The 122,331-nt window shown below is 47.4% G+C and overlaps 1 protein-coding gene across 1 annotated transcript; it reads right to left on the bottom strand.

Moving 5' to 3' along the window:
- Positions 1-660: 660 nt before the first annotated feature.
- Positions 661-112,313, bottom strand: mpp2a (MAGUK p55 scaffold protein 2a; the record flags this gene model as incomplete). Its single annotated transcript, XM_079253287.1, has 13 exons — positions 661-837; positions 923-1,051; positions 36,038-36,240; positions 36,321-36,482; positions 55,328-55,396; positions 101,945-102,047; positions 102,186-102,317; positions 102,429-102,548; positions 106,107-106,214; positions 110,606-110,776; positions 111,576-111,728; positions 112,097-112,197; positions 112,283-112,313. The coding sequence occupies 13 exons, from the start codon at positions 112,311-112,313 to the stop codon at positions 661-663; spliced, it is 1,659 nt and encodes a 552-aa protein (XP_079109413.1).
- Between the last annotated feature and the right edge of the window lie 10,018 nt (positions 112,314-122,331).

Raw genomic sequence — 122,331 nt, 5'->3', positions numbered from 1 at the left:
AATTCCCAAGTAAACATGAGACACTGTGCTTTAATCTGCTGAATTCACATTACTACATCCCTTTTTACACTGGAGCTGAGATGTTAGCTGTAAAAAATGAAGCAATAATAAAAAATGTTCATGTTTTTTCTGTGTTAGAAAGAAATGAGCATACTTTCGATGTCCCTCAGATTAAAGGTGAGCATGATCAAATGTAAACACTGACAAAGTCTGCTGATGATCATCAGTAATGGCACAAGAATTTAAAAACATACAAAAGTTTGGAGTTCATGCTCAGGCATGCACACACACAGTCTTACTGAGAAGAATCTGGGTTGATTGACATTCATTTCTTTGTGAATCACATATGGACTTAAACCCAGAGCGATGCCTTCAAATAGAACATGGTATTAAAATGTGTTTTTGTTCCCTGTGTACAGATACGTATGCACACAGAATCCTCTATGGGTCTATTTTTCATGTTTCCTGCACTGGAAACTACAACCTTCATTAAATGATGATGATGATGATGCTCTAATGAATGCTAAGCTAATGCTAGAGTCAGATGTCAGCAGGATCTGTTGAAAATCTAAAAACAAAATCTATCATTTATAAAAATGGATACATTTCAGAGCTTTTTGCTTCATTTTGACTCCTTCCTGCAAGCTCCTAAATCATTTTCTAGAAGACCCAGTTTACAGGGACCCACTGGGGATTTTTAGAAACCGTTTCCAGTGCAGCTTTGACCGTGCGGTAGGTCTCATCGAGGTTTTCATTGATGATACTGAGGTCAAAGTAGTGACCATAGGCTGCTTGAATTTTAGCACTCTCGTCGCACGTCCTCTGCAGCTCCTCGTCCTGCAAAGGAAACATAGACAGATCATCTAACTTGGTATTCTGCGAGGCAGAAAAACACATTTCCACACAACTGAATTCTTTGTACCGTCAGAGTCTTGGTGTCCACCCCTGCTTCTACAGCTGAGCGATTCATAGCCTTGAGGACCTCAAAGTCTGGAGACTGAAGAAAGACGACATAGGGCAAAAACTCGGAGGTCCGCAGCACTTTAAGAGACTACAAGCAACACACACAAGGATGTTGGCATTAATTAACCTTCTTACAAAGTTGAAACTGTGTGTAACGGCACAGACTGACAAAGAGTAACCCTGTACTCTTCCACATTGATGAGATGCCCTGGAGTAAGGCACATGATGCACATCTTCTTAATGGAGCTTCTCAGAAAGCATCTGGAACTAACTGCGTTGGGAGATTTAAGATAACAGCAAGTGCCTTTATCGTATGTCAGTTCCAATAATAAATAAGAAGAATAAGAAAAAGAAGATTCACATTGTACTGCCCTTGCTGAGATGTGGCAACTTTAACTAGATAATAAACATGAACGTGAAGGATTTTCATTTGCATTCTTCATTTTAAATCCACAAGACACGTAAGATGAGATGAGAGTGAAACTAAAACAAACAGAAAAACTCTATAATTAGCTGCTTTACCATGTACACATTTACTATGTAAACAGTGTGGAGATCTGTTTGTAGATATGAAAGTCATTGTGTGCAGGAATTGTGGTAAACACTTGCATGGCAGTGACAGCTATAATTAAGAATAGATTGCTTGGATTATGGTGGATTATGTCCTTTACAAGAATAACTGATGTCCCGTTTATGGATACATCATATGAGGAGTTCATTGAAACAATAGCTATGTATGCCATGTATGGAGGTGCCTTGTGAGAGAGAACCTATAAATTGGGTGGCCTCCTCACTCAGGGAGCCTCCCGCCCCAGCATCTCGGAACTCTGTCAGTCTGTACAGATATATGAAAAGAGGGTCTCTGCTATCAAATCACTGTACCCTGTCTGTGGTATCAAGGTAAGCATCCCCCCACATCATATTTCCACAACAGACTGCAGTCGTCTGGTGATAAAGACACATAAAGCTACGTATCGTCTGCATCTGGGGACTCCCTTGTTCTGCTGGGAGACGTCAATGTTCCCGTGGGCAATGACAGTGAGACCTGAAGGGGAGTGATTGGGAGGGATGGAGTGGGAAGCAGTGCTCCATCAACACTGTGTACAGTGGAGATGGGGAGCTGTTGACCTCAACTCGGGACGTTGTGGGTCGGTGGAAGGAATACTTCGAAGACCTCCTCAATCCTACCAACACGTCTTCCGATGAAGAAGCAGAGCTGGTGGACTCAGGGGTGGACTCTCCTATCTCTGGGGCTGAAGTCGCTGAGGTGGTTAAATAAGCTCCTTGGCGGCAAGGCCCCGGGGGTGGATGAGATCCGCCCGGAGTTCCTTAAGGCTCTGGATGCTGTGGGGCTGTCCTGGCTGACACGTCTCTGCAGCATCGCGTGGACATCGGGGGCAGTACCGCTGGACTGGCAGGCTGGGGTGGTGGTCCCCCTTTTTAAGAAGTAGCAACCTCCAGCGGTTAAAAGGGGAAACCTGCGTCGAAGTGCCAGAAGTTGCAGTCCCCCCTCATCCACTAGGGACTCTAGAGCAAGGGATCATAGAGTCCCATACAATATACAAAGCAACTTTATTTATAAGGCACTTTAAAAACAACAATGTTGACCAAAGTGTCACATTGTGGGGGATTAAAAAAACCAGAATAAATAACATACATTATGACAACTGAAAAAAAAAATTCCGACATCTAAGAACAATTAAAAAATGAAAGCAATCAAACTAAAACAATCGAAATAAAATCAGATAAAATAAAAAGTCAACTTATTGTGCGGAAAGCAGCTGAAACAAACAGGTCTTCAGTACAGATTTAACAGCAGATACAGTGGAGGCCTATCTAACGTGTAAACGAAGCTCATTCCACAGTTTAGGTGCAAAGGCCCGGTCCCCTCTGAGCTTCCGTTTCCTCCTCGGTACTGATGGAAGCAGCTAGTCAGCCGACCTGAGGGACCAGAGGGTGGAGGAGCTCAGAGAGGTACCGCGGGGCAGCGCCATTCACACATTTAAAAATGAATAAAAGCAGCTTAGAATGGATCCTAAAGTGCACGGGCAGCCAGTGAAGAGGTGATAAAACTGGAGTGATGTGCTCATATCTGCGTGTTCCAGTTAAAAGACGTGCAGCTGAATTTTCCCCAAGAACTTAGTATTTTGACCAAACCTTCAGACCCCATGTCTTGACCCATGCGCTCTGATTGGATAGTCTAAAGTCCGCCCCAGAGCGCCGGCAAATTTAACTGTCTTCCTGGAACTCGCTTGGTCTTCTCTTTTTTTCTTTTCTCTTGTCTCTTCTATTGTTTTTTTTCTTTGCTTGTTTACTTTTCCTCTTGTTTTCGTTTAATGTTTGCTTTAGTTGTGTTTTTGTCCGTCTGGCGTCATGTTCGTTTTTTATTACAGTAAGCTCGCTCGACTGCTTAACACCAGAAAACTCATCCAATTCTGGCTGAACAATTTTTGTTTCTGACATCATCAAGTCACACTCCGGCCTCCCCAAGACTGTGACCAGTAACGTACGGACGACCCGAACGTTACTGATCCAGCTGATCCCAGGACTTTGCCGGCACCCGTGACCCGTGGATTCTAATCGGAGTTGGGTCCAGCTTCAGACGTTGAACCAGGTGGTTCCAGGCGAGCTCCTGACTACTGTGGAGGTCCCCTTTGGACAAGTATCAGGACGACCACTGAATCCTTGCCCACTGGACCCAAGGTTCGGGTTCTCGACCACCAAGACGCTGAAGTAAGGCCGGCCCATTCTTCCACTGTCTCCTGAAGTAAGGCCGACCCATTATACCACTGTCTCCTGAAGTAAGGCCGACCCATTATTCCACTGTCTCCTGAAGTAAAGCCGACCCATTATTCCACTGTCTCCTGAAGTAAAGCCGGCCCATTATTCCACTGTCTCCTGAAGTAAGGCCGACCCATTATACCACTGTCTCCTGAAGTAAGGCCGACCCATTATTCCACTGTCTCCTGAAGTAAGGCCGACCCATTATTCCACTGTCTCCTGAAGTAAGGCCGACCCATTATTCCACTGTCTCCTGAAGTAAGGCCGACCCATTATTCCACTGTCTCCTGAAGTAAGGCCGACCCATTATTCCACTGTCACCTGAAGTAAGGCCGACCCATTATTCCACTGTCTCCTGAAGTAGAGCCGACCCATTATTCCACTGTCTCCTGAAGTAAAGCCGGCCCATTATTCCACTGTCTCCTGAAGTAAGGCCGACCCATTATTCCACTGTCTCCTGAAGTAAGGCCGACCCATTATTCCACTGTCTCCTGAAGTAAGGCCGACCCATTATTCCACTGTCTCCTGAAGTAAGGCCGACCCATTATTCCACTGTCTCCTGAAGTAAAGCCGACCCATTATTCCACTGTCTCCTGAAGTAAGGCCGACCCATTATTCCACTGTCTCCTGAAGTAAAGCCGACCCATTATTCCACTGTCTCCTGAAGTAAAGCCGACCCATTATTCCACTGTCTCCTGAAGTAAAGCCGGCCCATTATTCCACTGTCTCCTGAAGTAAGGCCGGCCCATTATTCCACTGTCTCCTGAAGTAAGGCCGACCCATTATTCCACTGTCTCCTGAAGTAAGGCCGACCCATTATTCCACTGTCTCCTGAAGTAAGGCCGACCCATTATTCCACTGTCTCCTGAAGTAAGGCCGACCCATTATTCCACTGTCTCCTGAAGTAAAGCCGACCCATTATTCCACTGTCTCCTGAAGTAAAGCCGACCCATTATTCCACTGTCTCCTGAAGTAAGGCCGACCCATTATTCCACTGTCTCCTGAAGTAAGGCCGACCCATTATTCCACTGTCTCCTGAAGTAAGGCCGACCCATTATACCACTGTCTCCTGAAGTAAGGCCGACCCATTATTCCACTGTCTCCTGAAGTAAGGCCGACCCATTATTCCACTGTCTCCTGAAGTAAGGCCGACCCATTATTCCACTGTCTCCTGAAGTAAGGCCGACCCATTATTCCACTGTCTCCTGAAGTAAAGCCGACCCATTATTCCACTGTCTCCTGAAGTAAGGCCGACCCATTATTCCACTGTCTCCTGAAGTAAGGCCGACCCATTATTCCACTGTCTCCTGAAGTAAAGCCGACCCATTATTCCACTGTCTCCTGAAGTAAGGCCGACCCATTATTCCACTGTCTCCTGAAGTAAAGCCGGCCCATTATTCCACTGTCACCTGAAGTAAAGCCGACCCATTATTCCACTGTCTCCTGAAGTAAGGCCGACCCATTATTCCACTGTCTCCTGAAGTAAGGCCGACCCATTATTCCACTGTCTCCTGAAGTAAGGCCGACCCATTATTCCACTGTCTCCTGAAGTAAGGCCGACCCATTATTCCACTGTCTCCTGAAGTAAGGCCGACCCATTATTCCACTGTCTCCTGAAGTAAGGCCGACCCATTATACCACTGTCTCCTGAAGTAAGGCCGACCCATTATTCCACTGTCTCCTGAAGTAAGGCCGACCCATTATTCCACTGTCTCCTGAAGTAAGGCCGACCCATTATTCCACTGTCTCCTGAAGTAAGGCCGACCCATTATTCCACTGTCTCCTGAAGTAAAGCCGACCCATTATTCCACTGTCTCCTGAAGTAAGGCCGACCCATTATTCCACTGTCTCCTGAAGTAAGGCCGACCCATTATTCCACTGTCTCCTGAAGTAAAGCCGACCCATTATTCCACTGTCTCCTGAAGTAAGGCCGACCCATTATTCCACTGTCTCCTGAAGTAAAGCCGGCCCATTATTCCACTGTCACCTGAAGTAAAGCCGACCCATTATTCCACTGTCTCCTGAAGTAAGGCCGACCCATTATTCCACTGTCTCCTGAAGTAAGGCCGACCCATTATTCCACTGTCTCCTGAAGTAAGGCCGACCCATTATTCCACTGTCTCCTGAAGTAAGGCCGACCCATTATTCCACTGTCTCCTGAAGTAAAGCCGACCCATTATTCCACTGTCTCCTGAAGTAAAGCCGGCCCATTATTCCACTGTCTCCTGAAGTAAAGCCGACCCATTATTCCACTGTCTCCTGAAGTAAGACCGACCCATTATTCCACTGTCTCCTGAAGTAAGGCCGACCCATTATACCACTGTCTCCGATCCAGCTGGTGTCTTAGTAAGCAGAAGCTGCCCTTTTTAAATCCATTCCCCCGGTACCCGCCTGATAGTCTACCCTGACATAGTTAGTTAACTTCATTAGACTTGCCATCTTTCCAACCTTCCTAGTTGTGTAAGTTATGCAAGCTGCTTACATTTAATAATTTTATTTTACATTTTTGCTGTTGGCTCGGCTCTCTCTCTCTCTCTCTCTCTCTCATCTTAGCTAATTCAGTATTTGACGCTATATTTGGTTTACATTATTAATCTCATTTATGCCTGATGATTTTAACCGGTGTGGTTTTTAATAAAGTGTGTTATATTTTAAGAAGTCGTGGTAGGGTGATCGATCTTTGAGAAGTGATTTGTTCCCTCTGACGAGAACTTACAGTAAGCGTATTCTGAGACTGATGGTTATCTGTTATTCACTTCTCAACTGACTTACCTGGTGAAATAAAGCTTATGTTGCACTGGGAATAAAACATGGTTTTATGATATTGTAATTTTCTAAATTTTGTCAGCATATACATTTTATTCAGTGTTTTAGCTGCGGTGGCTACCTGTCCTAGGTGTTTTACAGTTGTGTAAGTGTGTATACAACTGTGTTGTAAAAAAGAACAACACTGGATTGATGGACTGAGTTAACAAATGAGGAGAAATAAAATGTGAGGTTTGGTTGCCGCTGACCTACCCCGGTCAGACCAAGTTTCCCAGATAATAATTCTAAAAGCAGCTTAGAATGGATCCTAAAGTGCACGGGCAGCCAGTGAAGAGGTGATAAAACTGGAGTGATGTGCTCACATCTGCGTGTTCCAGTTAAAAGACGTGCAGCTGAATTTTGCACCAGCTGCAGTCGAGATAAAAACGACTGATTCACCCCAAAATAAAGTGCGTTGCAGTAATCCAGCCGGGTGGTTACAAAGGCATGGATTATTGCCTCAAAGTGCAGACGTGCTAAAAAGTGTTTAACTTCCACCAGCTGCCTCAGATGGAAGAAACTTGTTTTCAGCCCTGACTGAATCTGGCTTCAAGCTTTAATTCAGAATCCATTTTAAAACCCAGGCTCACAATTTCTGGTTTGTGAAATAAATGAAAATGGTCCAGATCGATAGGGGGTACATCAGCAGACCCAGAACCAAACACCACCATCCCTGTTTTGGAGTCATTTAGGTTAAGAAAGATCATTGCCATCCAAGATTTCGTCCTTCAGACATGTTTGAAGAGAATCGAGAGAAGACCCATCATTATTTTTAAGGGGGAGATAAATCTGGCAGTCATCTGCGTAACAATGAAAGGAGATGCCACGTCTCTTAAGAATGGAGCCCAAAGGGAGTAAATATAAAGAAAACAGAACTGGATCCAGAATGGATCCCTGTGGGACTCCATATTCTAGTGGCGCAGTGGAATACTCGTAGTCCCCTGGACAAACTGAAAAGCTTCGGTCGTTTAAAGAGGACCTGAACCATTCCAGAGCCACACCTTTTATGCCGACACAATGTTCCAAACGTGAGATTAAAATATCATGATCGACTGTATCAAATGCAGCAGTTAAGTCCAGTAAAATAAGGATCACACAGTCACCGGAGTCACATGATAAAAGAATATCATTAAAAACTCTGAGAAGTGCGGATTCAGTACTGTGCATTGATTTAAAACCTGACTGAAAAACCTGACAAGAACATCACGCTCCTGTAGGTGGACACTTATCTGATTATAAATGATTCTTTCCAAGGCTTTAGGTAAAAAAGGCAACTTGGAAATCGGTCTGAAGTTTGCAGGAACATTTACATCAAGCCCAGGTTTTTTGAGAGAAGGGTGTATGACAGCATGTTGAAACATTTTGGGGAGCACTCCTGATGTTAGACTGGCATTAATGATGGTTAAAATTAGTGATCCTAAAGTAGGAAAAAGCCCTTTCAACAGGCGTGGGGGAACGGCATCATGGGGAGAACCTGACAGCTTCAGGTGACCCATCACTTTCTGTAGCTGAGCAAGAGTGACATGTTCAAACTGGTGGAAGACAGCAGGACATGGAGGTGGATCTGAGGGGTCAGATGTGGGCAGTATTATCTGCACCCTTGCTGAAGCTACTTTGTCAATAAAAAAATGTAAACACCTTTCGCACATTTTGATGGAGGGCTCACAACAAGAAGTCCGAGGAGCATTAAGAATAGTCTCAGTTGTCTTAAACAATATGCGAAGATTATGACTATTTGAAAGGATAATATTCGCAAAATTTTCCTTTTTGCTTCCTTTACGGTGGACCGATAAAAACCCAAACGATCCTTTAAGATTTGGAAGGAGACCTGTAAGTGATCTTTTTTCCATTTACGTTCAGCCTTACGAAATTCGTGTCTCATGGCACGAGTCTCGTCATTTACCCAGGGCTCAGACCTGGCTTTGGGCTGTCTGGTCTTAAGTGGGGCCACAGTGTCCAGATCAATCTGGCAAGTGTCGTGCAACCAAGAGCTAAGTTGATCTACATTGTGCAGGGAACCAGGGAAAATGTACTGATCAAAACCAGCAGAGAACTTAGCGGGAGTGGAATGGTTAAAAACACGAGAGCGCTTAGGAGGAGCGCCCTGACTGCATTACTAGGCAAAGAAATTTAAAAAACCACCGGCATATGGTCAGAAAATACAGCATCACAAACTTTCAAATTAATAACAGGCAGATCATATGATAAAACCAAATCAAGTGTGTGGCCTCATTCCTCCGTGGGTTCAGACACAGACTGAACCAAGTTGAAAAAGTCCTTAACCATGGGTTTTTCCGGGCAGCACACGTGGATGTTTAAATCCCCAACAATTAGGAGAGAGTTGTATTTTGTCATGATTTCTGCCAAAAAATCTGCAAATTCATTTATAAAATCCTTATTGTATTTTGGAGATCTGTAGATCACTGCGCATAGAACAGGACAAGTGCAAGTCATTTAAAATAAAACTAGTTCAAAGCTGGAGAAAACCATGGGCAGTAAAGCTTGTTTACACCTGTACAAGCATCTGTAAACAGCAGCAACTCCCCCACCTCAGCCCGATGTGCGTGGTGAATCCAGGAAGCCGCAATCTGGAGGCAAAACTTCGGAAAAAGTGCTGGACTCACCGGGAGTTGCCCACGTCTCCGTTACACAGAGGACATCCAACCCGTTGGATATAAAGTAATCCTTTATGATGAAAGACTTGTTTGAAAGAGATCTGGCATTCACCAAGCCAAACCTTACAGCAGCCAGGATGTCCTCAGTTCGAGAAGTCTGTGCAAGATGCAGGATTTTGTACATCCACTCCGCGGTGCCGCAGACACGGTGAAGAGGGTTTGCGAGGGAGGAACAGGTTAGCGCCAACGATCAGGACCAGACAAGGGTGGGATGACTCCAACCACACCCGGAGAGGCAACGGATGGCCAGTAGCTCCAAGCCCACAAAGGTAGGAGGCAGATCCAAAGGCTAAACAGGCCTTCAGTTTGACCAGTCTCCCACTGCATCTACCGCGGTGGCAACCGTATTTACGAGGGTGCACAGAAGAGATGAGAGGGGAGACATTATAATAATGGAGGCATTGTGTTGTAACCATCTTCAGGAATATAAACCAGGATATTGGCTGATCTGCGAAGATCCAACATTGTTTGGCGGTTATACACCAGCACAGATTTGACATTTTGACTGATTAACATTCAAATGAACAAAATTACAAGAACAGACACAGAGAGATGGCAAGCCGTGAACACTGACACCATCTTGAATCCGTTGTAATATGATGACATTAGATATCAAAAGCCCAACAAAAATAAACTTGCTTACAGCCTGGTACAAAAACACATTTTAGGTTTAATGACAACTGCGGGGGAGTGTGTGATATTTTTTCATAATTCATCGGTTTATAACCAATTTCATCTCAAACTTATGCATAATTAGGGGTGTGTCCTATAGATTGACAGGTACCTGATATCTTTCTTTAAGTCGGAGGAATGTACAACCGTGGTTTTTTAGCATGACTTCAGCCAGCTTGCCTCCGTTAGCTGGTTAGTTCCTATTAGCTTGGTTAGCTCCTGTAAGCTTGTTAATTCTTAGCTACAGGCAGGTCAGAGATCACTAGACATCAATCATCCACCCCCACAGGCCCCCTCTCAGCTCCACCTCTTTGCCCAGTTTTGTTTTTTCCGGGCAAGACGACCAATTGCTCCTGCCAAAATGGTGATGGTAGGAACCACCCACTGAGCTTCAATTCAGCTCTTCAGAAGCCTAAAGGTGACGTCATGGAGGCTCCGCCCATCTTACATATACAGTCTATGGTTATGCTACCATATGTGAACGGATTGTGGTTATCTGGGCAAAGGCATCTCCTTTGACTGCTGTCCGAACTTTCGCAAAGGCCTGTATCGTTGCTGAACACCCACCCAGGAACGAGACCAACTTCCACGGTAACAAGAGAGAATCCAAAGTTGAATAAAGTTTTTACCAAACTCACTGTTTTGCTTTTGTTACTTTTGTTTTAGTGTTTCCACAAAAATGCGCCTTGTGTATGGCTTAAGCACAAAAATAGACTTGGTAATGAAGGCTGCGCCTCACAATATAGAAAGTATCATACAAATACAGTTTGTATTATACTATTATAAATATAACTCTGCTACAGCTTTGTGAACATCCTCCCGAGCTTTGCTCTGCGAGGATAGATGATCTAAGACAGGGGTCAGCAACCCAAAATGTTGAAAGAGCCATATTGGACCAAAAAAAACTAAAAACAAATATGTTCGGAGCCGCAAAAAAATTAAAGCCTGATATAAGCCTTATCATGAAGGCAACACATGCTTTATGTATCTATATTATCTATATTAGCCTACTATAAAAATGACTACGTTGGCTACAAATACATAATGAGCCTTAATAATAAAATGTTTATTTTCCCTGCAGCGCATCCTGTAGAGAATGACGCACCACGTGATTACTCTGTTGTACGATGCCGCCTCATGTTTAACTTCATTAATATATTAATGAGTTATGTTTCGTTGCTTTGATGAAATTTAAAAAAATGCAATATAGAAATCCTAGAATTTTTTATGTCATTTTTATTTTGAGGATTCGAAAAAAAACAACAAAATGGAATGTGCAACAAACAGAGCGCAATAAAACGCTGCCTGCATTTATAAAAATAAATCAAATTAATACAGTTTGATTTCTGTGCAAATGCCAAGCAAGTCAGTGCAAGGGTAAAACACAGCAGCATCCTCTTCTCTTTAGACACGCAACCAACGCAGCTATCCTCCGACCTGAGCACCATTACCACGTGTCATTCCAGATATATACTGACAAAAATCAGAAATCATTTATAAAAACATCCACTTTGTTACTCAGTCTGTGTCTATGAAGGATGATGTTCTTACCCGTTTAATGTGACTTCTGTTGTCGGACATCACTGGTCAGCTTCTCAACATGTAAGATGTAACTTGTGCTGAATTAATGTCCCTGATTTGCTGATCGGTGATGTTGCCGCCATTTTAATGGTCCTTTCCTTCACTGTCTTAGCGGAGAGGGCTTTGATTTTCTGTATGATCTCAGTTTTGTTTCTGAAGTCTGGAAATACGTGTCCTGATATGTTGATGACTGACTCCTTCATGTAGTCACCATCTGTTGGTTTTCTACGCTTTATTATCTCCCGGGTTGCAACAAAACTTGCAGCAATAGTGGAGTTTGGAGATGCAATCCACTTAAATCCATTTTTGCACTTCTCTAATTTCTCCAGAAGTAATGCAATCACACTTTTTGTGTCACTCCCAACTGGGTACTGGCTGCAAATGTAGCATGCTTTCCCTGGAAATGTCTTTCCACATGACTCTTTTTGTTATTTGACAACTTCTCGCTACAGAGCAAACATTCAGGCAATCCTTCCGCATTGGTAATGAATGCAAATGATTCGGTCCAAGAAACGTTGAATCCTCTGTTCTCCTCGGTTATTTTTCTCTTTTTCCCTTTGGGATCCATGTCCCATCACACAGCCGCCGGTTTGTTTACAACACCACCTGCCTGGCATCCCGCCCTGCTGATAGATCAGCTACGCGTGTCGCAGGCTATGATGCAAATCTTCCTTGACAGAAATGTTGAAATTTAATATTTATTTTACACATTTTTACAGCGCTGGAAAACATTAGGAATGTTTGTGTCATGTTTGTCCTCCTACAGAACCAGATCAAAACAAAAATATATTTCCCTCCACCATCTTTTTCCATTTTTTCTTTAAACATTTTTGAAAAAGCTCCAGGGAGCCACTAGGGCGGCGCTAAAGAGCCGCATGCGGCTCCAGAGCCGCAGGTTGCCGACCCCTGATCTAAGAGGAGGACGGGGAGCCCTGTGTTTCTTAACAGATGGGGGTCACTGAGGCCCAGACTGGGACAGAGACGTCTGCTGGAGACCTTGGGTGATGTGAAGAAGAGGATCTGATGAAGGGGCAGAGCTGGGTGTTGTTTGCCTGTCTTCTATGTCCTTTGCTCTTATCTTTGTGCTTGTGTTTGGGTTCGCTGTCCCCACAGCATGACGCAGACGAGCGCAAAGTAATCTGCATCCAGATAGATCTATATGCACTCCATCAGGTCTGAAATCAAATCAAATCAAATCAAAGATACTTTATTAATCTCCGAGGGAGAAATTCAAGGTTCGAACCAGCTCGTCCAAAGTTTGACATGTAATATTTATGACAAGTTTACAGCACCAAACTGAAGCTTAGGTCCCGCAGCCAGTTTTACCGGCGCTGCCTTATAACAGATAAGAATAAAGATACATAAGGATCATGGGAGGGGGGCGTTGAGGGAAAAAAACATGTAATGCCGGACCGCGTCACTAGATGACGCAGTCTGGAGAGACAGGAAAAAAACACCCCATACACTTAAGCACAAACTCAGACAAGACACACAAAGTCCAGGGAGGTGGTGAGTCAGGTGGGAAGGGGCGGGGGTGGTTGAGGAGGGGGACAGAGTGTCAATGAACATCTCTTCTTCTGTTCACAAGGGGGGAGTTTCACCGGCCCAAGGTGGTTGGGAAGCCGAATCCGGATATGTTTGTTATTTGGGTTCCAGGCGAGGAAAACAATTTCGGCCTTGAGTCCATAGCAGGTCTCAGACTGGCAGCTCCAGTCAGCCAAATGGGGGGTCAATTTCCACCGATCCTAGCAGACATCTTCTCCATGTTGGAATCAATTCTGTGTACTAGCTCTGGGACCGACAAACGATTACCAGTCTGGGCAAAACTGGTATCCTGCTTACGGTCGAGTCCGGTCAATGCAAGAGTCTGTGCACTACTGGCTCGGCACATACCGTTACAGAATTCTGGCAGCCTGCCGGTTGTTGCCAGAATCTCACGGGTCTTCAGGTAGATCAGAACTCCGCCAGCAGCAATCAGCAGAATCCCGATCACCGATAATCCAAAGATGTAGACATCCTCCATGTCCTCAGAGGACAGAACCGCCAGACACATCGGTCTCCACCTGGCCCATGAATCCTGAACGTATCCAGCCGGAAGCATCCCCTCAGGACATGCGGGCTCCCCTCTGCCCGATCTGCGGGTTGAGAAAATTTGATCGATTGCATTGAGAGACCAGCCGATCACATCCATGATGTTAAAAATTGGGGAAAAAAGTGTCAAAAAAGGCTCCGAGTCAGCCAGGACAAGTAGCAGGCCAGAGTGGGAGGGAGGAGGAATCAGGAAAGCAGAGAAAAGCATAGGCTTTCGCTGAGAGCAGTTCCAAAAAATATTGAAGTTATTGATGAACATTATCCCCTGGACCATACATGCATTTGATAGCCATGTGTTCAGACCCAGAAGTTTGCTGAAAACCTCAATTCCTTCCCACCTGTTTTAGGAAATGGGGTCAGAAAAAAACATGGGGTCTCCAGTTCAATTCAAATTTTATTTGTATAGCCCTTTTAACAACCTCCGTGGAACCAAAGAGCTGAACAAAATTAAAATCAAGCTAAAAGTAATGGTACCAATGATATCTATAAAACTATCGCTGGTTTAAAAGAAAATACTATGAGGACAACAGGTAAAACACAGTAAAAGAGGTATAAACAGCAATAAAATAAGGAGGGAAAAAAATGAAGTGGACATTTAAATAAAAAATAATGTATCCCTCCAGAGTTACATATTCCCTGCAAAAACAGAGAAAAGTCTTTCTACAGGATCTCAGAGCCAGTTTTACTACTCAGAATGTCATAATGATCTTCATGCCACCTGGATGTGAGGATAGAATGGTCGGCAGGATCTCTGTCAGTTCATTTTTCTGTGCCGTTCACACATGCTGCATGACGGAGTCACATCGGGTCCTGGCCAGGGACACCATCAAGACCGGGTTCTGGCCACAGACACTATCAGAACGGGTTCTGGCCACTGATGCCATCAGTATGGGTTCTGGGAACAGACACCATCAGACTGGGCTCTGGCTAAAGTCACCATTAGATCAGGTTCTGGCCACAGACACCATAAGACTAGGCTCTGGCCACAGACACCATCAGAATGGGTTCAAACAAAAGACACCATTAGACAAGGTTCTGGTAAAATACACCATTATACCAGGTTCTGCCAAAAGACACTATTAGACCAGGTTCTGGCATCAGACACCATAAGAATAGGTTCTGGCCACAGGCACCATCAGACCAGGTTCTGTCCACAGACACCATTAGACCAGGTTCTGGCCACAGACACCATCAGACTAGGTTCTGGTAAAACACACCATTAGACCAGGATTTAGCCAAAGACACTATTAGACCAGGTTCTTGCAACAGACAGCATAAGACCAGGTTCTGGCCACAGACACCATAAGACTAGGCTCTGGCCACAGACACCATCAGAACGGGTTCAAACAAAAGACACAATTAAACCAGGTTCTGGTAAAAGAAACACCATTAGACCGGGTTCTGGCAAAAGACACCATCAGAACATGTTCTGGCCACAGACACAATCAGACCGGGTTCTGGCAAAAGAAAACATTAAAACGGGGTCTGGCCACAGACACCATAAGACTTGGCTCTGGCCACAGACACCATCAGATCGGGTTCTGGCCATAGGCACCATCAGACTAGGTTCTGGTAAAAGACATCATAAGACCAGGTTCTGGCCACAGACAACATAAGACTAGGCTCTGGCCACAGACACCATCAGAACGGGTTCAAACAAAAGACACCATTAGACCAGGTTCTGCCCAAAGACACTATTAGACCAGGTTCTGAAGAAAGACACCATTAGATCATGTTTTAGGCAAAGACACCATCAGACTGGGTTCTGGCAAAAGACACCATTAGACCAGGTTCTGGCAAAAGAGGCCATTAGACCAGGTTCTGGCAAAAGACACAATCGGACCGGGTTCCGGCCACAGGCACCATCAGACCAGGTTCTGTCCACAGACACCATAAGACCAGGTTCTGGCAACAGAAACCATCAGAACGGGTTCAAACAAAAGACACCATTAGACCAGATTCTGGTAAAATACACCATTAGACCAGGTTCTGCCCAAAGACACCTTTAGACCAGGTTCTGGCAAAAGACAGCATCAGACTAGGTTCTGGCCACAGACACCATCAGAACGGGTTCAAACAAAAGACACCATCAGACCGGGTTCTGGCAATAGGCACCATCAGACCAGGTTCTGGCCAAAGACACCATAAGACTAGGTTCTGGCCACAGACAGCATCAGACTAGGTTCTGGCCACAGACACCATGAGACCAGGTTCTGGCAAAAGACACCGGGAGACCAGGTTCTGGCCACAGACACCATAAGACCAGGTTCTGATCAAAGACACCATTAGACCAGGTTCTGGCCAAAGACGCCATTAGACCAGCTTTTGGCAAAAGACACCATTAGACCAGGTTCTGGCCTCAGACACCGGGAGACCGGGTTCTGGGCCACAGACGCCATCAGACTGGGTTCCGGCTAAAGACGTCATTCGATCAGGTTCAAGCAAAGACACCATCAGACCAGGTTCTGGCCAAACACACCATTAGACCAGGTTTTGGCAAAAGACACCATTCGACCAGGTTCTGGCAAAAGACACCATTGGACCAGGTTCTGGCCAAAGACACCATCAGACCGGGTTCTGGCCACAGGCACCATCAGACCAGGTTGTGTCCACAGACACCATAAGACTAGGTTTTGGCTAAAAATAGCATCAGACCAGGTTCTGGCGACAGACACCATCAGACCGGATTCTGGCCAAAGACAGCATTAGACCAAGTTCTGGCAAAAGACACCATAAGAACAGGTTCTGGCAAAAGACAACATTAATCCGGGTTCTGGCCACAGACACCATAAGACCAGATTCTGGCCAAAGACACCATCAGACCAGGTTCTGGAAAAAGACACCATTAGACCAAGTTCTGGCCAAAGACACCATTAGACCAGGTTCTTGCAAAATACACCGTTAAACCAGGTTCTGGCCAAACACACCATCAGACCGGGTTCTGTCCACAGACACCATAAGACCAGGTTCTGGCCACAGACACCGTCAGTACGGGTTCTGGCCACAGACACCATAAGACCAGATTCTGACCAAAGACACCATCAGACCAGGTTCTGGAAAAAGACACCATTAGACCAGGTTCTTGCAAAATACACCGTTAGACCAGGTTCTGGCCAAACACAGCATCAGACCGGGTTCTGGCAAAAGAGACTATTACACCAGTTTCTGGCCGCAAACACCATCAGACTAGGTTCTGGCCTCAGACACCATCAGAACGGGTTCTGGTAAAAGACGCCATCAGACCAGGTTCTGGTAAAAGACCCCATTATACCAGGTTCTGGCAAAAGACACCATTAGACCGAGTTCTGGCCTCAGACACCATCAGAACAGGTTCTGGCCAAAGACACCATTAGACCAGGTTCTGGCCAAAGACAGCACCAGACCGTGTTCTGGTAAAGACCCCATTAGATCAGGTTCTTGCAAAAGACACCATTAGACCAAGTTCTGACCAAAGACACCATCAGACCAGGTTCTGGCCAAAGACACCATTAGACCAGGTTCTGGCCAAAGATGCCATTGGACCAGGTTCTGGCCAAAGACACCATTAGACCAGGTTCTGGTCAAAGATGCCATTAGACCAGGTTCTGGCCAAAGACACCATTAGACCAGGTTCTGGCAAAAGTCACCTTTAGACCAGGTTCTGGCCAGATACCATAAGACCAGGTTCTGGCCAAAGACACCGTTAGACCAGGTTCTGGCCAAAGATGCCATTAGACCAGATTCTGGCCAAAGACAGCATTAGACCAGGTTCTGGGAAAAGACACCGTCAGACCGGGTTCTGGCAAAAAGACACCGTTAGATCGAGTTCTGGCCTCAGACACCATCAGAACAGGTACTGTCCTCAGACACCATTAGACCAGGTTCTGGCAAAAGATGCCATTAGACTAGGTTCGGGTCAAAGAAACCATTGGACAAGGTTCTGGCAAAGACAGTATCAGACCAGGTTCTGGCCAAATACACCATTAGACCAGGTTCTGGCAAAGACACTATCAGACGAGGTTCTGGCCACTGACACCATCAGACCAGATTCTGGCAAAAGACACCATTAGACCAGGTTCTAGCCACAGACACCATCAGACCGGATTCTGGTCAAAGACAGCACTAGACCAGTTCTGGCCAAAGACCCCATTAGACCAGGTTCTGGCAAAAGACACCATCAGACTACATTTTGGCCAAAGACAGCATCAGACCAGGTTCTGGCCACAGACACCATTAGATCAGGTTCTGGCAAAGACACCAAGAGACCATCTTCTGGCAAAAGACCCCATCAGACCAGGTTCTTGCAAAAGACACCATTGGACCAGGTTCTGGTCAAAGACAACATTGGACCAGGTTCTGGCAAAGACAGCATCAGACCAGGTTCTGGCCAAATACACCATTAGACCAGGTTCTGGCCACAAACACAATCAGACTAGGTTCTGGCTTCAGACACCATCAGAACGGGTTTTGGTAAAAGACAGCATTAGAGCAGGTTCTGGCCAAACACACCATTAGATCAAGTTCTGGCCAAAGACAGCACCAGACCAGGTTATGGCCAAAGACGTCATTAGACCAGGTTCTGTCCAATGACATCATTAGACCAGGTTCTAACAAAGCACAGCATCGGACCAGGTTCTGGCCAAAGACATCATTAGACCGGGTTCTGGGAAAAGACATCATTAGACCGGGTTCTGGGAAAAGACACCATTAGACCAGGTTCTGGAAAAGACACCATCAGACCAAGTTCTGGCAAAAGACACCATCAGACCAGGTTCTGGCCACAAACAACATCAGACTAGGTTCTGGCCTCAGACACCATCAGAACAGGTTCTGGTAAAAGACACCATCAGACCAGGTTCTGGTAAAAGACGCCATTATACCAGGTTCTGGCAAAACACACCATTAGACCAGGTTCTGGCCAAAGACAGCACCAGACCAGGTTCTGGCCAAAGACACCATTAGACCAGGTTCTGGCAAAAGACACCATCAGACGAAGTTGTGGCCACAGACACCATCAGACCAGATTCTGGCAAAAGACACCATTAGACCAGGTTGTGGCAAACAACAGCATCAGAACAGGTTCTGGCCAAAGACAGCATTAGACCGGGTTCTGGGAAAAGACACCATTAGACCGGGTTCTGACAAAAAGACACTATTAGACAAGGTTCTGGCCAAAGACACTATCAGACCAGGTTCTGGCAAAAGACACCATCAGACCAAGTTCTGGTAAAAGACACCATCAGACCAGGTTCTGGTAAAAGACCCCATTATACCAGGTTCTGGCAAAACACACCATTAGACCAGGTTCTGGCCAAAGACACCATTAGACCAGGTTCTGGTCAAATACACCATTAGACCAGGTTCTTCCCAAAGACACTATTAGACCAGGTTCTGGCCAAAGACAGCACCAGCCCAGGTTCTGGCGAAAGACACCATTAGACCAGGTTCTGGCAAAAGACACCATCAGACCAGGATCTGTCCACAGACACCATCAGACCAGATTCTGGCGAAAGACACCATTAGACCAGGTTGTGGCAAACAACAGCATCAGACCAGGTTCTGGCCAAAGACAGCATTAGACTGGGTTCTGGGAAAAGACACCGTTAGACCAAGTTCTCGCAAAAGACACCATTAGAACAGGTTCTGGCCACAGACACCTTCAGACCAGGTTCTGGCAAAGGACAGCATCAGACCAGGTTCTGGACAAAGACACCATCAGACCAGGTTCTGGCAAAGACACTATCAGACCAGGTTCTGGCCACTGACACCATCAGACCAGAATCTGGCAAAAGACACCATTAGACCAGGTTCTGGCCAAAGACACTATCAGACCAGGTTCTGGCAAAAGACACCATCAGAACAGGTTCTGGTAAGAGATCCCATTATACCAGGTTCTGGCAAAACACACCATTAGACCAGGTTCTGGCCAAAGACACCATTAGACCAGGTTCTGGCCACAAACACAATCAGACTAGGTTCTGGCTTCAGACACCATCAGAACGGGTTTTGGTAAAAGACAGCATTAGAGCAGGTTCTGGCCAAACACACCATTAGATCAAGTTCTGGCCAAAGACAGCACCAGACCAGGTTATGGCCAAAGACGTCATTAGACCAGGTTCTGTCCAATGACATCATTAGACCAGGTTCTAACAAAGCACAGCATCGGACCAGGTTCTGGCCAAAGACATCATTAGACCGGGTTCTGGGAAAAGACATCATTAGACCGGGTTCTGGGAAAAGACACCATTAGACCAGGTTCTGGAAAAGACACCATCAGACCAAGTTCTGGCAAAAGACACCATCAGACCAGGTTCTGGCCACAAACAACATCAGACTAGGTTCTGGCCTCAGACACCATCAGAACAGGTTCTGGTAAAAGACACCATCAGACCAGGTTCTGGTAAAAGACGCCATTATACCAGGTTCTGGCAAAACACACCATTAGACCAGGTTCTGGCCAAAGACAGCACCAGACCAGGTTCTGGCCAAAGACACCATTAGACCAGGTTCTGGCAAAAGACACCATCAGACGAAGTTGTGGCCACAGACACCATCAGACCAGATTCTGGCAAAAGACACCATTAGACCAGGTTGTGGCAAACAACAGCATCAGAACAGGTTCTGGCCAAAGACAGCATTAGACCGGGTTCTGGGAAAAGACACCATTAGACCGGGTTCTGACAAAAAGACACTATTAGACAAGGTTCTGGCCAAAGACACTATCAGACCAGGTTCTGGCAAAAGACACCATCAGACCAAGTTCTGGTAAAAGACACCATCAGACCAGGTTCTGGTAAAAGACCCCATTATACCAGGTTCTGGCAAAACACACCATTAGACCAGGTTCTGGCCAAAGACACCATTAGACCAGGTTCTGGTCAAATACACCATTAGACCAGGTTCTTCCCAAAGACACTATTAGACCAGGTTCTGGCCAAAGACAGCACCAGCCCAGGTTCTGGCGAAAGACACCATTAGACCAGGTTCTGGCAAAAGACACCATCAGACCAGGATCTGTCCACAGACACCATCAGACCAGATTCTGGCGAAAGACACCATTAGACCAGGTTGTGGCAAACAACAGCATCAGACCAGGTTCTGGCCAAAGACAGCATTAGACTGGGTTCTGGGAAAAGACACCGTTAGACCAAGTTCTCGCAAAAGACACCATTAGAACAGGTTCTGGCCACAGACACCTTCAGACCAGGTTCTGGCAAAGGACAGCATCAGACCAGGTTCTGGACAAAGACACCATCAGACCAGGTTCTGGCAAAGACACTATCAGACCAGGTTCTGGCCACTGACACCATCAGACCAGAATCTGGCAAAAGACACCATTAGACCAGGTTCTGGCCAAAGACACTATCAGACCAGGTTCTGGCAAAAGACACCATCAGAACAGGTTCTGGTAAGAGATCCCATTATACCAGGTTCTGGCAAAACACACCATTAGACCAGGTTCTGGCCAAAGACACCATTAGACCAGGTTCTGGCCACAAACACAATCAGACTAGGTTCTGGCTTCAGACACCATCAGAACGGGTTTTGGTAAAAGACAGCATTAGAGCAGGTTCTGGCCAAACACACCATTAGATCAAGTTCTGGCCAAAGACAGCACCAGACCAGGTTATGGCCAAAGACGTCATTAGACCAGGTTCTGTCCAATGACATCATTAGACCAGGTTCTAACAAAGCACAGCATCGGACCAGGTTCTGGCCAAAGACATCATTAGACCGGGTTCTGGGAAAAGACATCATTAGACCGGGTTCTGGGAAAAGACACCATTAGACCAGGTTCTGGAAAAGACACCATCAGACCAAGTTCTGGCAAAAGACACCATCAGACCAGGTTCTGGCCACAAACAACATCAGACTAGGTTCTGGCCTCAGACACCATCAGAACAGGTTCTGGTAAAAGACACCATCAGACCAGGTTCTGGTAAAAGACGCCATTATACCAGGTTCTGGCAAAACACACCATTAGACCAGGTTCTGGCCAAAGACAGCACCAGACCAGGTTCTGGCCAAAGACACCATTAGACCAGGTTCTGGCAAAAGACACCATCAGACGAAGTTGTGGCCACAGACACCATCAGACCAGATTCTGGCAAAAGACACCATTAGACCAGGTTGTGGCAAACAACAGCATCAGAACAGGTTCTGGCCAAAGACAGCATTAGACCGGGTTCTGGGAAAAGACACCATTAGACCGGGTTCTGACAAAAAGACACTATTAGACAAGGTTCTGGCCAAAGACACTATCAGACCAGGTTCTGGCAAAAGACACCATCAGACCAAGTTCTGGTAAAAGACACCATCAGACCAGGTTCTGGTAAAAGACCCCATTATACCAGGTTCTGGCAAAACACACCATTAGACCAGGTTCTGGCCAAAGACACCATTAGACCAGGTTCTGGTCAAATACACCATTAGACCAGGTTCTTCCCAAAGACACTATTAGACCAGGTTCTGGCCAAAGACAGCACCAGCCCAGGTTCTGGCGAAAGACACCATTAGACCAGGTTCTGGCAAAAGACACCATCAGACCAGGATCTGTCCACAGACACCATCAGACCAGATTCTGGCGAAAGACACCATTAGACCAGGTTGTGGCAAACAACAGCATCAGACCAGGTTCTGGCCAAAGACAGCATTAGACTGGGTTCTGGGAAAAGACACCGTTAGACCAAGTTCTCGCAAAAGACACCATTAGAACAGGTTCTGGCCACAGACACCTTCAGACCAGGTTCTGGCAAAGGACAGCATCAGACCAGGTTCTGGACAAAGACACCATCAGACCAGGTTCTGGCAAAGACACTATCAGACCAGGTTCTGGCCACTGACACCATCAGACCAGAATCTGGCAAAAGACACCATTAGACCAGGTTCTGGCCAAAGACACTATCAGACCAGGTTCTGGCAAAAGACACCATCAGAACAGGTTCTGGTAAGAGATCCCATTATACCAGGTTCTGGCAAAACACACCATTAGACCAGGTTCTGGCCAAAGACACCATTAGACCAGGTTCTGGTCAAAGACAGCACCAGACCGTGTTCTGGTAAAGACCCCATTAGATCAGGTTCTGGCAAAATACACCGTTAGATCGGCTTCTGGAAAAAAGACACTGTTAGACCAGGTTCTCGCAAAAGACACCATTAGAACAGGTTCTGGCCTCAGACACTATCAGAACAGGTTCTGGTAAAAGACACCATCAGACCAGGTTCTGGTAAAAGACACCATTAGACCAGGTTCTGGTCAAATACACCATTAGACCAGGTTCTTCCCAAAGACACTATTAGACCAGGTTCTGGCCAAAGACAGCACCAGACCAGTTTCTGGCGAAAGACACCATTAGACCAGGTTCTGGCAAAAGACACCATTAGACGAAGTTGTGGCCACAGACACAACCAGACCAGGTTCTGGCCAAAGACGTCATTAGACCAGATCCTGGCAAAAGACACAGTTAGACCGGGTTCTGGCAAAAAGACACCGTTAGACCAGGTTCTCGCAAAAGACACCATTAGAACAGGTTCTGGCCACAGACACCTTCAGACCAGGTTCTGGCAAAGGACAGCATCAGACCAGGTTCTGGACAAAGACACCATTAGACCAGGTTCTGGTCAAGTACACCATTAGACCAGGTTCTGCCCAAAGACACTATTAGACCAGGTTCTGGCCAAAGACAGCACCAGACCAGGTTCTGGCGAAAGACACCATTAGACCAGGTTCTGCAAAAGACACCATCAGACGAAGTTGTGGCCACAGACACCATCAGACCAGGATCTGTCCACAGACACCATCAGACAAGATTCTGGCAAAAGACACCATTAGACCAGGTTGTGGCAAACAACAGCATCAGACCAAGTTCTGGCCAAAGACAGCATTAGACCGGGTTCTGGGAAAAGACACCGTTAGACCGGGTTCATGGCAAAAATACACCGTTAGACCAGGTTCTGGCAAAAGACACCATTAGAACAGGTTCTGGCCACAGACACCTTCAGACCAGGTTCTGGCAAAGGACAGCATCAGACCAGGTTCTGGACAAAGACACTATTATACCAGGTTCTGGCCAAAGACACCATCAGACCAGGTTCTTGTCAAATACACCATTAGACCAGGTTCTGCCCATAGACACTATTAGACCAGGTTCTGGCCAAAGACAGCATTAGACCAGGTTCTGGCCACTGACAGCATCTGACCGGGTTCTGGCAAAAGACACCATCAGACGAAGTTGTGGCCACAGACACCATCAGACCAGGATCTGTCCACAGACACCATCAGACCAGATTCTGGCAAAAGACACCATTAGACCAGGTTGTGGCAAACAACAGCATCAGACCAGGTTCTGGCCAAAGACACCGTTAGACCGGGTTCTGGCAAAAAGACACCGTTAGACCATGTTCTGGCAAAAGACAGAATTAGAACAGGTTCTGGCCACAGACACCTTCAGACCAGATTCTGGCAAAGGACAGCATCAGACCAGGTTCTGGACAAAGACACCATTAGACCAGGTTCTGGCAAAGACACTATCAGAACAGGTTCTGGCCACTGACACCATCAGACCAGATTCAGGCAAAAGACACCATTAGACCAGGTTCTGGCAAAAGACACCATTAGACGAAGTTGTGGCCAAAAACAGAATCTGAACGGGTTCTGGCAAAAAGACACCATCAGACAAGGTTCTGGCATAAGACACCATTAGACCAGGTTCTGGCAAAGTCACCATTAGACCAGGTTCTGGCAAAATACACCATCAGACCAGATTCTGGCCACAGACACCATTAGTCCAGGCTCTGGCAAAAAACACCATCAGACCAAGTTCTGGCAAAAGACACCATTAGACTAGGTTCTGACCACAAACACCATCAGACTAGGTTCTGGCCTCAGACACTATCAGAACAGGTTCTGGTAAAAGACACCATCAGAACAGGTTCTGGTAAAAGACACCATCAGACCAGGTTCTGGTAAAAGACCCCATTAGACCAGGTTCTGGCCAAAGACACCATTAGACCAGGTTCTGGTCAAATACACCATTGGACCAGGTTCTGGCCAAAGACAGCACCAGACCAGGTTCTGGCGAAAGACACCATTAGACCAGGTTCTGGCAAAAGACACCATTAGACGAAGTTGTGGCCACAGACACAACCAGACCAGGATCTGTCCACAGACACCATCAGACCAAGTTCTGGCAAAAGACACCATTAGACCAGGTTCTGGCAAAAGACACCATTAGACCAGGTTCTGGCAAAAGACACCATTAGACCAGGTTCTGGCCACAAACACCATCAGACTAGGTTCTGGCCAAAGACACTATCAGAACAGGTTCTGGTAAAAGACACCATCAGACCAGGTTCTGGCAAAACACACCATTATATCAGGTTCTGGCCAAAGACACCATTAGACCAGGTTCTGGTCAAATACACCATTAGACCAGGTTCTGCCCATAGACACTATTAGACCAGGTTCGTGCCAAAGACAGCATTAGACCAGGTTCTGGCCACTGACAGCATCTGACCGGGTTCTTTCAAAAGACACCATCAGACGAAGTTGTGGCCACAGACACCATCAGACCAGGATCTGGAAAAAGACATCATTAGACCAGGTTGTGGCAAACAACAGCATCAGACCAGGTTCTGGCCAAAGACACCGTTAGACCGGGTTCTGGCAAAAAGACACCGTTAGACCATGTTCTGGCAAAAGACAGAATTAGAACAGGTTCTGGCCACAGACACCTTCAGACCAGATTCTGGCAAAGGACAGCATCAGACCAGGTTCTGGACAAAGACACCATTAGACCAGGTTCTGGCAAAGACACTATCAGAACAGGTTCTGGCCACTGACACCATCAGACCAGATTCTGGCAAAAGACACCATTAGACCAGGTTCTGGCAAAAGACACCATCAGACCAGGTTCTGGCATAAGACACCATTAGACCAGGTTCTGGCAAAGTCACCATTAGACCAGGTTCTGGCAAAAGACACCATCAGACCAGATTCTGGCCACAGACACCATTAGACCAGGTTCTGGCAAAAGACATCATCAGACCAAGTTCTGGCAAAAGACACCATTAGACCAGGTTCTGACCACAAACACCATCAGACTAGGTTCTGGCCTCAGACACTATCAGAACAGGTTCTGGTAAGAGACACCATCAGACCAGGTTCTGGCAAAAGACACCATCAGACGAAGTTGTGGCCACAGACACAACCAGACCAGGATCTGTCCACAGACACCAGTAGACCAGGTTCTGGCCAAAGAAATCATTAGACCAGGTTGTGGCAAACAACAGCATCAGACCAGGTTCTGGCCAAAGACATCATTAGACCACGTTCTTGCAAAAGACAGCATCGGACCAGGTTCTGGCCACAGACAGCATTGGACCAGGTTCTGGCCAAAGACATCATTAGACTGAGTTCTGGGAAAAGACACCGTTAGACCGGGTTCTGGCAAAAAGACAACGTTAGACCAGGTTCTCGCAAAAGACACCATTAGAACAGGTTCTGGCCACAGACACCTTCAGACCAGGTTCTGGCAAAGGACAGCATCAGACCAGGTTCTGGACAAAGACACCATTAGACCAGGTTCTGGTAAAGACACTATCAGACCAGGTTCTGGCCACTGACACCATCAGACAGATTCTGGCAAAAGACACCATTAGACCAGGTTCTGGCCAAAGACACTATCAGACCAGGTTCTGGCCACTGACAGCATCTGACCAGGTTCTGGACAAAGACACTATTCGACCAGGTTCTGGCAAAGACACTATCAGACCAGGTTCTGGCCACTGACACCATCAGACCAGATTCTGGCAAAAGACACCATCAGACCAGGTTCTGGCCAAAGACAGCACCAGACCAGGTTCTGGCCAAAGACGTCATTAGACCAGGTTCTGTCCAATGACATCATTAGACCAGGTTCTTACAAAAGACAGCATCGGACCAGGTTCTGGCCACAGACAGCGTCGGACCAGGTTCTGGCCAAAGACATCATTAGACCAGATCCTGGCAAAAGACACCGTTAGACCGGGTTCTGGCAAAAAGACACCGTTAGACCAGGTTCTCGCAAAAGACACCATTAGAACAGGTTCTGGCCACAGACACCTTCAGACCAGGTTCTGGCAAAAAGACACCGTTAGACCATGTTCTGGCAAAAGACAGAATTAGAACAGGTTCTGGCCACAGACACCTTCAGACCAGGTTCTGGCAAAGGACAGCATCAGACCAGGTTCTGGACAAAGACACCATTAGACCAGGTTCTGGCAAAGACACCATCAGACCAGATTCTGGCCACTGACACCATCAGACCAGATTCTGGCAAAAGACACCATTAGACCAGGTTCTGGCAAAAGACACCATCAGACCAAGTTCTGGCATAAGACACCATTAGACCAGGTTCTGGCAAAGTCACCATTAGACCAGGTTCTGGCAAAAGACACCATCAGACCAGATTCTGGCCACAGACACCATTAGACCAGGCTCTGGCAAAAGACACCATCAGACCAAGTTCTGGCAAAAGACACCATTAGACCAGGTTCTGACCACAAACACCATCAGACTAGGTTCTGGCCTCAGACACTATCAGAACAGGTTCTGGTAAAAGACACCATCAGACCAGGTTCTGGCAAAAGACACCATCAGACGAAGTTGTGGCCACAGACACAACCAGACCAGGATCTGTCCACAGACACCAGTAGACCAGGTTCTGGCCAAAGAAATCATTAGACCAGGTTGTGGCAAACAACAGCATCAGACCAGGTTCTGGCCAAAGACATCATTAGACCACGTTCTTGCAAAAGACAGCATCGGACCAGGTTCTGGCCACAGACAGCATTGGACCAGGTTCTGGCCAAAGACATCATTAGACTGAGTTCTGGGAAAAGACACCGTTAGACCGGGTTCTGGCAAAAAGACAACGTTAGACCAGGTTCTCGCAAAAGACACCATTAGAACAGGTTCTGGCCACAGACACCTTCAGACCAGGTTCTGGCAAAGGACAGCATCAGACCAGGTTCTGGACAAAGACACCATTAGACCAGGTTCTGGTAAAGACACTATCAGACCAGGTTCTGGCCACTGACACCATCAGACAGATTCTGGCAAAAGACACCATTAGACCAGGTTCTGGCCAAAGACACTATCAGACCAGGTTCTGGCCACTGACAGCATCTGACCAGGTTCTGGACAAAGACACTATTCGACCAGGTTCTGGCAAAGACACTATCAGACCAGGTTCTGGCCACTGACACCATCAGACCAGATTCTGGCAAAAGACACCATCAGACCAGGTTCTGGCCAAAGACAGCACCAGACCAGGTTCTGGCCAAAGACGTCATTAGACCAGGTTCTGTCCAATGACATCATTAGACCAGGTTCTTACAAAAGACAGCATCGGACCAGGTTCTGGCCACAGACAGCGTCGGACCAGGTTCTGGCCAAAGACATCATTAGACCAGATCCTGGCAAAAGACACCGTTAGACCGGGTTCTGGCAAAAAGACACCGTTAGACCAGGTTCTCGCAAAAGACACCATTAGAACAGGTTCTGGCCACAGACACCTTCAGACCAGGTTCTGGCAAAGGACAGCATCAGACCAGGTTCTGGACAAAGACACCATTAGACCAGGTTCTGGCAAAGACACCATCAGACCAGATTCTGGCGAAAAACACCATTAGACCAGGTTCTGGCCAAAGACACTATCAGACCAGGTTCTGGCTACTGACAGCATCTGACCGGGTTCTGGCAAAAGACACCATCAGACCAGGTTCTGGCCAAAGACACCATTAGACCAGGTTCTGGTCAAGTACACCATTAGACCAGGTTCTGCCCAAAGACACTATTAGACCAGGTTCTGGCCAAAGACAGCACCAGACCAGGTTCTGGCGAAAGACACCATTAGACCAGGTTCTGCAAAAGACACCATCAGACGAAGTTGTGGCCACAGACACCATCAGACCAGGATCTGTCCACAGACACCATCAGACCAGATTCTGGCAAAAGACACCATTAGACCAGGTTGTGGCAAACAACAGCATCAGACCAAGTTCTGGCCAAAGACAGCATTAGACCGGGTTCTGGGAAAAGACACCGTTAGACCGGGTTCCTGGCAAAAATACACCTTCAGACCAGGTTCTGGCAAAGGACAGCATCAGACCAGGTTCTGGACGAAGACACTATTAGACCAGGTTCTGGCAAAGACACTATCAGACCAGGTTCTGGCCACTGACACCATCAGACCAGATTCTGGCAAAAGACACCATTAGACCAGGTTCTGGCCAAAGACACTATCAGACCAGGTTCTGGCCAAAAACAGCATCTGACCGGGTTCTGGCAAAAAGACACCATCAGACCAGGTTCTGGCATAAGACACCATTAGACAAGGTTCTGGCAAAGTCACCATTAGACCAGGTTCTGGCAAAATACACCATCAGACCAGATTCTGGCCACAGACACCATCAGACCAGGCTCTGGCAAAAGACAGCATCAGACGCAGTTCTGGCAAAAGACACCATTAGACCAGGTTCTTGCCACAAATATCATCAGACTAGGTTCTGGCCTCAGACACTATCAGAACAGGTTCTGGTAAAAGACACCATCAGACCAGGTTTTGGTAAAAGACCCCATTATACCAGGTTCTGGCAAAACACACCATTAGACCAGGTTCTGGCCAAAGACACCATTAGACCAGGTTCTGGTCAAATACACCATTAGACCAGGTTCTGCCCAAAGACACTATTAGACCAGGTTCTGGCCAAAGACAGCACCAGACCAGGTTCTGGCGAAAGACACCATTAGACCAGGTTCTGCAAAAGACACCATCAGACGAAGTTGTGGCCACAGACACCATCAGACCAGGATCTGTTCACAGACACCATCAGACCAGATTCTGGCAAAAGACACCATCAGACCAGGTTCTGGCCACAGAAATCATTAGACCAGGTTGTGGCAAACAACAGCATCAGACCAGGTTCTGGCCAAAGACATCATTAGACCACGTTCTTGCAAAAGACAGCATCGGACCAGGTTCTGGCCACAGACAGCATTGGACCAGGTTCTGGCCAAAGACATCATTAGACTGAGTTCTGGGAAAAGACACCGTTAGACCGGGTTCTGGCAAAAAGACAACGTTAGACCAGGTTCTCGCAAAAGACACCATTAGAACAGGTTCTGGCCACAGACACCTTCAGACCAGGTTCTGGCAAAGGACACCATCAGACCAGGTTCTGGACAAAGACACCATTAGACCAGGTTCTGGTAAAGACACTATCAGACCAGGTTCTGGCCACTGACACCATCAGACAGATTCTGGCAAAAGACACCATTAGACCAGGTTCTGGCCAAAGACACTATCAGACCAGGTTCTGGCCACTGACAGCATCTGACCAGGTTCTGGACAAAGACACTATTCGACCAGGTTCTGGCAAAGACACTATCAGACCAGGTTCTGGCCACTGACACCATCAGACCAGATTCTGGCAAAAGACACCATCAGACCAGGTTCTGGCCAAAGACACCATCAGACCAGGTTCTGGCCAAAGACAGCACCAGACCAGGTTCTGGCCAAAGACGTCATTAGACCAGGTTCTGTCCAATGACATCATTAGACCAGGTTCTTACAAAAGACAGCATCGGACCAGGTTCTGGCCACAGACAGCGTCGGACCAGGTTCTGGCCAAAGACATCATTAGACCAGATCCTGGCAAAAGACACCGTTAGACCGGGTTCTGGCAAAAAGACACCGTTAGACCAGGTTCTCGCAAAAGACACCATTAGAACAGGTTCTGGCCACAGATACCTTCAGACCAGGTTCTGGCAAAGGACAGCATCAGACCAGGTTCTGGACAAAGACACCATTAGACCAGGTTCTGGCAAAGACACCATCAGACCAGATTCTGGCGAAAAACACCATTAGACCAGGTTCTGGCCAAAGACACTATCAGACCAGGTTCTGGCTACTGACAGCATCTGACCAGGCTCTGGCAAAAGACACCATCAGACCAGGTTCTGGCCAAAGACACCATTAGACCAGGTTCTGGTCAAGTACACCATTAGACCAGGTTCTGCCCAAAGACACTATTAGACCAGGTTCTGGCCAAAGACAGCACCAGACCAGGTTCTGGCGAAAGACACCATTAGACCAGGTTCTGCAAAAGACACCATCAGACGAAGTTGTGGCCACAGACACCATCAGACCAGGATCTGTCCACAGACACCATCAGACCAGATTCTGGCAAAAGACACCATTAGACCAGGTTGTGGCAAACAACAGCATCAGACCAAGTTCTGGCCAAAGACAGCATTAGACCGGGTTCTGGGAAAAGACACCGTTAGACCGGGTTCCTGGCAAAAATACACCTTCAGACCAGGTTCTGGCAAAGGACAGCATCAGACCAGGTTCTGGACGAAGACACTATTAGACCAGGTTCTGGCAAAGACACTATCAGACCAGGTTCTGGCCACTGACACCATCAGACCAGATTCTGGCAAAAGACACCATTAGACCAGGTTCTGGCCAAAGACACCATCAGACCAGGTTCTGGCCAAAAACAGCATCTGACCGGGTTCTGGCAAAAAGACACCATCAGACCAGGTTCTGGCATAAGACACCATTAGACCAGGTTCTGGCAAAGTCACCATTAGACCAGGTTCTGGCAAAATACACCATCAGACCAGATTCTGGCCACAGACACCATTAGACCAGGCTCTGGCAAAAGACACCATCAGACGCAGTTCTGGCAAAAGACACAATTAGACCAGGTTCTGGCCACAAACACCATCAGACTAGGTTCTGGCCTCAGACACTATCAGAACAGGTTCTGGTAAAAGACACCATCAGACCAGGTTTTGGTAAAAGACCCCATTATACCAGGTTCTGGCAAAACACACCATTAGACCAGGTTCTGGCCAAAGACACCATTAGACCAGGTTCTGGTCAAATACACCATTAGACCAGGTTCTGCCCAAAGACACTATTAGACCAGGTTCTGGCCAAAGACAGCACCAGACCAGGTTCTGGCGAAAGACACCATTAGACCAGGTTCTGCAAAAGACACCATCAGACGAAGTTGTGGCCACAGACACCATCAGACCAGGATCTGTCCACAGACACCATCAGACCAGATTCTGGCAAAAGACACCATCAGACCAGGTTCTGGCCACAGACACCATCAGACCGGGTTCTGGCAAAAGATACCGTTAGACCGAGTTCTGGCCTCAGACACCATCAGAACAGGTTCTGGCCACAGACACCATCAGACCAGGTTCTCGCAAAAGACATCATTAGACCGGGTTCTGGCAAAAAACACCATCAGACCAGGTTCTGGCAAAAGACCCCATTATATCAGGTTCTGGCCAAAGATGCCATTAGACCAGGTTCTGGCCACAGACAGCATCGGACCAGGTTCTGGCCAAAGACATCATTAGACCGGGTTCTGGCAAAAAACACCATCAGACCAGGTTCTGGCAAAAGACACCATCAGATCAGGTTCTGGCCACTTAAACCATCTGACGAGGCTCTAACCAAAGACACTTTCAGGCCGCGTTCTGGCCTCAGACACCATCAGAACGGGTTCTGGTAAAAGACACCATCAGACCAGGTTCTACCCCTTGACATTATTAGACCAGGTTCTGGCCACAGACAGCATCAGACCAGGTTCTGGCAAAAGACACCATCAGACCAGGATCTGTCCACAGACACCATCAGACTGGCCTCAGACACCTTCAGAACGGGTTCTGGCCACAGACACTATCAGACCAGGTTCTGGCAAAAGACACCATCAGATCGGGTTCTGACAAAAGACACCGTTATACCGTGTTCTGGTAAATGACCCCCATTAGATCAGGTTCTGGCCAAAGATGCCATTAGACCAGGTTCTGGCCAAAGACATCATTAGACCGGGTACTTGGAAAAGACACCATCAGACCGGGTTCTGGCAAAAGACACCGTTAGACCGAGTTCTGGCCTCAGACACCATCAGACCAGGTTCTGGTCAAAGACACCATCAGACCAGGTTCTGAGGTTGATGACTTTGGTCTTGCACCATCACAGCTCCTGTAAGACAGATCAGTTTGACCAACTGGTTTGGAATCTTTCCCTGTTGGTCACTGGGACACATTTGGTCTGAGATCTGGAGCAGGAGGCTCCACATCTGATGTGATACTGTGTGTAAAAGTTATAGTCAGTCCATCTGAAGGCAGATCAGCCTGGACAGGCGCTGAAAATGATTCAATAAACTCCTCATTCCCACGAATTTCTTGTAGCGGATTAATCCTCTTCTGGAGATCGGTTCATGTAGGTCGTAGGACTGAATGAAGTCAGAGCTCCATCTGCTGGACAACACTTGCAATGACAGCATTCTCCAACAAACAAGTTTTTATTTATTTCTTTTAGGAGAAATCAGTGTTTGATTGGCAAAATCAAAATCAGCCGATTTAATTGGTCAGGCTTCACTTGATACTTAATTCCAAACCACATCATTAAAGGCAGAGTACATAAGATTTCAAGGTGATTCTTTGCAACACCAAGTGGCTAACGCCAGGTAGTGAGCAAAACCACATAACTGCTACCTCCACAAACTACCACCTGGAGGCAGTAATGAGCAATACTCCTCACCCCTCCCATCCCCTAAACACAGCAGAACCGTCCACAAGACTCAAACTTTAGTTACTAGCTGTGTGATGACGTCCAGTATTTCAGCTCCAAGTGAACCATTAAGTAACTGTTGACAAAACAGCTTCTTCCTCACGATGAAAATGGTAATTTATGATGTTGTTTTGCAAAGTAGTACATAAAAATTACAATTAAATCTAGCATATGCAATAAACAGTGTAGTAAGAAGAGGCTAAGCTACGTGCTAAGCTAGCTGTAGTTGCTAGGTTATAACTTTATAAAAATGTCCGCATATATTCAGCTGTTAGACTGAATCAGACAAATACAGGCAGTCAGACACCTACATGATGCAAAATTTACAGGGTTTGAATGTTGTTACAGCTATTTTACGTGTGTACACGTGTTTTTAGAGTGATGAAGATGATGTTGCTAAGTTTGGAGGGAAGGCCGAGGCAGGGCTGGTGGACGGACGTGAGGACTAGCGGGTCAGTCTGAGGAAGACGAGCTGCAGCTTCCAGAGAGATGAAGAGCAACGCTGTGACCAGCTGGCTGCAGTACAGGTAAAATGCAGCTTCATGTTCAATGTTTGTCTCAAGATATTACTGATAAAAAAAAAAAATATTACAGGAATTCCACAGTTTATTACAATAACCAGTAATGGTAAATATTTTATGTATTATTTATTGCAACATAAATGTAGTTTCATATTGGAGCTTGTTACGTACTGCACTGTCTTTTATATGTTACTTGTTGCTTTGCCATCCAGTCGTTAGTATCAGATATTACAGTAATATTTTAACTTAGTCTCTGAACAGAATAGGTAGACACAGACCTTCACTAATAAATCGGATCTTTCACTTTGCTTTCCATCTGACAGTAAAATGTGGCTCCACTTATAGAACTAATCTTTTGTATAATCCTTGCAGAGACGTCTTGATGACATAAAGGTGAAGGACCTGAGAAAAGACTCACATCCCAGTTCCTCAGAAGGAAACCAGGCCCGGTTCCCAGTCGCCGTGTGGCTACTGGAGACCAGTTTCCTGATCTGCACAGACACAACACTGCTTCTGTTTCTGGTTTTTTATTCTTTTTTTTTTCAGGTAAACTGCCAATTAATAGCTTTTCTGCTGAATTTATTCTTTACATATTTATTCATGTTTAATTTCTTTCTTCATTTATTACTTTGTGTTCCTAATGACCTCATCTGAGCTAAATTATATTTGTTATGCCTTTTTGGTTAAAATAAACTAATTTAAATTCTTTCTCCTATTAATTCAATACCTTCAAATACTCTAAATAACTACAGTGGGATGTGACTGCAAAGGAACTAGACAAAAGTTTATTTATAACAGTAACAAACACACAGATCCAACAGCAGCAACACCACAGGTGTGTTTGTGCTGTGTAAGCACACCACAAACCCCACAGAGCAAAGCCCAGGATCCAATAATTATAAGATGCAGTGAGCAACCTTCAGCTTTTACTGGAGCAGATCAGTCTGGTGTGACGTTACTGGGATGGGAATCAGCTCTGAATCCCAGAACATGATGCTGGGCAGGAGAATACACTCACATAGCGTATCTGTTGTGAAAGCTGCAGACTGTTCCCAGGATCTGCAGCTGTACTAAAGGCTTTAAGACTTGCAGCGTTGACCTCTCCTGTCAGGAAATGCGTTGAAAAGCTCAGTAAGAAGGTTGTCTTGTGTCCACCTCCACCCATTTCAGTCTGCTTGAAGGGTGGGTTGAGGTGTGGAGGGTCCCTCTGCTGTTTAAACACCTGGAAGCCACCAAAAGTCATTTACTGGCTAAAAGGCCTATTGATAGCTTCAAACTTCATCCTAATTGGATCAGCTGGACTTTGGATTTTCTTGCTGCTCGGTCCCAGTGTGTGAAGGTAAGCTGTGTTTTCTAATGTGCTTCCTTCTTCTGCGAGTTCCTCAGAGTGCTGTCGTCTCTCTCCGGCTATCCCTCCTGTACGCCGCCGAGACATGTCCGTAACAGATCAGTCTGCTGACACGGCCGGCGATAGCCTTCCTCAGGGTGCTGGGCCAGCACATGGACATGGGTTGCTGTGATAATTAATAATAACCAAAGGTAGGGTAATAGGAGTGTCATGGCACTCAGCCTGCCTCTGTGGCCGGTGCACACCCCTCAGCATGCTGAACTGGCACCAGGTGAGCTGAATTTGAATTTAGTTGATAATGTGATTTCTGTGTTTCATGTTGTGTATTTGGAGGTAAAAATAGACAACTGCACTGTTAAAAGACACAAGTTAAGATAGGAAATCTGCTCAGCTAATGTTCCAATGCCGATGCTGAGCTGAATTCCTACATATAAACATAGGGATTGTAGATTTACATGCTTCATACGAAGGAAGGGTCTTGTGAAGTTTTCTTTTGTTTGTATGGCTCCTGGGTTTTTCACCCGCATGACGTGGTTTGATAAAACGAGGAAAGCGCATCCAAAGCCTCCAGTGTTGGCCGGCCCGTGTAGCACTATAACACCTGGCCATGACACTGGCTCCATTTGTGTTTTGGTAATTGTGACGTATGTCCTGTGTGTCTGTTCTGGGTTGCAAAACCTGTTTCCCTCCAGTGACAATAAAGGAATGGATTGATTTGATTGATCAGACAAAGACCGAGCCAGGCAGCTTTGCCTCTGGACAGCTCCATCATGACAGATATATGGCGTTAAACCTGAGTCACATCCTGCCTCATTCTCGCTCTCGGCACAAGTAAATAGAAGTCGTCACCAGGGTGCTCTGACTTTGTGCTGCTGACCCTGAAACTTAAGTGAAACGGTTTTTCATCGTATCACTCTGCTTGAAATAACAACAAACTTGGGTTTGTACTGACCGGTGGAGGAAGCGTAACTGTTGTCCTACCTGTGGGTTGGCATCCAGTATGCAGATGCATCCTGCTTCCACCACCTCATGGATGGAGTCGATTTTTAATCCGTACAGGTTGCCCTCGAATTCTCCGTATTCCAGATAACGTCCATTTTTGATGTCGGCCTCCATCTTGCTGCGGCTGGTGAAAGCGTACATCCGACTCTCCCGTTCACTTTTTCTGGACTTCCTGGAGGTGTCTGCACAGTAACAACAGCCTGCCGTCATGCCTGAGTCATTTCAGGATTTAAAAAGAAAAAGTGATGAGCAGACTACGTACATGGGATGATGGTGCCGAAGAGCTGCGGATCCCTCAGCAGAAGCTTGGCCTTGAGTCTGCGTCTGCCAACACCCTGGGCTCCAATTAAAATCAGCGTTTTCCTCTTGAAAGGAGGGACTTTGGCGACTTCCTCGTACAGGAGAATCTCATGGCGGTCAAACTCTGAGAGAGGATGGTGGGAGATGTGGAAGATGTGCTGTTATATGTGGTGGTTGAGGCAGAAATATTACAAAAGGTCGCACAGTAAGACCTCCTTTACCGCTTTTTGTTTTTCTGTTCGGTTGTGTTTCGCCTTATTACCATTATTATCATTTCTGTCATAAAGTAGCAGTAGCCATAAAAATATTCCTCCTCCTCCCCTTTAAGCTTTGTCCTTTCCTAAGGGGTCGCCACACCCGCTGCCACCGACCAATCTGGTTACAGAAGCCGCTTTGCATGTTTTCATTGGCCAGATGCCCTTCCTGACACAACCCCTGCATTTATCCAGGTTTGAGACCGCCCCGCTGAAAGCGCCAGTAGTCATAATATTAATAATAACCCCAATATTTTTAGGTTCATGATTGGTATTAATGAATATAGTAGAAGTATTGTTACTTCTTACATCACACAGTTTTCTGTTTTGGTTGCTGTGTTGCAGTGCGACCCTGCTAAGATCTCAAAGGCTATTTTCCAATTTTATAGTGAATTATATCCCTCCTCTGACACACAATAATGCTGAAATATTTCTTGAATCAATCAAGGAACAGATCCCTAAGATCAATGACTGTTTTAAAAAAAACCTGCGATGCTGAAATTAAAATGGAAGAAGTGGAGAAAGCCCTGAAGTGCTTAAAATGAGATAAATCCCCTGGCTCAGACAGTATAACAAGTCATTTTTATAGGCATTTCTGGGATAACCTAAAATATCTCTTACTAAATATGCTAAAGGAGATATGTAGTACATCTACTTTACCAACTACAATGAAGCAGGGGGTCATCACCCTCATACACAAACCGGGGAAAAATCCAAAGATACTTGACAATCTCCAACCCATTACCCTTCTTAACAATGATTACAAATTGCTGACTCATATCTTTGCAAACAGACTTAAAATGGGGATTGAGGATATTGTCTCAGAGACACAATCAGGCTTCATCCCAGGTCGATCAATACATAATAATATACAACTAATAAATGATTTGCTAGACTATAATTACCTAATTGATGACGAGAGCTTCATTCTTTTCTTAGATTTTTTTCAAAGCTTTTGATTTAATTGAACACAGGTTTATATTCCGTAAACTAGAGCTAAGAGGATTTGGTGAACAGTTTGTTAATGTAATTAAATTATAAGGATAGAAACAGTACAGTTCTTCTACCACGTGGTACGTCCCCAAGATTTCCGATTCATAAAGGCATTACGCAGGGTTGTCCTATCTCCCCATTATTATTTATAATTGCAGCCAAGATGCTATCTATTCTTATCAAAATATCTGATTTTGAAAAACTAACACTATTTGATAAACAACTGACAATAACTCGCTGATGATACAGCCACATTTATGAAAAATAGCAACCAACTCCCAAGAATCCTTGAAACAATAGATTTCTTCTCAAAAAGTGAACTTTTACCTGTTCATGATTGCAGCTCGCCAGCCATTCTCTCCATACCAGTTAAAACAACAGTTAAGTATCTTGGCTTACATATTACCAAAGATATGCATTTATCGACCAGTCTTTATATCTGGAGAAACTTGGAAAAATGTAAAGCTTTTCTCAAGTCTTGGTCCCAGAGAGACTGAACTCTCATTGGCCGGACATTACTTACTGAAGTCCTCTCCCACTTCATACCCAGTTCAGTCATTATCAATACCCAAGGAGACGATAAAAGCAATAAATCAAGCCAATTTTAAATTTATTTGGAAAACTCATCTTCATCTTCTGCCGCTTATCCGGGGTCGGGTCGCGGGGGCAGCAGCCTAAGCAGGGAAGCCCAGACTTCCCTCTCCCCAGCCAAATTTGCCAACTCTGCGGGGGGATCCCGAGGTGTTCCCAGTCCAGCCGAGACATATAATCCCTCCAGCGTGTCCTGGGTCTTCCCCGGGGTCTCCTCCCAGAGGGACGTGCCTGGAACACCTCACCAGGGAGGCGTCCAGGAGGCATCCTGACCAGATGCCCGAGCCACCTCAACTGGTTCCTCTCGATGCGGAGGAGCAGCGGCTCTACTCTGATCTCCTCCCGGATGACTGAGCTCCTCACCCTATCTCTAAGGGAGAGCCCGGCCACCCTGCGGAGGAAACCCATTTCAGCCGCCTGTATACGAGATCTCCTTCTTTCGGTCACGACCCATAGGTGAGGGTAGGAACGTAGATCGACTGGTAAATGGAGAGCTTCGCCTTCTGGCTCAGCTCCTTCTTCACCACGACAGACCGGCGCAGAGTCCGCATTACTGCAGACGCCGCACCGATCCGTCTGTCGATCTCACGCTCCATCCTTCCCTCACTCGTGAACAAGACCCCGAGATATTCAAACTCCTCCACTTGAGGCAGGACCTGACTCCCGACCCGAAGAGGGCAATCCACCCTATTCCGGCTGAGGACCATGGTCTCAGATTTGGAGGTGCTGATTCTCATCCCAGCCGCTTCACACTCGGCCGCGAATCGCTCAAGCGAGAGCTGAAGATCACGACCAGATGAAGCCAACAGGACCACGTCATCTGCAAAAAGCAGGGACCCAATCCTGAGGCCACCAAGTCGGATCCCCTCAACTACCTCGGCTGCGCCTAGAAATTCTGTCCACGTAAGTTATGAACAGAATCGGTGATAAAGGGCAGCCTTGGCGGAGTCCAACCCTCACTGGAAACAAATCCGACTTACTGCCAGCAATGTGGACCAAGCTCTGACACCTGTCGTACAGGGACCGGACAGCCCTTACAAGGGGGTCCGGTACCCCATACTCCCAGAGTACCCTCCACAGGAGCCCCCGGGTAACACGGTCTAATGCCTTCTCCAGGTCCACAAAGCACATGTAGACTGGTTGGGCAAACTCCCATGCCCTCTCCAGGACCCCAAAGAGGGTATAGAGCTGGTCCACTGTTCCGCGACCAGGACGAAAACCCCACTGCTCCACTTCAATTCGACGATCCGGCGGACCCTCCTCTCCAGGTCCCCTGAATAGACCTTACCAGGGAGGCTGAGGAGTGTGATTCCCCTGTAATTGGAACACACCCTCCGGTCCCCCTTCTTAAAAAGGGGGACCACCACCCCAGTCTGCCAGTCCAGCGGCACTGTCCCTGATGTCCACGCGATGCTGCAGAGACGTGTCAGCCTGGACAGCCCCACAGCATCCAGAGCCTTAAGGAACTCCGGGCGGATCTCATCCACCCCCGGGGCCTTGCCGCCAAGGAGCTTTTTGACCACCTCAGCGACTTCAGCCCCAGAGATAGGAGAGTCCACCCCTGAGTCCACCAGCTCTGCTTCCTCATCGGAAGACGTGTTGGTAGGATTGAGGAGGTCTTCGAAGTATTCCTTCCACCGACCCACAACGTCCCGAGTTGAGGTCAGCAGCTCCCCATCTCCACTGTACACAGTGTTGATGGAGCACTGCTTCCCCCTCCTGAGCCGCCGGATGGTGGACCAGAATCTCCTCGAAGCCGTCCGGAAGTCTTTCTCCATGGCCTCGCCGAACTCCTCCCATGCCCGAGTTTTTGCCTGGGCAACAGCCGAAGCCGCATGCCGCTTGGCCCGTCGGTACCCATCAGCTGCCTCCAAAGTCCCACAGGCCAAGAAGGCCCGATAGGACTCCTTCTTCAGCTTGACAGCATCCCTCAGTGCTGGTGTCCACCAACGAGTCCTGGGATTACCGCCACGACAGGCACCAACGACCTTACAGCCACAGCTCCGGCTGGCCGCCTCAGCAATAGAGGCACGGAACACAGCCCATTCGGACTCAATGTCCCCCGCCTCACTCGGGACATGGTTGAAGCTCTGCTGAAGGTGGGAGTTGAAGCTCGCTCTGACGGGGGACTCAGCCAGACGTTCCCAGCAGACCCTCACAACACGTTTGGGCCTGCCAGATCTGACCGGCTTCCTCCCCCACCATCTGAGCCAACTCACCACCAGGTGGTGATCAGTTGAAGCTCCGGCCCCCCTCTTCACCCGAGTGTCCAAGGCATGTGGCCGCAGGTCCGACGATACGACTACAAAATCCATCATCGAACTGCGGCCCAGGGAATCCTGATGCCAGGTGTACATATGGACACTCTTATGCTGGAACATGGTGTTCGTTATGGACAATCCATGACGAGCACAGAAGTCCAATAACAAAACACCATTTGGGGAACCATGGGGAACCATGCCTCCCAATCACTCCCCTCCAGGTCTCACTGTCATTGCCCACGTGAGCATTGAAGTCCCCCAGCAGAACAATGGAGTCCCCAGAAGGAGCACCCTCCAGCACTCCCTCCAAGGACTCCAGAAAGGGTGGGTACTCTGAACTGCTGTTCGGTGCATAAGCACAGACAACAGTCAGGACCCGTCCCCCCACCCGGAGGCGGAGGGAAACTACCCTTTCATCCACCGGGGTAAACCCCAACGTGCAGGCACCAAGCTGGGGGCTGATGAGAATGCCCACACCTGCTCGGCGCCTCTCACCATGAGCAACTCCAGAGTGGAAGAAGGTCCAGCCCCTCTCGAGGGTTCTGGTTCCAGAGCCCAAGCCATGCGTCGAGGTGAGTCCAACTATATCTAGTCGGAACCGCTCAACCTCGCGCACAAGCTCAGGCTCCTTCCCCACCAGAGAGGTGACGTTCCACGTCCCTAGAGCCAGCTTCTGCAGCCGGGGATCGGACCGCCAGGGTCCCCGCCTCTTGCTGCTGCCCAGCTCACACTGCACCCGACCCCTACGGCTCCTCCCGCAGATGGTGAGCCCACGGGAGGTGGGGCCCATGTAACCCTTTCGGGCTGAGCCAGACCGGGCCCCATGGGCGAAGGCCCGGCCACCAGATGCTCGCTCTCGTACCCCACCCCCAGGTCTGGCTTCAGAGGGGGGTCCCGGTAGCCCGCATCCGGGCAAGTGAACATTTATGCCCAGGTTCGTCGTCATCATAGGGGTCGATGAGCCGTGCTTGGTCTGGTCCTTCCCCTAGACACCTGTTTGCCATGGGTGACCCTACCAGGGGCATAAAGCCCCCGACAACATAGCTGCTAGGATCTTCGGGACGCACAAACCCCTTCACCATGATAAGGTGACAGCTCAGGGAGGGGTATTTGGAAAAGTAAAACACATTATATAAAAAAGAGCAAAATGACCAAAAATGATGAAAGTAGGTGGTTTTAAGGCAGTTGACTTTGAATGTGTTAATAGCACCATCAGAACCAGCTGGTTAAAATAATTTCTAAGGCAACAAAAACAAATGTGGTTTTACATTCCCAATGAAATCTTTATGAAGCTATTTAAATTAAATTTAAATTTCTCCTTAGTTGTGATTATGACCTAAAAAACCTCCCATACAAACTATCTGCATTTCATCAACAAACTCTGTTTTATTGGAAAATGATTTACAAACATAATTTCAGCCCCCACAACATCACAATATGGAACTGCAGATATATTTTGGATAACCGTAAATCTCTATTATTGCAAATGCAAAGGCATTTGGTCTGCTTTCAATCTACTGGACTGAAATGGTAATCTGTTTTCATTTGAAGAGTTTAGTGTCAAATTTAATATAACAGACAAAACTCAGTATAAAAAAGTTTTCAATGCCATACATAAACCAATCCATCCAATGATATCTCATCTGCATCTAAATGGTTTAACCCCAAATCCTTCTTCGCTTTTGGTACAAGGATGTAACTTATTCCAATTACAAAATAAGTAACCTTACTATTAGACAAATATTTAACAATAAACTATATCCATTTTCTTCTTCCCAAAACTCATTCTTAGGTTCCTTTTCTAAAAACAGACTCAATATATCTGATATCCTTTTTCTTTAACCTTCCAAAGGCCAAGGAGGTTCATTTTAAGATCATCAATGGAATTCATCCATCATCTGATTTCCTCTCTAGACGTTTTGGCCTTGACTGTAATAATTGTATATTCTGTTTCAATCAAACTGAAACTACAGATCACATTTTTACTGCACTTTCAGTAGTGTATTCTGGGAGGATTTATTGCACTGGCTTTCTAAATTTCTGCCTGTTCCAGACCTTCAGAAAAACAATGTTGTATATGGTTTTACTATAAGAAACAATGCTCACAATATATTGGTCAACTCCATGGTAATACTTGGAAAATTTGTTAGTATTAAATTATTCCGTTATGATTGTGATGTATACCGAAGCCTGCTAATCTATCCCTGACGACAGTTATGGATCATTAGTTGAAGGCAACGCATGCCGACTTGGTAGTTAGCACCGTAGATTAGCACAGGTCAATGTTTGCTGTTTTTATCCAGTGTAGTGGACGTAGATCGGTTGTAAGTGTTACAAATTATGAATGTCATAGGTTCTGTATGATTATTGATCATTGTAGAACTCCCAGATGAAGCTCTTAACACCAATATAGTGCCAGCTTTTATAGAGCCGACTGTTACTATGGTTACCACTGATGCCATAAATCTGCATCGTATCGTCAGATCTGAACGGCTGAGACTGAATGAGAAAATATAGATATAAAATAAACATAGTAGTGAATGTAGTTGGTATGATTATTAGAGTGCAAAGTGTGATGTGTGTAACTTTCATCTGCATGGCTCCGCCTCATCTGTCCCTGATTGAAAATCAATTGATTGAAATATATATATATATATATATATATATATATATATATATATATATATATATATATATATATATATATATATATATATATTTATGTTTTTTTAATATAAAATATTTCAATATATTATATATTTCAATATTAATATATTTCAAATATATATATATATTGCCAAATGTGCACAGCATCAGATTGAACACCAATTAAAACAGATGTGTTTAATGTAAAGGACACTTTTTCCACTGAAAATGTCTGCATATTTAAAAGCTGTTTTATTAGTGTTTTGATTTGCACTTTATTATACTAATAAGCATAAGGGAGACAGTAGCTCAGGCTGGGAAGTTGGGAGTTCGATTCCAGGCTTCCCCTGACTATGTGCCGAAGTGTCCTTGGGCAAGACACTGAACCCTAAGTTGCCCCCCAATGTGCCTATCGTGGTATTAGCATGTATGTAAGTCACTTTGGATAAAAGCGTCTGCTAAATTACTGTAGAATGGAATAGAATAGAATAGAATAGAATAGAATAGAATAGAATAGAACATGCAAAGACACATGACAGTCTGATGTTGCCTTGTATAGTTAACAACTGAGATAGATCACTCTAGTGTAGGCCATAATATATGATGATATGACACATGAAGTTATGTTTGCTGGATTTGTTCATTTATTTTTTACAACTTCCTAAAAAGAATTTAGTGGGACGAACTGTCTCTGAAACGATGAGCCAAAAATGAAGCGAGGCTGGCAATAGGTATGCACTCTGGGCACGTATGCAGGCGGGTCATACACGTTACAAATAAATAAATATACGTACCAACTCATGTTCAGCCAATCGGAGGAGGATCCTTCGTCACCTTTAATGCGATGGAGTTTCATGAGAGAAGCAAATTCATTTTCGTAATTTAGCGCTTTGTTTTGTTTTTGGCGGCAGAAGAGTTGTGGTCAAATGCGAGTTCGTCACTACCGGTTAGTGCACTACGTCCATGTTCCATTTGGGACAACACTTACCCACCGTAGTGCGCACTACAGAGAAAAGTGCGTAGTTCGCACTATGCACTGCATTCCAGAGCACTAAAGAATTGAGACACAGCCTGACACAGGACTGACAAAGAAGCCAATGGCGTCAGCTTAAAATCTCCAGAACGAAGTTCTGCTGACCAATCTTCTAATTGTAAAATTTGCTGAACTTAACCAATTATTGAACGTAAAGTCAATCATAAAATGTTACTTTCTTCCACTTTTGATGTTTTAATATTTCAGCTCACTATAACTTACATATTTTTTTGCTGGGAAGACTAGTCCAGTGTGGTAGTTGAAAATAAAACATAGCAACAGAGATATCCGCAAGGTAATGCACTGTTATGCTAAAAATTTGCTGGAACCTACATTCTCCAACATGCAACCTGAACTTGCACCATTGCCCCCTACTCCCGACAACCGTCCGGCAAAGAAACCTAAGCCGAGCATGACTCCGGAGACTCAACCGGCTATGTTAGCTGTCATGCTACGCATTGAAAAGATGCAGGAGGAATGCCTAGCAAGAATGGCTCAGGTCGAGTCCATGGTAAAAAAAAATTGCAACTCTATTAAGGGCGTAGTTGACTCTCTGGAGTCCATGGCCAAGCACATGGATGTTATTGTGCAGAGAGTACGGGACAGACTTTTTTTTTTTTCAGGAATGCCATTCCCTCAAAACTGATGTTAGTTTTTGGAAAACCCAATGGGGAAATGATGTGTAGTTTGCTCACGGCTCAGACCGCTCAGCTGGTGTTGGAATCCTTAAAAACAGGTTTGAAGGAAAAATCTTGGCCGCAGATCCTGATCCTTTGGGTCATTTTTGTTTATTAATAATATCTCATTCTCTGACCACATTCATATTAGTCAATGTATATGGCTATAATGCCTAAACTGAAATAAATACTTTTTTTGATTCTTTGGAAAATAAACTTTCATACTGGCTTCATAAACACCCAAAAGTTGCATTAATATTAGGTGAGGATTTCAATCTAGCTTTGGATAACAGGATAGACAGATGGCCTCCAAGAAACAGACACTGTAAACTCTAGAATTAAAGTTTTTATGGAAAGATTTGCTCTTATAGATATGAAATAAAATGAAATGAAAATTAAATGAAAAATACTTAATTAATCCCCAAAGGGAAATTCAATATTGTAGTATATAATAATAATGTGTCCCCAGACTGGACAGCCCCTCATGTGTTGTTACTTATGTACAGATTTTTGTATTAATTTATCTTTAAAAAGTTAAAGAATGTTTGGTAGTCCAAAGCCCAACTATAGCAGTTTTAAAATGAAAATGTATTGTAACATCTCCATGTGTTTTTGTGAAATGATGTCCAAAAATATTTGGAAATTGAGAAATAATTTGACAATTTTATTGAACAATAATAGTAAATGATATGAAATGAAATGAAAACACTTTATTAATCCCAAAAGGGAAATTCAATATTGTAGTATATAATAATAATAACTAGAGTTGGTCTTGTTCCGGAGGCTGATGGCTGCTGGCAGGAATGATCTTCTGTATCTTTCAGTCTTACATGGGACCTGAAGAAGCCTCTCACTGAACACACTTTGTTGTTTCATCACTGTGTTGTGGAGAGGGTGTGAAGAATCCTCCATCATCTTCATCAGCTTGTGCAGCATTCTTCTTTGGACAATCAGCTCCAGCGGCTCCAGAGTTACTCCAAGCACAGAAGCAGCTTTCTGGATCAGTTTGTTGATTCTCTTCAAGTCTCTGGTTCTGATGCTACTACCCCAGCAGATGCTGCAAAGCTGACTGCACTCTCCACAACAGACTTCTAGAAGATATGCAACATCTTGGTGCAGACGTTAAACCATCTCAGCTTCCTTAAGAAGTACAGTCTGCTCTGACCTTTCTTGTAGATGTAGTCAGTGTTGCATTTCCAGTCCAGTTTGTTGTCCAGCTGAACTCCAAGATACTTGTATTCCTCCACCACCTCCACCTCCTCTCCCAGGATGGAAACAGTGCTTTGTTTATTCTTCTTCCTCCTGAAGTCAACAATCATCTCTTTTGTTTTGCTACTATTTAATATGAGATGATTGTCACCGCACCATTTAACAAACTGACTGAGCAGTTCTCTGTACTCTGCTTCTTGTCCATCCCTGATACACCCCACAACTGCAGAGTCATCAGAGTATTTCTGCAGATGACAGGACTCAGAGTTGTACTGGAAGTCTGAGGTGTACAGAGTGAAGAGGAATGGCCAGAGTACAGTTCCTTGTGGTGCACCAGTGCTGCTGACCTCCATCTCAGACACACAACCTTTCAGTCTCACAAACTGGGGTCTGTTTGTGAGGTAGTCATAGATCCAGGTGGTTGTGGAGGTATCCACCTGGAATTTATGGAGCTTCTCACATAACAAAGCAGGCTGAATGGTATTAAAAGCACTGAGAAATGAAAGAACATGACCCTCAGAGTGCTGCCTGAATGGTCCAGATGAGAGTGTGCTCTCTGGAGCAGGTATATGATGGCATCTTCAACCCCAAGTCCATTACGATATGCAAACTGGAATGGGTCCTGAAAGGTGTTTACTTGCACAGCACTGAGACTCACTGGGACACTTCTTCATTCATTCTTTGTTAAATGTAATGTCTTCTCCCCACTTGTTGCCTCATGATTGTCCTTTGTGCAGTACATTAAATCCTCCAGCGCTCTGCTTCCTTACTCATATATGCTATGCTTTTTTTCTACTTCTACTGTTTAATCCTGTGTTGCCTCTACTGGGTTCTTGGTGTGTAGGAATAATTCTAATAATAATATCATAATAATTCTAACAATTCACTTGCATTCAGGAGATTACTCACTGTGTTAATATTATTTATCAACCAATTATGTAGAAAAGTGTTTTTTTGAGTGTGTAATATATACGCGTTGTTCCACAAAAGAGTTTTGTGGGGAAACTACGTTGACGCTTCAGCAAAACTCGACAGCGGAGACCCATCCAATATGGCGGCAACGCTTGTTCACTCTCCAGCGCTCAATGAGGCGTCTACGTATATATGTCTATGGCTGAACACATGAAGAAGAGAAACAGCCAGCAGAACACATGAAGAAGAGAAACAGCCAGCAGAACACACGAAGACGAGAGACAGCCAGCTGAACACATGAAGAAGAGAGACAGCCAGCAGAACACATGCCTTTTCTGACACCAAATGTCACCAAGTGTATACCAAATTGCCGAAGTCTAGTAGAAGAAGTGAATCTTCCAAAGAGGGAGAAAACTCCTTTAGCCGGCTTGCTAACGATCATGACTATAATAGCAGTAGGAAGGACTGTAACTCGCAAGCAACGACAGAAGAGGAATTTCCCACCTCTACCTGTAACTCCGAATAAGCCTCCTCTTGCCAAAAAACCCAATCTGTCCCATTCACTAAGCCCGGATGATGCTGTTCACACGCTGTCCAACCTGATAAAACTCCAGAAGTGACACACTGGAAAAGATGGTGAACACAGTTCGCGCCAAAATTACACTCCTAAATGAAAAGGTAGCACAGATGGAAAAACGTGTGGATAAAACTGAGGAATCAACTCTGAGATTCATGGTTCATGTGCAGGATCTGGAACATTATGATTGTCGGTGGAATCTAAGGCTGTATGGCGTTCCTGAGGCTGAGAAAGAAAATGTACGTGAGGAGGTGATCAGCATTCGCCAGAGTTTATTGCCATCTTGGAAAGAAAAGCTGCCGGATGCCATTGATGTCGCTGATCGGTTGGAGATACAGCGCCAGGATGAGAGGCCCCGCGGTGTCATCATCAGGTTCATCTCCTGACGTCTGAGAGAGGAGGTCTGGAAAGCTGCTAAAAACAACGCCTCTCTCAAATCGAAAAAGCTACGCTTCTCTGAGGACTTAGCAATGGAGGACAGGGATAACCGTCAGAAACTGTGGCCTAAAATAAAACAAGCGCGTGAAGAAGGAAAGGTTGCTTACTTTGTCGGTGGTCGAGGTTTTGTCAATGGGTCAGAGATTCACCCATAAAGGTATTGAATTACATCTGCGAGATGGAACCATACCACCCCTCTTTCCTTAGGTGTTTATGTTTTGCTTTTTTCTTTCTTTTTTCCCCTCTCTGTGTTACTTTCTGATTGTTTAATTCTGATCATTTGTTTTCTTCTCAGGGGTTCGCTGATCAGTGTTTGACCCAGTTGTTTTTTTTTTTTTTCAGAAGAAAGGTTAAACAGGGGAGAGAGGGGAAAGCGGGTTGAAGGAAAGGAGGAAGAAGGGGGGAAAAAAAAGACTTGTTTTTTTGTTTTTTTTAAAAGGGGTGCATCTGTTAGCGTTAAGTTATTCAACAAGGTTATTTTTTTCTACTGGTGCTGTTCTCGATCTTGCACTACCTGTTAAACAAACTTTAAGGGTCCGTAAAACAAGACTTTATTATTCTTTGTATTTACAACTGTTCACATTAATATGTCTATTATTTCTTTTCTTTCTTTTAATGCTAGGGGGTTACGCAATAATATTAAGTGTAAAGCTTTATTTCTTTTTGCTAAACAATTTAACACGGACTTTTGCTTTGTACAGGAATCTCATTCTATTTCTGATGATGCCAAATTTTGGAAATGTCAACGGGGAAACTCCATATGGTTTGCAAATGGCACAGAGCGGTCAGCTGGTGTGATTAATTTAGAAAGCAAATTCTGTGGGAAAGTTTTACTCACTGAATGTGACCCCTTGGGTCACTTCATCTGTCAAACAATCCAGTGTAATGACCACTTTTTTATTACCTCTTAACGTTTATGGCTACAACACTGTGAAGGAAAATTATGGTCTTTTTTTGTCACTAGAGAATACATTGTTAAAATGCTTAGATAAATTTCCAAATGCTACTTTATTGCTAGGTGGTGACCTAAATGTTGTACCTGACAATTCATTAGATAAGTGGCCTCCTCGTGCACCTAACAGAAGCAACACCAAGTTAATATATTTTATGGAAAGATTTAACCTGCATGATATCTGGAGAGTTAAAAATCCTCGTGGGAAAGCCTTTACGTGGTGTAATAAGACTGGTTCTAGTCACTCCAGAATCAACCTTTGGCTGATCTCAAAAAGTTTTGCTGTGGATCATATTACTGTGGACATTCACCCTTCTCCCCTCACAGATCACAAAGCCATTGTTATAAAAATGAACCTTTCCTCCTCTAACTCAAATGCTTCTAACTCAGCCTTTTGGAAACTGAATAGTCCAATTTTATTAAACAATTCTATTAAAAACACGTTAAAGAATGAATTGCATACTTTTGGTCTAAAGCCATTAGAGAAAAACAATATGGCCTAAATCGGGAACTTTTTAAATTTGAAATTGCTCAGTATTTCAGGAAAACTTGTAGTGATATTGAAAAACACAAAAGGCAGCATGAATTACAAGTGGTTACAAGACTCTCTCATTTATCTCAAATTTCCCCAAATAACATATCGGAAGAGGAGATTCTGGAGCTGTCTAATTTACAGTCTGAATTAGATGACTTGTACCAAGGGAGCCTTCGTTAGATCAAGATCAAGGCGGCTCGAAAAGGGTGAACAAAACTCTCATTATTGTTTTAACCTTGAAAGACATCATTCTAAAGTGAATAACATAATTCGTCTTCATGTGGATGGAATTATTACTGAAGATTTCAGACTCATCTCTCAGTACTGTAGAGATTTCTACAAAAAGATCTATACCTCTAAATTCTGTCAGGCATTCGCAGACACTTTCTTAAATTCTTTAACAGTCCAAACTATTACTAAAAATGAAAAAGAAAGGTGTGACAGTTCAATCACTCTCACTGAAGTGACGGAAGCCATCCAACAATTAAAGATTAATAAAAGGCCAGGGACAGATGGTTTGACTTCTGAATTCTATAAAACGTTCGCTGATTAACTTTCTCCATTCTTAGTAGAAGTATTTTTGGAAAGTGTCGATAAAGAAAAGCTGCCAACAACTCTGACCCAAGGCCTAACTACCCTGATTCTAATATCAGACAAAGATGAATTATTTTTAGATAATTGGCGACCAATTTCTTTGCTTAAAAATGACTACAAGATCTTTGCTACCATTTTAGCAAAAAGACTTAAATTTGACTGGACTTGATAATTGTGGAGACCCAATCTGGTTTTATGTCCAGGAGACACATTATAAATAATATCAGGCTAGTTTTGGACATACTTGACTACTCAGAAATTATAGAGGACAAAAGTCTTATATTATTTCTCGACTTTTATAAAGCATTTGATACGGTGGAGCATCAATTCATTTTACAATCCCTTAAGAAATTTGGCTTTGGCGATTACTTTTATTCAGCTATTAGCACACTTTACAAGAACAGTAACAGCTCTATTAAATTAGCCGGTGGTACATCTCCTAGAGTCAGTTTATCAAGAGGCATCAGGCAAGGCTGCCCTGCCTCTCCTTACCTTTTCCTCTTAGTTGCTCAACTCTTATCAGACCATATCTAGTGCACTGAGAGGTATCGCTCTACTTGATAGAAGATTACTTATTACTCAGCTAGCGGATGACACAACACTTTTTTTTACAAAATGAAAACCAAATCCCTGTTGCTTTAGATGTTATCAATGTTTTTTCAAAGGTGTCCGGCCTCTGCCTGAATATAAACAAGTGTGAGCTTATGGCAGTCAAAGATTGTGCTACTTCTGCACTGTATGACATTCCTGTCAAAACTGAGGTGTGATATTTAGGTATTCTATTGTCCAAAGACCAACACTCAAGATGTTCCCGTAATTTTATTCCTCTCATAGAATAAATACACAAAAAAACTAAATCAGTGGCTCATGAGGGACTTGTCTTTAAGAGGAAGAACCAAGGGCATCTCTGGTCTAACATCTGCAGCTTTGGCCCTGCATGTTGATAATAAATTATTAAAGGAGATTGATAAAATGCTTTTTGATTTCATTTGGAAAAACAGAGCACATTACTTAAAGAAAAGTGTCCTTATGAATTCCTATGAAAAGGGTCTCAATTTCCTTGATTTCTATTCCTTGAACAATACATTCACAATAAATTGGCTGAAACAACTTTTTTTAAACCCCAACTCAATCTGGAACACCATCCCGCTGTATATCTTATCAAAAAGTGGTGGTGTTGATTTTTTCTTAAGGTGTAATTATGTTCATAAGGTCCCAATCAAACTGTCAGATTTTCATGGCCAGGCCTTCTTATCATGGTCACTTATCTACAAACATCATTTTTCACCTCACAAATATTATATCTGGAATAACAAGGACATCTTATATAAACACAAATCTCTCCTTATAGAAACATGGTTTCACGAGAATATTATACTTGTAGATCAGCTATTTAACAACAGCGGCCTTCTCTTAACATACCAAGAATTTCTTTCTAAATGTAATATTCCTGTAACACCTATAGAGTATGCCAAAGTGTTTGGAGCTATACCCTCTGGAGTTTGTTTGCTCTTTAAACATCAACACCTCTGCAATCCCTTCTTAATACGCCTGTTGGGAAGGTCTGTCTGTCCAGTTATTCCAGAAACAGTAACAGATCTGTCAGAGCTTTATTTCAAATGGACATTGCATCACAACCATGTGCTATCTCTCACTGGAATAGGTTTGTAGATGATGTCCCATGGAAGAGGGTTTGGCTACTCCCTAATAAATTTCTGATCACAAATACAATGAAAGAAGTCTCCTTTAAGCTCCTCCACAGGATTTATCCAGCTAAAGTCTACATTCATAATAGATTGAAATTAAATATTGATACTCTCTGTAGTTTCTGCATGAACTCCCCTGAAACAATTGTACATTTATTTTGGTCTTGCCCAGCTGTTAAAATATTCTGGCAAAGGTTTTGTAATCTGATTCCTGATAAAATTAATGTAAACTTTGTTTTATTCTGGAGGGATGTACTGCTTGGTATCATAGCAAAGCATTGACAATTCTAGTCTGTATTTGATAAATCTCCTCCTTATTATGGCTAAGTCCCATATTCATAATTGTAAATTCACAAATAAAAAAAACATGTTTCTCAGCCTTTGTAGGTGAGTTCAGGCTATACATCACCTCTATCCTTCATTCTAAAAAGCAAAAAGCAATTAAAACTATATCTGCCTGGAATATGTTTACGATGTTATAATCCCTTAGTTTAAGTTTTACAATTATTTTTATTTATTTTACTTTTTTTCCTCTACATATTTATTATTATTGTTACTTTTTTCCTTTTTCTCTTTGTCCTGCTGTTATGTACTTTGAACACACGAAGAAGAGAGACAGCCAGCAGAACAACAATACATCTGGAGTAACAACTCTGATTATCTCAAATGCTCTAGATTAGATTATTGGCTGATATCAAGTAACTTGGTGAAAGTTTCATCGAGCTGTGAGATTTGTCCCTCTTTCGGACCACTGTGCCATTTCTCTCTTGGTCTCATCAAACAGTGACTATCGACCACCTAAAGCATCTCATTGGAAATTCAGTAGTCATTTATTAAATCATAAACTGTTCTGGGATAAAATACTAACTTTAATCAGTGAAGTCAAGAGGATGGATGAGCTTAACCCCCTAAATAAATGGGAATGGCTTAAATTTAAAATCAGGTATATCAGTATTCAAGAAAGCAAAAAAGTGTCTTCCAGGAGAAGACAGCAACATCCCAGATTAACACGTTGTACAGCCGAGGTATCCTGAGTGATGGAGACAAGACAGAACTTCTTAAACTGCAAAGTTAGAGGATTTCTACATGGAGAAGGCTAGAGGTGCATTCATTTGTTCAAAGGCAAGATGGACTGAAGGAGAAAAAAATTCTTCTTACTTCTTTAATCTAGAAAAAACCAGACAATCCAAAAAGTCTATAAATAAATTAAATATTGACCACTGCATTATTGAGGACCAAAACAAGATTGACAAATACATTTGTGATTTTTATAAGAACCTATATACGTCCAGTTATAGAGACTTTGAGACAATTTTTTTCTTTGATACAATTAAAGATTTGCCTCCTAAAATTGACGACAATTTTAAAGCCCTAACAGAAACTTTCAATCACGGAACTGGATGAAGCCCTTTCTCAGATACCAAATGGTAAATCCCCTGGCCCTGATGGCCTCACTGGAGAATTCTTTAAGCATTTCTGGAGTGAAATGAAATTTTTAGTATATGAGGCCTTCATGGAATGCATTGACAATGACATGCTATCACCAACTATGAAACGGGGTTTAATCCCTCTGTTACCTAACGCTAATAAAGATAAACTCTTTTTAGACAACTGGAGGCCTATCACCCTACTGTGTGTTGACTACAAACCTTTAGCCCATATTTTTGCTAATAGACTGAAGAGATTAAATGCTATAATTGAGGAGATGCAATCAGCCTTTATAAAGGGTAGACATATCCACAACATACTCGTTTAATTCTAGATATACTATATTACAACTCCCTGGTCCCACCCGAGAGCCGAATCCTTTTTCTGGACGACTTCAAAGCCTTTGACTCCATAGAACGCCACTTTGTTTATGTTTGCTGATGACACAGCACTGCTGTTAAAAATAGACATATGATTCCCAAAGTAATTGATCAAATCAATATTTTTTCTAGAGCATCCGGTCTAACCCTAAACCTCCAGAAATGTGAAATCCTGGCTGTCCATGATACTAATATAACCAACCTTAACAACATCCCAGTAAAGAATGAGGTCAAATATCTCGACCTTAGAATATCAGGGAACTGGAAAGAAAGAGAAACCATGAATATTTTTACCAGACTGTCATCTGTCCTTAAATCATTAAATCACTGGCTCATATGAGACTTATCCCTTTCAGGCTGCATTCTTCTGTCCAAAGCTGATGGGATTTCCAGTCTCATTTATCCATGTCATTCTCTGTTTATATCATGTAGATTAATAAAATCAGCTAACTGTTTTCAAATTCATTTGGAAAAACTCACTATTTAGGTAAATCTCAACAGGTCAGGACTATGAAAATGGGGGATTGAGAGCCATGGAATCTGTAATAGCAGCTCTTAGAAACAAGTGGCTGAAGGAGTGCATCTCTCAGTCTCAGTATGGGACCACATTCTAAACAAACTCTTTAGTAAGATTGGTGGCATTAATCTCTGACTTAGATGTGATTTTGAGGTGTCCATAATTGCTATTAAGTTATGCAAAAATGTTATTTACCCAAAACGTCTCCCCACATAAATATTTATTATGGAACAATAAGGTTATCACCATTAACAGGAAATCTATTTTCAGATCTGACTGGTACTAAAAAGGGATTCTTTTTGTCCATGACATACTAGACTCAAAAGGTCACATATTATGTTTAAATGACTTTGTGGCCAAATAAAACATTAGCATTTAAAAAATAGAAGTATGACTAATTCTATTAAGCTATCCCAGCCCCTTTATTACGCTTTTTTGAGAGTGCTTTGCCTTTTCCCCTGAGCCGTCCTCCTCTGCCTGCCGTAATAATTGGTGGTGTCAACCTATTAGATAGAAAATGTGATCATAAATTGATTAGTTTGGTCTTTAAACAGAAGCTTTTTGGAGACTTAAACTCTTGATCCACAAAAGATAACATTGATGGCTCTTTAAGGAAAAAGGCTTTTTCAGTCTATATATCATATCCAATCCCACTTAAAATCAAAGAAACTCATTTTAAAATAATATCAGCTATATACCTTGTAAATAATTTTCTGTTTGAAAGACAGAAATTTGAAGTAGACTCCTGTACCTTTTGTTTTTCCAAGGCTGAAACCATTTACCACCTTTTTTATGAATGCTCTGTTGTTAACCTGTTCTGGTCAGACATTCATGGATACTATTTATTTTATGGACAAGCTAGATACAAGCATTTCAGATGTTGTTAATCTCATCATCATGCTGGGTAAATATCATCTTCATACCTGTAAATGGAAAAAATGCATTCCATCATTCACTGGCTTTATGAATGGCTTCACCTGTTACTGTAAATCACAATGTCTGGTCCACAACAAGCTAAAGGCTAAAAGCTAACATTTATACCTGTATCTGTGTGTCCTGGTTGTTTTAAGATGCCTTGTGAGTTGTGCTATCCTGTTTTTTTTCATTACTTTATCTTTGCCTCTTTTTTTTATTTGTTGTTTTGTTTTAATGAGAAATGTATCGTTTCACACAGCTCTAATAGTGTCACCTTGTTTATTGTTGTCTGTTTGTCCCCTGACTTGTTCATCCTGAAGCTGCGGAAGTGGTTCAGGAACGGTGTGTTACCTGCATTCTTTGTCGTCACGTACATCATCTTCTTCTTCTTCCTCCCTCCAAGACCAGAACAAAGATTTCCTGGAAGAGTAGAAAACAGAAAAAAGCTGCAGATGTTAAAGGGGTCCTATTCTGGTATTTGGAGTTTTCTGAGCTTTCTACAGTGTTACAGTGTTGAATCCTCATCAGACATGTGAACGACACTGTTTTTTATCACCTAAACACATGTTTGACTTTGAGTTTGAGTTCCAGCACGCTCTCCGTTCGGTTTCCATAGCAACAAAAAACGCGTGGTTTTAGAGAGTTTTTTCTACGTGGAAATCCTTGTGACGTCCCGGGGGATAAGGTTCGGTGATTGGTTACCTTCTACTGGTTAACAAGGGCATGTACAAATACATCAGGCGGGTGGAAAACGTGGGATAAAGTTATTTCCAACGATGGCTGGTGAGTTTACCAAAGAGAGACATCCTGCTGCATTCGTTGCTGTGGGTTGCTGTTTTCCACTTCGTTTTCAGGCTCTGATTCAGGTTCCAACATGTAGGGCTGGATGCTATGTGTTGACATTGTAGTTTCTTTTTTTATTGAGTTCATATGAGCCTAATCCTTCTGTTTATGAGACGTTACAATGACGGTGAAAGCAGGTGCGGTGCGCGCTCCCGATGTAGTGCGGTGGCGGGAGGCGGGGCTTAATGCGGAAGAGTCTCAATTTACTCGTTTTGCCCGCAGGCTGATCTGACAGCCTACGGAGAGGGTCGGTCTGAAGTAAATAAAGCCATTTGTGACAATAACTCCATCAATCCCAGCCCTTCTGGGCTCAGAAATAAAAATAAATTAGCCTGAAATGCACAGAATAGTTCCACTTTAACCAATTTATCATCAAACTGTTGCAAAGACGTCAGATTTGACTTGAATTCTTCTGCTGATTCGGTTTTTCTTCAATAATACACAAAATGTCTGCAGACATGAATGGATTTTAGGAGACTTCAGACCGAGAGAAGTTCACATGATTTCCTCTCACGACACCAACCGAACACGTAGCTCCAACAACGATAAGAGACCTCTACGATATTCTTCCATCATCCTCTCCAGGTACGCTCCGAGACAAACAACCGATCTCTGAGGGGAAACAACCGATCTCTGAGGGGAAACAACCGATCTCTCTGAGGGGAAACAACCGATCTCTGAGGGGAAACAACCGATCTCTCTGAGGGGAAACAACCGATCTCTCTGAGGGGAAACAACCGATCTCTCTGAGGGGAAACAACCGATCTCTGAGGTGGAAACAACCGATCTCTGAGGGGAAACAACCGATCTCTCTGAGGGGAAACAACCGATCTCTGAGGTGGAAACAACCGATCTCTGAGGGGAAACAACCGATCTCTGAGGGGAAACAACCGATCTCTCTGAGGTGGAAACAACCGATCTCTGAGGTGGAAACAACCGATCTCTCTGAGGGGAAACAACCGATCTCTGAGGGGAAACAACCGATCTCTGAGGGGAAACAACCGATCTCTCTGAGGTGGAAACAACCGATCTCTGAGGGGAAACAACCGATCTCTCTGAGGTGGAAACAACCGATCTCTGAGGGGAAACAACCGATCTCTCTGAGGGGAAACAACTGATCTCTCTGAGGGGAAACAACCGATCTCTCTGAGGTGGAAACAACCGATCTCTCTGAGGGGAAACAACCGATCTCTCTGAGGGGAAACAACCGATCTCTCTGAGGGGAAACAACCGATCTCTCTGAGGGGAAACAACCGATCTCTGAGGGGAAACAACCGATCTCTGAGGGGAAACAACCGATCTCTCTGAGGTGGAAACAACCGATCTCTCTGAGGGGAAACAACCGATCTCTGAGGTGGAAACAACCGATCTCTGAGGGGAAACAACCGATCTCTGAGGGGAAACAACCGATCTCTCTGAGGGGAAACAACCGATCTCTGAGGTGGAAACAACTGATCTCTCTGAGGGGAAACAACCGATCTCTCTGAGGGGAAACAACCGATCTCTGAGGGGAAACAACCGATCTCTGAGGGGAAACAACCGATCTCTCTGAGGGGAAACAACCGATCTCTCTGAGGGGAAACAACCGATCTCTGAGGGGAAACAACCGATCTCTGAGGGGGAAACAACCGATCTCTATGAGGGAAACAACCGATCTCTGAGGGGAAACAACCGATCTCTCTGAGGGGAAACAACCGATCTCTCTGAGGGGAAACAACCGATCTCTGAGGTGGAAACAACTGATCTCTTTAAGGGGAAACAACCGATCTCTTTAAGGGGAAACAACCGATCTCTGAGGTGGAAACAACCGATCTCTGAGGGGGAAACAACCGATCTCTATGAGGGAAACAACCGATCTCTCTGAGGGGAAACAACCGATCTCTCTGAGGGGAAACAACCGATCTCTGAGGGGAAACAACCGATCTCTCTGAGGGGAAACAACCGATCTCTCTGAGGGGAAACAACCGATCTCTGAGGGGAAACAACCGATCTCTCTGAGGGGAAACAACCGATCTCTCTGAGGTGGAAACAACCGATCTCTCTGAGGGGAAACAACCGATCTCTGAGGGGAAACAACCGATCTCTGAGGTGGAAACAACCGATCTCTGAGGGGAAACAACCGATCTCTCTGAGGGGAAACAACCGATCTCTGAGGGGAAACAACCGATCTCTCTGAGGGGAAACAACCGATCTCTCTGAGGGGAAACAACCGATCTCTCTGAGGGGAAACAACCGATCTCTGAGGGGAAACAACCGATCTCTGAGGGGAAACAACCGATCTCTGAGGGGAAACAACCGATCTCTGAGGTGGAAACAACCGATCTCTGAGGGGAAACAACCGATCTCTGAGGGGAAACAACCGATCTCTCTGAGGGGAAACAACCGATCTCTCTGAGGGGAAACAACCGATCTCTGAGGGGAAATAACCGATCTCTGAGGGGAACCAACCGATCTCTCTGAGGGGAAACAACCGATCTCTCTGAGGGGAAACAACCGATCTCTCTGAGGGGAAACAACCGATCTCTGAGGGGAAACAACCGATCTCTGAGGTGGAAACAACCGATCTCTCTGAGGGGAAACAACCGATCTCTGAGGGGAAACAACCGATCTCTCTGAGGGGAAACAACCGATCTCTGAGGGGAAACAACCGATCTCTGAGGGGAAACAACCGATCTCTGAGGGGAAACAACCGATCTCTCTGAGGGGAAACAACCGATCTCTCTGAGGGGAAACAACCGATCTCTGAGGGGAAACAACCGATCTCTGAGGGGAACCAACCGATCTCTCTGAGGGGAAACAACCGATCTCTCTGAGGGGAAACAACCGATCTCTCTGAGGGGAAACAACCGATCTCTGAGGGGAAACAACCGATCTCTGAGGTGGAAACAACCGATCTCTCTGAGGGGAAACAACCGATCTCTGAGGGGAAACAACCGATCTCTCTGAGGGGAAACAACCGATCTCTGAGGGGAAACAACCGATCTCTGAGGGGAAACAACCGATCTCTGAGGTGGAAACAACCGATCTCTGAGGGGAAACAACTGATCTCTGAGGGGAAACAACCGATCTCTGAGGTGGAAACAACTGATCTCTGAGGGGAAACAACCGATCTCTGAGGTGGAAACAACCGATCTCTGAGGTGGAAACAACCGATCTCTCTGAGGTGGAAACAACCGATCTCTGAGGGGAAACAACCGATCTCTCTGAGGGGAAACAACCGATCTCTGAGGGGAAACAACCGATCTCTGAGGTGGAAACAACCGATCTCTGAGGTGGAAACAACCGATCTCTCTGAGGGGAAACAACCGATCTCTGAGGGGAAACAACCGATCTCTGAGGTGGAAACAACCGATCTCTGAGGTGGAAACAACCGATCTCTGAGGGGAAACAACCGATCTCTCTGAGGTGGAAACAACCGATCTCTGAGGTGGAAACAACCGATCTCTGAGGGGAAACAACCGATCTCTCTGAGGTGGAAACAACCGATCTCTCTGAGGTGGAAACAACCGATCTCTGAGGTGGAAACAACCGATCTCTGAGGTGGAAACAACTGATCTCTGAGGGGAAACAACCGATCTCTGAGGTGGAAACAACCGATCTCTGAGGTGGAAACAACCGATCTCTCTGAGGTGGAAACAACCGATCTCTGAGGGGAAACAACCGATCTCTCTGAGGGGAAACAACCGATCTCTGAGGGGAAACAACCGATCTCTGAGGGGAAACAACCGATCTCTGAGGGGAAACAACCGATCTCTCTGAGGTGGAAACAACCGATCTCTCTGAGGTGGAAACAACCGATCTCTCTGAGGGGAAACAACCGATCTCTGAGGGGAAACAACCGATCTCTCTGAGGGGAAACAACCGATCTCTCTGAGGTGGAAACAACCGATCTCTCTGAGGGGAAACAACCGATCTCTGAGGTGGAAACAACCGATCTCTCTGAGGGGAAACAACCGATCTCTCTGAGGGGAAACAACCGATCTCTGAGGGGAAACAACCGATCTCTCTGAGGGGGAAACAACCGATCTCTGAGGGGGAAACAACCGATCTCTCTGAGGGGGAAACAACCGATCTCTGACGGGAAACAACCGATCTCTGAGGGGAAACAACCGATCTCTCTGAGGTGGAAACAACCGATCTCTCTGAGGGGAAACAACCGATCTCTGAGGGGGAAACAACCGATCTCTCTGAGGGGAAACAACTGATCTCTCTGAGGGGGAAACAACTGATCTCTCTGAGGGGAAACAACTGATCTCTCTGAGGGGGAAACAACTGATCTCTCTGAGGGGAAACAACCGATCTCTCTGAGGGGAAACAACCGATCTCTCTGAGGGGAAACAACCGATCTCTCTGAGGGGAAACAACCGATCTCTCTGAGGGGAAACAACTGATCTCTCTGAGGGGGAAACAACCGATCTCTCTGAGGGGAAACAACCGATCTCTCTGAGGGGAAACAACCGATCTCTCTGAGGGGGAAACAACTGATCTCTCTGAGGGGAAACAACCGATCTCTCTGAGGGGAAACAACTGATCTCTCTGAGGGGGAAACAACTGATCTCTCTGAGGGGGAAACAACTGATCTCTCTGAGGGGAAAAAACCGATCTCTGAGGTGGAAACAACCGATCTCTCTGAGGGGAAACAACCGATCTCTCTGAGGGGAAACAACCGATCTCTGAGGGGAAACAACCGATCTCTGAGGGGAAACAACCGATCTCTCTGAGGGGAGACAACCGATCTCTGAGGGGAAACAACCGATCTCTGAGGGGAAACAACTGATCTCTCTGAGGTGGAAACAACCGATCTCTAAGAGGGGAAACAACTGATCTCTCTGAGGGGAAACAACCGATCTCTCTGAGGGGGAAACAACTGATCTCTCTGAGGGGAAACAACCGATCTCTCTGAGGGGAAACAACCGATCTCTGAGGTGGAAACAACCGATCTCTAAGAGGGGAAACAACTGATCTCTCTGAGGGGGAAACAACTGATCTCTCTGAGGGGAAACAACCGATCTCTCTGAGGGGAAACAACCGATCTCTCTGAGGGGAAACAACCGATCTCTCTGAGGGGAAACAACCGATCTCTCTGAGGGGAAACAACCGATCTCTCTGAGGGGAAACAACCGATCTCTCTGAGGTGGAAACAACCGATCTCTGAGGGGAAACAACCGATCTCTCTGAGGGGAAACAACTGATCTCTCTGAGGGGAAACAACTGATCTCTCTGAGGTGGAAACAACCGATCTCTCTCAGGTGGAAACAACCGATCTCTGAGGGGAAACAACTGATCTCTCTGAGGGGAAACAACTGATCTCTCTGAGGTGGAAACAACCGATCTCTCTGAGGTGGAAACAACCGATCTCTCTGAGGGGAAACAACCGATCTCTGAGGGGAAACAACTGATCTCTCTGAGGTGGAAACAACCGATCTCTGAGGTGGAAACAACCGATCTCTCTGAGGTGGAAACAACCGATCTCTCTGAGGGGAAACAACCGATCTCTGAGGTGGAAACAACCGATCTCTCTGAGGTGGAAACAACCGATCTGTCTGAGGTGGAAACAACCGATCTCTGAGGGGAAACAACCGATCTCTGAGGGGAAACAACCGATCTCTGAGGGGAAACAACCGATCTCTGAGGTGGAAACAACCGATCTCTTTAAGGGGAAACAACCGATCTCTGAGGTGGAAACAACCGATCTCTCTGAGGGGAAACAACCGATCTCTCTGAGGGGAAACAACCGATCTCTGAGGTGGAAACAACCGATCTCTCTGAGGGGAAACAACCGATCTCTGAGGTGGAAACAACCGATCTCTCTGAGGGGAAACAACCGATCTCTGAGGTGGAAACAACCGATCTCTTTAAGGGGAAACAACCGATCTCTGAGGTGGAAACAACCGATCTCTCTTAGGGGAAACAACCGATCTCTCTGAGGGGAAACAACCGATCTCTGAGGGGAAACAACCGATCTCTTTAAGGGGAAACAATCGATCTCTGAGGGGAAACAACCGATCTCTTTAAGGGGAAACAACCGATCTCTTTAAGGGGAAACAACCGATCTCTGAGGGGAAACAACCGATCTCTCTGAGGGGAAACAACCGATCTCTCTGAGGGGAAACAACCGATCTCTCTGAGGTGGAAACAACCGATCTCTCTTAGGGGAAACAACCGATCTCTCTTAGGGGAAACAACCGATCCCTCTGAGGGGAAACAACCGATCTCTCTGAGGGGAAACAACCGATCTCTGAGGGGAAAAAACCGATCTCTGAGGGGAAACAACCGATCTCTCTGAGGGGAAACAACCGATCTCTGAGGGGAAACAACCGATCTCTGAGGGGAAAAAACCGATCTCTCTGAGGGGAAACAACCGATCTCTGAGGGGGAAAAAACCGATCTCTCTGAGGGGAAACAACCGATCTCTCTGAGGGGAAACAACCGATCTCTCTGAGGGGAAACAACCGATCTCTGAGGGGAAACAACCGATCTCTGAGGGGAAACAACCGATCTCTGAGGGGAAACAACCGATCTCTGAGGGGAAAAAACCGATCTCTCTGAGGGGAAACAACCGATCTCTGAGGGGAAACAACCGATCTCTGAGGGGAAACAACCGATCTCTCTGAGGGGAAACAACCGATCTCTGAGGGGAAACAACCGATCTCTCTGAGGGGAAACAACCGATCTCTGAGGTGGAAACAACCGATCTCTGAGGTGGAAACAACCGATCTCTCTGAGGGGAAACAACCGATCTCTGAGGGGAAACAACGGATCTCTGAGGGGAAACAACCGATCTCTGAGGGGAAACAACCGATCTCTCTGAGGGGAAACAACCGATCTCTCTGAGGGGAAACAACCGATCTCTGAGGGGAAACAACCGATCTCTCTGAGGGGAAACAACCGATCTCTGAGGTGGAAACAACCGATCTCTCTGAGGTGGAAACAACCGATCTCTCTGAGGTGGAAACAACCGATCTCTGAGGGGAACCAACCGATCTCTGAGGTGGAAACAACCGATCTCTGAGGGGAAACAACCGATCTCTGAGGGGAAACAACCGATCTCTGAGGGGAAACAACCGATCTCTCTGAGGGGAAACAACCGATCTCTGAGGGGAAACAACCGATCTCTCTGAGGGGAAACAACCGATCTCTGAGGTGGAAACAACCGATCTCTGAGGGGAAACAACAGATCTCTGAGGGGAAACAACTGATCTCTCTGAGGTGGAAACAACCGATCTCTCTGAGGGGAAACAACCGATCTCTGAGGTGGAAACAACCGATCTCTCTGAGGTGGAAACAACCGATCTCTCTGAGGTGGAAACAACCGATCTCTGAGGGGAAACAACCGATCTCTGAGGTGGAAACAACCGATCTCTCTGAGGTGGAAAAAACCGATCTCTGAGGTGGAAACAACCGATCTCTCTGAGGGGAAACAACCGATCTCTGAGGTGGAAACAACCGATCTCTCTGAGGGGAAACAACCGATCTCTGAGGTGGAAACAACCGATCTCTCTGAGGGGAAACAACCGATCTCTGAGGGGAAACAACCGATCTCTGAGGTGGAAACAACCGATCTCTCTGAGGGGAAACAACCGATCTCTGAGGGGAAACAACCGATCTCTGAGGTGGAAACAACCGATCTCTGAGGTGGAAACAACCGATCTCTGAGGTGGAAACAACCGATCTCTGAGGTGGAAACAACCGATCTCTGAGGGGAAACAACAGATCTCTGAGGGGAAACAACTGATCTCTCTGAGGTGGAAACAACCGATCTCTCTGAGGGGAAACAACCGATCTCTGAGGTGGAAACAACCGATCTCTCTGAGGTGGAAACAACCGATCTCTCTGAGGTGGAAACAACCGATCTCTGAGGGGAAACAACCGATCTCTGAGGGGAAACAACCGATCTCTCTGAGGTGGAAACAACCGATCTCTGAGGTGGAAACAACCGATCTCTCTGAGGGGAAACAACCGATCTCTGAGGTGGAAACAACCGATCTCTGAGGGGAAACAACCGATCTCTGAGGTGGAAACAACCGATCTCTGAGGTGGAAACAACCGATCTCTCTGAGGGGAAACAACCGATCTCTGAGGTGGAAACAACCGATCTCTCTGAGGGGAAACAACCGATCTCTGAGGGGAAACAACCGATCTCTGAGGTGGAAACAACCGATCTCTCTGAGGGGAAACAACAGATCTCTGAGGTGGAAACAACCGATCTCTCTGAGGGGAAACAACCGATCTCTGAGGTGGAAACAACCGATCTCTCTGAGGGGAAACAACCGATCTCTGAGGGGAAACAACCGATCTCTGAGGTGGAAACAACCGATCTCTCTGAGGTGGAAACAACCGATCTCTCTGAGGGGAAACAACCGATCTCTCTGAGGGGAAACAACCGATCTCTCTTAGGGGAAACAACCGATCTCTCTGAGGGGAAACAACCGATCTCTGAGGGGAAACAACCGATCTCTTTAAGGGGAAACAACCGATCTCTGAGGTGGAAACAACCGATCTCTCTGAGGTGGAAACAACCGATCTCTCTTAGGGGAAACAACCGATCTCTCTGAGGGGAAACAACCGATCTCTGAGGGGAAACAACCGATCTCTGAGGGGAAACAACCGATCTCTCTGAGGGGAAACAACCGATCTCTGAGGGGAAAAAACCGATCTCTGAGGGGAAACAACCGATCTCTCTGAGGGGAAACAACCGATCTCTGAGGTGGAAACAACCGATGTCTCTGAGGGGAAACAACCGATCTCTCTGAGGGGAAACAACCGATCTCTCTGAGGGGAAACAACCGATCTCTGAGGGGAAACAACCGATCTCTCTGAGGGGAAACAACCGATCTCTGAGGGGAAAAAACCGATCTCTGAGGGGAAACAACCGATCTCTCTGAGGGGAAACAACCGATCTCTCTGAGGGGAAACAACTGATCTCTCTGAGGGGAAACAACCGATCTCTGAGGGGAAACAACCGATCTCTGAGGGGAAACAACCGATCTCTCTGAGGGGAAACAACCGATCTCTCTGAGGGGAAACAACCGATCTCTGAGGGGAAAAAACCGATCTCTGAGGGGAAACAACCGATCTCTCTGAGGGGAAACAACCGATCTCTGAGGGGAAACAACCGATCTCTGAGGGGAAAAAAACGATCTCTCTGAGGGGAAACAACCGATCTCTCTGAGGGGAAACAACCGATCTCTGAGGTGGAAACAACCGATCTCTGAGGGGAAAAAACCGATCTCTGAGGGGAAACAACCGATCTCTCTGAGGGGAAACAACCGATCTCTCTGAGGGGAAACAACCGATCTCTGAGGGGAAACAACAGATCTCTCTGAGGGGAAACAACCGATCTCTGAGGGGAAACAACCGATCTCTCTGAGGGGAAACAACCGATCTCTGAGGTGGAAACAACCGATCTCTGAGGGGAAACAACCGATCTCTCTGAGGGGAAACAACCGATCTCTGAGGTGGAAACAACCGATCTCTGAGGGGAAACAACCGATCTCTGAGGGGAAACAACCGATCTCTCTGAGGGGAAACAACCGATCTCTGAGGTGGAAACAACCGATCTCTGAGGTGGAAACAACCGATCTCTCTGAGGTGGAAACAACCGATCTCTGAGGGGAAACAACCGATCTCTGAGGGGAAACAACCGATCTCTGAGGGGAAACAACCGATCTCTGAGGGGAAACAACCGATCTCTCTGAGGGGAAACAACCGATCTCTGAGGTGGAAACAACCGATCTCTCTGAGGTGGAAACAACCGATCTCTCTGAGGGGAAACAACCGATCTCTCTGAGGTGGAAACAACTGATCTCTCTGAGGTGGAAACAACCGATCTCTCTGAGGGGAAACAACCGATCTCTGAGGGGAAACAACCGATCTCTCTGAGGGGAAACAACCGATTTCTGAGGTGGAAACAACCGATCTCTCTGAGGTGGAAACAACCGATCTCTCTGAGGTGGAAACAACCGATCTCTCTGAGGGGAAACAACCGATCTCTGAGGTGGAAACAACCGATCTCTGAGGGGAAACAACCGATCTCTGAGGGGAAACAACCGATCTCTCTGAGGGGAAACAACCGATCTCTCTGAGGGGAAACAACCGATCTCTGAGGTGGAAACAACCGATCTCTCTGAGGGGAAACAACCGATCTCTCTGAGGTGGAAACAACCGATCTCTCTGAGGTGGAAACAACCGATCTCTGAGGTGGAAACAACCGATCTCTCTGAGGGGAAACAACCGATCTCTGAGGTGGAAACAACCGATCTCTCTGAGGGGAAACAACCGATCTCTCTGAGGGGAAACAACCGATCTCTCTGAGGGGAAACAACCGATCTCTCTGAGGGGAAACAACCGATCTCTCTGAGGTGGAAACAACCGATCTCTCTGAGGTGGAAACAACCGATCTCTGAGGTGGAAACAACCGATCTCTCTGAGGGGAAACAACCGATCTCTGAGGTGGAAACAACCGATCTCTGAGGTGGAAACAACCGATCTCTCTGAGGGGAAACAACCGATCTCTGAGGTGGAAACAACCGATCTCTGAGGTGGAAACAACCGATCTCTCTGAGGGGAAACAACCGATCTCTGAGGTGGAAACAACCGATCTCTGAGGTGGAAACAACCGATCTCTCTGAGGGGAAACAACCGATCTCTGAGGTGGAAACAACCGATCTCTCTGAGGTGGAAACAACCGATCTCTCTGAGGTGGAAAAAACCGATCTCTCTGAGGGGAAACAACCGATCTCTGAGGTGGAAACAACCGATCTCTGAGGGGAAACAACCGATCTATGAGGGGAAACAACCGATCTCTGAGGGGAAACAACCGATCTCTCTGAGGGGAAAAAACCGATCTCTGAGGGGAAACAACCGATCTCTGAGGGGAAAAAACCGATCTCTCTGAGGGGAAACAACCGATCTCTGAGGGGGAAACAACCGATCTCTGAGGGGAAACAACCGATCTCTGAAGGGAAACAACCGATCTCTGAGGGGAAAAAACCGATCTCTGAGGGGAAACAACCGATCTCTCTGAGAGGAAACAACCGATCTCTGAGGGGGAAACAACCGATCTCTGAGGGGAAACAACCGATCTCTGAGGGGAAACAACCGATCTCTGAGGGGAAACAACCGATCTCTGAGGGGAAAAAACCGATCTCTGAGGGGAAACAACCGATCTCTGAGGTGGAAACAACCGATCTCTCTGAGGGGAAACAACCGATCTCTGAGGGGAAACAACCGATCTCTCTGAGGGGAAACAACCGATCTCTGAGGGGAAACAACCGATCTCTGAGGGGAAAAAACCGATCTCTGAGGGGAAACAACCGATCTCTGAGGGGAAACAACCGATCTCTGAGGTGGAAACAACCGATCTCTCTGAGGGGAAACAACCGATCTCTGAGGGGAAACAACCGATCTCTGAGGGGAAACAACCGATCTCTGAGGGGAAAAAACCGATCTCTGAGGGGAAACAACCGATCTCTGAGGGGAAACAACCGATCTCTGAGGTGGAAAAAACCGATCTCTCTGAGGGGAAACAACCGATCTCTCTGAGGGGAAACAACCGATCTCTCTGAGGGGAAACAACCGATCTCTCTGAGGGGAAACAACCGATCTCTGAGGGGGGAAAAAACGATCTCTCTGAGGGAAAACAACCGATCTCTCTGAGGGGAAACAACCGATCTCTGAGGTGGAAACAACCGATCTCTGAGGGGGGAAAAAACGATCTCTCTGAGGGGAAACAACCGATCTCTCTGAGGGGAAACAACCGATCTCTGAGGGGAAACAACCGATCTCTGAGGGGAAAAAACCGATCTCTGAGGGGAAAAAACCGATCTCTGAGGGGAAACAACCGATCTCTGAGGGGAAACAACCGATCTCTCTGAGGGGAAACAACCGATCTCTGAGGGGAAAAAACCGATCTCTGAGGGGAAACAACCGATCTCTGAGGGGAAACAACCGATCTCTCTGAGGGGAAACAACCGATCTCTCTGAGGGGAAACAACCGATCTCTCTGAGGGGAAACAACCGATCTCTCTGAGGGGAAACAACCGATCTCTGAGGGGAAACAACCGATCTCTGAGGTGGAAACAACCGATCTCTCTGAGGTGGAAACAACCGATCTCTCTGAGGGGAAACAACCGATCTCTCTGAGGGTAAACAACCGATCTCTCTGAGGGGAAACAACCGATCTCTGAGGGGAAAAAACCGATCTCTGAGGGGAAACAACCGATCTCTGAGGGGAAAAAACCGATCTCTCTGAGGGGAAACAACCGATCTCTCTGAGGGGAAACAACCAATCTCTGAGGGGAAACAACCGATCTCTGAGGGGAAACAACCGATCTCTGAGGGGAAACAACCGATCTCTGAGGGGAAACAACCGATCTCTGAGGTGGAAACAACCGATCTCTCTGAGGGGAAACAACCGATCTCTGAGGGGGGAAAAAACGATCTCTCTGAGGGGAAACAACCGATCTCTGAGGGGAAACAACCGATCTCTGAGGGGAAACAACCGATCTCTGAGGTGGAAACAACCGATCTCTGAGGGGGGAAAAAACGATCTCTCTGAGGGGAAACAACCGATCTCTGAGGGGAAACAACCGATCTCTGAGGGGAAACAACCGATCTCTGAGGGGAAACAACCGATCTCTCTGAGGGGAAACAACCGATCTCTGAGGGGAAACAACCGATCTCTGAGGGGAAACAACCGATCTCTCTGAGGGGAAACAACCGATCTCTGAGGTGGAAACAACCGATCTCTGAGGGGAAACAACCGATCTCTGAGGGGAAACAACCGATCTCTCTGAGGGGAAACAACCGATCTCTGAGGTGGAAACAACCGATGTCTCTGAGGTGGAAACAACCGATCTCTCTGAGGTGGAAACAACCGATCTCTCTGAGGTGGAAACAACCGATCTCTCTGAGGTGGAAACAACCGATCTCTGAGGTGGAAACAACCGATCTCTCTGAGGTGGAAACAACCGATCTCTCTGAGGTGGAAACAACCGATCTCTGAGGTGGAAACAACCGATCTCTCTGAGGGGAAACAACCGATCTCTGAGGTGGAAACAACCGATCTCTCTGAGGTGGAAACAACCGATCTCTCTGAGGTGGAAACAACCGATCTCTGAGGGGAAACAACCGATCTCTGAGGGGAAACAACCGATCTCTGAGAGGAAACAACCGATCTCTGAGGGGAAACAACCGATCTCTGAGGGGAAACAACCGATCTCTGAGGGGAAACAACCGATCTCTGAGGGGAAACAACCGATCTCTGAGGTGGAAACAACCGATCTCTCTGAGGTGGAAACCACCGATCTCTCTGAGGGGAAACAACCGATCTCTGAGTGGAAACAACCGATCTCTGAGGGGAAACAACCGATCTCTGAGGGGAAACAACCGATCTCTGAGGGGAAACAACCGATCTCTGAGGGGAAACAACCGATCTCTGAGGTGGAAACAACCGATCTCTCTGAGGTGGAAACAACCGATCTCTCTGAGGGGAAACAACCGATCTCTGAGTGGAAACAACCGATCTCTGAGGGGAAACAACCGATCTCTGAGGGGAAACAACCGATCTCTGAGGGGAAACAACCGATCTCTCTGAGGGGAAACAACCGATCTCTCTGAGGGGAAACAACCGATCTCTGAGAGGAAACAACCGATCTCTGAGGGGAAACAACCAATCTCTGAGGGGAAACAACCGATCTCTCTGAGGGGAAAAAACCGATCTCTGAGGGGAAACAACCGATCTCTGAGGGGAAAAAACCGATCTCTCTGAGGGGAAACAACCGATCTCTCTGAGGGGAAACAACCGATCTCTGAGGGGAAACAACCGATCTCTGAGGGGAAACAACCGATCTCTCTGAGGGGAAACAACCGATCTCTCTGAGGGGAAACAACCGATCTCTGAGGGGAAACAACCGATCTCTGAGGGGAAACAACCGATCTCTGAGGTGGAAATAACCGATCTCTCTGAGGGGAAACAACCGATCTCTGAGGGGAAACAACCGATCTCTCTGAGGGGAAACAACCGATCTCTCTGAGGGGAAACAACCGATCTCTGAGGGGAAACAACCGATCTCTGAGGGGAAACAACCGATCTCTCTGAGGGGAAACAACCGATCTCTGAGGGGAAACAACCGATCTCTGAGGGGAAACAACCGATCTCTGAGGGGAAACAACCGATCTCTCTGAGGGGAAACAACCGATCTCTCTGAGGGGAAACAACCGATCTCTGAGGTGGAAATAACCGATCTCTCTGAGGGGAAACAACCGATCTCTGAGGGGAAACAACCAATCTCTCTGAGGGGAAACAACCGATCTCTGAGGTGGAAACAACCGATCTCTCTGAGGGGAAACAACCGATCTCTCTGAGGGGAAACAACCGATCTCTGAGGTGGAAATAACCGATCTCTCTGAGGGGAAACAACCGATCTCTGAGGGGAAACAACCGATCTCTCTGAGGGGAAACAACCGATCTCTCTGAGGGGAAACAACCGATCTCTCTTGAGGGGAAACAACCGATCTCTCTGAGGTGGAAACAACCGATCTCTGAGGGGAAACAACCGATCTCTGAGGTGGAAACAACCGATCTCTGAGGTGGAAACAACCGATCTCTCTGAGGTGGAAACAACCGATCTCTGAGGGGAAACAACCGATCTCTGAGGTGGAAACAACCGATCTCTCTGAGGTGGAAACAACCGATCTCTGAGGGGAAACAACCGATCTCTGAGGGGAAACAACCGATCTCTGAGGGGAAACAACCGATCTCTGAGGGGAAACAACCGATCTCTCTGAGGGGAAACAACCGATCTCTGAGGGGAAACAACCGATCTCTCTGAGGGGAAACAACCGATCTCTCTGAGGGGAAACAACCGATCTCTCTTGAGGGGAAACAACCGATCTCTGAGGTGGAAACAACCGATCTCTCTGAGGTGGAAACAACCGATCTCTCTGAGGTGGAAACAACCGATCTCTCTGAGGGGAAACAACCGATCTATGAGGTGGAAACAACCGATCTCTGAGGGGAAACAACCGATCTCTGAGGGGAAACAACCGATCTCTCTGAGGGGAAACAACCGATCTCTCTGAGGGGAAACAACCGATCTCTCTGAGGTGGAAACAACCGATCTCTCTGAGGTGGAAACAACCGATCTCTCTGAGGTGGAAACAACCGATCTCTGAGGTGGAAACAACCGATCTCTGAGGTGGAAACAACCGATCTCTCTGAGGGGGAAACAACCGATCTCTGAGGGGAAACAACCGATCTCTCTGAGGTGGAAACAACCGATCTCTCTGAGGTGGAAACAACCGATCTCTCTGAGGTGGAAACAACCGATCTCTGAGGTGGAAACAACCGATCTCTCTGAGGGGAAACAACCGATCTCTGAGGTGGAAACAACCGATCTCTCTGAGGTGGAAACAACCGATCTCTCTGAGGTGGAAACAACCGATCTCTCTGAGGGGAAACAACCGATCTCTGAGAGGAAACAACCGATCTCTGAGGGGAAACAACCGATCTCTGAGGGGAAACAACCGATCTCTGAGGGGAAACAACCGATCTCTGAGGGGAAACAACCGATCTCTCTGAGGTGGAAACAACCGATCTCTGAGGGGAAACAACCGATCTCTGAGGGGAAACAACCGATCTCTCTGAGGGGAAACAACCGATCTCTCTGAGGGGAAACAACCGATCTCTCTGAGGGGAAACAACCGATCTCTGAGAGGAAACAACCGATCTCTGAGGGGAAACAACCGATCTCTCTGAGGGGAAACAACCGATCTCTGAGGGGAAACAACCGATCTCTCTGAGGTGGAAACAACCGATCTCTGAGGGGAAACAACCGATCTCTGAGGGGAAACAACCGATCTCTCTGAGGGGAAACAACCGATCTCTCTGAGGGGAAACAACCGATCTCTCTGAGGGGAAACAACCGATCTCTGAGGGGAAACAACCGATCTCTCTGAGGGGAAACAACCGATCTCTGAGGGGAAACAACCGATCTCTGAGGTGGAAACAACCGATCTCTCTGAGGGGAAACAACCGATCTCTCTGAGGGGAAACAACCGATCTCTGAGGGGGGAAAAAACGATCTCTCTGAGGGAAAACTACCGATCTCTCTGAGGGGAAACAACCGATCTCTCTGAGGGGAAACAACCGATCTCTGAGGGGAAACAACCGATCTCTGAGGTGGAAACAACCGATCTCTGAGGGGGGAAAAAACGATCTCTCTGAGGGGAAACAACCGATCTCTGAGGGGAAACAACCGATCTCTCTGAGGGGAAACAACCGATCTCTGAGGGGAAAAAACCGATCTCTGAGGGGAAACAACCGATCTCTGAGGGGAAACAACCGATCTCTCTGAGGGGAAACAACCGATCTCTGAGGGGAAACAACCGATCTCTGAGGTGGAAACAACCGATCTCTGAGGTGGAAACAACCGATCTCTGAGGGGAAACAACCGATCTCTGAGGGGGAAACACCCGATCTCTCTGAGGGGAAAAACCCGATCTCTGAGGGGGAAACAACCGATCTCTGAGGTGGAAACAACCGATCTCTGAGGTGGAAACAACCGATCTCTGAGGGGAAACAACAGATCTCTGAGGGGGAAACAACCGATCTCTCTGAGGGGAAAAACCCGATCTCTGAGGTGGAAACAACCGATCTCTGAGGTGGAAACAACCGATCTCTGAGGTGGAAACAACCGATCTCTGAGGTGGAAACAACCGATCTCTGAGGGGAAACAACCGATCTCTCTGAGGGGAAACAACCGATCTCTCTGAGGGGAAAAACCCGATCTCTGAGGTGGAAACAACCGATCTCTGAGGTGGAAACAACCGATCTCTGAGGTGGAAACAACCGATCTCTGAGGTGGAAACAACCGATCTCTGAGGGGAAACAACCGATCTCTCTGAGGGGAAACAACCGATCTCTCTGAGGGGAAACAACCGATCTCTCTGAGGGGAAACAACCGATCTCTGAGGTGGAAACAACCGATCTCTGAAGGGAAACAACCGATCTCTGAGGGGAAATAACCGATCTCTCTGAGGGGGAAACAACCGATCTCTGAGGTGGAAACAACCGATCTCTGAGGGGAAACAACCGATCTCTCTGAGGGGAAACAACCGATCTCTGAGGGGAAACAACCGATCTCTCTGAGGGGAAACAACCGATCTCTCTGAGGGGAAACAACCGATCTCTGAGGGGAAACAACCGATCTCTCTGAGGGGAAACAACCGATCTCTCTGAGGGGAAACAACCGATCTCTGAAGGGAAACAACCGATCTCTGAGGGGAAACAACCGATCTCTCTGAGGGGAAACAACCGATCTCTGAGGGGAAACAACCAATCTCTGAGGGGAAACAACCGATCTCTCTGAGGGGAAACAACCGATCTCTGAGGTGGAAACAACCAATCTCTGAGGGGAAACAACCGATCTCTCTGAGGGGAAACAACCGATCTCTGAGGGGAAACAACCAATCTCTGAGGGGAAACAACCGATCTCTCTGAGGGGAAACAACCGATCTCTGAGGGGAAACAACCGATCTCTGAGGGGAAACAACCGATCTCTCTGAGGGGAAACAACCGATCTCTGAGGTGGAAACAACCGATCTCTGAGGGGAAACAACCGATCTCTGAGGGGAAACAACCGATCTCTGAGGTGGAAACAACCGATCTCTGAGGGGAAACAACCGATCTCTGAGGGGAAACAACCGATCTCTCTGAGGTGGAAACAACCGATCTCTCTGAGGTGGAAACAACCGATCTCTCTGAGGGGAAACAACCGATCTCTGAGGGGAAACAACCGATCTCTGAGGGGAAACAACCGATCTCTGAGGGGAAACAACCGATCTCTGAGGGGAAACAACCGATCTCTGAGGGGAAACAACCGATCTCTCTGAGGTGGAAACAACCGATGTCTCTGAGGTGGAAACAACCGATCTCTCTGAGGTGGAAACAACCGATCTCTCTGAGGTGGAAACAACCGATCTCTCTGAGGGGAAACAACCGATCTCTGAGGTGGAAACAACCGATCTCTCTGAGGTGGAAACAACCGATCTCTCTGAGGTGGAAACAACCGATCTCTGAGGTGGAAACAACCGATCTCTCTGAGGTGGAAACAACCGATCTCTGAGGTGGAAACAACCGATCTCTCTGAGGGCAAACAACCGATCTCTCTGAGGGGAAACAACCGATCTCTGAGGTGGAAACAACCGATCTCTCTGAGGTGGAAACAACCGATCTCTCTGAGGGGAAACAACCGATCTCTGAGGGGAAACAACCGATCTCTGAGGGGAAACAACCGATCTCTCTGAGGGGAAACAACCGATCTCTCTGAGGGGAAACAACCGATCTCTCTGAGGTGGAAACAACCGATCTCTCTGAGGTGGAAACAACCGATCTCTCTGAGGTGGAAACAACCGATCTCTGAGGTGGAAACAACCGATCTCTGAGGTGGAAACAACCGATCTCTCTGAGGTGGAAACAACCGATCTCTCTGAGGTGGAAACAACCGATCTCTCTGAGGTGGAAACAACCGATCTCTGAGGTGGAAACAACCGATCTCTCTGAGGGGAAACAACCGATCTCTGAGGTGGAAACAACCGATCTCTCTGAGGTGGAAACAACCGATCTCTCTGAGGTGGAAACAACCGATCTCTCTGAGGGGAAACAACCGATCTCTGAGAGGAAACAACCGATCTCTGAGGGGAAACAACCGATCTCTGAGGGGAAACAACCGATCTCTGAGGGGAAACAACCGATCTCTGAGGGGAAACAACCGATCTCTCTGAGGTGGAAACAACCGATCTCTCTGAGGGGAAACAACCGATCTCTCTGAGGGGAAACAACCGATCTCTCTGAGGGGAAACAACCGATCTCTGAGAGGAAACAACCGATCTCTGAGGGGAAACAACCGATCTCTGAGGGGAAACAACCGATCTCTGAGGGGAAACAACCGATCTCTCTGAGGTGGAAACAACCGATCTCTGAGGGGAAACAACCGATCTCTGAGGGGAAACAACCGATCTCTCTGAGGGGAAACAACCGATCTCTCTGAGGGGAAACAACCGATCTCTGAGGGGAAACAACCGATCTCTCTGAGGGGAAACAACCGATCTCTGAGGGGAAACAACCGATCTCTGAGGTGGAAACAACCGATCTCTCTGAGGGGAAACAACCGATCTCTCTGAGGGGAAACAACCGATCTCTGAGGGAAAACAACCGATCTCTCTGAGGGGAAACAACCGATCTCTCTGAGGGGAAACAACCGATCTCTCTGAGGGGAAACAACCGATCTCTGAGGTGGAAACAACCGATCTCTGAGGGGGCAAAAAACGATCTCTCTGAGGGGAAACAACCGATCTCTGAGGGGAAACAACCGATCTCTCTGAGGTGGAAACAACCGATCTCTGAGGGGAAACAACCGATCTCTGAGGGGAAAAAACCGATCTCTGAGGGGAAAAAACCGATCTCTGAGGGGAAACAACCGATCTCTGAGGGGAAACAACCGATCTCTGAGGTGGAAACAACCGATCTCTGAGGTGGAAACAACCGATCTCTGAGGGGAAACAACCGATCTCTGAGGGGGAAACAACCGATCTCTCTGAGGGGAAAAACCCGATCTCTGAGGGGGAAACAACCGATCTCTGAGGTGGAAACAACCGATCTCTGAGGTGGAAACAACCGATCTCTGAGGTGGAAACAACCGATCTCTGAGGGGAAACAACCGATCTCTGAGGGGGAAACAACCGATCTCTCTGAGGGGAAAAACCCGATCTCTGAGGTGGAAACAACCGATCTCTGAGGTGGAAACAACCGATCTCTGAGGGGAAACAACCGATCTCTGAGGGGGAAACAACCGATCTCTCTGAGGGGAAAAACCCGATCTCTGAGGGGGGAACAACCGATCTCTCTGAGGGGAAACAACCGATCTCTGAGGGGAAACAACCGATCTCTGAGGGGAAACAACCGATCTCTCTGAGGGGAAACAACCGATCTCTGAGGGGAAACAACCGATCTCTCTGAGGGGAAACAACCGATCTCTCTGAGGGGAAACAACCGATCTCTCTGAGGTGGAAAAAAACCGATCTCTGAGGGGGAAACAACCGATCTCTGAGGTGGAAACAACCGATCTCTGAGGGGGAAATAACCGATCTCTGAGGGGAAACAACCGATCTCTCTGAGGGGAAACAACCGATCTCTGAGGTGGAAACAACCGATCTCTCTGAGGGGAAACAACCGATCTCTCTGAGGGGAAACAACCGATCTCTGAGGGAAAACAACCGATCTCTCTGAGGGGAAACAACCGATCTCTCTGAGGGGAAACAACCGATCTCTCTGAGGGGAAACAACCGATCTCTGAGGTGGAAACAACCGATCTCTGAGGGGGGAAAAAACGATCTCTCTGAGGGGAAACAACCGATCTCTGAGGGGAAACAACCGATCTCTCTGAGGTGGAAACAACCGATCTCTGAGGGGAAACAACCGATCTCTGAGGGGAAACAACCGATCTCTGAGGGGAAAAAACCGATCTCTGAGGGGAAACAACCGATCTCTGAGGGGAAACAACCGATCTCTGAGGTGGAAACAACCGATCTCTGAGGTGGAAACAACCGATCTCTGAGGGGAAACAACCGATCTCTGAGGGGGAAACAACCGATCTCTCTGAGGGGAAAAACCCGATCTCTGAGGGGGAAACAACCGATCTCTGAGGTGGAAACAACCGATCTCTGAGGTGGAAACAACCGATCTCTGAGGGGAAACAACCGATCTCTGAGGTGGAAACAACCGATCTCTGAGGTGGAAACAACCGATCTCTGAGGGGGAAACAACCGATCTCTCTGAGGGGAAAAACCCGATCTCTGAGGTGGAAACAACCGATCTCTGAGGTGGAAACAACCGATCTCTGAGGGGGAAACAACCGATCTCTCTGAGGGGAAAAACCCGATCTCTGAGGGGGGAACAACCGATCTCTCTGAGGGGAAACAACCGATCTCTGAGGGGAAACAACCGATCTCTGAGGGGAAACAACCGATCTCTCTGAGGGGAAACAACCGATCTCTGAGGGGAAACAACCGATCTCTCTGAGGGGAAACAACCGATCTCTCTGAGGGGAAACAACCGATCTCTCTGAGGTGGAAAAAAACCGATCTCTGAGGGGGAAACAACCGATCTCTGAGGTGGAAACAACCGATCTCTGAGGGGGAAATAACCGATCTCTGAGGGGAAACAACCGATCTCTCTGAGGGGAAACAACCGATCTCTGAGGTGGAAACAACCGATCTCTGAGGGGAAACAACCGATCTCTCTGAGGGGAAACAACCGATCTCTGAGGGGAAACAACCGATCTCTGAGGGGAAACAACCGATCTCTCTGAGGTGGAAACAACCGATCTCTGAGGGGAAACAACCGATCTCTGAGGGGAAACAACCGATCTCTGAGGGGGAAACAACCGATCTCTCTGAGGTGGAAACAACCGATCTCTGAGGTGGAAACAACCGATCTCTCTGAGGGGAAACAACCGATCTCTGAGGGGAAACAACCGTTCTCTCTGAGGGGAAACAACCGATCTCTGAGGGGAAACAACCGATCTCTGAGGGGAAACAACCGATCTCTCTGAGGGGAAACAACCGATCTCTCTGAGGGGAAACAACCGATCTCTGAGGTGGAAACAACCGATCTCTGAGGTGGAAACAACCGATCTCTCTGAGGGGAAACAACCGATCTCTCTGAGGGGAAACAACCGATCTCTGAGGTGGAAACAACCGATCTCTGAGGGGAAACAACCGATCTCTGAGGGGAAACAACCGATCTCTCTGAGGGGAAACAACCGATCTCTGAGGTGGAAACAACCGATCTCTGAGGGGAAACAACCGATCTCTCTGAGGGGAAACAACCGATCTCTGAGGGGAAACAACCGATCTCTGAGGGGAAACAACCGATCTCTGAGGGGAAACAACCGATCTCTCTGAGGGGAAACAACCGATCTCTGAGGGGAAACAACCGATCTCTGAGGGGAAACAACCGATCTCTGAGGGGAAACAACCGATCTCGGAGGTGGAAACAACTTATCTCTGAGGTGGAAACAACCGATCTCTGAGGTGGAAACAACCGATCTCTGAGGGGAAATAACCGATCTCTGAGGGGGAAACAACTGATCTCTGAGGGGGAAACAACCGATCTCTGAGGGGAAACAACCGATCTCTCTGAGGGGAAACAACCGATCTCTCTGAGGGGAAACAACCGATCTCTGAGGTGGAAACAACCGATCTCTCTGAGGGGAAACAACCGATCTCTCTGAGGGGAAACAACCGATCTCTGAGGTGGAAACAACCGATCTCTGAGGGGAAACAACCGATCTCTCTGAGGGGAAACAACCGATCTCTCTGAGGGGAAACAACCGATCTCTGAGGTGGAAACAACCGATCTCTCTGAGGGGAAAAAACTGATCTCTCTGAGGGGAAACAACCGATCTCTCTGAGGGGAAACAACCGATCTCTGAGGTGGAAACAACCGATCTCTGAAGGGAAACAACCGATCTCTGAGGGGAAATAACCGATCTCTGAGGGGGAAACAACTGATCTCTGAGGGGGAAACAACCGATCTCTGAGGTGGAAACAACCGATCTCTGAGGGGAAACAACCGATCTCTCTGAGGGGAAACAACCGATCTCTCTGAGGGGAAACAACCGATCTCTGAGGGGAAACAACCGATCTCTCTGAGGGGAAACAACCGATCTCTCTGAGGGGAAACAACCGATCTCTGAGGGGAAACAACCGATCTCTCTGAGGGGAAACAACCGATCTCTCTGAGGGGAAACAACCGATCTCTGAAGGGAAACAACCGATCTCTGAGGGGAAACAACCGATCTCTCTGAGGGGAAACAACCGATCTCTGAGGGGAAACAACCAATCTCTGAGGGGAAACAACCGATCTCTCTGAGGGGAAACAACCGATCTCTGAGGTGGAAACAACCAATCTCTGAGGGGAAACAACCGATCTCTCTGAGGGGAAACAACCGATCTCTGAGGGGAAACAACCAATCTCTGAGGGGAAACAACCGATCTCTCTGAGGGGTAAGTACCAATCTCTGAGGGGAAACAACCGATCTCTCTGAGGGGAAACAACCGATCTCTGAGGGGAAACAACCGATCTCTCTGAGGGGAAACAACCGATCTCTGAGGGGAAACAACCGATCTCTCTGAGGGGAAACAACCGATCTCTCTGAGGGGAAACAACCGATCTCTCTGAGGTGGAAAAAAACCGATCTCTGAGGGGGAAACAACCGATCTCTGAGGTGGAAACAACCGATCTCTGAGGGGGAAATAACCGATCTCTGAGGGGAAACAACCGATCTCTCTGAGGGGAAACAACCGATCTCTGAGGTGGAAACAACCGATCTCTGAGGGGAAACAACCGATCTCTCTGAGGGGAAACAACCGATCTCTGAGGGGAAACAACCGATCTCTGAGGGGAAACAACCGATCTCTCTGAGGTGGAAACAACCGATCTCTGAGGGGAAACAACCGATCTCTGAGGGGAAACAACCGATCTCTGAGGGGGAAACAACCGATCTCTCTGAGGTGGAAACAACCGATCTCTGAGGTGGAAACAACCGATCTCTCTGAGGGGAAACAACCGATCTCTGAGGGGAAACAACCGATCTCTCTGAGGGGAAACAACCGATCTCTGAGGGGAAACAACCGATCTCTGAGGGGAAACAACCGATCTCTCTGAGGGGAAACAACCGATCTCTCTGAGGGGAAACAACCGATCTCTGAGGTGGAAACAACCGATCTCTGAGGTGGAAACAACCGATCTCTCTGAGGGGAAACAACCGATCTCTCTGAGGGGAAACAACCGATCTCTGAGGTGGAAACAACCGATCTCTGAGGGGAAACAACCGATCTCTGAGGGGAAACAACCGATCTCTCTGAGGGGAAACAACCGATCTCTGAGGTGGAAACAACCGATCTCTGAGGGGAAACAACCGATCTCTCTGAGGGGAAACAACCGATCTCTGAGGGGAAACAACCGATCTCTGAGGGGAAACAACCGATCTCTGAGGGGAAACAACCGATCTCTCTGAGGGGAAACAACCGATCTCTGAGGGGAAACAACCGATCTCTGAGGGGAAACAACCGATCTCTGAGGGGAAACAACCGATCTCGGAGGTGGAAACAACTTATCTCTGAGGTGGAAACAACCGATCTCTGAGGTGGAAACAACCGATCTCTGAGGGGAAATAACCGATCTCTGAGGGGGAAACAACTGATCTCTGAGGGGGAAACAACCGATCTCTGAGGGGAAACAACCGATCTCTCTGAGGGGAAACAACCGATCTCTCTGAGGGGAAACAACCGATCTCTGAGGTGGAAACAACCGATCTCTCTGAGGGGAAACAACCGATCTCTCTGAGGGGAAACAACCGATCTCTGAGGTGGAAACAACCGATCTCTGAGGGGAAACAACCGATCTCTCTGAGGGGAAACAACCGATCTCTCTGAGGGGAAACAACCGATCTCTGAGGTGGAAACAACCGATCTCTCTGAGGGGAAAAAACCGATCTCTCTGAGGGGAAACAACCGATCTCTCTGAGGGGAAACAACCGATCTCTGAGGTGGAAACAACCGATCTCTGAAGGGAAACAACCGATCTCTGAGGGGAAATAACCGATCTCTGAGGGGGAAACAACTGATCTCTGAGGGGGAAACAACCGATCTCTGAGGTGGAAACAACCGATCTCTGAGGGGAAACAACCGATCTCTCTGAGGGGAAACAACCGATCTCTCTGAGGGGAAACAACCGATCTCTGAGGTGGAAACAACCGATCTCTCTGAGGGGAAACAACCGATCTCTCTGAGGGGAAACAACCGATCTCTCTGAGGGGAAACAACCGATCTCTCTGAGGGGAAACAACCGATCTCTGAGGGGAAACAACCAATCTCTCTGAGGGGAAACAACCGATCTCTGAGGTGGAAACAACCGATCTCTCTGAGGGGAAACAACCGATCTCTGAGGGGAAACAACCGATCTCTCTGAGGGGAAACAACCGATCTCTCTGAGGGGAAACAACCGATCTCTGAGGGGAAACAACCGATCTCTCTGAGGGGAAACAACCGATCTCTCTGAGGGGAAACAACCGATCTCTGAAGGGAAACAACCGATCTCTGAGGGGAAACAACCGATCTCTCTGAGGGGAAACAACCGATCTCTGAGGGGAAACAACCAATCTCTGAGGGGAAACAACCGATCTCTCTGAGGGGAAACAACCGATCTCTGAGGTGGAAACAACCAATCTCTGAGGGGAAACAACCGATCTCTCTGAGGGGAAACAACCGATCTCTGAGGGGAAACAACCAATCTCTGAGGGGAAACAACCGATCTCTCTGAGGGGTAACAACCAATCTCTGAGGGGAAACAACCGATCTCTCTGAGGGGAAACAACCGATCTCTGAGGGGAAACAACCGATCTCTCTGAGGGGAAACAACCGATCTCTGAGGTGGAAACAACCGATGTCTCTGAGGGGAAACAACCGATCTCTGAGGGGAAACAACCGATCTCTGAGGGGAAACAACCGATCTCTGAGGGGAAACAACCGATCTCTCTGAGGGGAAACAACCGATCTCTCTGAGGGGAAACAACCGATCTCTGAGGGGAAACAACCGATCTCTCTGAGGGGAAACAACCGATCTCTGAGGGGAAACAACCGATCTCTGAGGGGAAACAACCGATCTCTGAGGGGAAACAACCGATCTCTCTGAGGGGAAACAACCGATCTCTCTGAGGGGAAACAACCGATCTCTGAGGGGAAACAACCGATCTCTCTGAGGGGAAACAACCGATCTCTGAGGGGAAACAACCGATCTCTGAGGGGAAACAACCGATCTCTCTGAGGGGAAACAACCGATCTCTGAGGGGAAACAACCGATCTCTCTGAGGGGAAACAACCGATCTCTCTGAGGGGAAACAACCGATCTCTCTGAGGGGAAACAACCGATCTCTCTGAGGGGAAACAACCGATCTCTGAGGGGAAACAACCGATCTCTGAGGTGGAAACAACCGATCTCTGAAGGGAAACAACCGATCTCTGAGGGGAAACAACCGATCTCTCTGAGGGGAAACAACCGATCTCTGAGGGGAAACAACCAATCTCTGAGGGGAAACAACCGATCTCTGAGAGGAAACAACCGATCTCTGAGGTGAAACAACCGATCTCTGAGGGGAAACAACCGATCTCTCTGAGGGGAAACAACCGATCTCTCTGAGGGGAAACAACCGATCTCTGAGGGGAAACAACCGATCTCTGAGAGGAAACAACCGATCTCAGAGGGGAAACAACCGATCTCTGAGGGGAAACAACCGATCTCTGAGGGGAAACAACCGATCTCGGAGGTGGAAACAACTTATCTCTGAGGTGGAAACAACCGATCTCTGAGGTGGAAACAACCGATCTCTCTGAGGGGAAACAACCGATCTCTCTGAGGGGAAACAACCGATCTCTGAGGTGGAAACAACCGATCTCTGAGGGGAAACAACCGATCTCTGAGGGGAAACAACCGATCTCTCTGAGGGGAAACAACCGATCTCTGAGGTGGAAACAACCGATCTCTGAGGGGAAACAACCGATCTCTCTGAGGGGAAACAACCGATCTCTGAGGGGAAACAACCGATCTCTGAGGGGAAACAACCGATCTCTCTGAGGTGGAAACAACCGATCTCTGAGGGGAAACAACCGATCTCTGAGGGGAAACAACCGATCTCTGAGGGGAAACAACCGATCTCGGAGGTGGAAACAACTTATCTCTGAGGTGGAAACAACCGATCTCTGAGGTGGAAACAACCGATCTCTGAGGGGAAATAACCGATCTCTGAGGGGGAAACAACCGATCTCTGAGGGGAAACAACCGATCTGTGAGGGGAAACAACCGATCTCTCTGAGGGGAAACAACCGATCTCTGAGGTGGAAACAACCGATCTCTGAGGGGAAACAACCGATCTCTGAGGTGGAAACAACCGATCTCTGAGGGGAAACAACCGATCTCTCTGAGGGGAAACAACCGATATCTGAGGGGAAACAACCGATTTCTGAGGGGAAACAACCGATCTCTGAGGGGAAACAACCGATCTCTCTGAGGGGAAACAACCGATCTCTCTGAGGGGAAACAACCGATCTCTGAGGTGGAAACAACCGATCTCTGAGGGGAAACAACCGATCTCTGAGGGGAAACAACCGATCTCTGAGGGGAAACAACCGATCTCTGAGGGGAAACAACCGATCTCTCTGAGGGGAAACAACCGATCTCTGAGGGGAAACAACCGATCTCTGAGGGGAAACAACCGATCTCTGAGGGGAAACAACCGATCTCTCTGAGGGGAAACAACCGATCTCTGAGGGGAAACAACCGATCTCTGAGGGGAAACAACCGATCTCTGAGGGGAAACAACCGATCTCTCTGAGGTGGAAACAACCGATCTCTGAGGGGAAACAACCGATCTCTGAGGGGAAACAACCGATCTCTGAGGGGAAACAACCGATCTCGGAGGTGGAAACAACTTATCTCTGAGGTGGAAACAACCGATCTCTGAGGGGAAATAACCGATCTCTGAGGGGGAAACAACCGATCTCTGAGGGGGAAACAACCGATCTCTGAGGTGGAAACAACCGATCTCTGAGGGGAAACAACCGATCTCTCTGAGGGGAAACAACCGATCTCTCTGAGGGGAAACAACCGATCTCTGAGGTGGAAACAACCGATCTCTCTGAGGGGAAACAACCGATCTCTCTGAGGGGAAACAACCGATCTCTCTGAGGGGAAACAACCGATCTCTCTGAGGGGAAACAACCGATCTCTGAGGTGGAAACAACCGATCTCTGAAGGGAAACAACCGATCTCTGAGGGGAAATAACCGATCTCTGAGGGGGAAACAACTGATCTCTGAGGGGGAAACAACCGATCTCTGAGGTGGAAACAACCGATCTCTGAGGGGAAACAACCGATCTCTCTGAGGGGAAACAACCGATCTCTCTGAGGGGAAACAACCGATCTCTGAGGTGGAAACAACCGATCTCTCTGAGGGGAAACAACCGATCTCTCTGAGGGGAAACAACCGATCTCTCTGAGGGGAAACAACCGATCTCTCTGAGGGGAAACAACCGATCTCTGAGGGGAAACAACCAATCTCTCTGAGGGGAAACAACCGATCTCTGAGGTGGAAACAACCGATCTCTCTGAGGGGAAACAACCGATCTCTGAGGGGAAACAACCGATCTCTCTGAGGGGAAACAACCGATCTCTCTGAGGGGAAACAACCGATCTCTGAGGGGAAACAACCGATCTCTCTGAGGGGAAACAACCGATCTCTCTGAGGGGAAACAACCGATCTCTGAAGGGAAACAACCGATCTCTGAGGGGAAACAACCGATCTCTGAGGGGAAACAACCGATCTCTGAGGGGAAACAACCAATCTCTGAGGGGAAACAACCGATCTCTCTGAGGGGAAACAACCGATCTCTGAGGTGGAAACAACCAATCTCTGAGGGGAAACAACCGATCTCTCTGAGGGGAAACAACCGATCTCTGAGGGGAAACAACCAATCTCTGAGGGGAAACAACCGATCTCTCTGAGGGGAAACAACCAATCTCTGAGGGGAAACAACCGATCTCTCTGAGGGGAAACAACCGATCTCTGAGGGGAAACAACCGATCTCTCTGAGGGGAAACAACCGATCTCTCTGAGGGGAAACAACCGATCTCTCTGAGGGGAAACAACTGATCTCTCTGAGGGGAAACAACCGATCTCTCTGAGGGGAAACAACCGATCTCTCTGAGGGGAAACAACCGATCTCTCTGAGGGGAAACAACCGATCTCTGAGGGGAAACAACCGATCTCTGAGGTGGAAACAACCGATCTCTGAGGGGAAACAACCGATCTCTCTGAGGGGAAACAACCGATCTCTGAGGGGAAACAACCGATCTCTGAAGGGAAACAACCGATCTCTCTGAGGTGGAAACAACCGATCTCTGAGGGGAAACAACCGATCTCTGAGGGGAAACAACCGATCTCTGAGGGGAAACAACCGATCTCGGAGGTGGAAACAACTTATCTCTGAGGTGGAAACAACCGATCTCTGAGGTGGAAACAACCGATCTCTGAGGGGAAATAACCGATCTCTGAGGGGGAAACAACCGATCTCTGAGGGGAAACAACCGATCTCTGAGGGGAAACAACCGATCTCTCTGAGGGGAAACAACCGATCTCTGAGGTGGAAACAACCGATCTCTGAGGGGAAACAACCGATCTCTGAGGTGGAAACAACCGATTTCTCTGAGGGGAAACAACCGATCTCTGAGGGGAAACAACCGATTTCTGAGGGGAAACAACCGATCTCTGAGGGGAAACAACCGATCTCTCTGAGGGGAAACAACCGATCTCTCTGAGGGGAAACAACCGATCTCTGAGGTGGAAACAACCGATCTCTGAGGGGAAACAACCGATCTCTCTGAGGGGAAACAACCGATCTCTGAGGGGAAACAACCGATCTCTGAGGGGAAACAACCGATCTCTGAGGGGAAACAACCGATCTCTCTGAGGGGAAACAACCGATCTCTGAGGGGAAACAACCGATCTCTGAGGGGAAACAACCGATCTCTGAGGGGAAACAACCGATCTCTGAGGGGAAACAACCGATCTCTCTGAGGTGGAAACAACCGATCTCTGAGGGGGAAACAACCGATCTCTGAGGGGAAACAACCGATCTCTGAGGGGAAACAACCGATCTCTGAGGGGAAACAACCGATCTCTGAGGTGGAAACAACTTATCTCTGAGGTGGAAACAACCGATCTCTGAGGGGAAACAACCGATCTCTGAGGGGAAACAACCGATCTCTGAGGGGAAACAACCGATCTCTGAGGGGAAACAACCGATCTCGGAGGTGGAAACAACTTATCTCTGAGGTGGAAACAACCGATCTCTGAGGTGGAAACAACCGATCTCTGAGGGGAAATAACCGATCTCTGAGGGGGAAACAACTGATCTCTGAGGGGGAAACAACCGATCTCTGAGGTGGAAACAACCGATCTCTGAGGGGAAACAACCGATCTCTCTGAGGGGAAACAACCGATCTCTCTGAGGGGAAACAAACGATCTCTGAGGAGGAAACAACCGATCTCTCTGAGGGGAAACAACCGATCTCTCTGAGGGGAAACAACCGATCTCTGAGGTGGAAACAACCGATCTCTGAAGGGAAACAACCGATCTCTGAGGGGAAATAACCGATCTCTGAGGGGGAAACAACTGATATCTGAGGGGGAAACAACCGATCTCTGAGGTGGAAACAACCGATCTCTGAGGGGAAACAACCGATCTCTCTGAGGGGAAACAACCGATCTCTCTGAGGGGAAACAACCGATCTCTGAGGTGGAAACAACCGATCTCTCTGAGGGGAAACAACCGATCTCTCTGAGGGGAAACAACCGATCTCTCTGAGGGGAAACAACCGATCTCTCTGAGGGGAAACAACCGATCTCTGAGGGGAAACAACCAATCTCTCTGAGGGGAAACAACCGATCTCTGAGGGGAAACAACCGATCTCTCTGAGGGGAAACAACCGATCTCTCTGAGGGGAAACAACCGATCTCTGAGGGGAAACAACCGATCTCTCTGAGGGGAAACAACCGATCTCTGAAGGGAAACAACCGATCTCTGAGGGGAAACAACCGATCTCTGAGGGGAAACAACCGATCTCTGAGGGGAAACAACCAATCTCTGAGGGGAAACAACCGATCTCTCTGAGGGGAAACAACCGATCTCTGAGGTGGAAACAACCAATCTCTGAGGGGAAACAACCGATCTCTCTGAGGGGAAACAACCGATCTCTGAGGGGAAACAACCAATCTCTGAGGGGAAACAACCGATCTCTCTGAGGGGAAACAACCAATCTCTGAGGGGAAACAACCGATCTCTCTGAGGGGAAACAACCGATCTCTGAGGGGAAACAACCGATCTCTCTGAGGGGAAACAACCGATCTCTGAGGTGGAAACAACCGATCTCTCTGAGGGGAAACAACCGATCTCTCTGAGGGGAAACAACCGATCTCTCTGAGGGGAAACAACCGATCTCTCTGAGGGGAAACAACCGATCTCTCTGAGGGGAAACAACCGATCTCTCTGAGGGGAAACAACCGATCTCTGAGGGGAAACAACCGATCTCTGAGGTGGAAACAACCGATCTCTGAAGGGAAACAACCGATCTCTGAGGGGAAACAACCGATCTCTCTGAGGGGAAACAACCGATCTCTGAGGGGAAACAACCAATCTCTGAGGGGAAACAACCGATCTCTCTGAGGGGAAACAACCGATCTCTGAGGGGAAACAACCGATCTCTGAGGGGAAACAACCGATCTCTCTGAGGGGAAACAACCGATCTCTGAGGGGAAACAACCGATCTCTGAGGGGAAACAACCGATCTCTCTGAGGTGGAAACAACCGATCTCTGAGGGGAAACAACCGATCTCTCTGAGGGGAAACAACCGATCTCTCTGAGGGGAAACAACCGATCTCTCTGAGGGGAAACAACCGATCTCTGAGGGGAAACAACCGATCTCTCTGAGGGGAAACAACCGATCTCTGAGGGGAAACAACCGATCTCTGAGGTGGAAACAACCGATCTCTCTGAGGGGAAACAACCGATCTCTCTGAGGGGAAACAACCGATCTCTGAGGGGAAACAACCGATCTCTCTGAGGGGGAAACAACCGATCTCTCTGAGGGGAAAACACCGATCTCTCTGAAGGGAAACAACCGATCTCTCTGAGGGGAAACAACCGATCTCTGAGGGGAAACAACCGATCTCTGAGGGGAAACAACCGATCTCTCTGAGGGGAAACAACCGATCTCTGAGGGGAAACAACCGATCTCTGAGGGGAAACAACCGATCTCTCTGAGGGGAAACAACCGATCTCTGAGGGGAAACAACCGATCTCTGAGGGGAAACAACCGATCTCTGAGGGGAAACAACCGGTCTCTGAGGGGAAACAACCGATCTCTCTGAGGGGAAACAACCGATCTCTCTGAGGGCAAACAACCGATCTCTCTGAGGGGAAACAACCGATCTCTCTGAGGGGAAACAACCGATCTCTCTGAGGGGAAACAACCGATCTCTGAGGGGAAACAACCGATCTCTCTGAGGGGAAACAACCGATCTCTGAGGGGAAACAACCGATCTCTCTGAGGGCAAACAACCGATCTCTCTGAGGGGAAACAACCGATCTCTGAGGGGAAACAACCGATCTCTGAGGGGAAACAACCGATCTCTCTGAGGGGAAACAACCGATCTCTCTGAGGGGAAACAACCGATCTCTCTGAGGGCAAACAACCGATCTCTCTGAGGGAAAACAACCGATCTCTCTGAGGGGAAACAACCGATCTCTCTGAGGGGAAACAACCGATCTCTGAGGTGGAAACAACCGATCTCTGAGGGGAAACAACCGATCTCTGAGGGGAAACAACCGATCTCTGAGGGGAAACAACCGATCTCTGAGGGGAAACAACCGATCTCGGAGGTGGAAACAACTTATCTCTGAGGTGGAAACAACCGATCTCTGAGGTGGAAACAACCGATCTCTGAGGGGAAATAACCGATCTCTCTGAGGGGAAACAACCGATCTCTGAGGGGGAAACAACCGATCTCTGAGGTGGAAACAACCGATCTCTGAGGGGAAACAACCGATCTCTGAGGGGGAAACAACCGATCTCTGAGGTGGAAACAACCGATCTCTGAGGGGAAATAACCGATCTCTCTGAGGGGGAAACAACTGATCTCTGAGGGGGAAACAACCGATCTCTGAGGTGGAAACAACCGATCTCTGAGGGGAAACAACCGATCTCTCTGAGGGGAAACAACCGATCTCTGAGGTGGAAACAACCGATCTCTCTGAGGGGAAACAACCGATCTCTCTGAGGGGAAACAACCGATCTCTGAGGTGGAAACAACCGATCTCTGAGGGGGAAACAACCGATCTCTGAGGTGGAAACAACCGATCTCTGAGGGGAAACAACCGATCTCTGAGGGGAAACAACCGATCTCTCTGAGGGGAAACAACCGATCTCTGAGGTGGAAACAACCGATCTCGGAAGGGGGAAACAACTGATCTCTGAGGGGAAACAACCGATCTCTCTGAGGGGAAACAACCGATCTCTGAGGGGAAACAACCGATCTCTCTGAGGGGAAACAACCGATCTCTGAGGTGGAAACAACCGATCTCTGAGGTGGAAACAACCGATCTCTGAGGGGAAACAACCGATCTCTCTGAGGGGAAACAACCGATCTCTGAGGTGGAAATAACCGATCTCTGAGGGGGAAACAACTGATCTCTGAGGGGGAAACAACCGATCTCTGAGGTGGAAACAACCGATCTCTGAGGGGAAACAACCGATCTCTGAGGGGAAACAACCGATCTCTCTGAGGGGAAACAACCGATCTCTCTGAGGGGAAACAACCGATCTCTGAGGGGAAACAACCGATCTCTCTGAGGGGAAACAACCGATCTCTGAGGTGGAAACAACCGATCTCTGAGGGGAAACAACCGATCTCTCTGAGGGGAAACAACCGATCTCTGAGGTGGAAACAACCGATCTCTCTGAGGGGAAACAACCGATCTCTCTGAGGGGAAACAACCGATCTCTGAGGGGAAACAACCGATCTCTGAGGTGGAAACAACCGATCTCTCTGAGGGGAAACAACCGATCTCTCTGAGGGGAAACAACCGATCCCTGAGGTGGAAACAACCGATCTCTGAAGGGAAACAACCGATCTCTGAGGGGAAATAACCGATCTCTGAGGGGGAAACAACTGATCTCTGAGGGGGAAACAACCGATCTCTGAGGTGGAAACAACCGATCTCTGAGGGGAAACAACCGATCTCTCTGAGGGGAAACAACCGATCTCTCTGAGGGGAAACAACCGATCTCTGAGGTGGAAACAACCGATCTCTCTGAGGGGAAACAACCGATCTCTCTGAGGGGAAACAACCGATCTCTCTGAGGGGAAACAACCGATCTCTCTGAGGGGAAACAACCGATCTCTGAGGGGAAACAACCAATCTCTCTGAGGGGAAACAACCGATCTCTGAGGTGGAAACAACCGATCTCTCTGAGGGGAAACAACCGATCTCTCTGAGGGGAAACAACCGATCTCTGAGGTGGAAACAACCGATCTCTCTGAGGGGAAACAACCGATCTCTCTGAGGGGAAACAACCGATCTCTCTGAGGGGAAACAACCGATCTCTCTGAGGGGAAACAACCGATCTCTCTGAGGGGAAACAACCGATCTCTCTGAGGGGAAACAACCGATCTCTGAGGGGAAACAACCGATCTCTCTGAGGGGAAACAACCGATCTCTGAGGTGGAAACAACCGATCTCTCTGAGGGGAAACAACCGATCTCTCTGAGGTGGAAACAACCGATCTCTCTGAGGGGAAACAACCGATCTCTGAGGGGAAACAACCGATCTCTGAGGGGAAACAACCGATCTCTCTGAGGGGAAACAACCGATCTCTGAGGGGAAACAACCGATCTCTGAGGGGAAACAACCGATCTCTCTGAGGTGGAAACAACCGATCTCTGAGGGGAAACAACCGATCTCTCTGAGGTGGAAACAACCGATCTCTGAGGGGAAACAACCGATCTCTCTGAGGTGGAAACAACCGATCTCTGAGGGGAAACAACCGATCTCTCTGAGGGGAAACAACCGATCTCTCTGAGGGGAAACAACCGATCTCTCTGAGGGGAAACAACCGATCTCTGAGGGGAAACAACCGATCTCTCTGAGGGGAAACAACCGATCTCTGAGGTGAAACAACCGATCTCTCTGAGGGGAAACAACCGATCTCTCTGAGGGGAAACAACCGATCTCTGAGGGGAAACAACCGATCTCTCTGAGGTGGAAACAACCGATCTCTCTGAGGGGAAACAACCGATCTCTGAGGTGGAAACAACCGATCTCTCTGAGGGGAAACAACCGATCTCTCTGAGGGGAAACAACCGATCTCTGAGGGGAAACAACCGATCTCTCTGAGGGGGAAACAACCGATCTCTCTGAGGGGAAACAACCGATCTCTCTGAAGGGAAACAACCGATCTCTCTGAGGGGAAACAACCGATCTCTGAGGGGAAACAACCGATCTCTGAGGGGAAACAACCGATCTCTCTGAGGGGAAACAACCGATCTCTGAGGGGAAAAAACTGATCTCTGAGGGGAAACAACCGATCTCTCTGAGGGGAAACAACCGATCTCTGAGGGGAAACAACCGATCTCTCTGAGGGGAAACAACCGATCTCTGAGGGGAAACAACCGATCTCTGAGGGGAAACAACCGATCTCTGAGGGGAAACAACCGGTCTCTGAGGGGAAACAACCGATCTCTCTGAGGGGAAACAACCGATCTCTCTGAGGGCAAACAACCGATCTCTCTGAGGGGAAACAACCGATCTCTCTTAGGGGAAACAACCGATCTCTCTGAGGGGAAACAACCGATCTCTCTGAGGGCAAACAACCGATCTCTCTGAGGGGAAACAACCGATCTCTCTGAGGGGAAACAACCGATCTCTCTGAGGGGAAAAAACCGATCTCTGAGGGGAAACAACCGATCTCTGAGGGGAAACAACCGATCTCTCTTAGGGGAAACAACCGATCTCTCTGAGGGGAAACAACCGATCTCTCTGAGGGCAAACAACCGATCTCTCTGAGGGGAAACAACCGATCTCTCTGAGGGGAAACAACCGATCTCTGAGGGGAAACAACCGATCTCTGAGGGGAAACAACCGATCTCTGAGGGGAAACAACCGATCTCTCTGAGGGGAAACAACCGATCTCTCTGAGGGGAAACAACCGATCTCTGAGGGGAAACAACCGATCTCTGAGGGGAAACAACCGGTCTCTGAGGGGAAACAACCGATCTCTCTGAGGGGAAACAACCGATCTCTCTGAGGGGAAACAACCGATCTCTCTGAGGGGAAACAACCGATCTCTCTGAGGGGAAACAACCGATCTCTGAGGGGAAACAACCGATCTCTCTGAGGGGAAACAACCGATCTCTGAGGTGAAACAACCGATCTCTCTGAGGGGAAACAACCGATCTCTCTGAGGGGAAACAACCGATCTCTGAGGGGAAACAACCGATCTCTCTGAGGTGGAAACAACCGATCTCTCTGAGGGGAAACAACCGATCTCTGAGGTGGAAACAACCGATCTCTCTGAGGGGAAACAACCGATCTCTCTGAGGGGAAACAACCGATCTCTGAGGGGAAACAACCGATCTCTCTGAGGGGGAAACAACCGATCTCTCTGAGGGGAAACAACCGATCTCTCTGAAGGGAAACAACCGATCTCTCTGAGGGGAAACAACCGATCTCTGAGGGGAAACAACCGATCTCTGAGGGGAAACAACCGATCTCTCTGAGGGGAAACAACCGATCTCTGAGGGGAAAAAACTGATCTCTGAGGGGAAACAACCGATCTCTCTGAGGGGAAACAACCGATCTCTGAGGGGAAACAACCGATCTCTCTGAGGGGAAACAACCGATCTCTGAGGGGAAACAACCGATCTCTGAGGGGAAACAACCGATCTCTGAGGGGAAACAACCGGTCTCTGAGGGGAAACAACCGATCTCTCTGAGGGGAAACAACCGATCTCTCTGAGGGCAAACAACCGATCTCTCTGAGGGGAAACAACCGATCTCTCTTAGGGGAAACAACCGATCTCTCTGAGGGGAAACAACCGATCTCTCTGAGGGCAAACAACCGATCTCTCTGAGGGGAAACAACCGATCTCTCTGAGGGGAAACAACCGATCTCTCTGAGGGGAAAAAACCGATCTCTGAGGGGAAACAACCGATCTCTGAGGGGAAACAACCGATCTCTCTTAGGGGAAACAACCGATCTCTCTGAGGGGAAACAACCGATCTCTCTGAGGGCAAACAACCGATCTCTCTGAGGGGAAACAACCGATCTCTCTGAGGGGAAACAACCGATCTCTGAGGGGAAACAACCGATCTCTGAGGGGAAACAACCGATCTCTGAGGGGAAACAACCGATCTCTCTGAGGGGAAACAACCGATCTCTCTGAGGGGAAACAACCGATCTCTGAGGGGAAACAACCGATCTCTGAGGGGAAACAACCGGTCTCTGAGGGGAAACAACCGATCTCTCTGAGGGGAAACAACCGATCTCTCTGAGGGGAAACAACCGATCTCTCTGAGGGGAACCAACCGATCTCTCTGAGGGGAAACAACCGATCTCTCTGAGGGGAAACAACCGATCTCTCTGAGGGGAAACAACCGATCTCTCTGAGGGGAAACAACCGATCTCTGAGGGGAAACAACCGATCTCTCTGAGGTGGAAACAACCGATCTCTCTGAGGGGAAACAACCGATCTCTCTGAGGTAGAAACAACCGATCTCTCTGAGGGGAAACAACCGATCTCTGAGGGGAAACAACCGATCTCTCTGAGGGGAAACAACCGATCTTTCTGAGGGCAAACAACCGATCTCTCTGAGGGGAAACAACCGATCTCTGAGGGGAAACAACCGATCTCTGAGGGGAAACAACCGATCTCTCTGAGGGGAAACAACCGATCTCTGAGGGGGAAACAACCGATCTCTCTGAGGTGGAAACAACCGATCTCTGAGGTGGAAACAACCGATCTCTCTGAGGGGAAACAACCGATCTCTGAGGGGAAACAACCGATCTCTCTGAGGGGAAACAACCGATCTCTGAGGGGAAACAACCGATCTCTGAGGGGAAACAACCGATCTCTGAGGTGGAAACAACCGATCTCTGAGGTGGAAACAACCGATCTCTGAGGTGGAAACAACCGATCTCTCTGAGGGGAAACAACCGATCTCTCTGAGGGGAAACAACCGATCTCTGAGGTGGAAACAACCGATCTCTGAGGGGAACAACCGATCTCTCTGAGGGGAAACAACCGATCTCTGAGGGGAAACAACCGATCTCTCTGAGGGGAAACAACCGATCTTTCTGAGGGCAAACAACCGATCTCTCTGAGGGGAAACAACCGATCTCTGAGGGGAAACAACCGATCTCTGAGGGGAAACAACCGATCTCTCTGAGGGGAAACAACCGATCTCTGAGGGGGAAACAACCGATCTCTCTGAGGTGGAAACAACCGATCTCTGAGGTGGAAACAACCGATCTCTCTGAGGGGAAACAACCGATCTCTGAGGGGAAACAACCGATCTCTCTGAGGGGAAACAACCGATCTCTGAGGGGAAACAACCGATCTCTGAGGGGAAACAACCGATCTCTGAGGTGGAAACAACCGATCTCTGAGGTGGAAACAACCGATCTCTGAGGGGAAACAACCGATCTCTCTGAGGGGAAACAACCGATCTCTCTGAGGGGAAACAACCGATCTCTGAGGTGGAAACAACCGATCTCTGAGGGGAAACAACCGATCTCTGAGGGGAAACAACCGATCTCTCTGAGGGGAAACAACCGATCTCTCTGAGGGGAAACAACCGATCTCTCTGAGGGGAAACAACCGATCTCTGAGGGGAAACAACCGATCTCTCTGAGGGGAAACAACCGATCTCTGAGGGGAAACAACCGATCTCTGAGGTGGAAACAACCGATCTCTCTGAGGGGAAACAACCGATCTCTCTGAGGGGAAACAACCGATCTCTGAGGGGAAACAACCGATCTCTCTGAGGGGAAACAACCGATCTCTCTGAGGGGAAACAACCGATCTCTCTGAGGGGAAACAACCGATCTCTCTGAGGGGAAACAACCGATCTCTCTGAGGGGAAACAACCGATCTCTGAGGGGAAACAACCGATCTCTCTGAGGTGGAAACAACCGATCTCTGAGGGGAAACAACCGATCTCTCTGAGGGGAAACAACCGATCTCTGAGGGGAAACAACCGATCTCTCTGAGGGGAAACAACCGATCTCTCTGAGGGGAAACAACCGATCTCTCTGAGGGGAAACAACCGATCTCTCTGAGGGGAAACAACCGATCTCTCTGAGGGGAAACAACCGATCTCTGAGGGGAAACAACCGATCTCTCTGAGGTGGAAACAACCGATCTCTCTGAGGGGAAACAACCGATCTCTCTGAGGGGAAACAACCGATCTCTCTGAGGGGAAACAACCGATCTCTGAGGTGGAAACAACCGATCTCTCTGAGGGGAAACAACCGATCTCTCTGAGGGGAAACAACCGATCTCTGTGAGGGGAAACAACCGATCTCTGAGGGGAAACAACCGATCTCTCTGAGGGGAAACAACCGATCTCTGAGGGGAAACAACCGATCTCTCTGAGGGGAAACAACCGATCTCTGAGGTGGAAACAACCGATCTCTCTGAGGGGAAACAACCGATCTCTGAGGGGAAACAACCGATCTCTCTGAGGGGAAACAACCGATCTCTGAGGGGAAACAACCAATCTCTGAGGGGAAACAACCGATCTCTGAGGTGGAAACAGCCGATCTCTGAGGTGGAAACAACCGATCTCTGAGGTGGAAACAACCGATCTCTCTGAGGGGAAACAACCGATCTCTCTGAGGGGAAACAACCGATCTCTGAGGTGGAAACAACCGATCTCTGAGGGGAAACAACCGATCTCTGAGGGGAAACAACCGATCTCTCTGAGGGGAAACAACCGATCTCTCTGAGGGGAAACAACCGATCTCTGAGGGGAAACAACCGATCTCTGAGGGGGAAACAACCGATCTCTGAGGTGGAAACAACCGATCTCTGAGGGGAAACAACCGATCTCTGAGGGGAAACAACCGATCTCTGAGGGGGAAACAACCGATCTCTGAGGGGAAACAACCGATCTCTGAGGGGGAAACAACCGATCTCTGAGGGGAAACAACCGATCTCGGAGGTGGAAACAACCGATCTCTGAGGGGAAATAACCGATCTCTCTGAGGGGAAACAACCGATCTCTCTGAGGGGAAACAACCGATCTCTGAGGTGGAAACAACCGATCTCTCTGAGGGGAAACGACCGATCTCTCTGAGGGGAAACAACCGATCTCTCTGAGGGGAAACAACCGATCTCTCTGAGGGGAAACAACCGATCTCTGAGGGGAAACAACCGATCTCTGAGGGGAAACAACCGATCTCTCTGAGGGGAAACAACCGATCTCTGAGGTGGTAACAACCGATCTCTGAAGGGAAACAACCGATCTCTGAGGGGAAACAACCGATCTCTCTGAGGGGAAACAACCGATCTCTGAGGGGAAACAACCAATCTCTGAGGGGAAACAACCGATCTCTCTGAGGGGAAACAACCGATCTCTGAGGGGAAACAACCGATCTCTGAGGGGAAACAACCGATCTCTCTGAGGTGGAAACAACCGATCTCTGAGGGGAAACAACCGATCTCTCTGAGGTGGAAACAACCGATCTCTGAGGGGAAACAACCGATCTCTCTGAGGTGGAAACAACCGATCTCTGAGTGGAAACAACCGATCTCTGAGGGGAAACAACCGATCTCTCTGAGGGGAAACAACCGATCTCTCTGAGGGGAAACAACCGATCTCTCTGAGGGGAAACAACCGATCTCTGAGGGGAAACAACCGATCTCTCTGAGGGGAAACAACCGATCTCTGAGGGGAAACAACCGATCTCTGAGGTGGAAACAACCGATCTCTCTGAGGGGAAACAACCGATCTCTCTGAGGGGAAACAACCGATCTCTGAGGGGAAAAAACCGGTCTCTGAGGGGAAACAACCGATCTCTGAGGTGGAAACAACTGATCTCTCTGAGGTGGAAACAACCGATCTCTGAGGGGAAACAACCGATCTCTCTGAGGTGGAAACAACCGATCTCTCTGAGGGGAAACAACCGATCTCTCTGAGGGGAAACAACCGATCTCTGAGGGGAAACAACCGATCTCTCTGAGGGGAAACAACCGATCTCTCTGAGGGGAAACAACCGATCTCTCTGAGGGGAAACAACCGATCTCTGAGGGGAAACAACCGATCTCTCTGAGGGGAAACAACCGATCTCTCTGAGGGGAAACAACCGATCTCTGAGGGGAAACAACCGATCTCTAAGGGGAAACAACCGATCTCTGAGGGGAAACAACCGATCTCTGAGGGGAAACAACCGATCTCTCTGAGGGGAAACAACCGATCTCTGAGGGGAAACAACCGATCTCTGAGGGGAAACAACCGATCTCTGAGGGGAAACAACCGATCTCTCTGAGGGGAAACAACCGATCTCTGAGGGGAAACAACCGATCTCTGAGGGGAAACAACCGATCTCTGAGGGGAAACAACCGATCTCTCTGAGGGGAAACAACCGATCTCTCTGAGGGGAAACAACCGATCTCTCTGAGGGGAAACAACCGATCTCTGAGGGGAAACAACCGATCTCTCTGAGGGGAAACAACCGATCTCTGAGGGGAAACAACCGATCTCTGAGGGGAAACAACCGATCTCTGAGGGGAAACAACCGATCTCTCTGAGGGGAAACAACCGATCTCTGAGGGGAAACAACCGATCTCTGAGGGGAAACAACCGATCTCTCTGAGGGGAAACAACCGATCTCTCTGAGGGGAAACAACCGATCTCTCTGAAGGGAAACAACCGATCTCTCTGAGGGGAAACAACCGATCTCTGAGGGGAAACAACCGATCTCTGAGGGGAAACAACCGATCTCTCTGAGGGGAAACAACCGATCTCTGAGGGGAAACAACTGATCTCTGAGGGGAAACAACCGATCTCTGAGGGGAAACAACCGATCTCTCTGAGGGGAAACAACCGATCTCTGAGGGGAAACAACCGATCTCTGAGGTGGAAACAACCGATCTCTGAGGGGAAACAACCGATCTCTCTGAGGGGAAACAACCGATCTCTCTGAGGGGAAACAACCGATCTCTGAGGGGAAACAACCGATCTCTGAGGGGAAACAACCGATCTCTGAGGGGAAACAACCGATCTCTGAGGGGAAAAAACCGATCTCTCTGAGGGGAAACAACCGATCTCTCTGAGGGGAAACAACCGATCTCTCTGAGGGGAAACAACCGATCTCTGAGGGGAAACAACCGATCTCTCTGAGGGGAAACAACCGATCTCTGAGGGGAAACAACCGATCTCTCTGAGGGGAAACAACCGATCTCTCTGAGGGGAAACAACCGATCTCTGAGGGGAAACAACCGATCTCTGAGGTGGAAACAACCGATCTCTCTGAGGGGAAACAACCGATCTCTCTGAGGGGAAACAACCGATCTCTGAGGGGAAAAAACCGATCTCTCTGAGGTGGAAACAACCGATCTCTGAGGGGAAACAACCGATCTCTCTGAGGTGGAAACAACCGATCTCTCTGAGGGGAAACAACCGATCTCTCTGAGGGGAAACAACCGATCTCTGAGGGGAAACAACCGATCTCTCTGAGGGGAAACAACCGATCTCTCTGAGGGGAAACAACCGATCTCTCTGAGGGGAAACAACCGATCTCTCTGAGGGGAAACAACCGATCTCTGAGGGGAAACAACCGATCTCTCTGAGGGGAAACAACCGATCTCTCTGAGGGGAAACAACCGATCTCTGAGGGGAAACAACCGATCTCTAAGGGGAAACAACCGATCTCTCTGAGGGGAAACAACCGATCTCTGAGGGGAAACAACCGATCTCTCTGAGGGGAAACAACCGATCTCTCTGAGGGGAAACAACCGATCTCTCTGAGGGGAAACAACCGATCTCTCTGAGGGGAAACAACCGATCTCTGAGGGGAAACAACCGATCTCTGAGGTGGAAACAACCGATCTCTCTGAGGGGAAACAACCGATCTCTGAGGGGAAACAACCGATCTCTGAGGGGAAACAACCGATCTCTCTGAGGGGAAACAACCGATCTCTGAGGGGAAACAACCAATCTCTGAGGGGAAACAACCGATCTCTCTGAGGGGAAACAACCGATCTCTCTGAGGGGAAACAACCGATCTCTCTGAGGGGAAACAACCGATCTCTGAGGGGAAACAACCGATCTCTCTGAGGTGGAAACAACCGATCTCTGAGGGGAAACAACCGATCTCTCTGAGGTGGAAACAACCGATCTCTCTGAGGGGAAACAACCGATCTCTCTGAGGGGAAACAACCGATCTCTGAGGGGACACAACCGATCTCTCTGAGGGGAAACAACCGATCTCTCTGAGGGGAAACAACCGATCTCTAAGGGGAAACAACCGATCTCTCTGAGGGGAAACAACCGATCTCTGAGGGGAAACAACCGATCTCTCTGAGGGGAAACAACCGATCTCTCTGAGGGGAAACAACCGATCTCTCTGAGGGGAAACAACCGATCTCTCTGAGGGGAAACAACCGATCTCTGAGGTGGAAACAACCGATCTCTCTGAGGGGAAACAACCGATCTCTGAGGGGAAACAACCGATCTCTGAGGGGAAACAACCGATCTCTCTGAGGGGAAACAACCGATCTCTCTGAGGGGAAACAACCAATCTCTGAGGGGAAACAACCGATCTCTCTGAGGGGAAACAACCGATCTCTCTGAGGGGAAACAACCGATCTCTGAGGGGAAACAACCGATCTCTCTGAGGGGAAACAACCGATCTCTGAGGGGAAACAACCGATCTCTGAGGGGAAACAACCGATCTCTGAGGGGAAACAACCGATCTCTCTGAGGGGAAACAACCGATCTCTGAGGGGAAACAACCGATCTCTGAGGGGAAACAACCGATCTCTGAGGGGAAACAACCGATCTCTCTGAGGGGAAACAACCGATCTCTCTGAGGGGAAACAACCGATCTCTCTGAGGGGAAACAACCGATCTCTCTGAGGGGAAACAACCGATCTCTCTGAGGGCAAACAACCGATCTCTCTGAGGGCAAACAACCGATCTCTCTGAGGGGAAACAACCGATCTCTCTGAGGGGAAACAACCGATCTCTCTGAGGGGAAACAACCGATCTCTCTGAGGGGAAACAACCGATCTCTGAGGGGAAACAACCGATCTCTCTGAGGGGAAACAACCGATCTCTGAGGGGAAACAACCGATCTCTCTGAGGGCAAACAACCGATCTCTCTGAGGGGAAACAACCGATCTCTGAGGGGAAACAACCGATCTCTGAGGGGAAACAACCGATCTCTGAGGGGAAACAACCGATCTCTCTGAGGGGAAACAACCGATCTCTCTGAGGGGAAACAACCGATCTCTCTGAGGGGAAACAACCGATCTCTCTGAGGGCAAACAACCGATCTCTCTGAGGGCAAACAACCGATCTCTCTGAGGGGAAACAACCGATCTCTCTGAGGGGAAACAACCGATCTCTGAGGGGAAACAACCGATCTCTGAGGGGAAACAACCGATCTCTCTGAGGGGAAACAACCGATCTCTGAGGGGAAACAACCGATCTCTCTGAGGGGAAACAACCGATCTCTCTGAGGGGAAACAACCGATCTCTCTGAGGGGAACCAACCGATCTCTCTGAGGGGAAACAACCGATCTCTCTGAGGGGAAACAACCGATCTCTCTGAGGGGAAACAACCGATCTCTGAGGGGAAACAACCGATCTCTCTGAGGGGAAACAACCGATCTCTCTGAGGGGAAACAACCGATCTCTCTGAGGGGAAACAACCGATCTCTCTGAGGGGAAACAACCGATCTCTCTGAGGGGAAACAACCGATCTCTCTGAGGGGAAACAACCGATCTCTCTGAGGGCAAACAACCGATCTCTCTGAGGGCAAACAACCGATCTCTCTGAGGGGAAACAACCGATCTCTCTGAGGGGAAACAACCGATCTCTGAGGGGAAACAACCGATCTCTGAGGGGAAACAACCGATCTCTCTGAGGGGAAACAACCGATCTCTGAGGGGAAACAACCGATCTCTCTGAGGGGAAACAACCGATCTCTGAGGGGAAACAACCGATCTCTCTGAGGGGAAACAACCGATCTCTGAGGGGAAACAACCGATCTCTGAGGGGAAACAACCGATCTCTCTGAGGGGAAACAACCGATCTCTCTGAGGGGAAACAACCGATCTCTGAGGGGAAACAACCGATCTCTGAGGGGAAACAACCGATCTCTGAGGGGAAACAACCGATCTCTCTGAGGGGAAACAACCGATCTCTCTGAGGGGAAACAACCGATCTCTGAGGGGAAACAACCGATCTCTGAGGGGAAACAACCGATCTCTCTGAGGGGAAACAACCGATCTCTCTGAGGGGAAACAACCGATCTCTCTGAGGGGAAACAACCGATCTCCGAGGGGAAACAACCGATCTCTCTGAGGGGAAACAACCGATCTCTCTGAAGGGATACAACCGATCTCTCTGAGGGGAAACAACCGATCTCTCTGAGGGGAAACAACCGATCTCTGAGGGGAAACAACCGATCCCTCTGAGGGGAAACAACCGATCTCTCTGAGGGAGATCGGTTGCGAGCTGCTGTTAGCGTTCCACCAGAACGAGGAGGAAAACCTCACCCTCACCAAAATGCAACTGAAAGCTCGGTGCTGAACACGTAGGCCATGACACCCACCATGTTTCACCACCGATTAGAGGATACATTGATGTGTGGGTCAATCAAACATTTGTCGTTTTTAACTATGGATCAGTAAAGTATCAAACATGAATAACGTTAGTTTGCTTCTGTCAGGACTCTGCCCCCTAACTCGCTCCTCATGGCCAGGACATCAGAGCGCTAGCCTATAGCTGAACGCGTGGTATCAAGGCCCCCAACAACGTGCGACAAATGCCAAAATCCATAAAATCTACTGTCATAAATCAGGATTATTCCACTAAGTTTTCTGGCTTCTTGTGTCTTTTTTAGTCAAAAACATTATTGTGTTGTTTAAAGGTCAGCAGTTTGTTTTGTCTCAGATTATAATGTTCAGCAAAAACTGCTTCAATCTATTGCTTTGATATTATGTACTGTACAGTTATGTTTTGTAAAACAAGAATTTTACCTGGAATTAGGAGAAACATCGTCATAAGTTCACAAAATGAGGCAAAGCTTATCAATTTACCGACCTATAAAAAATAAAACTTGAGAAAGTCATGGTTTTTCTTGGTCTGTTCAGAACTGTAGACGTGTAATTTGGCCACTAGATGGCAGTGGTTTGCCCCTCGTCTGGTGGGTTACCTGCAGGCGTCAGCTCCACATCTCGCTTGACAAAAGCTTTCCTTTTTTCCTCCAGGAGCTGACTGGGAATCAGTCCTGTGTTCCCTCCCTCCACATGACGGGCCTGCACAGCATTTACATACACAAAGCATAATAAAAAGGTCAGATGGTTTAGTTACTTTTCCTTCTTGTTATCATCGTGTTAATGGGCTACCACTCATTTGATCAGTAAAAACCAGGAAGTCAGACACGGCTCTGTCACCTGCCACCAGTTGACATCGTCCTGGTTGACTATCTGCAGGATGTCTCCCGTTTCAAACCTCAGACCTGCCTGCTTACATGGAATCAGGTTATCGCTGGCTGGGTCGTAGTTGTAGTGACATTTGTAGTATACCTGGAGGAAAGCAAACGTCTTCATGACACAAACTCTGGTTTCTTCTCACCAAAGAGAACTTCTGCAACTTCAATTCTCCAAGATAACATATTTAGTGTTGGTATGCGTTACCTGTCTGGGAGGGATAGCTTCATGGTAGCTGGGCAGTATCTTCAAAAAAACAATGCCACTTGCTGCCTGCAGCTCCTCCTGCAACACTCTGGGGTCCCGGCCCACCTCTCGCCCATTTATCTGACATCCCATGAAGAAAAACAGGCAGAAAATAAAAAGAAAATAGAACAACCTTTAATGTAACTACCTGCTCCTACAACAGAGCTATGAACTGTTTCTAAAGTGTTTTAAGTGAAATGGGAAGCTGGGAGATGAGTGAAGTGTACTGGCAGAAAGGGTCATGTACGCTCCAGCTACACTCATCTCAGCATGATTTCTGTAAAAATGATTGAATATGGAGTGAAATTGGTCTCATTAAATGTATAAATATCAAGCTATTTGAACACATGAAACAAATTTAAACATGCACACATGATGCACACATATCAGTCTGTACAAACAGTATTTCACCCAAACTTTACCCTGAAATCCACCGGTGTTACCATACATAAGCTTCCATAGCTTCCATGTGAACACACGGCCTTTTCTCATATCAACCTGAGTGTGAATTTATAGACTCCTTGTGCAGGTCCGCCCACCTGCACAAAGTATTTAAATGCTGGTGGACGGCGGGCTTGTCTGGACTTTAATGCGTATAACACTAGATAATGTTGCTCCTCTAAAGAAGAGAAACAGTCAGAAGAAGCGGGCCCGGTGGTTTAATTCCCAACTTCAAGCTTTAAAACAGACATCAAGATGTTTGGAAACAAAATGGCGTTCATCTGGCTTAGAAGAGTGTTGCAAACGGGGGTTAGGGTTACACACGGTTTCCCACTTCAGGGTCCAATCATTCCAAGTGTGGATCCGTTGGCTGCACGCGTCAGAATGACGCCATGTGCTGTCTACATTTAAAGGCCCCTCCCAGTCCTCCCAGTCCGCCCTTCGTTTGGCTCCAGATCAGCTTAAAACGAAGGCTACCAGAAATGCATTCTAAGCGCCCTCTCCTATCCCAGAATTCATTGCGCTCCTGATAGAAAAGAATGAGCAGCAGAGCGCCGGTGTAGGTACCACACCAGCCAGACCCTTTATTTATTTATTCCTATGTATAAACACACATAGAGGACATTGTGTCCAATAACCACAATGGATTTCATTCCAGTCATCCTCAGATGTCTTCGTCTCCTTTCATTAAAGAAAAGGCTGAATTTATTCCAGTCACTCAGATTACTGGAGACTGGAATAATGAACAATAATTAAACATGTGCTAAATTATAATCCAGTCATTTAAGACGCTGTCATTTAATGAGTTAAAGAAACAAACAAATGTGTCCTGGACTAATTAGAGCATTTTTCTGACAAACAGTGGGACAAAATACCTGTCAACAGGTGCAGAAGTCTGACTGGGAGGAACAGAAAACACCTGACTGGACTGGAAACAAAGGATTTTATAATACATACATATATACATATATATATGTATAAATATATATATATATATATATATATATATATATATATATATATATATATATATATATATATATATATATATATATATATACATACACATACATACATACACACACACATATATATATATATATATATATATCTTGTCTGAGAAAGATGCAGAAAAATTAGTCCATGCCTTTATTATTTCCAGGCTGGATTACTGCAATTCCTTATTTATGGATTGTCCCAAATATGCCCTGAAAAGTCTCCATCTGATCCAAATGCTGCAGCGAGGGTTCTGATGAGGACTAGCAGGAGAGATCATATTTCACCAGTTTTAGCCTCTCTACACTGGCTCCCTGTTAAATCCAGGATAAAGTTTAAAATTCTTCTCCTCACATATAAAGCTCTCCATGACCAAGCTCCATTGGACATAAAAGATCTTATAGTTCTATATATTCCATCCATCCATCTTCTGCCGCTTATCCGGGGTCGGGTCGCAGCAGCCTAAGCAGGGAAGCCCAGACTTCCCTCTCCCCAGCCACATTTGCCAACTCTGCGGGGGGGATCCCGAGGCGTTCCCACTCCAGCCGAGACATATAATCCCTCCAGCGTGTCCTGGGTCTTCCCCGGGGTCTCCTCCAAGAGGGACGTGCCTGGAACACCTCACCAGGGAGGTCCAGGAGGCATCCTGACCAGATGCCCGAGCCACCTCAACTGGTTCCTCTCGATGCGGAGGAGCAGCGGCTCTACTCTGATCTCCTCCCGGATGACCGAGCTCCTCACCCTATCTCTAAGGGAGAGCCCGGCCACCCTGCGGAGGAAACTCATTTCAGCCGCCTGTATACGAGATCTCCTTCTTTCGGTCACGACCCACAGCTCATGACCATAGGTGAATTTTTCTCATTTATTTTATTCTATTTTGCATAAATGTCTGTTTTACTAAGTTTACATGTTACTACTGGACCAGAGTGGAGAGGAAGACAGAAAAATAATGGAATGAGAACAAAAAGGAAAAGAGGAGAGAAATATAGGAAACACTGTACTGTAATCACAGATTTGAGTGTGTTGGATGAGTGTGTGAATGGGTGAATGTGACAAGCAGTGTAAAGCACTTTGAGTGGTCTGTATGACTAGAAAAGCGCTATAGAAGTACAAGTCCATTTACCATTAGGACACCTCAGTGACTGAGTCACATGCAGAATAGATGTGTTTGCAGAACAGTCATCATGCCAGTGTGACATGGGTAATTCTGCATTGATTTAGCCACCAAAGCATGATATAGCACCTGTATTCTGCAGCTGCTTGCGTCTGCATCGTGTGATGCAACAGCTCGCCAGATAAAGACGTTTCCTCAGAAACATCCGAGGATGAGTTAGTTTTAAAACTATTCATTTGTAAAATGTTCAAACTAAGCAGATATGCAAAAAAATACATCAGTATCTCACTGGAAATACTTTCTTTGTGTCAGTGAAATCGTTTAATGTTGCACATGTATAAAAAGCTTTCGGCTAACGTCAGCCTAAAATACCATTGGCAGGCTAACGGTTAGCATATGCAAACAAACTAAAGGAATTAAAACAACTTGGTCATCTACATGTTAACTTCCATAATACTATGTTTTAAAGTTACAAATTAACTAGAATTTGAGTAGGAAAACATTTTCTGACCATGAAAGATATGATGAACACATCTGCACTTCCTCGTTATTCTGACTACGGAAAGTCTGAACAGACTAAACACGTCCTCACTGAGAGAAACCTTGTCACTAGAGAACTGTTTTTACTTCATTTTCCAACAATGGAACAATAAAGTTAAATAATTTGGTTAAAAAACACCATTGTTTACATGTTTACTATGTTTTTTAAATATCAGAAGATTAAGATTGATTATTTAATAATTATAAATACACAGCAAGTTCATAATGATCTGACTTCTAGTATTCATAAATGAAGCAAGAGGCAATGTGCAGTGAGAAAACACTGAGCATGCAACACATACTGTTGCATCATTGAATCAAATCAAAGACTAATCATAGTCTAAGCAGATGCACAGCCCTGTTTTAGAGGCCAGGGCTGCAACTAAAATACATCTTTTTAAATGTTTTCAGAATTATATATACCAATTAATCTGAAGTCTTTTGTTGTGACCGATATGATTTTCTCAACCTGAAAGAGTTTTTTATGAAAACATGAAAAGCTTCAGTTGAAAAGCAAATAAAGGAAGCAGCAGAAAAGTGTTGTGTACCTCTTTGATGATGTCTCCAGCATGAAGCAGGCCCTGCTGGTCTATCATCCCACCATGAAGGATACGTGCGATCACCAGCTCTCCACTCTCCACCTTGAATGTCACACCCTGCAAATCACAGACTCTAATGACTGCTTTAGATAAAAAACAACATAATGATCTTCTTCATCATAAAGTTGGCACATTTAGTTCACTGTGCTGAACAAAACAACTGAGACCAATTCAGGGTTGAGGGGAAGTTTATCCCAGTAATCATTGGGACAGCAAGCAGAAACCTCCCCAGTTCCCCCCTCTTAAACTAGGGGCTCTACAGCAAATCCCCATAGACTCCCATGTTAAAAAGACTGACTTTACACAGAAATAAACATGTTCACAGCAGAAATAAACATGTTCACAGCAGAAATAAACATGTTTACAGCAGAAATAAACATGTTTACAGCAGAAATAAACATGTTCACAGCAGAAATAAACATGTTTACAGGAATAAACATGTTTACAGCAGGAATAAACATGTTCACAGCAGAAATAAACATGTTTACAGCAGGAATAAACATGTTTACAGCAGAAATAAACATGTTTACAGGAATAAACATGTTTACAGCAGGAATAAACATGTTTACAGCAGGAATAAACATGTTCACAGCAGAAATAAACATGTTTACAGCAGGAATAAACATGTTTACAGGAATAAACATGTTCACAGCAGAAATAAACATGTTTACAGCAGAAATAAACATGTTTACAGGAATAAACATGTTTACAGCAGGAATAAACATGTTCACAGCAGAAATAAACATGTTTACAGCAGGAATAAACATGTTTACAGGAACAAACATGTTCACAGCAGGAATAAACATGTTTACAGCAGAAATAAACATGTTCACAGCAGAAATAAACATGTTCACAGCAGGAATAAACATGTTTACAGCAGAAATAAACATGTTCACAGCAGAAATAAACATGTTTACAGCAGAAATAAACATGTTTACAGCAGGAATAAACATGTTTACAGGAGTAAACATGTTCACAGCAGAAATAAACATGTTTACAGCAAGAATAAACATGTTTACAGCAGGAATAAACATGTTTACAGGAATAAACATGTTCACAGCAGGAATAAACATGTTTACAGCAGAAATAAACATGTTCACAGCAGAAATAAACATGTTTACAGCAGGAATAAACATGTTTACAGCAGGAATAAACATGTTTACAGGAATAAACACGTTTACAGCAGGAATAAACATGTTTACAGGAGTAAACATGTTTACAGCAGAAATAAACATGTTTACAGCAAGAATAAACATGTTGACAGCAGAAATAAACATGTTTACAGGAGTAAACATGTTCACAGCAGAAATAAACATGTTTACAGCAGAAATAAACATGTTTACAGCAGGAATAAACATGTTGACAGCAGGAATTAACGTGTTGACAGCAGGAATAATGTAAGCATGCAAGTATAGTCTGGACTGTAGTACAGGTCTCTGGTCTGGTCTCAGGCCTGGTCTCAGGTTTGAACTCAAGTCTGGTCTCAGGTCTGGACACAGGTCTTATCTCTGTTCTGGATTCTAGTGTAGGTCTCCGGTCTGATGTCTGTTTTGGTCTCAGGTCTGGACTCAGGTCCAGTCTCTGGTCTAGACTCTGGTCTGGTCTCTGGTCTGGTCTCAGGTCTAGACTTAGGCCTGGACTTCAGCCTGGACTCTAGTCTGGACTCTAGTCTGGACCCAGGTCTGGACTCAGGTCTGATGTCGGTTCTGGTCTCATGCCTGGACTCAGGTCTGGTCTCTAGTCTGGATTCTAGTATGCCTCTCTGGACTAAGTTCTGTTCTGGTCTCAGGTCTGGACTCAGGTCTGGACTCTAGTGTTGACTCTAGTATGCGTATCTGGACTGATGTCTGTTCTGGTCTTAGCTCTGGACAAAGGTCTGGACTCTAGTGTTGACTCTAGTATACATCTCTAGTCTGATGTCTGTTCTGGTCTCATGTCTAGACTCAGGTCTGGTCTCTGGTTAGGTCTCTGGTCTGGTCTCTGGTCTGGACTCTAGTCTTGACTCTAGTCTGAACTTAAGGATAGATTTTTGGTCTGGACTAAGGTCTGGTCTCAGGTCTGAACTTAAGCCTGGACTCAGGTCTTGACTCAGGTCTGGTCTCAGGTCCAGACTCAGGTCTGGACTCTAGTATACGTCTCTGGCCTGGACTCTGATCTGGGCTCTAGTCTGAACTCTAGTATATATCTCTGGTCTGATGTCTGTTCTGGACTCAAGTCTGGCCTCAGGTCTTGTCTCAGGCCTGAACCTAGGTCTCCACTTGGGTCTGGTCTCTGGTCTGGATTCGATTCTACGTCTCTGGTCTGGACTCTGATCTGGACTCTAGTCTGAACTCTAGTATAGATCTCTGGTCTGATGTCTGTTCTGGACTCAAGTCTGGCCTCAGGTCTAAGTCTGGACTCAAGTCTGGACTTAGGCCTAGACTCCGGTCTTATCTCTGGTTTGGATTCTAGCATAGGTCTTTGGTCTGGCCTCCTGTCTGGTCTCCTTGACTCTAGTTTGGACTCTAATCTGAACTCAAGGATAGGCTTTTGGTCTGGACAATGGTCTGGTCTCTGATCTGAACTCTAGTCTGGACTCTAGTATAGGTCTCTGGTCTGGTTTCTGGTGTGGTCTCAGGTCTGTAGATAGGCCTGGACTTAGATCTGGACTGAGGTCTGATCTCAGGTCTGGTCTCAGGTCTGAGCTTAGGCCTGGACTCAGGTCTTGACTCAGGTCTTGACTCAGAGCTGGTCTCAGGCCTGTACTCAGGTATGGACTCAGGTATTATCTCAGCTCCAGACTCAGGTCTGGTTTTTGGTCAGGTTTGGTCTCAGGTCTGGACTGAGGTCTGGTATGAAGTATGAACTCAGGTCTGGACTCTGGTCTCTTGTCTGAATTATAGCACAAGTCTCTGGTCTGGTTTCTGGTCTGGACTCTCGTCTGGACTCTAGTCTGGACTTCCGTCGGTACTCAGGTCTGGACGCTGGTCTGGTCTCTGGTCTGGACTCTCGTCGCAACTCAGGTCTGGACTCTAGTCTGGACTCTAGTCTGGTCTCTCGTCTGGTCTCTGGTGTGGACTCTTGTCTCTGGTCTGGATTATAAAATAAGTCTTGAGTGAGGTCTGGTCTCTGGTCTGGACTTTCGTCGGGACTCAGGTCTGGTCTCTGGTCTGGATTATAAAATAAGTCTTGAGTGAGGTCTGGTCTCTGGTCTGGACTCTGGTCTGGACTCTCGTCGGGACTCAGGTCTGGTCTCTGGTCTGGATTATAAAATAAGTCTTGAGTGAGGTCTGGTCTCTGGTCTGGACTCTGGTCTGGACTCTCGTCGGGACTCAGGTCTGGTCTCTGGTCTGGATTATAAAATAAGTCTTGAGTGAGGTCTGGTCTCAGGTCGGGAGTATCCAAGGCCAGATTTATCTTGTTTTTACATACTTGTTTTGGGGGATGTTTAACTGGTTTTACTGGGAAGTCCCGTTAACAGACCATACTGGTGAACCAGCCAACTGGTTTTACTGGGAAGTCCCGTTAACAGACCATACTGGTGAACCAGCCAACTGGTTTTACTGGGAAGTCCCGTTAACAGACCATACTGGTGAACCAGCCAACTGGTTTTACTGGGAAGTCCCGTTAACAGACCATACTGGTGAACCAGCCAACTGGTTTTACTGGGAAGTCCCGTTAACAGACCATACTGGTGAACCAGCCAACTGGTTTTACTGGGAAGTCCCGTTAACAGACCATACTGGTGAACCAGCCAACTGGTTTTACTGGGAAGTCCCGTTAACAGACCATACTGGTGAACCAGCCAACTGGTTTTACTGGGAAGCCCATTATTTGTAGCATCTTAGGGTGTTTACAGAAGCTCTACCCTCTTTGTTACCACCTAAAATGATCCCAGGCTTGTCCTTCTAGAAACTCTCTCATCCAGCTATCTTTTTGCTGAAGACACAGTTGGAGACCCTGCAGTCATCTGGTGACAGACACAGAAAGCCACAGTTCCAGCCTGAACAGCAGGATTCTGTGATCCGCAGCACTCAGATCCAGCAGAACCAGGATATGAGCAGTGTCCGTCACTGTGGCACAGAGACCAGAAGCCTGATTGGAATATCATTCAGACATCCATTTTCAGACATCTGCTCAGGCCAAGCCAGGGTGGTGGAGTGTATCCCAGCAGTCACTGGGCGAGAACAGGTATACCTGGACAGGTCACCAGTCCATCACAGACAAACAACCATTCACACTCTCTGCTAGGGTTCACAGGAACCAGTCAACCTAACATCGTGTCTTTGGACGGTGGGAGGAAGTCGGAGAACCCGGAGAGAGAACCCACACATACACGGGGAGAACATGCACACAGAAAGGCCGCTGTCCAACCCCCTTCTCCCAGCTGAGGATCGAACCAGCGACCAGCTGCAGTGCTAACCACTACAGTCATTTAAAAAGGAAAAGGTTGCTAAAGGTGGTCTTACCAGATGCTCTCCGGCCACTTTGCGTATCCCCACCATGCGGACAGCATCCGGGGGTAGGTGGGGGTTGTTGGTGTGGCTGTTTTCTGCTTCATGGTCCACAAAGTCACAGGGACTGGGAGGCTGGCTGTCACACGCCTGAGAGGCCACGGAATCATGCGTCTCTAGGAGAGACTGAGACAGAAAGTAGCTTCTCTGTAAATATCAGACTGTCACAAACTGAACACAGTGAACTCACTTTTCCAAACCAGTTGGCTTTCTGGGAAAGATGCAAACAAAAACACAAAGCTCATCAAGCCACACTTTATTCCCAGTCATACCAGTACTGGGTCTTAAAATGAGAGAAGTTGTGGGGTGTGTGTGTGTGTGTGTGTAAGGGGTGTTACTGTGAGTCTGACAGGAGTTATGTGGTTAGTTTCCCGGCCAAAACGGGATGCTTAACAGGTTCCCAGTAGATCAGAAACAACATGGATGATGGAAGTGAGGCGTGAGGGTGCAGTATGTGGTTTGGGACTGGGAAGTCTGCAAGGCCTTCCCTGAAAGAGATGACAGGGTAAACTGTCTTCACAGTTCTTTGTGGAAATTATTTACAGTTGATGATGGAATCCTTGAAGCATACACGATTTATTGTTGAGGAAGATGTTTTTTTTTAATTTTCAACATTTTTAGACCCAGTTTCCCTTAAACCTGGTAAGCTCATGTCTGTTTTTCCATCTGGTAGAGTCTGCGTGTCTGAAATCCTCCTTTTATGTCCAAACGTGTTACTGACCCGTCGCTAATCCTCAAAAACTCCTCTAGTGGTTTCTCATCTGCACAAATGACTTTCCAGACGTCTTGTTGCCATCAGGTGTAAAACTAGTTTGCATGAAGCAGTAAAACATCTCATGTGCTCCAGATCTTTAGGATCTGTGCTCGTATGGCAGGAAATGATGATTATTAGAGAGCAGGATTGTGTGTGTGCGTGTTTCCACACCTGGAAGTGAGGTTGTGTGAGTATGCGAGCGAGCTCAGCAGCGGTATCAGAGCAATGTGTGAACGGGTCCAGGTCTCTGAGGATCTCCTGCAGGAGCTCCACGTTGTTCTCCCTCACTGGGGACAGTCGCAGCTCCTTCAGGCTCTCCTCCTGCTCCTGACACACAGTCAGCAACATCATGCATGTTGTTATTTATTTTATGAAACTTTTAAGCAGGTAAAATCAGTTGAGAACAGCTTGTCATGTACAATGATGAGCGGACAAAACAACGAGGCCAGAGAGGAACAGGCCAAAGGAAACTAAACAGTTTGTAAAGTCTCTCAACGGAAAGTCAGGAGATATGAAGTTAAAACCACCTGAATAACCATTAAAATATGTGGAAGGAAACTGGAAGGAGGGGGTGACAACAATTATACTTTCACGCTTTGGAGCGTTTTAGCTTCAGTTTAAATGAGACAACTGACCTCCTACGACCAGTACAGACTTTCGGAACACATAATGAAGATGTAATGTTACCACACCAGAGGGCTCTCCATGATGCCTTTGAGGTAGATGAGGTCCAGGTCGTTGGCGATGGTGGAGCTGGTGGTACTGTCACTCATCATGTCCAACACCTGGGGCGCTGCAGCACAGCGTGGAGAAGCAAAGACTCAGAAACAGCCATCATAGTGTTATTTTCAGATATGAAGGGTGGCGTTGGGTCTCACCAGGTTCTGTCCTGGTGGAGGCTACAGGCATGGCAGAGCTTCCGTCAATCTGAGAGAGGCACAAAGAGCAGACACAGTGGGAACGTAGCCTACAGAGAACTGGATTTAGCCTTCATTTAACTTGGAAATTTAAACTGCAATCAATTTCGCTGTGCAGGGACGCTAAAATATTTCTGACTGCTTGGAACAGATCTATAAAGTTCTGTTTCTCTTTTAGGCCTAAACTTACTGATTCACATGTTGAAGTTCATTTCTCTCACTTAAAAACTGCCCTAAACTCCATCCTGCAAATGAATTTCATCTTGTTTGTGTCTGCTGGTTTGGTCTTTTAACATGGGAGAGAAACTGCTGGGGGCTATCGAGGTGTGCAGTAGGGGTCTGTGCAGAGGAAAGCCAAACTCATCCCATCAGTTCCAGGCCTACCACTACATGACCAGTTTCGCTTGCTTCCTTTGGGATATTGCAGTGGTGTAGGACTTACAGACACACAGATGTCTAACTCCAGTCCCAGGTGACCAGTATCATGCAGGTTTTTGTTGTCTCCATTGTTGGATCCATTTGATTTGAATCAGGTGTATTGGTGCAGGGAAACAACAAACCTTATGGATACCGGCCCTTAGAGACTAATGTTTGACACTCCAAATAAATGATCCATTCCTGATGCAGGTTTTAAACGACCTGTTGTAGTGTTGTTTTATCATACATGTCGCTGTGCTGGCTGTAAGACCAACCGCTCCCAGGGGACATTCCCTCCAAAAAGGGGTGTAATTATCATAAGTGGGGAGGCAGTCAATCACAGAAAGGAGTCAGCTGTTGTTAAATCCCACATGTTCTCAGTCACCTGCTTCTGCCCATTGACGGCCATTCCCATTTACAAACACCACCAGTTAATCAGATACTGGGATGATATGGTTGTGTCCCTCCTTGGAATGGTGGAGAGGAAAAAGAAATGAATTTCTGCAGAGTTTGAAGTCAACCTTTTCCACCGAGCTGGTTCCAGTGCTGGTCTGCCAGACCAGTTCTTTGAGAACCGCTTCATGTTGCTTGGGTCAGCAGCTGGGGGCGGGGTTACCTGGCCAAGATTTGAGTGTTGAAAGTTGGGCCGACATCTTCACACCAGCAAAGAAAAAGACTGCAAGAAGAAGCAGAATTGTCCAAGGAGAAGACTGTCTTTTCTGGATCTATGGTCATCTACAGACATCCAAGTAAAATGGACGGGGCAAATCGGACAAAGCCTGTGTTACAGAAGCTACAACAAGAAATGTATTGACCGTTGATCAAAAGATTAAGAAAGCAAGGATTCTGGGACCAAAAAAGGGTGCTGGGACGCAGCAGCAATGGATGACCCAAAAGAAACCCATATTTCCAAATCATGAACTCTGTTCTTAGCCCGCGAACCGAACATCCCCCAGTCTTCAGCCGATAGGAAGCAGTAGGATCTGTGGCCACCCTGATTGAAGATTCTTCTCTACATAAACTCCAAAAATCATTAGAAAAATGGACTGCTTGGACCACCTCGAGGCAACACTGCAAAAACAGTCAACAACTGCAACAACTGTTGGTCTGCAGCAGACACTGGCAAACTATGGGGGCTGTTTTAGAACCGTTGCTTGTTTAACACGATTCACCATCATTAAAACTTAAAGAAGGACTCTCAGTGAAAAAACTTCACAGCAGCAGAGTGTCAGTATTAAACATCCATCCAGTCATCAATCCATCCATCCACCTTCTGCCACTTATCCGGGGTCGGGTCGTGGGGGCCGCAGCCTAAGCAGGGAAGCCCAGACGTCCCCCTCCCCAGTCACATTTGCCAACTCTGCTGGAACCCTCCCCGGGGTCTCCTCCCAGAGGGACGTGCTTGGAACACCTCACCAGGGAGGTCCAGGAGGCATCCTGACCAGATGACTTAGATGAACTGGTAAATCGAGAGCTTCGCCTTCTGGCTCAGCTCCTTCTTCACCACGACAGACCGGCGCAGAGTCCGCATTACTGCAGACGCCGCACCGATCCGTCTGTCCATCTCACGCTCCATCCTTCCCTCACTTTTGAACAAGACCCCGAGATATTTAAACTCCTCCACCTGAGGCAGGACCTGACTCCCGACCCGGAGAGGACAATCCACCCTATTCCGGCTGAGGACCATGGTCTCAGATTTGGAGGTGCTGATTCTCATCCCAGCCGCTTCACACTCGGCAGTGAATCGCTCAAGTGAGAGCTGGAGATCACGACCAGATGAAGCCAACAGGACCACGTCATCTGCAAAAAGCAGGGACCCAATCCTGAGGCCACCAAGTCGGATCCCCTCAACACCTCGGCTGCACCTAGAAATTCTGTCCATATAAGTTATGAACAGAATCGGTGATAAAGGGCAGCCTTGGTGGAGTCCAACCCTCACTGGAAACGAATCCGACTTACTACCGGCAATGTGGACCAAGCTCTGACACCTGTCGTACAGGGACCGGACAGCTCACACAAGGGGGTCCGGTACCCCATACTCCCGGAGTACCCCCCACAGGAGCCCCTGGGGGACGTGGTGGAACACCTTCTCCAGGTCAAGACCAAGGTTACCAAGACCTTACAGCCACAGCTCCGGCTGGCCATCTCAACAATAGAGGCACGGAACACAGCCCATTCGGACTCAATGTCCCCCGCCTCTCTCGGGACATGGTTGAAGCTCTGCCGGACATAGGAGTTGTTTCAATCACATTTATTTCAGAATAATGTCATTATAGCAGTAACTTGATGTAAGGTCTGATGCTTATCTGGAAGCAGGTGGTGTATCCAGACGTTTCTGATGGTGGCCGACATGCTTATCTAATATGATGTTGGGCACAGTGAAACAGGAATTCTTGTCTTGATGGTGTAACTGTGGATATATAGCTCGATTGATACATGTGTTACATTATTTTATCTACTAATTACATTATTTTATCCTTTCTTCATGTTGAAATGCAGGTTGTAACTGATGTGGATGGATATGAAGCTCTGTGTGAAGATCTCACAGAGCAGCGATGTGAGAAACTCATACATTTCTGTACAGGGACGTCTGCTTTCTACCAGCTGGACAAACTGATGATGATGATGTTGATGGCACATGGGAAAAACTCCACTACGTCCAGCATCTTTCTCCTCTTTGCATCAAACAAACAAACTGGTTTTTTTTAACTGGGATGTTCTGCAGGTAAATTTAACTGGAACACGTCCATAATTTGTACAGTTATTACCCAAAGGAATTCTGCTTTTTATTTCTATTTCAGAATGTCGTTTCCATGGAGACTCTACCTGCAGCCCTGCTCTTCTGTCTGCAAGCTGCAGCATCTGCTGACCTGCTTCACACCAGCGAAACCAGTCAACATGGAGCCAAACTTCAGGATGTTTCTGAACATTTACTGAAAACTTTTTCAAAAGTTTGAACATGCAGAACATCAAATATTTGACATATAAACAGTTTCCTGATTAAATACCAGAAAGAAACAACTATTTTAGATAAGTGTTTTTGCCTTGTAGACGTTTTAGTTGTTGTGTCAGACAGTCTGCGGTTGGATCTGCTTTCTGATGTCTTCTATGATCCAACAGCATGTGGAGGAGCTGCTTTCCATCCAGATGACCTGATGTCACCATTTCTGCTCTTTTCATGCTTATATTTACTTGTTGTTTTACATGTTTATACATCACACTGTGTTGTACATATTCTGCTAATGAAACAGGTTTTACTGTACAGTTGTGCGGAAAGAAAAATGACTAAATAACATGTAATTACAATATTATCTTCATTATTTGTACTGGACTGATACCCAACATATAGGAACTCACTTCTCCCCTCCTCTGACTTACAAAGACCCATCCTGATTTGCATGAAGCTGAAGTCCAGCTGGTTTTCTTTGAAGCTGAAAGGGGCCTTATGGGATGTAGTCCATCTTGCTATCATACGCTGTATATGTGCTAGTGCAGTAATCAGTCGCGTCCCAGATAATACTTTCATTTATTCTGGGATGTCATGGCGGACAAGAGGCAGTGAAAGAGGCCTATTCAGTAAGTTAAGATGCCTTACTGGTCCCGTTGGAAATCAAATAGCATTTATCTAAAATACAGTAAATGGACTTCTCCAGTCATGCTGGTCACAGCACGTTACAGTAACCCATCCACACACACTCACACCCAAAACAACAAATCAGTGTGTTTTCTGCCTAAGTGTCTTGCCCAAAGACACTTAGGCATGTAGCATGTATGGCATGTGGCCTGTATGGCATGTAGCATGTATGACATGTAGCATGTATGGCATGTCGCCTGTATGGCATGTCGCCTGTATGGCATGTAGCCTGTATGGCATGTAGCCTGTATGGCATGTAGCCTGTATGGCATGTAGGATGTATGTCATGTAGCCTGTATGGCATGTAGCATGTATGACATGTAGCATGTATGGCATGTCGCCTGTATGGCATGTCGCCTGTATGGCATGTAGCCTGTATGGCATGTAGCCTGTATGGCATGTAGCCTGTATGGCATGTAGGATGTATGTCATGTAGCCTGTATGGCATGTAGCATGTATGACATGTAGCATGTATGGCATGTCGCCTGTATGGCATGTCGCCTGTATGGCATGTAGCCTGTATGGCATGTAGCCTGTATGGCATGTAGCCTGTATGGCATGTAGGATGTATGTCATGTAGCCTGTATGGCATGTAGCATGTATGGCATGTAGCCTGTATGGCATGTAGGATGTATGTCATGTAGCCTGTATGGCATGTAGCATGTATGGCATGTAGGATGTATGGCATGTCGCCTGTATGGCATGTAGCCTGTATGGCATGTAGCCTGTATGGCATGTCGCCTGTATGTCATGTCGCCTGTATGGCATGTAGCATGTATGTCATGTATGGCATGTAGCCTGTATGGCATGTAGCAAGTATTTCATGTAGCATGTATGTCATGTAGCATGTATGTCATGTAGCCTGTATGGCATGTAGCAAGTATTTCATGTAGCATGTATGGCATGTAGCATGTATGGCATGTAGCATGTATGGCATGTGGCCTGTATGGCATGTAGCATGTATGACATGTAGCATGTATGGCATGTCGCCTGTATGGCATGTCGCCTGTATGTCATGTAGCCTGTATGGCATGTAGCCTGTATGGCATGTAGGATGTATGTCATGTAGCCTGTATGGCATGTAGCATGTATGACATGTAGCATGTATGGCATGTCGCCTGTATGGCATGTCGCCTGTATGGCATGTAGCCTGTATGGCATGTAGCCTGTATGGCATGTAGCCTGTATGGCATGTAGGATGTATGTCATGTAGCCTGTATGGCATGTAGCATGTATGGCATGTAGGATGTATGGCATGTCGCCTGTATGGCATGTAGCCTGTATGGCATGTAGCCTGTATGGCATGTCGCCTGTATGTCATGTCGCCTGTATGGCATGTAGCATGTATGTCATGTATGGCATGTAGCCTGTATGGCATGTAGCATGTATGTCATGTAGCCTGTATGGCATGTAGCATGCATGTCATGTAGCATGTATGGCATGTAGCATGCATGTCATGTCGCCTGTATGGCATGTAGCCTGTATGGCATGTAGCATGCATGTCATGTAGCATGTATGGCATGTAGCATGCATGTCATGTCGCCTGTATGGCATGTAGCCTGTATGGCATGTAGCATGTATGGCATGTAGCATGTATGGCATGTAGCCTGTATGGCATGTAGCATGTAGCATGCATGTCATGTCGCCTGTATGGCATGTAGCCTGTATGGCATGTAGCATGTATTTCATGTAGCATGTATGTCATGTAGCATGTATGTCATGTAGCATGTATGGCATGTAGCATGTATGTCATGTAGCCTGTATGGCATGTAGCCTGTATGGCATGTAGCGTGTATGGCATGTAGTATTTAGCATGTATGGCATGTAGCAAGTATTTCATGTAGCATGTATGTCATGTAGCCTGTATGTCATGTCGCCTGTATGGCATGTAGCATGTATGGCATGTAGCATGTATGTCATGTAGCCTGTATGGCATGTAGCAAGTATTTCATGTAGCATGTATGTCATGTAGCATGTATGTCATGTAGCCTGTATGGCATGTAGCAAGTATTTCATGTAGCATGTATGGCATGTAGCATGTATGGCATGTAGCATGTATGGCATGTAGCCTGTATGGCATGTAGCATGTATGGCATGTAGCCTGTATGGCATGTAGCAAGTATTTCATGTAGCATGTATGGCATGTAGCATGTATGGCATGTCGCCTGTATGGCATGTAGCCTGTATGGTATGTAGCATGTATGTCATGTAGCCTGTATGGCATGTCGCCTGTATGGCATGTAGCCTGTATGGTATGTAGCATGTATGTCATGTAGCCTGTATGGCATGTAGCATGTATGTCATGTCGCCTGTATGGCATGTAGCATGTATGGCATGTAGCATGTATGGCATGTAGCCTGTATGGCATGTAGCATGTATGTCATGTCGCCTGTATGGCATGTAGCATGTATGGCATGTAGCATGTATGTCATGTAGCCTGTTTGGTTTGTAGCATGTATGTCATGTCGCCTGTATGGCATGTAGCATGTATGTTATGCAGCATGTATGTTATGTAGCATGTATGGCATGTAGCATGTATGGCATGTAGCCTGTATGGCATGAAGCATGTAGCCTGTATAGCATGTAGCCTGTATAGCATGTAGCCTGTATGGCATGTAGTATGTAGCCTGTATGGCATGTAGTCTGTATGGCATGTAACATGTCATGTATTCCAGGAAGCCTGGGATCGTTTCACAGACCTTCCAGGCGGAAGATAACAACTTTTCCACCCCCAGGGCAAGGTTTAGGTTGAATAAATATTGTTTAATTATGCTATGCTAAGCTAAGCTCATTTACTACTGGTAGCATATTGACGGTAAGAACAAGGGTTAGCAAGTTGCAACTGAGCATTGTGAGAATGGTCAGAGTTTCTCTTCTCCTTTTCCATCCATATTGAAGAAATCATACAGAAATCCATATAAAATTAATTTCCTCTTGCATGTGAATGGTCTGATGACTGTTGTGCTTTGCCTGAGTCGTTTTCCCATCATAACACAGCAGAACAGGTCAGACAGCTGGCAGTTATGTCACCAAGGGAGGGCAGAGCCTCTGCAATTGTTCTGGGATAAAACAAAGGTGAAGAAAGATGCTATGAAAAGCAAAGGGGAGGAAGAAGGAGGGCCATGCGGGTGTGACGAATCTATACATCGCCATGACAACACAAGAAAAGCACAGAAGTTGCATCCCCTTTTACTATCCATCTATCCACATATGTATCCTTGTTGCTATGACAAGCTGCTGTTGAGCTGCCATGGAAACGTGTCTAAGGCCTACGCTCGCATCGTGGCTGATTGCCAGAGTAAGCATTACACAAGAGCTCGGGCGAAAGGCAAAACGGCAGGGATGAAAAGGCAGCGAGACAAAAAGGAAGCTGAATAATCATCAGGTCAGAAATATTCCTGCATTCAGTTGGAATGAGACTTAGATCATCTTGTCGTGTTGCCACCAAAAGCTTATAAAACCCAGAAGTTCCTGGGATTTTACACATTTGTAGCATCTGGAAATCCACCCATGTTGAATGATTTTTTTTTTGCCAATAATCAAACCAAGAACATCTCTGTCACTCATGTCAGCGTCAGGAGGCAGCGTTAGCGGTCAGATGCACTGCTAATGCAAAAACATGCAAAACATGCCTCCTGCTCCTAGTCCCACGTCTCCAGTGTCCCCTCCTGCTCCTAGTCCCACGTCTCCAGTGTCCCCTCCTGCTCCTAGTCCCACGTCTCCAGTGTCCCCTCCTGCTCCTAGTCCCACGTCTCCAGTGTCCCCTCCTGCTCCTAGTCCCACGTCTCCAGTGTCCCCTCCTGCTCCTAGTCCCCCATCTCGTGTCCCCTCCTGCTCCTAGTCCCACGTCTCCAGTGTCCCCTCCTGCTCCTAGTCCCACGTCTCCAGTGTCCCCGCCTGCTCCTATTCCCACGTCTCCAGTGTCCCCTCCTGCTCCTAGTCCCACGTCTCCAGTGTCCCCGCCTGCTCCTAGTCCCACGTCTCCAGTGTCCCCTCCTGCTCCTAGTCCCACGTCTCCAGTGTCCCCTCCTGCTCCTAGTCCCACGTCTCCAGTGTCCCCGCCTGCTCCTATTCCCACGTCTCCAGTGTCCCCTCCTGCTCCTAGTCCCACGTCTCCAGTGTCCCCGCCTGCTCCTAGTCCCACGTCTCCAGTGTCCCCTCCTGCTCCTAGTCCCCCATCTCGTGTCCCCTCCTGCTCCTAGTCCCCCGTCTCCAGTGTCCCCTCCTGCTCCTAGTCCCACGTCTCCAGTGTCCCCGCCTGCTCCTATTCCCACGTCTCCAGTGTCCCCTCCTGCTCCTAGTCCCACGTCTCCAGTGTCCCCGCCTGCTCCTAGTCCCACGTCTCCAGTGTCCCCTCCTGCTCCTAGTCCCACGTCTCCAGTGTCCCCGCCTGCTCCTAGTCCCACGTCTCCAGTGTCCCCTCCTGCTCCTAGTCCCCCATCTCGTGTCCCCTCCTGCTCCTAGTCCCCCGTCTCCAGTGTCCCCTCCTGCTCCTAGTCCCACGTCTCCAGTGTCCCCGCCTGCTCCTATTCCCACGTCTCCAGTGTCCCCTCCTGCTCCTAGTCCCACGTCTCCAGTGTCCCCGCCTGCTCCTAGTCCCACGTCTCCAGTGTCCCCTCCTGCTCCTAGTCCCACGTCTCCAGTGTCCCCGCCTGCTCCTAGTCCCACGTCTCCAGTGTCCCCTCCTGCTCCTAGTCCCCCATCTCGTGTCCCCTCCTGCTCCTAGTCCCCCGTCTCCAGTGTCCCCTCCTGCTCCTAGTCCCACGTCTCCAGTGTCCCCTCCTGCTCCTAGTCCCACGTCTCCAGTGTCCCCTCCTGCTCCTAGTCCCACGTCTCCAGTGTCCCCTCCTGCTCCTAGTCCCACGTCTCCAGTGTCCCCTCCTGCTCCTAGTCCCACGTCTCCAGTGTCCCCGCCTGCTCCTAGTCCCCCGTCTCCAGTGTCCCCTCCTGCTCCTAGTCCCACGTCTCCAGTGTCCCCTCCTGCTCCTAGTCCCACGTCTCCAGTGTCCCCTCCTGCTCCTAGTCCCACGTCTCCAGTGTCCCCGCCTGCTCCTAGTCCCACGTCTCCAGTGTCCCCGCCTGCTCCTAGTCCCACGTCTCCAGTGTCCCCTCCTGCTCCTAGTCCCACGTCTCCAGTGTCCCCGCCTGCTCCTAGTCCCCCGTCTCCAGTGTCCCCTCCTGCTCCTAGTCCCACGTCTCCAGTGTCCCCTCCTGCTCCTAGTCCCACGTCTCCGGTGTCCCCTCCTGCTCCTAGTCCCACGTCTCCAGTGTCCCCTCCTGCTCCTAGTCCCACGTCTCCAGTGTCCCCTCCTGCTCCTAGTCCCACGTCTCCAGTGTCCCCGCCTGCTCCTAGTCCCACGTCTCCAGTGTCCCCTCCTGCTCCTAGTCCCACGTCTCCAGTGTCCCCGCCTGCTCCTAGTCCCCCGTCTCCAGTGTCCCCTCCTGCTCCTAGTCCCACGTCTCCAGTGTCCCCTCCTGCTCCTAGTCCCACGTCTCCGGTGTCCCCTCCTGCTCCTAGTCCCACGTCTCCAGTGTCCCCGCCTGCTCCTAGTCCCACGTCTCCAGTGTCCCCTCCTGCTCCTAGTCCCACGTCTCCAGTGTCCCCGCCTGCTCCTAGTCCCACGTCTCCAGTGTCCCCTCCTGCTCCTAGTCCCCCGTCTCCAGTGTCCCCTCCTGCTCCTAGTCCCACGTCTCCAGTGTCCCCTCCTGCTCCTAGTCCCACGTCTCCAGTGTCCCCTCCTGCTCCTAGTCCCACGTCTCCAGTGTCCCCTCCTGCTCCTAGTCCCCCGTCTCCAGTGTCCCCGCCTGCTCCTAGTCCCACGTCTCTAGTGTCCCCGCCTGCTCCTAGTCCCACGTCTCCGGTGTCCCCTCCTGCTCCTAGTCCCACGTCTCCGGTGTCCCCTCCTACTCCTAGTCCCACGTCTCCAGTGTCCCCTCCTGCTCCTAGTCCCACGTCTCC

This window comes from Telmatherina bonti (genome assembly GCF_933228915.1).
Source record: "Telmatherina bonti genome assembly, chromosome: 14".
Classification (NCBI taxonomy): Eukaryota; Metazoa; Chordata; class Actinopteri; order Atheriniformes; family Telmatherinidae; genus Telmatherina; species Telmatherina bonti.
Note: the sequence above shows the minus strand (reverse complement) of the source record. Positions and strands in the feature narration are given on the sequence as shown.